The sequence below is a fragment of the Chamaea fasciata genome, unplaced genomic scaffold (genome assembly GCF_029207755.1).
Source record: "Chamaea fasciata isolate MVZ Bird 193981 ecotype frontalis unplaced genomic scaffold, bChaFas1.0.hap1 SCAF_4, whole genome shotgun sequence".
Lineage (NCBI taxonomy): Eukaryota > Metazoa > Chordata > Aves > Passeriformes > Sylviidae > Chamaea > Chamaea fasciata.
Window position 1 is genome coordinate 41,815,395 of NW_027094089.1, and position 144,179 is coordinate 41,959,573.

The 144,179-nt window shown below is 38.8% G+C and overlaps 3 protein-coding genes across 5 annotated transcripts in view; 2 read left to right on the plus strand and 1 right to left on the minus strand.

Annotated features, from left to right (window-relative positions):
• The first annotated feature begins 3,721 nt into the window (after positions 1-3,721).
• Positions 3,722-77,702, plus strand: SRFBP1 (serum response factor binding protein 1). 2 transcript variants are annotated; one of them, XM_066181375.1, is made up of 8 exons: positions 3,722-3,824; positions 33,074-33,162; positions 34,139-34,211; positions 54,573-54,644; positions 74,058-74,139; positions 75,045-75,777; positions 76,201-76,238; positions 76,983-77,702. In XM_066181375.1, exons 1-8 carry the CDS (start codon positions 3,795-3,797, stop codon positions 77,171-77,173), a joined length of 1,308 nt encoding a protein of 435 aa, XP_066037472.1. In that variant the 5' UTR covers positions 3,722-3,794; the 3' UTR covers positions 77,174-77,702. The 2 variants fall into 2 exon arrangements, with proteins under 2 accessions (XP_066037472.1, XP_066037473.1); XM_066181376.1 differs by lacking the exons at positions 33,074-33,162; positions 34,139-34,211 and having other exon boundaries at positions 3,780-3,824.
• A 9,287-nt stretch (positions 77,703-86,989) lies between these two features.
• Positions 86,990-95,094, minus strand: LOX (lysyl oxidase). Of its 2 annotated transcripts, XM_066181378.1 has the most exons (7): positions 94,389-95,094; positions 94,084-94,352; positions 93,563-93,671; positions 92,128-92,265; positions 89,735-89,891; positions 87,257-87,352; positions 86,990-87,109 (listed from the first exon to the last, which is right to left on the minus strand). In XM_066181378.1, the coding sequence occupies exons 1-7, from the start codon at positions 94,817-94,819 to the stop codon at positions 86,990-86,992; spliced, it is 1,320 nt and encodes a 439-aa protein (XP_066037475.1). In that variant the 5' UTR covers positions 94,820-95,094. The 2 variants fall into 2 exon arrangements, with proteins under 2 accessions (XP_066037475.1, XP_066037474.1); XM_066181377.1 differs by having other exon boundaries at positions 94,084-95,094.
• A 47,602-nt stretch (positions 95,095-142,696) lies between these two features.
• Positions 142,697-144,179, plus strand: part of ZNF475 (zinc finger protein 475) — a 10,277-nt gene continuing 8,794 nt past the window's right edge. The window contains exon 1 of the mRNA XM_066182508.1: positions 142,697-142,798. Coding sequence (XP_066038605.1) covers positions 142,697-142,798 — 102 coding nt within the window. The remainder of the gene's footprint in view (positions 142,799-144,179) is intronic.

A 144,179-nucleotide genomic window follows, 5' to 3' on the forward strand; every position in this document is an offset into this window, starting at 1 on the left:
TCACTCAAATCCAACTCCTGGCCTTGCACAGGACACCCCAGAAATCATACCACATGCCTTAGAGCACTGTTCAAACACTTCTTGATCTCTGTCAGGCTTGGTGCTGTGATCACTTCCCTGGAAGACCCTGTTCAGACACCCCCTGGGTGAAAAACCCTTTTCTAATATCCAATCTAAACCTCCCCTGACACAACTTCAGGCCATTCCCTTGGGTCCTGTCACTAGTCACCACAGAGAAGAGATCAGTGCCTGCCACTTCCCTTCCCCTCACAAGGAAGTTGTAACTGCAGTGAGGTCTCCCCTCAGTCTTCTCTCCTCCAGGTTGAACAGACCAAGTGACCTCAGCTGCTTCCCTTATGGCTTCCCACTCTAGGCCCTTCAACCATCTTCATAGCCCATAAATGTATGCTGCCCTGTGACGTGCACACACAGACAGTTGTTCCCAAAGGAGGAAAAATAGTTCAGAAAAATGCATTCCGACACTGAGAATACGTGCCAAAATATTGTAATGAAATACTGACACATCATGAAGAAATGTCAGAACAAAACATCAAAGTACAAAAGTGTTATATGGGGCAATGCCTCAAAGCATCCTGACTGTGACAAGCTGACAAGAAAATCTTGACTTACAATGAATTTAAGTCAAAAAATAGTATGACAAAGGGCCGACAAGCGAGCTATGAGGCACAAAGATTCTTAACTCTGGGAGGCCGCTGAGGTTTGAAAAGGGAGAAAGAAATAAACCACTTATTTTCAGCAACGACTAACTAAGTGAGAGGAAAACACAATTGCTGGATGAAGAAGGGCCAGAAGTATGTCATCAGGGACTGCAAAATACTTTCAAAGCAAGTTGTTTCAGTGTTCAGAGGAAATGGAAAGGAAAAATGAAGTTATGACCCAGTAGACTACACAGACAGAACAACTCTAATTGATGTGAGGTCAGGCTGGCACTGGTTGAATTCACAGAACTGCAGCTGTCTTCCTGGTCCTGCTTTTGTCTTTCTCTTTGCTAAGATGCTTACAATGGAACTTAAGACTGGTATATGTGGGGATTAGTTTTGTACGAAATGTCAAGACAAAAGGAAGGAGCTCTTTATTTTCCTTGGAACACCTTTCCTTCTGGATTTTTTTTGCATCCAATTTTACACTCATTGCAAACAAATACAATGTAGATGTGAGATTATATCCAGTAATTCTTAAACATATATTGATGACATTGTGTGTATCACATCCAATACTAATCTATACTCAGAGATAGTCAAATTCAGCTCCTTCTCACATAGATCACTATAGCTGCCTGACATTGGTGGTACTACAAAGAAAAGTTCATTCTATGATGGTTGGCTGACTCTCACTAAACTGGATATAATTGTCCAATTCAGAATTTTTATGAAGCAGCAACTGTGGTAAACACCCCCCCATCTGCAGTGAGACTTAAAGCACCCTCAGCAAACATATGCTTTAAATAAAATTCAGCTCCTGTTGGAACAAAATTCCTTTACTACAAGACAAAGGGATGAGTTCAAAGTATTTTCAGTTGGATCCTTACTGATCCAGATGAAACCTACACTGCTACTGAACATCCAGCACCACCTTCAGAAACATCCTAAATGGAACTCAAAAGTAATACTTTGAAAGGACTAGCTTGGCCTAACCTCACTTGCATACAAAGCTTGATAAATTGCAGTCAAGGGTGATTTTGCTGCAGTTCACTCATAGGAGATGCCTAAGCACCAGTTAGAAATCAAATATTAAAATATAACAAGATCCAAATGCTAGGTCCTGTAGATAAAATATATTAGAGACAGCTGACAACAGTTGTATGTTTAAATATTCAGACTTCAAAGCAGAATTCTAGGCACAACAGTGCCATCCAGGGGCCAGCTAATTGCGGGTAAATGTCTAAAGAATTTCTTTAAACTGTTGGGGGTTTTTGGGTTTTTTGTTTCTTTTTTTTTCTGGGGGGGGTGGTGAGAGAGTTTGGGGTGTGGTGGGAGGGGTTTTTTGTGTTTGTTTTTTGTTTGTTTGTTTGTTTGTTTTGGCGTGTGTGGTTCTGTTTCTTCTGTTTTCTGTTGTATCAACAGAACTCGGTTTGTTTTAAACGATTTCCCCACATATTTTCAAATATGACCTCAGTTCTCTTGAATACTGCAGCACACAAAAAGGAATGTGAAAAAAAAAAACCAAACAACTTGACCCATTCTCTAGACATACTAAGTTTTGCTTACATTTAAGCCAGGGTTTTGAAAAAGTTTCAATAGAAAAATGTTTGTAGCAATTTAAATCAGCAAGTCCTTCTAGCACAATACACTGGCAATGATGAGGAAAGTTCTGATGAAACTGCCGAACTTTTCAGACTGAGACATCACTAAGTCCAAAACACATGCTGTTATAAATGATCAGAGCCAATTTCCAAAATCAAAGATTTATTTAACAAATTTGAAAGGCAATTTCGGGAAACGCCACGATAAATCAGGACAACATCGATCGAATGCTGGGTGGACAATCCGGGAGCAGCCAAGGGTGTGTCTCTGGAGAACTGCCCATTAATTCGGGGTCTCAGGGTAGGTGTTTTATACCATTTTTCTACCCTGAGGCGAAAACAAGACGGTAACAAAGAACCCGAAGAACATGACATCATGTACATAACATAATCATTGAAATGTCTGGTGTTCGCAAGGGATATCTGAAAGAGTTTCCTGAGAAATTGAAAAGATGTCTGAATGAAAAGTCTCCGAATCTTCTGTCAGAAGGTTTCTGCCGCCCTCCGCCCACATTGGTATTGGATCTCCTGGTGAACTGTGAAGATGTAGTCAGCCCGTGATTAATGGGCCCTTTCCCGGTTATCTCTCTGGCAGATGTCGAGGTAACACCTTTGGACTGTGAAAAGACTGTGGTATGCAAAGAGATGCCCTGGAACTGTTTCCAGGAATTCAGGGGTTTTTACATTCCACTGCAAAGTTTTAATACACACAATTTTAATCCATGAATTTAATACTATGTATCTATTACACATGCTCAGCCACATCTCACCACATCTGTTTAAAATGAATTATTTGTAAAAAAATTCACACAGCCAAAACTCCAGGACATATAGTTTCATACACAACTCTAAATCTTCCTTCTGCACAAATGGAAAACTCAATCTGAAAACTGAAGCACTTTGAAAATGGAGGCTGTTTTGTCATGGAGGGGGAGAGAGCACGGTCTAGAGGTACGGCAGCGGTCACAGTTCACCCCTGCAACGCATTGCACCCAGCAGCAACAAGAAGGGAAAAGTAAGAACCCCCCAAAATTTCTAAGAGTGCAAACTAGTCGTGGGGGCAGAGGCCACTTCAGTTTAAGGATTTACAGGCGTGCACGCCCTGCGGCTTTGGACTCAGCCAGCCAGCGATGCTACCCACGCCGTACCACAGGTCACCGCGCCGCGACACCTCACACTCCACCCCGTGCGAGGCGAGCTCTTTAAGAACAGCCCGGACGCCTCGGATACGCCGGACTCGGGATCCGCCCCCTGCCCGCGCCGCTCACCACACACGAGCACCAGAAAAAAGAAAAAAAAAAGAAAAAGAGAAAAAGAAAAAGAAAAAGAAAAAGAAAAAGAAAAAGAAAAAGAAAAAGAAAAAGAAAAAGAAAAAGAAAAAGAAAAAGAAAAAGAAAAAGAAAAAAGAAAAAGAAAAAGAAAAGCTCTTCAACCCCATTTTTGAACGAGGGTTCCGGGGCGGGGCTGGGGCGAGAGTGGTCCCTCGGCGCCTGCGCATGGTTTCGGTTCGTGCGGCGGCGTGGGGAGCGCCATGGCTCCCGTGCTCAACCTCAACAACGAGGTGAGACACCCGCGACCTCGGGACACCGGTGGGGGCGGACCGCGGCGGCGGGCCGGGGTGCTCGGGGCGGGGCGGGCCCGGCGGCGACCGTGGCAAGAGCCGGGGCGGCGGTCGGCGGCGGCGGATCGACCTGCGTGCGAGACGACTCGGGGCCCACCCTGCCCGCATCCGGCGTGGCTGCCTGGAGTCGTAGGGGAGGCCCGAGGGGGCTGCCGCCGTCCCTCGGCGTGGGAAAACGCATCCCATCGTGCTGGAGCTGGGTGTGATGAAAACAAACATCCGTCGGGAGAAGTTAAGCTACTTGTAGGGGAGTGCCAGGCAGTTTCGTCACGTGTGCCTCGGTGCTATGTCCTGTCCCTGAGTGTCGTTTCATCACCCCTATCTTGCTGTGTTTGTGTTCACACTAAAGTTTTGCAGGTGATCTAGCGGATCCACCAAAGCCCCAGCTGCCTGTCTCCTGGATGGCAAAGATATTGCTTTATTTTCTTGGACATGGAGGGACTGAAAATGAAGAATTAATGGGTTACAGTCCACTTCTTCCTGTTCTGTAAAAAGTTTGGTGTTTCATATTTATTTCAGTATTTTTTTTTCTTCTTTATAGTGTGAATTCCGTTATGTGTGTTTCACTTGTGGTGGGTTTTGGTTACATTGTTGCAAATCGTTGTGCACAATAAGCCTGACGCAACTAAAGTAACCTGTTTCTAGGTATTGCACCATCAGTTTACAGTAGCTGGTTGTTCTGCTGAGCATGTGTGTATGAGCACCTGTACTTGGCACTTAAACACTTCCAGAACTCCTGCATAATTAACAGCTTGATTACAGTTATCAGCAGAACAAAAATTACTTTGTTTTAGGTGTATAGTAACTTGGTTGATTTGCAAGTTGATTTCCTAGTCAAGAATTTAGTGATGTGAAGCCACTTCATCAGAAAAAAATGTTTGATAGTACATAAAATCGGGATATTTACTCAGTATTTTTTAGTTCTTGCTCTTAACAAGTGTAAAGTCAGAAATCAGTGATTTAACATTGAAATGTACCTGTAAATCACCAAGAAAAAAAGAGGGTGTTTCATTCATTGGTGTAGTATGAACTTTTTGTAATTGATTCACATTTGGGTGATATTTCATAGTCTTTCACCACAAAAACGCTAATATAACAAGGGATAAAACAAAAGCATTATTTGACTGAAGAGTTCTTCGGAAGAAGAGTACAATAAGTTTCTGTACAAAAGATTGGAACACTGGGAATGTAATTTCATCTTATACTTCAAACATAACCTTGTACTAACAGGAAACTAAAAGTCCTGGAGGCGGTAGCTCTTACCAATCTGTAGAAAAAGAAGACACTCGGTAATAATTGGTCCATCTGAGATGTAAGGTAGAACAGAGACTGAAATCCTGGATGCTATCTCTTCAAGAGGGACAGAAAGTCAGTCTGGCTAAGAGTAGGATGGAGACCTAGCATGAATAGATTAAAAAGTGTTTTCTGTTTCTATGCATATGTACTTTTGTGAGTGTCAGAGCTGTGTTAATCACTGTGGTGGTTAGATATAAAATGTGAAATTAATTATTTACCAATAATACCTGGATATTTCGTGTCTCTGTGACAGATGTTCTCTGTATATTTGTTACAGGGATGCCCTTGTAAGAAAGTATTTTAAGAGTAAAAATCATATCCTCCTCCAATAAGAGATGAAGTGGAGGAATTTTATTAGGACCATATCTAATGGAATAATTTTTGAAAATGCAATCTATTGAATAATGTTTCCTGTGTATTCTTCCAGTTGGCTAAGGGAAAGCGGATGACAGAGAAGCTCTCTTCCATGCACCTTCAGCTTTCTGCAGTCAGACAATACCAGGGACCCTACAGGTTTTTCCCCATCGGGCCATATACAGTAGGCATGATGGTATCTGTTGCAGAGACAACCTTGTGACTCTTATATGGCTGATTGACTTGTTTGTCTTTGCTGGATTTTCAGGAGTCTAGTATCTGAAGGCTGGAGAGAGACTTTTCTCGAAGGTGTGTAGAGATAGTGCAAGAGGGAATGGCCTAAATTGAAAGACAGCAGATTTAGATTAGATATTAGGAAGAAGTTCTGTGTTGTGGGGGTGGTGAGGCACTAGAATGTGTTGGCCTGTGGGTATATGGATGCCCTGTCTCTGGAGGTGTGTAAGGCCAGGCTGGATGCGCTTTGAGCAGCTGGGTCCAGTGGGAGGTGTCCCTGCCCGTTGCAGCAAGGTTGGAACCAGGTGGTCTCTGAGGCCCGTTTCAACCCAGATCATTTTGTGAAATTCTGTGATATTATACTTGCATATTTCAGTTTTAATTCTAGCAAAGAAAGACTTCTGCTGTTAATTAACATAAAATACCATGTACTGCTAAATGGTGGAATCTTAAGGAATTCTAGGATGATAGATTTCAATTTTTTTTTACCAGTTCACATTTTGTTTACAGGAAGAGCAAATATTCTTAAGACCAGTGTTTCTCAGTGATATAAATTGGCATCTACCTTAATGCTAATTGACCTTTATTTTAATTATTTGCCAGTTTATGTTTGATATTAGTAGCTAAGAAAGAGTTATAAGTGTCAAAAACTTACTTGTTCTACAGTGTCTACTACATGAGGTGTATATATGCTTTGAAACTAGGGGACATTTGATCGCGTGGTGATTAAATAATGATGATGGAGAAGAAAATCCTCCAGGGAAATGACACAAATAGTGGACTGTGATGCCTGTGTCCTTCCTGAGAGCTTTTGAACTCATTGGCTGATTTCACAGAAATTGGAAAGGAGTGGAGACTTCAGAAGTTGTTGGGCTTTGGGGTTTTTTTTAATTGTAATTTGGTTAAAGAGTACAACCTCCATGGAGCAATGTTCTCCCAAATGTTCTGATCTATAAGGAGCAAAGAATGAGAATGTTCTACTGTTTAGGTGACTGTATGAATGAGAGATTTAAGGTAGCGGTACAATGTTAAGGACCCATGGTGAGAGGAGGAAATTGCAATTGTTGTGATGAATTGAAATAAGACAGAAAACAATAGGAAACAGATCATAATCAATTGTCATAATCAATTACCAATACACAAATAATTACTTTAGACATTTCATTAATATTTCTTCTCATGAAAAGTTGTTTATAGCAGTGTAAATCCTTCAAAACATCACACTATTTCCATGTTAACAAGTAGGACTTGTGCCAAAAGTATGTAAATGTTTTCTTCATTTTTCTCTAATTGAATATATACCTATATAATAACAGAAAAAAACCAACATCTTGGCAGAACCCACAGTCAGCAAGGTTTTGTAATTTTAGGAAGCCATCTTACTGCTGGTAAATAGCATGGTACAGTTTCAGTGTGTCTGCATAACTGAAAAATTGAGATTGAAAAAGCTTAAGAAACAAATATATTTTTTGTAGTTTGGGCATCGTATTACTGTATGGGATTGCTGCATTGTGATTACTGCCGAAGGAAGAATTGGTTGGGGCAAAGGAGGGAGGGTGGATGCAAAGGAAATAAAAAACGTAGAAAATGGAACAAAATGAAACAGCAAAGACTAGAATTTTTGGAAAGAAGAAAATGCAGTATTTCTAACCATTTTCTACTCATTGCATTCATTGAAACAAAGGAAAGCGTAAGTCATAGAATGAAAATTTCAGTTTTGCAGTTCCATATTCACTGCATATGATCTTACTTTTGAAGGGTTTGTCTGTTTCAAGCCTAATTGTATTCTGCAGTTGTGCTTACTCTTACAAGCATGCAGGCTGAAGGAATTGTTTTGAAAACCTGTTGCTGTCTTGAATATGTTTCCTATTTTAAAAAGCTTTTTAAGAAATTTCAGGTGTCTTGCCACAGAATTGCATCCAAAGTTAAGCTTTTCTGAAAACATTTGCTAGATGGCAGCACATAGTCATCAACTACCATGGATAAGGGGTAAGGGCAAATTTAAAGGGAGATGGCTCATGTTTAATGTGAAAAAATTATCCTTGTTGATCAGCAGTACAAAATAGTATGAAACAGAAGCTATTGAATGGGAGCCCTATAGATTTCTAGGGTTTTTTCCAGAACCTGTGCTTCTTAAATTATTTTGTTCTATTTGTTCTCTTCTGTTATCGATATTGTATTATTGCAACAAATAGGTTTTTTTCTAGCCTCTTTTTTTTTTCTTTTTTAATGATATTCTGTTTACAGCTACCTCAAGGAGCTATGCTGCAGAAAGCTCGTGAAGCTATTGCAAATGAAATCTGTATACAGTGTTTTAAAAATAGGTGTTCTAATGTGTACCTTTATGAATGCTGTAATGGCTAAAGTTGAATATTAGTAAGGCATCATATTATATAAATCAAATTCTTAGAGTTGACTGTCATTTCTGTCTGTGGGACATGTGAATCAAATTTTCCAAACTTGATTGAATATTGAAACTTGAGTATCAGATGAATTTTTTCTCTTAAATTTGTAATAATTATTGCATGCAGACGAAATAATTTTTCTCTGTATTTATAAAGCTACAGCTTTTAGATAATAAAAGCTGAAGTCTGCGTAATGCTTGTCACCCATGATAGAATTGTTCTTTTTTTTCTTCTAAAAGGTAGGATCAAGATAAAACCACATCTTGAGAATTATTTGTGTGCACGTATATTTTTCAGCCTTCCAAGCAAGGTTCAGAATTAAAATTGTTATGCAGAGAGGTTAGTAATGAAGCTCAGGGTGATAAATTCCATTCATAGTATTTTGGGTCCCAGCACTTTGTGTTGTGATGGTATTCATGGCAACAATCATCTCTGCTGCTCTTTAGGTTTAGGGCTGACATCCTGGCCTCAGATTTAGCTGGGCAGCAGTTTAGGTAATGGCGTGTTTAGAAAGCAGTCTGGACATGGAAATTAAGAATTTAGATTGGTGTATGGGAAAGTCAATTATGAATAGCATGGCTGATAATGAAAAATATCAGACAAAAAGCTATGGGGAATAACCTTAACTTAGGGAGAAAGACTGACATACAGTCTCTGGAAGTCTGAAACTGCAGTCTTGAGTTCATAGCTGTAGTTCAGTAATTATGCAGAACTATGTCTGTAATTATTTAATCTTTTCTCACAGTGCAAACAGAAGTAAATGTGTATTTGGCGATATTTATATAAAGACTTGAGTTGTCTTGGTGTAGTGTGGGTAGGTGTTGTGTTTAGGTTTTAGGTTACACAACTAAGATAAAAACCAAAAAGGAAAGAGCTATTTAAATTGCATTTATACATGTGTTTGTTCACAAATGGAAGAAAGTTCAAGTACATCCTTTTATAAGTAAATAATTTTTGGTCACCTAAGTTTCTATAATAAGCAGTTTCTATAAGCAGGAGAACATGGTCTGAATGGAATATCAGGAATGATTAGGGAGTAGGAAATTTGAGTGGGTCATTTATTCTCCCTGAAGCTGAATTGTTTCCTGTAACCAAGAACTGCCTCATGATTTTTGTAAGATGCACTAAATGTGAAAGATCTGCGTATTTACTCATGCTAGTCCTTAGTGTACTATATATATTTCTGGGTTTTATACAATACGTCCAGCATACTTGTATAAGTATTTTTGAATTGATAGAAAATAAAATCAACTTAAAGTTTTTTAGTCTTTGAATGGTCACCATTTTTACAAGAAGCATTCTGTACAAAGTGAGTGTAAGATGTCACTGTGGTATGTATTTGCAGTTACTTAAGATCTTCCTTATTTTCAGCCTTCTTCAGCATTATGTATGACAAGCTTGTCACTCAGATGTGATGTACCTCTCTGTGTTTATGTTGACTTAGGAAGCTGAATTAGACATATAATTCAAAATTGTGTTTATTCATGGTCTTTTTTTTTTTTACACACATTTTATTCTATAGAAACTGGGAAAGTTTTTGATATTGAAGTGCCTTTCATATAACACTTTTTATGGAGAACTGCTTTGCAGTTCAGACAGATGACACATGACCCTGAAGGAGTGTGATTCTCCAACTGAGGTTTCACAAGAATCTGGGCTTGGTGCTTCTGAATCTGGGGTTTCTCAATCAGCCATTCCAGCCCCATGGTCTTGCCTCCCTCTTCTATGATCATAAGAAGTTTGTTGCTGGAGTAGTTTTCTATGACAGATTGATGGTAGCAGGGTCTTACAAGCGAGGGGGAGCAGCAGGAATGTGGGACCTGAGATGAGTGGGATGGGCACAGAGTTGGAGAAAGAGAGTATCTCACCACAGTGAGTGATCTGTTTGGTTGGCTGATAGAGCTGTGCTGTTTTTCCTCTCACTTATATATTTCTCTTTAAGCAGTGGTTTTCTGTTAAATAAAAATAGGATTTGAGAAGGGCATTGAACCAGCAAAACCTAAAATAGGATGATATACAATGTGCAGTTATGTTGTCTGGCAGGTGTTTGTTCCAGAAGTTAACTAGTGGTCAAGGCTGTGAAGTCAGGAGAATTAGAGTTCAAAGGGCAAGCCAGAGGACCCCTTATATTTGTTTAATCTTGATAGCTTTACATAATGAGTTCATAGGAGACTATTTAAAAATCAGCTTGAAAGAAGAATCTTAAAATTTCAGTGGTGTCTAGTTATACAGATGCCTAAGATGCTCTGTGGTCAAAATTGTAGCCATGACTGGATACTGGCACTGCCAAGATCTGTTTATCCCTGACAATTTGTGATCCTAAATGCTTCCTTGAACCTGGTCATACAATCTCTTATATGTCACTAAATTTATATTTATTTTTTGGGAAATATGACTAAGGGGGGAAAAAATGATTTCTTACCTGTTGGAAAAGAATAAGTTGCAGTATGGTAATAAGTAGAGGAAAATGTAATATTTGAATTGTATTTCCAATGGTAATTAAGAAATTAACACTTGGGCCTTCATGGACTTTCTTTAAAAATGCTTTTCGCTATTGTGGGCAAGTTGATGTGAGCATTCAGGTTTATAGTGTATTAGATCCAATGACCCAAATAGCTTCTATTACCTAAGGTATGTTGTGGTATTTTGAAGTGTATTCCTAAGCCTTCCTTACAGTGATGGAAAAGAATCCTAGATAGTAACTTTGAAAATAACACTGCCAGAGTGCTGTAGACACTACTGTGTATAAGGCAGTTCAAAATACTGGTCAGCCAATCCAGTGCAGTGCTTTATTTATCACTGAAATAAAGTACCTACCCCCAAAAATCTATTTTTGTGCTGTCCCCTGGGCTATGTGGTAATCAAAGAATCCCTTAAGGCAGTTCAATACTTATGTCTGCTCCCTTTATATTATATAAAGGGAAAGTGAGACTTGAGGTGAGGCATCTGACCAGTTACATGGTATTGGACAGAGCTGTGGGATGTCTTGCTGCTCATAATTTGAGATATAGTATTGTCCTTTAAGGCATGAAGCTGTCTGATGGGGGAAATTTTTTAGTTTTAATGGCTTAGTTGTTATGAAACTTTCCAGTAATTGATAAAGATGATACATATGTTCCCTCGGTCTGAGGTGAGTTGAATCCTGTGAATCTCAATGACCAGCAGAGTGCACTAATCACAAATACTGTTGCTGGGCTACTGTCTGGCAAAGAAGGGTGATTTTATGGAGTGAGGGGAGCCTGGTCATGTATTTCACCAGTGGGGGCATTTCTGTAGGAAAAGTCCTTGACCGTGCTCCAAGGGCTGCTTATCCAACAATTAGCATAGAATACATGAGCTCCCTGAAAGGAAAAACTGGAACTAACTTTCTTTTCTCCTGAGAAAATTCTTCTTGCTGGTCTATAGATAAGTTCTCTTCTGCTGTTTTCTCTGTGATTTATGAGCTGTATTTTATCCAGCACCTATACAGTATGCTGGCCAAGCCATTTTCTTGAAGTAGAATTGTTTACTCTAGACTCCTATACCAAGTTTTTCTTTACTGTTATGTGCCCCAGCACCCAGACTGTTTTTCAGATGACGGACACCAATTCTTGTACTTTTCTGAGCTATCTGCCAGTATGGTTCAGATGTATTACAGAGTCTCTGTCTCTTTGTCAACTTAGGCTGTCTTGAGGTTCATCTACGACCACTTAGAAATTATTCTTAAGGTAGAGTGGCTAGCACTTGGATATTTCTGAAAAAGTAGGAGAGTCTAGGATGCTTTGTGGTCAAATTGAAGCTGTGGATAACTACTGGCACTGCCAAGATCCGTGTATCCCTGGCTCACACATGGTCCTAAATACTTCCTTGAAGCTGGTTCTGCATTCTCTTAAATGTCACTAAAGTCAGTCTAAAGTTTTGGAAAGGTGTATAAACAAATTATGAGAACTGAGAAAAGATAAATTTCTGCACGATTCAAAACTAAGTAGCTAATCTTTTCCATCAGTTCATTTCTTAGTATACTGGCAAATCACTACGTTTTTTCTGTATATTACAAGTTATGCAAAGTTGGAACGCAAACACGGCTTTCTTTTTAAACTCTGGAATACTTGGCAGCAGTCGTTTTAGCTCTATGGAAATGCATGTAAAAATGCTTGCATTAGTTGTGTTACTAATAAATAATTGTAAGCACAATTGAAGAAGAAAGTTGTGCTACATAGGACTTGATTTCTGCTTAAAACAGTTCAAGTGTTAAATTGCTGACATTCTTTTACAGACCATGTAAATGTCCTAAGGAAAAAGTCTTTTGAAAGGTTATGAAATTTCCAAACTTATACTCTGAGAGATAAAATTCTGAGGAATTGCGGCTTTTTTTTTTTTTCCCCCTAGGAACTGTTCCAGCAGCTGTTTCTAAAGTTTCTAGAGTTGCCACATCATCAGTTTTACTAATATTAGCAGCAAATTCTGATCTCCTTGCTCTTCACACAGACTTTTTTTCAGCAGATTACTGAAGCAATTAACCATGGCTAACAAGGCAGTTTTTAATTTCTGACAGTATTGTATACACCCGTTTTTGGACTACTGTACTTGAGGACAGTAATGAAAACTTTTTCTTAGCTCACTCAAGTGCTTTATATAAAGTGTGTGTGGTAGGCCACGTAGGCTAGTAAGATGCTCTCATAAAACAAAAACATCTGTGGTTCCTTGGTGTGGTAGTGTAAAATAATGAAAAAAACATGCAAACGGTCATGGGAAACTTTGTAACTTTTACTTTAAAGGAACTGGGAGGTACTTGCAGTACACAGTAGTTTTTTTTATTAAATGTTATTTATGGCTATATATGCCTGAGTAAAACAATTTAAAAATGGTTCTTTTACAGTAAATGTGCTTAATTGCTTACTGCTGTCCTTGCAGAGGTCTTTACATTGTGGGGTCTGGTACTTCTTGCTAAATGAAGAAGGGAGCAAGGCTGAAGTGGGTGTAGAAGGGATGGTGTGGTGTTAGACTTTTTCATAATAGAATTTGGGGGCTTTGGGGAGGAGATGTTCCTAGATGGAGAATAGTAGTCAATTGTGAATTCATTGCAAATTGCTCGTTGGTATGCAATGATAGAGTTCTTCTCAGTTTATCTTGTGCTGCAGAGAGGTCAGTAGTAAATAGCTATTGACAGAAGTAAAGTGGCCAACTACTAAATACAGTGATTCTTTTGAATGTTTTTCAAGGCATGTAAAGTAAAGAGATTAAAAATTCTTGCAGTGATTTTATATGAAAAAAATAACCATCATGTTGTTTCCTTTGCAAAGAAGGGTCACAATGATACCTGTTTATTCATATGGCATTTAATGCCAAATGAAACTGTGCATAGAAAAAGAATCTGAGGCAGATTGCTCTCTACAACCATCTGAAAGGGGGTTGTTGTGAGGTGGGGATTGGTCTCTTTTCACAAGTAACAGGACAAGAGTAAATGGCATAAAGTTGTGCCAGGTTGGGTGTTAGGGAAGATTTCTTCACCTAAGGGGTTGTCAAGCACTGCAACAGGATGCTCAGGGTAGTGGTTGAGTCATCATTCCTGGAAGTATTTAAAGATGTGTAGATGTTGCACTTAGGGGCATGGTTCCGTGGTTGGCTTGGCAGTGTTTGGTTTGGCAGTGTCTGGTTTATGGTTAGGCTTTATCATCTTAAAGGTATTTTTCAATGTAAATGATTCTGTGAATCCTCTTTGCTGTTTTATGAGAACACATATGAGAAAACATAAGGTCTTGTACAGGTATGTTAATGTAGGAAGAGATGAGCAGATAAAAGCTGTTTGCAGGAGAGGCTGGTAAGAGCCGTTCTGGATAGCTACTGGTTCAAAGGAATGAGTGGTGGATTTCATCCAGAGGCAAGTCTCACTGAGGAAATGCTGCTGAGGTTGTGAATAGCACAGGGGAGCATACCTTAGATGGATAAGATAGGAATTTGGAACAATGTAAAGCAGACGGGCAATTAAGGTAATTGCTCGTGCATGCAGAGGGAGGGAGGGAGGGAGGGAGGGAGGGAGGGAGGGAGGGAGGGAGGGAGGGAGGGAGGGAGGGAGGGAGGGAGGGAGGGAGGGAGGGAGGGAGGGAGGAAGGAAGGAAGGAAGGAAGGAAGGAAGGAAGGAAGGAAGGAAGGAAGGAAGGAAGGAAGGAAGGAAGGAAGGAAGGAAGGAAGGAAGGAAGGAAGGAAGGAAGGAAGGAAGGAAGGAAGGAAGGAAGGAAGGAAGGAAGGAAGGAAGGAAGGAAGGAAGGAAGGAAGGAAGGAAGGAAGGAAGGAAGGAAGGAAGGAAGGAAGGAAGGAAGTCATAAGTATTTAAATATTTAAACAGACAAAAATGATGGGTAGGTGATGACGTGTGTTGAACAAGACGAAATAGGTTTAGGAATGAGGAGAACTTATAAGGACGGGAAAGGGGATATCAGTTTGGTAAAAAAAACCTAGATGGAAGAAGGAGGTAGCAAGCTTCAGGAGAAGGAAATTATATTTCTGTTGGAAATACAATTTTCCAACAGAACCAGCACTTGGTGTGGAAGAGAAGTTGTCAATGGCTGGACAGTGAACATACCATTGGGCAGACAGGTGGGACTACTTGTTCTGTCACAACGAAGAAGATTGTGCAAGAACCTTTAAGCATTGCTCCAAGTTGTTAGTAAGTAATACTGGGATAGTTGTGTACGGATTTCTTGTAGATCTGGTATCTTGGCAACTGATGGAGAACAACTTGTGGAAAGGTATTTAAATTAACAAATAGATGTCAGACATCTGGCAGGGATATTTTAAGCACTTCATTCCTTCTGCATTTCATACTTGTCCTTTTCCCCAGTTTCTATTGATTCCATGAAGAAACTTCTAGGAAGAATGTAGATTATTTTGGGGGTCTTCTTAACCACTGACTTGCCCATGTGTTTGTGTTTATGAGAAATTCTCATCATGAAATTGTTTTTATTTAAACTGATCCGAGGGAATAAGGAACACTAACTGGTGTATCAAGGTAATTCTCTATTCCCACTAGCAAGAATTCTTCCCATCCTTCCAAAAAGACTGAAGAGTAGTCTATATGGTAGTGCCAGTTAAATTTTTTTTTTTAATTTTTTTTTTTGCATAAGTCAATAACTACTGACTGAAAGAAAGCTCCCACAAAAAATAAAAGTCATAGAGATAGAATAGTAGAGAGTACCTTAAGGGATGAGCAGTTTTTCTGTGGGAGGTAGGATAGTACTTTAGAGTCTGTCAGGCCAATAATACTGCAGCATGTTTGAAGCCAGTGGAAGTTTACCTCACATTCTGGTGATGTTCATAGTCTTTGTCTGAATATTCATCCTGTTTGGAAGTGTGAGACAGAAACATCTGTGATGCAAATTTGGATTTCCCTTATATGAGGTTTTTATCAGAGTGCGTTTCCTGAGGCTATGGGTTTTGCTGGTCACTGGCATACCCTAGGTCCGAACAGAGGTTGTACTTGTACTCAGTGGATGAATTTTAATACTTACTTTTTAAATGCATGTCAGGTGTCTGTGCTAGGGGCACCATAAGACAGATGAAAATTTAGACTTGATAGTCTGCTAGTAAAAGGAGTCTCACGCTTCTTCTAAGAAATTTGGGGTTGGTAGCTTTTTTTGAATAAGAAGACAAATCTTTTTTTAAGAAGAAAGGCAAAAGTACCAAATACTTTGAAAGTGATATACCACAAACACATCTTACCTGTTCTTTCCCTATTTTCTTGTTCTTTTTTCTTTTTTTAATAAAGGAATTTTTCCTTTAAAAATGTGGATACTAAATCCTTATTATCTATTTCTCAATAGCTTTTTTCCCAGGCATAAGAAGAAAGTGGTTATGATCTTTTTTAATTTTTTTTTTTTCCTCCTGGAACTCAACTCACTAATTTTTGTTTGATCAATGTCTTGGACTTAACATCATTCCATGCTTTTCTTATTATGCTGTGCCATTCCATGACATATCACTCTACTTACTTCCTGCGTGAACGTTTCTGTTTTGGTTTTGTGATGGTACTTAATAGATGATTTGTCTTTCTAAATGTCTTATGTCATGTCATATCATATGATGTTATGTCATAACGTCATATGGCATATCATATGATGTCATATCAGAACATCAGACAAGAAAGCACAGTCTTGGAAGATATAAATTAGAGATGAAAAACTTTCATCGTTGTTTTAAAATACACTTGCACTACTGAAATTTCTTCAGGTTGTGAGGAGAGTGTAATAGAGAAAGCTGTTTATCGGTCCATAATGTATCAGTACTGGTGATGCTTACTCATATCATGAGAATTAGCTGTAACTGTTGCAAGATGTAACTTGAGGCATGGTTTGCTTCTGTCCAGAGCACTGACTTCTGCATGAGCAGCAGAAGTTGATAGATGTTCCTTTTGTTGATAGTTGATCATTCCCCTTTCATAATGGGCGTTTTCACATACCTAAATAGCTTTCCAGCTTTTTCCCAGTACTTAGGCCTCTTCTTACTTGTGTTGATAAAGGGTGAACTTTACAGAGGAGGAGTTTGAAGAAAAATAGTTTAAATTTTAAAACAAAAGTTATTTTTCTTATCATAGTAAGATCAGTTGCTTTCCTGATGGAGGGTAAATGTATATTTCTGGTCAATCTAAAAATTGTGGTATTTAGCTAGATTTTTTGTCTTTCAGATTTAGGAACAAATGGAAAATGATTTAGTAGGTATTTCTCTAACTTCATCACTCCTCTTCTGGTGCTGTTCTGTTTCATTTAATGAATTTGAAACCATTTTTCCTTAATTATTTGCTTGCATAATAATAACAACTAAATAGTGACATTGAAATACAAATTTTGAAATGGATGAGTCTTACTACAAAATGAGTGTTTGTGTTGAATGACAGATAGTAATGATGATGCATTTCCTGGTAATATTAAGATACAAGTATTTGTCAAATATTGTGATGCTGTAACATTGCACAGGCTTCCCATTCTTTTCCTGGCCTCTTGGTGTGTGAGACTGGTGCAAGCTGAGGGCTACTGAAGTTACTATATAATTGAAGATACTATGAAAGTATCTCATTTTTCATGAAGTGTCTTGCACAGAAGAAGCTCTCCTTCTTCAATTCCATTCAGCAAGTCATCAGATTCTAATTACCCCTGAAGTTTCAATCACCAGATTAAATCATCAGTACAAACAATGTGATAAAAAGAAAATGTATTGTGTGCATAAGTTAAGAACCAGTGATGCCTGGCATGTTACAGCTTTGAGTCCAGTATTCCATAAAACTTCATATAAATGTCATCAGTTAGGATGAGACCTGTATCATCTCTTTAAGTCTACCTAAAAAGAGCCTTTGTCTCTTTTTAGTTTTCAGTGTGTTATCCTTGGGGTTACTCTTTTCTAATGTTTTCGGTAACTGTAGTTGTGGCCTGTTTCCTCCCTGTTTGGACAGTCAGGAGAGGGTGTTCTATGGCTGTTTCAGAGCCACATGTGCTAGTGAATGAGTATGCATGTACTGTTCTCAGCCAAAATGGAAAAGACTTGAATTCTGCTTGTGTATTTCTTCCATGCTAGCCATGCTGATGTTGGTTCACAACTCTTACACGGCTACCAGTTTTCACAAAACATGTCAGAGCCCTGGCCTGGTTGGTCAACCTTGATTTCAGTTTAGTAAGCCCAAAAGTTACCAGAGATGGATACTGACAGACAAACAGTGTACTGACAAACCTAATTTTCTCAGAAACCAGGTTAACAAATACAATTTCAGAATACACAGTTTGGATAATCCTCTCACAATAGATGAGAAAAGTTGCAACATATTAGCAGTCAAGACATGGAGGTTTTTTGTGGTGACTCAGGAGGCCATACCACCATTTATATTAACATCTCTTAATCCCAAGCCAAAGCACTCACACCACCAAACACGCCTCCAAATTCATACAGGAATCACTGTGGTTCAGTTTCTGTATTTGTTATGGGGAAAGGTTCTTACCCAATTTTGACACAATTTTCTTTTCATGATGGCAGTTGAACTCCAGGTTTGGATCATGTTTGTGACCTGTATAATTAATGTAAAAGATTGTTTGTCAGTCATGGTAGTCAAGCTGTGGCATCATGCTTCAAATTATGCAAGTAATGTAGACATTCATAAAGTTGCCTTGTGATCAGTGCTCTTTTCCAGCTGCTTTTAATAGGTTCACGCTTTGAAGAGGGGTAAAAGCCCGCAGCATTTTTAGTATTTATTCATTATGAGGTGTGTTCACCTTCATAATTCTTACATCACTACTGCAGCTTCTCTGCAGCTTCTGCTGTTACTGTCTTTGTATAGAGTCAAAGCTTAAGGAGGCATGAAATTCACATGTGACTTCTGGTTAGAGCTCTGGTCAAGTTAAGAAGTCCTAGACAGTGAAGTCCATTGATTTAAGCTTGTGTGTATTGATCACTTCCTCCTTCAACATTCCATGGAAATATTTCTAGCAGATTGATAGCTGGGGTTTTTTAAACTTGCATTCAGCTGATCAATTAAATACAGAGTTAGAAATTACCTTTAGGTAGTCCTCTGTTTTGGGAAACATGTATAGTTTCTATTTCCATGTGGTTACATATGCAGTGATATATCTAATATAGCATCTTGAAACTATAAACTGTATCTAGTTTATAACAGTTACTTCTTATCTGGACGTTTGCAACTATTGATTTGTATTTAGGGTTTAAAAATGTGTCTAGCCATTTCATGATCCTGGTTTAGACTTGAGTGCTTTCTGAAGTACTGCATGGATTCTGACTCCATCCAGTGAGACACTGACTTTGAAGTACTAAATCCATTAATTTTTTGTCTTTGGCAATGATCAAGTAATTCTTGGCTAGCCTTATTCCCTCCCAACTATTTTAGATATTTGGAATTGCTTTTCAAAACCTTTAGATGAAAATTATCTTTTCCAGCATTTCCGAGTACTCACTCTGGTTTCCACTTGGAGAAATTAGGCTACAAGTGGCAACTGTTCTCCATGCAGGAGGAAATACAGTGCTACATTGAATAAAGAAACTCATATTTCAGTGCTTGGGTTGAGAAAGTACAGAGAAAGCAGCATGGGCAGACTGTGGAGGAAGGGTTTGACGGTAACTCTGTCTTGGTTTAGATAGACAGGTATCTGCCAGGGAGGGTTGGAGTTTCCTTTAAAATGTAAGCTTCTCTTCCTTTTTCTAGATTATCGTAAATTTGCAATTAAAAGGCTGTCAGGCAAAGATTTTGGGAATAGGTATAGCAGTTCTTTACTAGGGATATATAAATACAGATGTTGTAGTACGGAAGAATAAGCAAACAAATAAACAAGAAATCCTAGAAAACCCTGTCAGAGTCAGCAATACAACCTGACACCCTGTTGGTCAGGGTGTTGGAAGCAGTACAAAGTGAGCCCTTCTGGAGTGGCAGATGTGGTTCTGTTGGAGTAGAGATGGTTTCGTTGAAGAAAAAAAAAAGGGTCCAGTAATGGTGAGATGGGTCCAGTCTTCCTCCAGGGATCCGGTGGAAAAACTGGATCCCTAGTGGCACTGTGGCTCCTTTTCATCTAGGTGAAGATGGTTTGGCTCCTTCTCTTTGTGTGAAGCAGCTTACAATAGTGCAGTGTAATGTGTAATGTTATTGATCAGCTCTTAATGGTCTATTAGCAGAAGACATTCCCATGGAAGTAGTGAAACAATGAAGAGAGATAAGTAGCTCTCCACCATCTGATAAGTGACACTGACTCATTTGGGCAAAGATAAGCAATTCTGCTCCACCCAGATGGAATAGAAAAATATGCTCTTTACAAAACTCGTGACATTATTCACCCTTTATTCTATTACCACTTGCATCAAACTTAACACAATGAACCCTTACACTCAATTCTTACTTAGGATTAGGTTTCTTTGTGGTACACAACTGGTTTTCCAATTTTTTTGCATTACTCACTAAGTGTAACCAGGTTTTTGAGCAAAAACAATTTTACGAATGGGTTCACTTTTGCCTGAGGTTGGGTTAATCCAAACAGCCTTTCTTAAAATACTTTTCATGTGTACTACAGGAACTTTTATTTCCATCCACTGTGTGCAAGGGTTCAGACTGGGCAGGACCAGCTCGACTGACTGATCTTCGAGTGTTGACCATCCATGTGGCCTTTGCTAAGTTCATTTCTCAATTTTTGAAGGTTCCCCCACCAAGTGCTTTCAGGACAGTTTTTAGTAGTTCATTGCACCGTTCAACTTTTTCGGCAGCCAGTGCATGATAAGGAATGTGGTATATCCATTCAATGCTATGCTCTCTAGCCCAGGTGTTGATAAGGCTGTTCTTGAAATGGGTCCCATTGTCGATTCTCTCAGGGGTGCCATGTCTTCACAGGACTTGTTTTTTCAGGCTCAGGATGGTGTTCTGGGCAGTAGCGTGAGGCACAGGATAGGTTTCTAACCATGGCTTCCACCATGGTTAGCACATAGCGCTTGCCCTGGCGGGTTTGGGGGAGGGTAATATAGTCAATTTGCCAGGCTTCCCCATACTTGTATTTGGACCACCGCCCACCATACCATAAGGGTTTCACCCGCTTGGCTTGCTTGATTGCAGCACACGTCTCACAGTCATTGATGACTTGAGAAACACTATCCATGGTTAAATCCACTCTTCGGTCTCGTGCCCACTTACAGATGGCATCTTTGCCTTGATGACCTGAGGCATCATGGGCCCATCGGGCTAGGAACAACTCTCCCTTGTGTTGCCAATCTAAATCTATCTTTGACACTTCTATCTTTGCAGCCTGATTTACCTGCTCATTGTTTCGGTGCTCTTCATTAGCCCGACTCTTGGGGACATGGGCATGTACATGGCGGACTTTCACAGACAGCTTCTCTACACGAGTGGCAGTGTCTTTCCATTCATCAGCAGCCCAGATTGGTTTTCCCCTACGCTGCTAGCTGGTCTTTTTTCACCTTTCTAGCCAGCCCCACAGAGCATTGGCTACTATTCACGAATCAGTGTAGAGGTAGAGCTTTGGCTACTTTTTTCTTTTAGCAATGTCTAAGGCTAATTGAACAGCTTTGAGTTCAGCAAGCTGACTTGATCCTCCTTCTCTTTCAGTGGCTTGTGCGACCTGTCGTGTGGGGCTTCATACAGCTGCTTTCCACTTGCGGTTCATCCCTATGATGCGACGGGAACCGTCAGTGAAAAGAGTGTAGTGTGTTTTTTCTGCTGGCAGTTGGTTGTACGGAGGAGCTTCTTCAGCTCTTGTCACTTGTTCCTGCTCCTTTATTGTGAGACTAAAGCTTTCACTTTCTGGTCAGTTGTTAATTACTTCCAAAATCCCAGGGCAATTTGGGTTTCCAATGTGGGCGCGCTGTGTGATGAGGGCAATCCATTTGCTCCATGTGGCGTCAGTGGCATGGTGGGTAGAGGGAACTTTTCCTTTAAACATCCACCCCAGCCCTGGTAGTCGGGGTGCCAGGAGGAGTTGTGCTTCTGTGCCAATTACCTCTGAGGCAGCTGGAACTCCTTCATAGGCAGCCAAGATTTCTTTCTCTCTGGGAGTGTAGTTGGCTTTGGACCCTTTGTAACTTCTGCTCTAGAATTTCAGTGGTCGGCCTCGGGTCTCCTTAGGCACCTTTTGCCAAAGGCTTCAGGACAAACTATTGTTCCCGGCTGCGGAGTGAAGCACATTCTTCACTTCTGGTCTCGTCCTGACTGGGCCAAGGGCTACTGCGTGAGCAATTTCTTGCTTGATCTGAACAAAAGCTTGTTGCTGTTCAGGGCCCCAGTGGAAATCATTCTTCTTGCAGGTAACTAGGTAGAGAGGGCTCACAATATGGCTGTATTCTGGAATGTGCATTCTCTAAAAGCCTATGGCACTTAGGAAAGCTTATGTTTCTTTCTTGTTGGTTGGTGGAGACTTTGCTGTGATCTTGTTGATGACCTTAATGGGAATCTGCCGCCGTCCATCTTGCCACTTTACTCCCAGGAACTGGATCTTTCAAGCAGGTCTTTTGACTTTGCTTTTCTTGATGGCAAAACCGGCTTCCAGGAAAATCTGGATGATCTTTTTTCCTTTCTCAAACACTTCAGCTGCAGTCTTCCCCCTCACAATGATGTCATCGATGTACTGTAGATGTTCCAGAGCTTCACCCTTCTCCAGTGCAGCCTGGATCAGCCCATGGCAAATGGTGGGGCTGTGTTTCCACCTCTGGGGCAGCCGGTTCCAGGTGTACTGCACACCCCTCCAGGTGAAAGCAAACTGAGGCCTGCATTCTGCAGCCGGAGGAATGGAGAAAAATGCATTGGCAATGTCAATAGTGGCATACCACCTTGCTGCCTTGGACTCCAGCTCGTACTGAAGTTCCAGCATGTCCGGCACAGCAGCACTCATCGGTGGAGTCACTTCATTCAATGCACGATAGTCCACAGTCAGTCTCCATTCTCCATCAGACTTGCGCACAGGCCAGATGGGGCTGTTGAAGGGTGAGTGGGTTTTCCTGACCACCCTTTGGCTCTCCAGCTCATGGATCATCTTGTGGATGGGGATCACGGCGTCTCGATTTGTCCGATACTGCCGATGGTGCACTGTCAAAGTGGCAACAGGTACTTGTTGTTCTTCTACCTTCAGGAGTCCCACTGCAGATGGGTTCTCTGATAGTCCCGGCAAGGTGTTCAACTGCTTAATGTTCTCTGTCTCCACAGCAGCTATTCCAAAAGCCCGTCTGAGTCCTTTAGGGTCTTTATAATAGCCATTCCTGAGGAAGTCTATGCTCAGAATACACGGAGCCTCTGGGCCAGTCACAATCAGAAGTTTTTGCCACTTCTTCTCGGTCAGGCTCACCTCGGCTTCAACCAGAGTCAATTCCTGTGATCCCCCCGTCACCCCGGCAATGGAAGTCGGTTCTGCCCCCATATGTCCTGATGGCATTAGAGTACACTGTGACCCAGTATCTACCAAAGCTTCATATTTTTGTGGCTCTGATGTGCCAGGCCATTGAATCCACACAGTCCAAAAAACCCGATTTTCCCGTTCCTCTTCCTGGCTAGAGGCAGGGCCCCTCTAGCACTGGTTATTATTCCCTTCTTGGACATACATGGTAGAGGTTCCTTCGAGGGAATCCGACACAGCATTCCTGCTTCTGTAATACCTGGCAGCTTGCTCATGGGAGGCTGAGGCTACCTTCATTCTAGTGGAACTCCCTCTGTTAGTGTTTCTCTCCTTGAGCTCACGTACCTGTGCTGCCAGGACAGATGTGGGTTTCTCATGCCACACTCCCGTGTCCTCCCCATGGTCCTGCAGATAAAACCACAGGTCAGCTTGAGGGGTGTACCCTCTCTCTCGCTGGGGGATGTTGGGCTCTGGTTCTGGGGCCTGTGACTCGCACCGGTGCTACATGGGAACTGTTCCTTCTCATCTCCTCTCTCATTTCCCTCATCTCCTCTTTAAGTTCCTTCACCACCGCAGACACATGAGCTTGCATTGGGCCACTGATCATATTTTCATAATTTCTGAGCTTGTTGGCAACAGAACCCACTGTCTCTCGGTTATCCTCGGCATTAATTGTTGCAATGAATGTGGCGTATTGAGATGGTCCATGAGTTGCCAGATTCCACAGCATGTGCCCTGTGCATCTAACCTTGTCGGGGTCATTATCATGCTGTCTGGTCCTTCCAAAAAGTACTTCCAATACTGCCACTTCTCTCAACTGTTGGATTCCTTCCTCAAGGGTCTTCCATCGCATTCTATTGTTGTGCTCTTGCATTCTGTCTCTGTGGACAAATCTCTCTCTCACACTCATTAGAAGTCGTTCCCAAAGGGAAAGGGACCTTTGCTCTCTTACAAATACCTGATTTATGCCTGAGTCCTGGGTCAAGGGTCCCAGATTCCTTTCTTCAGCACTATCCAGTTGTACGCCTGTACCCATAAGGTCCCAGACTCGAAGTAGCCAGGCTGTATAAGCCTCACGTCCTCGTCGTGCAATATCTTTTTGCAGATTACGTAGACTTTCATACATCAGGGACTCAGTGATGATCTCAACCTGTGGCTCTTTTGTGGATTGTGAGGGCCCTCCTTTCTTATCCTTAATACTAAGATCTGAGTATTTCACTTTAGACTTCCTTGTTTTCACTGGGGCGACTGCTGCTGGCTGTGGCTGCCCTTGTGGTTCAGCTGGAACCTGGACAGTTGTAACGTCTGTGGGTTCCACTGCTGCACCATCAGTCTCTGCCTTCTCGGGGCAGGGGGAGGGTTTTTCATGAGCTGGGGAAATGTACTCCCTCAGCATCTGGCCCATCTCATGCATCTCTTTTACCAGAACCTCAACCCAATCTGGGTGGATCTTTTCTGAGGCAGGCTGTGGGGCAGAGTCAGGCTCTGGGGTATCATCCCTATTCTGTGGGGTAGGTATCAGGGTGGTTATTCAGGTCAATCTTCCTTTATCTCTGAATGCTAAATAGAATACACCTATTAGCAGCACCAGCCATTGTATGATATCATTAGCATTCAGAGAGGATTTAAACCCTTCAAAAACTGGTGGGGCAGACCCAAAGAGGTGGGTAAAGGGTTGGGAAAAAAACTCCCCCGGTGTCATTTCCTCACAGTAGGTACCATTGTTAAAGTAACTCCAAAAACACACAGTTAGTGTATGATAGCCTTGAATCCATGTGCCTGCCTTCTAGAGGAAATTAAAAATCTATGAGTTCTTCACCTTATTAAGCCATAAAATAAACTGGATGACAGTCACAGTAGCTTTAGTTATAGGTCCCATGTTTAGATAAGGGCTTGCAAATGGCAGAAATACAGCCACAACCATGTGCCACCCAAACCAGGGAAAACTGGACCACATGATGCTGTGTAACAAGGCTTCTATACACAAGAACTTAGGTCACTAAAGAGCTGCTATTCCTTTTTCCTCTCAATGCCTTTTAGCTCCACATTGGGCACCAAAATCTGTCTTGGTTTAGATAGACAGGTATCTGCCAGGGAGGGTTGGAGTCTCCCTTAAAATGTAAGCCCCGCCCCCCCTTTTCCAGATTATCATAAATTTTCAATTAAAAGGCTGTCAGGCAAAGATTTTGGGAATAGGGATAGCAGTTCTTTACTAGGGATATATAAATACAGATGTTGTAGTACGGAAGAATAAGCAAACAAATAAACAAACAAGAAATCCTAGAAAAACCCTGTCAGAGTCAGCAATACAACCTGACACCCTGTTGGTCAGGGTGTTGGAAGCAGTCCAAAGTAAGCCCTTCTGGAGTGGCAGATGTGGTTCTGTTGGAGTAGAGATGGTTTCGTTGAAGAAAAAAAAAAGGGTCCAGTAATGGTGAGATGGGTCCAGTCTTCCTCCAGGGATCCGGTGGAAAAACTGGATCCCTAGTGGCACTGTGGCTCCTTTTTATCTAGGTGAAGATGGTTTGGCTCCTTCTCTTTGTGTGAAGCAGCTTACAATAGTGCAGTGTAATGTGTAATGTCATTGATGAGCTCCTAATGGTCCATTAGCAGAAGACATTCCCATGGAAGTAGTGAAACAATGAAGAGAGATAAGTAGCACTCCACCATCTGATAAGTGACACTGACTCATTTGGGCAAAGATAAGCAATTCTGCTCCACCCAGATGGAATATGCTCTTTACAGAACCCATGACAAACTCACAAGGGGTGTGTGCATTACTTTTCCTGTGAGGAAGGTGGAAATTTGCCCAAGTGGGCAGTATTGGTTTTTTTTTTTTTTCATTCATCCTTAGCAAACCTGAGAAGCTGCAGGTGTTTTCTTTTCTGGATGCTCAAGCTAGCAGTGGCATTTCTGCCTGCTTTGGCCTGCAGGATGCAATAGTTTAATCCAGAAGAGTTTAACTCATGTTTCAAGAATTTTTGTACATTTTGATAGTTGTATTGTGATAGAATTGAATTCACTTGATTCAAACCTGTTCTCATGTAGCTGCATATGGCTAATGCAGTATTAACACCACAATGGTATGGCACAAACAGTAACTGAAAAACTGTGCTTCTTAGCACTTTCTATGTTGGGATTTAATCTTTATATTAAATAAAGAGATAGCTCATTTATTGTAGTCTGATTTGTTGTGATCCATCTTTCTGGTTTCTGTATGTTCTTACTTTGCTCTTTTGTCATGGAGCTAGCTAACATGCATGTGACCATAACGGAAAACAGTTCAGGAAACTGATCTGGCTGAAAATTCACCTTGTTTTGGGTTTTTTTAATATATTCTTTTTTATGGTATAGATTTGTCTAAAACTGTTCCAGAACTGAACACTGGTACTTGACACAGATGTGTGAAGAATCTAAGAATCATGAGATCTTTCAAGCTGGCATTCCAGATAATAGAGAGAAATATTTATAATGAAGTTCCAGAAACATTTTTTTTCACGTAGATTATTCACTCAAAAGATTATATACTATTGTTAGTTCTGGCTAATATGTGATCCAACTGCAGGTGTTTTGAATTTTAAAACTCTGTGTTGCCAAATAGCACCACAAAATTAACATTGAGAATACTTTGTTGCCATGGTAATTTCTTGGTTATAAGACTGCCAAGTAACTTTAAAGTGAAACCAGTGCTCTTGATGTGCCCTAAAATGAGGAAGGGAAAGATCAGTGAGAACTGAAACATTACTGAGTTCCATGGTTTTTTGTAGGTATTGGAGAGACATTGAATATTCAACTAACACACATTTCACTTTCTTTTTATTGCTTGGTTTGGGTTTTTTAAGCGGGATTTCTTGCTTTAACTCTTGTTGATGTGTAAATAAGGCAATTTGTATAAATTTGTAAAAAAGGCCACAGTACAAAACACAAGTGATTTTGGTGTATTTTTAGTGATTTCTTCCCTTTCTACTTTAGCAGCACTGTTTAAACTTGATTTAAAAGTAAATTTCTTACTGTGTTAAAATCTAAAAACTATTGTGAACCTATGGGCATATAGAAATAATTTTTCCTTTTGCATTGAGCCATTTTGATCCTAGTAGATGAGGCTCTCATTTCAACCTCCTAGGGTTCTCTTGGCATGAAGGGAATGTATGAAGAGGAGTATACATCAGAGGACTGAAGTATATCCTGTGCCTGCAGTTTCATCTTTTTCCTGTCATTTATTCACTAGACCCTGGTATATGGTAACTAGTCAACAGCAATATGATAGGCAGTATTTAAAATAGACTCTTCCTGGGACAGAATTAACAGCCTTGGTTCTTGATGTTTTCTCCTTTTTATCCCACTCTCACATGTGACCCTCATGTCAGATAAATCCTATTAGCCTGGAGAGTACAGGAAGAAATTGAAATGGACAAGCAAGCTCAGAACTAGCCTCTTTTTTGTCCAGGCATCAAGTGATAGAAAAGACATAAGAGGTCTTATATTGCATGGTGAAATTGGATGTGTCTGTGTAAAATTACAGAACACTGCTTTAGGAACATCATTTTCAAATTGTAAAAAAAATATTTTTGCAGTTGTGTCTGCAAAATTGTTGTGTTGTAGACAGTTTTCATTTAGGAGAGACCTTACCATGTTGAGGGAGAGGTTGGAGGCCTCTGTTTAATGGGTGTGTGTTTGTTCAACATTATGGATATTTCACAGTGTTATAAACTGTTACAATTAGGGAGTTTTTTTTCACTAGATTGGGTTAGATGCAGTGTCCTTCCTTGAAGAGAACAAAATGATTTGTCTTTTCTGGTTGTACCAGAACTAGGACTAGACTGTGTGCTGGCATAGAGCAGAAGTGGATGAAGAAATTCTGGTCTGTCTAGTGCTGGTTTTTTAAGGATTTAATAATTTAAGTGCATTATTGGGTCAGGACCAAAATACTCAGTACCTCATGGGCTGAAGCCCAAGAAGAACAGTTGTGTGTGCTTCAGACTGCTCCAAAGAAAAGGACATGTCCATCAGTTTATTGGCTTTCATGCATTTTGAATAGCTGGGGCTGACTGTGTAAGTTAATTTCTATTAAATTAAGAATTTAAGACATTCTAGATCTTCAGGTATTTTTATGTACAGTATTAGGTTTTGTATGTGGTAATGTAAAAAAAAACCCTTTCACAGTTGCTCTACTATTTCAGTGTTTTTTGAATAAAATGCATTCAAACAAGTCATAGGCAGAAACATACTAGTGCTTCTCTTAATCGGTTGGATTTTTTTTTTAATAATGGTTTGGTTTTGGGATTTTTTTTGGTCAAGTACAGCTGATACTATAGTTCAGAGTAGACACGTACCTTTCTTGATACATCTACAAATCTTTAGTCACACTTTCCTTTATTTTTTTCTAATTGGCTGAGCACTAGCTTAGTTTGGAGTCATGTTGCTTGTACAGACCTCAAAACAAGTTTCAGAAGTGGCCAAGTATAACATTTTATTCTAATGTAATGTTCTTTTGAGAACTTTGCTGCTGTTGTCTTAAAAATGTGAAGGCAGATATCTTTGACTAGTCTTGTGAATCTGAATGTATAATTGTACCTATGCTATCATTTTATCCACATTTCTTGGTGTGTTTTTCTCACCATCCTTAATATGAGGACTGTTTTGTAGTAATACTTTCAGAACCTAAACTAGACTTCTTGATCTTGTTTTATCTAAAAATGCCTTACGTTTCTCTTTAAGAAACTTGAAAATTTTCAAGCAAGTTTTTTTGGAATAGCTTAATTATGTGAGAGGCTGTTAAAATAACTTTCTATTCTATTGCACACGTGTTTTGTCTTGTTTTATGTACAATAACAATGTCCCATTAATTTAAAAGGGATAATGCCTGTGATCAGAAGCCCTTTCATAGTCTAACACTGATTTAGGAACTGATTCAGCCCTTCCAAGACTTTTGTTAGTATAAATTAATTTGTAACTGTGAGTGTCATAGTTACATACCAGTGTCAAACGGAACTATTTATTGAAAAAGACCTAGAGAAGACTTAGCGATCAAAGGTACAATTAAGTAAGCCTGTCAGTTTCCTTTTGGGCGAGGAAGAAGGGCCTGGACATGCTGAGGATTGATAAGGTCTGATTGGACTACCGCACAAAAAGAGAAATCTTTGGGAATGGCTGTTAACCCTTTGGGGCCAGGTATAACCTGAAGCAGAAAGGCAAAGTAGGTGAAGTTATTAGTTTCTTCCTTTCTCAGGGAGAAAGTCTGAGCTGTGAATTCTGGGTTAAATACAGTATTCATGATGTCTTTAAACACACAGTTGTTCTTTATTATTTGCTAGAAATCACCCTCTTGGTTTGATATGTACCCTCTGATGGCTTTGTACTGCGTCAGTGGTACCCATCCATTAAATCTGGGGCTCTTTTAGTTGCCAGATGAGCGCTGGGGGCGTTGTGCCGAGTATCACATTAATGCAGGCTGTGCTGAAACCAGCAATTCCTCAGTGATGTGCACTCCCTGGAAAGGGTGAATTGCCTGTGAGTTTCTAGTTCTTGTCTGGCTTGTCATCTGCTGATCCCCTGCTGTGCTCTTTGCCCTTGCTTGAAAGGGCAGCAGCAAATACCATCTGCCTATGGCTGGAAATGGTTTGTGGCAGTGCTTACTGCAGGTGACAAGCTGTTGGGTTGGTGGATGCCTCTCTTTGTGCAATATCATCAGCCATGGAGTTTTCTGGATTTCATCTTCATTTAGCATCAGTAGTGATACAAATACGTTACTCTGTGAAAAGGCGCAGTGTCAAATGGATGTTTTTTGTTCATAATCATAGCTTTTGAAATATGCTTATGTGCATTCATGCTGGTATATGTTACTGTCTAGGCTTGTTTTCAAAAGTGAGTTAATTTCTTTTATGATTTCTTTTGTATTTAATAACTGATATGTAGTCTATATCTAATCTTACTTTGATGTTATCTATTATTAATAATTTGTGGACACAGACATTTGGTACCATTAATGAGTTGAAGTGGCTTAACTGTCTCATAAATAGTATTTCCCAACAAAATGAAAAAAGTCTTCAACAAAGGAAAGCATCTCTTGTTCTTTGTTCAAAGAAATCCTTGAAGTGGTTATTTCCACATACAATTGCAGACTTCCTTAATTTCCAGGAATCCTAGATCCTATTGATAGAAGAAATGTTTTGGTTTGTGTTTTGCTTGTTTATAATTATTCTTTTGTGCTTACTGTAACTGCAGAGTAGATTAAAAATCATTATTGCCTAGTTTTAAACCATGAAGTCTGATCCTGACTTAGACTGTAGCATTTTTATGTTTCAGTGCAGCCTTTTTATGTTTCAGTGCAAAGACTTTTCCTTTTTCTTAGTCTTTTCTTGAACCATTTATAAAAATACCTTGTTATGAATAAATATTTGTTATTATTTTTTGAAAGTCATGACTGTTCTTGGTGGGCAGGTTTTTTATTGTGTTTCTTTTTGTCCTTGTTGGTTTGGTGTAGTTGATTTTTTTTCCCCTACTGATGGCAAAGTTGCCTCTCTCACTTTGTAACACCAGGGCCTACCCGGTTGGTCTGAGCCCCATTGTTTCAGGGGCACTGAAAATCTGAAGCTTAACTTTTTTGATTTCTTTCCCAAAGAGCTGACTGCTTTCTTGAGAACATTATGAGTACTTTCAAGGAGAGAGTTAATGCATACTGTCCCGTGTGAAAGAAGTGACTGGATTACATAAATTGATATTCCTAGTGTGCCAAAGAGAGAATACCTTCCCTCATTCCTGCTGTCATGTCTGTACAACCTTCATTGGCTGGCAGCAGAGGAGGCTGAAGTTTGGCTCTTGTAGGCCCTGGAAACATGCTGTGTATGCATTAGTATTTCTATCAAAAAATACCTGACAAAATATTTTTGAGAGAAAGTTAAATATACTTCATGTTTGCATACACAGTAACTAATATGTAAAGTATGAGTTACTTAAATTCCAGTATGTGTCTAGCTTGTGGATGTTTTTAGTGGTTATTAAAAAAAAAATAAAGAATAAAAACCCCAAACTCAAAACAACCTCCCCTCTTCAGACCTTCTAAGAAGGCATACCCAGTTTGCATCTGACATTCCAAACTCATTGAATGTACATAGTATCAAAGAGGTGTTCAGCCAGAAACTGCGTTATTTTCTTTCTTCCATTTAGAAGAAGATGTACTATAGGGATCTATGATAATCTCATTCAGTGTCTTATAAAAAAAAAAATATCTGCATGCCTTAACGGCCAATGGTGATATTATGGGTTTCTTCCTTAGCATGTTTAAGACTTGAGCGATGCTGCTGTGTAGCAGAAACTTGACACTTGGTGCTTTTTGGCATGCGGTTTCTGCTGTTAACTGAAGTAGAAATGGTTTTGTAGGTAGACCTGTGTGTACAGTTACTTTTACTAGGGTAACTAAGATATGTGCTGACCTTTGCTACAACAGTTTTTGGAACAGGAGACCACTTCTAGGTCCATTGGTTTTATCCCGAAAACCTTCATTACCTTTTTAGTTCTTACGGTGCAAGTGACTAATGCTGCCCCCCATACAATTCCCCTCCCTTGCGTCTCAGAGGAGCACTGCTTCACGTGTTCCTTCACTTGCCTGGCAGAGGTAAGGCTGACAATCAGCACATGCTCCTCTCTAGAAATTGTTTTGCTCTGCTTCAGCCTTCACTTAAGCCACTGCTGAATACCATTCAGGGCTTAAGAACTTGATTGAATCAGTAACCTAACCTACAAACGTAATCACTTATGCAAAGTATGTGTTCTACATTCGGTTTTTGTTTTTTTGGTCTTTTTTATATCATCTTTACTAGCCAGAGTCCCACATGGAGTGAAGTACTGCTCTGTGAGCTTTGAAGATTTATCTTTTTTTTTTTGTTCAAGCTTGGTGTAGGTTTGTAGTACTAACATTCCTTGTTGACCTGACTAGGTGGTGAAATCATCATCAATCTGTCATTTTGATGTTATCTCTGAGAAATTGGAATAGAAATCTGATGTAAAGACCTTTATTGAGAAGGAGATACCAACTTAATTTTGAAACTTATCCCACTGGATAAATTTAAGATAAATTTGGCTTTTGTCAGGAAGACTGATTTTTTTGTTTGTTTTAGTATTTAATGTTAATTCTAAGTTTAACGGTTAAATACAAAATCTTAATAGACATAGTAAGATATATATGAATAAATAAGAGGGAAGTTCAGTTGTAAAAAATCAGGTCACTATTCACTCACACCCTTTATCTCTGAAATGTTCTTCATTAGAGAGCACCTGGGCTTAAGGTTTTCCATTATGGAATTTATTGCAAAAGATTGGAAAGATTTCTTTGTTCATCCTGTCTGTCTAATAATAATAATAATAATATTTCTCTTACTAAATAAGAGGCATGAGAATTAAGACCAAAATCTCATTGCCAAATTTTCTTAAAAAATGCCTGCGTTAAATTTGGGAGCAAAGTACTGGGTAGGATGGCAATTAAGACAGACTGTAGTGAGTTAGAAATCACTTGGATTTTTGTTTTCAACAAAAAAGAATTCAAATATATAAAACGAATTTAATATCTCAAATTCTGTTCCATAATAATGTTAATTTTGAGAGTCTTTCCTTGACACTTCATAATGTTTCGTAATGAAAATGCTTTAATGTATTATGCACCAATGGATTTAATGTACTGCTGTTGTTTCAGTGGGACAAAAATAAGCAAAGTGAAGGCAAAAGGTGAGACTTTTCAAATCTCTAGTCAGACTAGCTCTAAAAATAATATTAAAGTATGGCTAGGAAGGAATGTCTTGTCTTCTGTTTAGACCTCAGATGCATTTTTAGACTGTTGGTTGGTCTTCCTCTTATGTTTATGGAAGCAGTTTGATTTTAATGGAAATCTGAATTCATTTAAAATGGGATTTGGTTAGCAGCGAAATGCATTCTCTTTTCAAAATAGTTATCTTTGTTGAACTAATTTCTAAAATTTAACTCAATGTAATGAATGTATTGTATATGGAACGTAATCAAGGAAAACACTTTATAATGTCTTCCATATTTCTCACAGGTTGTGAAGATGAGAAAAGATGTGAAGAAAGCCAGAGTCCTCACTATTCGCAGACTAACCAGACACATCGGGAAATTAAAATTGAAAAAGTCAGTTTTAAATAATAATGGGTTTTTGTGGTTTATAAATAAGGCAATATTTTAATTGTTTTCACAAAAATGGAAAACTGAGAGAAAAATGCACTACTCTTAAAATTTAAGGCACTAAAACACATAAATTCTATTTGTCTTAGTTTTGCATCATTTTTAGATTAAAAATACTAACTAATAAGATTTAAATGAAACAGAAATGGGATGATTTTTTAATGGGATTTAGTGTATTGGAAAGTAATCTGAATCAGTTACAGAACCTTTTACAGCATGTCTGAAAGTGTCAGATTTCGTCTTTTAGGTTATCCTGCTGTTGAATTTAAGTTGCACCAAGTTTTCTCACTGTAGTTGTCTTCAGTATTGTGTAGCAAAAATTATTTTGTTTGCATAGATCTACAGGTCATACTTGATTTTTAGTAATTACTATTGCTTAATTCTTATATGAACAGTTTAAACAATATTTTGTAGATTATGTTTTTAAAGATTACTGGCCTGAAATAACTTAGCATTAACAATTTAACAGATGTATCTCACACCATCTTAGAGAGGGTGTGAGAGACATCTGTTACTGTGTTCATAGTGTAAATTGAGCATGCTCTCACAGTTTAGCAACTTGTCCAAAATAAGAAGCAAGCCCAGTGAAATTCCATATTTAAATATTACAGATCTTAAAATATAATTATATTTGAGACACTGGTGTCACCTATTCCTGATATGAATTGTGGTTTAATATTTTCTAATACAGTAACAATTGTTTTTCACATTGTTCTGCTAAATCCTCAGTGTTTCCTCTGCTGTTCAACACAGCAAAAGCATTAGGCTATGTTCAGCTGTTTGCTAAAATGTTCATTTGCCAGTAAGGGATTGTGTTTATGCACCAGCTCCTGATTTTTTAATTTTACTACTTAGTATTGCCAGAGAGGAAATTAAGTAACTAAGCTGAGATTTTCTTAATAAAGATAGACTTCACTTGCAGGGGTTCAGAAGACTTGAAATTAAAGAACCAAAAACGAGTTGAGAGATTAATAGAAGAAATCCATGCCATGAAGGTAATGTCATGTTTCGATAATTAAATATTAGGGACAGTTATTTTAGTAACTAAAAGCGTTGTCTGTTTTCTGTGGCTGCATTACTGAAGCTTTAATTATTTTCAGAGTAAGCTTGAATATTAACATAACTAGCAAATGATGAGTATTTCCGTTTGTCAAGGTGTTAAACAATTTGAGTCTTAAGCTTTCCAGGCTAAACATGAATTTGCTTAGCAGTGTGTGGTGTTCAGAGTTTTTACTGTAACAGTTAAAGCACAGAATTTAAAGTTCTTGTACTGCTCAGGAGTGTGGGCAGGCATTTTGTGTGTCTGACAGTACAGTATTGTCTTGCAGGCTCTAAATATCATGCCATTTGTATTTGGTTCTGCAACAGCTTCAAATTGTTTCTGCAGGGGACTGGTTACATTTGAGTCAGATCTTTTTTTTAATTTTCAGCCTTGCTGTTAATTGATACAGTGTTTGCATCTTATAGGTTATGATGTCAAGAAAATGCTTCAGAATTTAAACTTGATAATTATTTGTGCAAATTTCTCAATTTTACTTGATACTACATAAAATTATATATGGTGAAATTAGTTAGGAATTCCAATCATAGGGCTCAATCACATGAGCACAAGAGTTATGTATAGGTTGTGACAAATGTTTTCTCACAATGTGGCTGTTTTGACTGTTTCTTCAATAAGTGCAGTTGATAACTGTAGTGGTTGTATAACTCTTTCTGTCGTGTGCTATTCTGAGGGGCTTTTTGTTTGTTTCTAACATTTCTTTCTTTTTTTCCTCAACTTTGCAGAGATCTTAGTGTTCAAAAAATCTAGTAACAGGAAAGGCTTCATTGATGAATTGAGATATGCTTTGTGCCAGGTTGATCAGGTAGAATCATAGGGATTTTTAGCTTAATACTTCCAGTAAGTGTCTTCATAAATGAGTAATGGGAAAAGAAAACGGGCAGCACTGCTCAAACACCATGACATTAACATTGGGGCATTCTGCGTTACTGACCTGCCATCAGTCTTAAACTTTGTCTTGTATTTCTTCCTTTTTCTCTCTCTACTATTTTTTTATTCTAATTTTTAAAGTGTTTTTTAATGCCAAGTATGTGTTTCTTAGTTTCTAAGGGAATGATCTAGTGATCAGGTGTGTTGGAGCACTGAGCTCAGAAGCCTATGTTTTATGGGGCTTTTCTGAGTGTTCTTGAGAGGGTTTCACTGCAAGATTTGTTCTGCATATGTCTTTGTTCTGTCTAGATTGTGCTTTTCCTTCCAGGTTCGGCTCATGCAGACATCCTAAAGCCTGCCTGCACGCAGGACAGTATTGGCCAAGTAAATTCAAGTGTTGCCTCAGTTGGCATGAATATGTACAGGGCTTGTAAGTGGTAGCTTTTAGAATGGTTGTCAGGGGAGGATAGATTTGTAATCTAGAGAGCTGAAGGTAAATTTTGCTCTGAAATAGTTTATAGAAAGGGAGGAGTCCTCAAAGTAAGCAGATGAGAAGGAAAAACTCTTAAATTTCTTGGGTAGATAGCTAGTAAATGCACTTGATTATCTAAAATTTTAAGTGCTGTAAGTTGACTTTATTGTTAAAAGCAATACACAGTTATATTAATATTTAATAAGAAAAAGGTTGGATTACTTGAATAATTTTAGACTTTTAAAATGCACAAGTCAATACTTACTAGCTCTACAGTGTATTTGTTTCTTATGTGAAAGAAAAGCTCCTGTTTCTTATGAATCACAACCTAAAACCAGTTGTTTACGAATTTTTTCAACCACTGTTGATTTCTGGATAAACAGAGATTTTTAGTGTCAGCATAGAAATATTCCTTATTCAGCATGAAAAAAGTAAAAAAGACAGCTTTCACACAAACTTGTAATGTTCTTTCAGATGAGTGGAAGATTTTATATTCGGTGAAACCTCACTCCCAGCAACCTTTTTGTCATAAGTTATTGATCATAAGATTCATAAAAACCACCTTCACATGCCTTCAAATTCTCAGATTTATAATTTGAGTTACGATTGGACACAATAGAAACAGAAAATGATCTACAGAGTTGCAGTTCAGAGCAGCTAAGGTTTGAGATATTCTAGATTATTTTAGGAGTTTTGGTGTGTGGATCTCAAACACATGCCAGAGGAAATTAAAAATCCTTTCAAAATTGATGGACTGTGTGCAGGATATAGCAATTTTTCATGTTTGTTAACACCAAGAAGTTGTCCATTAACTTCTCCTCACATGTTTTATGTAGGAAAAAATGTCTGTTCTCTCTTACTGAATGATTAGTCTTGAGGAGCTGCAAACTGCAAAGAGCAGTTCAATGGAAAAGACAAAAAATCCAACAAAATAATTACAGCAGCCAAAGTGATCTGGAGCCAGAAAATGGATGTTGCACCAGACTCCCATAGTGTGTGTATTTTCAGGATAAAAGATTTATTGAAGTGGTAATGTAGAATTTCTGGAAGTGCTTTATTGGTTGGAGGCATGAAGGCCTTCGCAGGTTAAAGAAAATAGTACAATTTTTTTTCCAAGTTCTTTGCCATTGCCAAAGTGTCGTGGTTTGACACTGGGTAAGCACCAGGCACCCACGAGGAAAACTATTCACTCATAATCCTCTGCTATAGCTGAGCAGAGGAGGGGAAAAGAAAAACTGAAGAGGTCATGAACCTGAGATAAGCATTAGGAAAAAACACTCCAAGGGCAAAACAGGCTCAAAACTTAAAAGGTATAAAGAAAAATTTGTTGAAAGGATTAAAAGAGGATAATAAGAACTAAAATCAACCTTTAGAACACCTTTTTCCTCCCTCCTGCCTCTCCTTTACCACTGACAAGGCAAGTGGGGGAGACAGGGTGTGAGAGTTTCGGTCAGTTTTTCACTTGAAATCTTGCTTCAGTTTGCTTAGGGAGAGGAGTCTCTTCTGCTATGCCATAGGGTCCTTCCCACAGGAAGTTCTCTGAGAACTTTTCCATTGTGGTTCTAATTTTCACAAGTAGCGGTCCCACCCAACCTGCTGTAGCATGAGTCCCTCCCCCAGGCAAAATAGTCTCCCCAAACTACATGGTGTAGGTCATTTTACTTCATGGGGTGTATGTAGTCTTCTAAGGATAACTGCTCTAGTTTGGAAGCAAGGGTTCTCTGGAAGCAAGGGTCGGGTCTCTCTGTTTGGGTTTCCTACTAGATCCTTTTCAGCATCCATCTGCTCCAGCATGAGCACCTTTTCTCACAGGCTGTGAGTGGATCTCTGGATCCCCCCATGCCCTGTATGAATTACAGGGAAACAGTTTGTTTTATTATAGTCCTCACTAGAGCTTGTAGAAGAATTATTTCAGGTCTGATATATGGACCATGTCTCCCTCTCTCCTTTCACTGACCTTAGTGTTGCCATGTTGTTCTCCTCATGATTCCTCGCTTCTTCCTTTTCTGTGATTCAGGAGAAAATTGTTGTCGTAGGTGTATTTGTTCTCAAGTTCTATCAATTGAAAAGTTCTTTTAGGGTTTTGCAGCACTGAAAGGTTGATCTCATGTGAACTCAGTATTGGGAACTGCTCATTATGCCCCTTGCTTTTGGTGAGCCCTGCTGGCACTGCGTGGGTGATGCTAGCTGCCATTGGTGGCAGCCATGGTGCTGGCACCATTCCATACCTCATTTCATGTGGGACACCAAAAAGGAGAAGGCGCTGCTGACACTGCCCACAGCACGGATGGCTAAAAGCAGCTAAGCAGGCAAAGTTCACTCACTGCAAGCTGTGTCGAGATGGTGAGCCACATCACCTGGCTGTGTGGCCCTGGAAGCTGCTTGAGGAAGAAGAGGAAGGTTTTTTTCCCTTTTAAATACGTCACTGCAGAGGCATTACCAACTTCTCTGATTGGGTCAGCAGCATGTCTGTTGTCAGAGCCTTCAGGGATTGGCTTTGCTGGACATAGTTTAGAAGCTTCAAGGAGCTTTTCTCAAAAGCGACTTCCATGGCTTCCCCCACCTCCACTAAAAGCCATTGTGTTAAACCAGTGCCCAAAGACACGTCTTTCTGAACATCAGTCCTTCTTCTTCCATTGTCAACGACAGACCCAGATGTCCTTTCTTCTTATCATATATCCAGTAGAAAAAAAAAAAAAAAAACAAACCTGCCTGAGGAGTGTTGACAACAAAATCTTTGGAAGGACTTTATGTATTCTGATGACCTCAGAAGGCATTACTGGAGGATTCCATTTTACAGGATATTTGTTTCAGTCTGGGGAGAAAACTGTGTCAATGTTTCAGAATTTAAGTCTGTCTGTTTTTCTGAAGTTTTTAATGCAATGGCTTAAGTTTCAGAAAAAAAATCTAACGGTTTGAAATCTTAATCAGGGAGAATTTTTTGCTTTATTAAGAATTACATTTCTCAGTTCAGCTGCCTGTAAACGCACAAACTTTTTGAGCCTGCAGCTCAGCAGTACTTCTCTGAATTAAACAAAATTGAACTTTCAGTTACAAGATTTTAACTTCTCTTTCTAGCTTGTATCTTTACTAACTACAGTCTGATACGACAGGAAGGACAAAATGCTTGCTGTCACTAACAGTTGTATCACTAACTCTCGGGGTTGCTATTTTCCTGTCATCAAGTAAATTCTGAACAGTCAATGCTGACATAATATCACTTTAAATACACTGTTTCCTAGGAGTGAGATAGTATAAGATGCTTTTACTTTTTAGATTTAATGGAGTGTCCATGTCTTTTTCTAATGTGCTCTACACAGTCACGCATGCACAATTCTGCATGTATATTGACCATCTATGAAGTGTTGGTGCTGGGCTGTGTTGAAAAATCTTTTGTTACTTGTATTTGCAAATAGTATATGTTATATTGTTAGAAGGACATTTAATTTTTTTATTCTCTATATTTTCATTGTTAGAACTGAAGAATAAAAAAAACCTTAACTGGCAAATACAATTAAAAGTGTCTCAAGCACAATAATCAGAAGTAAACATTGTGAAAAATGAGAGCAGTTAAAAGTTCCAGCTACGTGGATGCCGGAACTGGATTAATTGTTTGCAGGAGTTCTCAAAGCTATTGGAATAATACACTGGTTTTTGAGTTCTTCAGTTTTCATTTTTCCAAAACTTAATAAAATATTTGTTTAACAATTCACATAAGATGGGGAAAAGGAATGGTATGATCCTTTCTGGTTCTCTAGTATGATACTACTTCTGTGAATTACAAAATTGTGTGTAATTACAGGTATTTCTCAACTTGTTTGTCAGGCCTGATGATACTATCAAAATGGATTAATTATCCATGGTAGAATACTACTTTCCATATTGAAGAAGCTTTTTTTTTTTTTGAAAGTTTCTTGACACAAAAATAACAGATTGTCTAGTGATATCTTAGCAATGTCTTACTTTGAGTTGTTGTAATTTCTTGGCTGAAATAAGATCTTAATATAAATCATCGTTTCTTTACCATGTGTCTAGGAGTACTTTTGCCTTTATCTTGCAATAAAAACCTTGACATTATGCAAGATATTCCTGTATCATGTTTGGGGGATGCCCATTAGGAAAATATGGACAAAAGGCAATTTGCTTGAAGGAAAAATGCCTTCCATTTGTCAGGAATGAGCAGCAGTTGATTTCAGCCATTTTCAAGTGTCTTGGAGAGATGCCTTTTCTGTCCTGAAAATTTTCCCTGGAGAAATAGATTAGTTAAAACGATGCAGGTTTTTTAGTACACTTAAACCTGTATTTATCACAGAATAATGAATTTAGTACAAGAGATATGGGAAAAAATAATGCTTTACATTATTTTCTCTTAGTTTTATACTCTATCATAATGTTAACAGAAGTAGACTTAAATATGAACTCCATTATTAAGATTTTGAAAGCCAAATTATTTTTAAGAAGTAGAACCTCAGTTTGAAGGATGTTTCCTCATTGAAACAACACTCATTCAGTTTCCTAAAAGTGAGAGTGGTACAGTTGAGAACAGGGCTGGGTGACTGATGATTTTTGTAGTAGGTCAGCTTAAGGAACTTCCTAAGTCTTTCTTGTAGTATGGCCTTTTTGCATGGAATTTTTATATCCTGAAATACCAGGCTTTTTTTGTAAATCTTCATCATTTTCTTCTAACAGTAGGTTTTGTTTCTTGGTTAATGGTTTCATCTTCTGTAACCTGGCTTTCAGTTAACATCTCACCATACAATTGTCTCAAGTGGGAGTGGAAACTAATACACTTTTTTGCCTTTTCTTTCTCCTAGAATGTGTTTCCAACAGTCCTGCATATTTTCTTTTAAATAGATAGCAAACATTCATCCTAGTGTTTTAGAATCTTTAACCTTTAAAAGTTTTTGTAAGAGTAATGGGAAGTGCTTTGAACTTCAGTGTAGTCAGTCTAGTCCTTGATGCTCTGCGAAAGGCAGAGTCATGGTGGTTTAACTTTTACAATGGTGTGGGCCAGGTGCCACTTGTAGACGCTTTCAGGGAAGGAAGAAGGGGTAAAACCTAAAGTTATTCAACCCTCCTTCAGTGGAGCAGTCCAAGTCCTTGCTCTGGTGCATGTGTCTGACTTTTTATCCATGCATGATGAATTCATCTGCACTAATGCAGGAAGCATGGGGCTTTGAGTGGCAGATACATCCATGTGTGTATTGGTCAGGCATACATGTGCAAGGAGTCAGGCAGTATTAGGAAACACAAAAGTTTGCAGCTCTCAACAGCGAATTCTTTGCTGTTGGCAGTTCATGGCTGTTCTGGACAACGTATGCCTTAGTAGGGAGTATTATTTTTGTTAAACAAACTGCGTATTAATTCAATGGCTATCTAAAATTATGTCAAGGTTGAAGTAAAAGCTCTCCCAAGTAGGAAACACTATGTAAAGACCACTTGACCTAATGGAGAAGAAGATGGTGTGGATAAACAGTGTGTTTCTGACCCCAAACACACAGGAAGTCCACCAAAGGTGGAAGCAAGAACAGACAGCCTGCAAGGAATGCAGAAGACACTGTGCCTGAATGCACAGAGATGATATTAGTAAATACAAAACCCTGATGGATTTTCAGGTAGTGAGGAATGTGAAGCTCTGCAGGAATGGATTCTGTAGGTACACAGCAGAAGAAGTAAGGCTAGAGGAAAATGAGATTCCACAGTTTAGTGTGGAGATGTGGAAAAAGGTGAGCTATTTAATGTTATTTTTGTTTGATGAATAAGAATGAGGAAGGAATGCCTCATCAGGAACCAACATAAACGTGTCCACAGTGTACCCACTTTACTTGAATATTTCTACCTATAGCCTTTTTTGATTATCAAAGTAGTGAGAAGGCAGGTTGGTACAATCACTGGCTGAGTTCTGTTCGTCATAGCATTTCATGCTCTCTTCTCTGATACATTGCTTCCATTCATACTTATGCTAAAATGAGAAACTCCATACATAATATTCTTAACTGTTTTCCTAAGCCAGTGTCTCCTGTAGGGTCAAAATACGTTGAATGAGCAATGTCAGCATAAGAAAGCTGTAGAATGTGATACTTTCTTTTTTATTTTTCCTAGATAACAAGTGTAAAAGGATACTTTAAATTGTAAGAAAGACAAAAAGAAAAGTTAGTGTGGGATCTTGTACTGCACAGTTTTAATTTGAAGGAAGAAAATAGCTGACAGCCATTCTTACTGTTTTATTACATTATGATAGCAGAAGTTTTTTTGTTTTTTTAATATACTGAAATACTGTCCTGGATTACATTAAAAAATGGGCTGCATTTCTTAGAAATGAAAGTCAGTAAAAATGTCATCAGCTTCATTTTGAAAACCTTCTTGTTGACAAGATACTTAAATAGAAGCATCTATCATGTTTTTTTTCTTACGCATTAGATTACTAGGTACAAAGTCAAAACAGATCACAAGGGCAGCTTTTTGTTGGATTTGAGACAGCCTAAGGAAAATATTAAAGTATGTTCTAAGTGCAGGTTGTCAACTGACTTAAAAGTATGTCTTTTAGATGAAGCTTTTTCCAACCAAGTCTTGCATCACGATTTTACTGTCTTATTTTTTGTAAGGATGCAGAATAAGCCATTTTCACTTTCTAAAAAAATAGGGCTTGGACATGAGACTTCATCCCTTTTCTGAATTTTGTGTATTTTCATTGTTTATTTTAATAAAGAGGCAACCTTTGCAATAATATTAAAAAAAACCCTAATGCATATCGTATGCCTTTATGGGAAAATTGACCAGTGGCGGCAAAACAAACCACTTACTATTAATCAAAACTATGACAGAAGTGTCAGCTTGTTTCGGCACTTATTTTGAAAATATTATGTGCATTTAAAATAGATACTTTTTTTGTTGTTGACTTCTTTCATCATCCCAACGTGCATTTCTCTTTTCTGAACCAACGTGGGCCTTTTCTTAACTGTCTCCATAATTCATTAGAACCTGAAAAAGAAAATAACATTTCTGTAAGTACTACATACTTTTCCTTTGTATTTTGATCATCCTATGCTGAGGTATAGTAGTCTTCAAGATCAGATGATTCTTGTGAGATCTCTGAGGCAATAATTCTTATTAATTTCTTGCTATATACTAGGTTTTTGTACTTAATTTATTGTGGAGAAGTGAAGAATAATACGCAGTAAATAGTGAATCTACATAGTATGGTGGGTCAGTATTAAACTATCTAAATCCTTAATCAGCTATCCTTTTTTGTCCTCTTTCTTCTGAAGAAATTTTCCATAGAAATTAGATCTTTTGTTCTTCGCAAATAGGAATTCTTCTTTAATATTGTGGTAATGGTTTTATTCCTATCTCTTCTAATTGAAGGGTTTGTGGTGGGAGGGGGGAAGAAATTGGAGATTACTGTAAGTATCTTTATAGTCCCTTGGAAATTAATTAATTCAGAATAGTGATTGCAGCTGCTATGACTTCTTATTCCAACTGATGCTTTTGTGTGTTAAATCTTATTTCTCCCATGGCTACCTCATGCATTAAAAAAAAAAAAAAAAGATTAAGTCTGTTTGGGAATGTAATGCTAATGTGAATATGACTTCAGTGCTGGACAGACATATTGGCACTTTTATTTGAGTGAGGATTTAGTGAGCACATGGATGAACCGTAAGAGGAAGAATATTGGTACCTTTAGGAGGTGAAAGTCATGCCTTGCAAATTAGTGGGAGTTCTTTGAAGGATTAAATGCGTAGTAGATATTGTTGATTGACTCTGTATATTGTTTTATATTAAAAAGAAGAAATTATCCAGCTTTCACCAAAGCCTCTAGAGGTTTTATGTGGTTTTAGTTTGGTTTTTCTTTTTTAAAAGCTGTTCACGAATATGAAGTTTCTTCTTTTAGTCGTAGAATTAAATATAGTAAGCAAAAGAGAAGACTAGATGCTTGGCTTTTGTGGTGTTGGAAAGCTAACAGTGGAGTTTTTTACAGATCAGTACTGGAAATGATTCAGCAAAGTGAATGAATGACAGAGCTTGATGATTCCAGAATTTCAGGGTAGTGATGATACTAATACTAAAACTAAAAAATACTGCAGAACTGATCTAATGGGCAATGAAATGAGTGATGTAATTCAGTGTTGATAAATGCTAAGTAGTTGTGGTGGTGGTGAGAATTATATTTCCAGTAGTTCATTATTAGTGGATTGAAAGAAATTGGCTTTTGCTGATACCACTAGGAGGCGGATATCAGAGTTACCACAGATACCTGTGAAAATGCTAGATTACTCTTCCTTGTCTTCAGACAGAAAAGTCTTCCTATTAAAATTAATTACTTTACTGTATACTGCATAAATTATCTTTGTATATGTAAAAACGAACCAAATAAACTAGTAAAAGTATAAAGAAGAGTGTCAAGAATGATCAAGATATGGCACAGCATCTATATAAGATGTAACAAAATTGGTAGAGGATTCACCAGGATACAAGGTGAACTACTGATGTTGGGCTTTTACACAATTCACGTATTTGTCCTGGATATATTTTGTGTACGAATATTTTGCTGAGGAGGTTTTAACAGCCAGTTTGAAAATCTGCATATACTAAAAGCAAAACCTTTTTTCGTGTTTTGTTACAATTTCTTCTTTCCACCTTTACTCCTCACCCTGGGCAAATCAGGTGACAGATTTGTCTTGCTGAAGTTTCAAGATCTCTAGGAAAGGACTAAAACTAACTCATGTTTCTCTCCATGGAGCTTGAAGAAAGGACTGGAGGAGGAGTAATTTTCCTGGAGACATTGCATGCTGAGTAAAGGAATGGAAACAAGAAGTTCTGGTTTTTTTGCTTGGTGTCTACTCTTTGAACTCTTGTGCCCTCTGGAAGCAGACAAAGAGATTGTGCATATGGGGTCTGTGTATTCACGTGCTTCAGCTTCACACTGCGTCTCTCCGGGTTCTTTTGTCCTCACTATTTGTTTCGTGATTCCGCGTCTTATTTCAAACCCGAGGGTAGCGGGGGGGTGGGGGTGGGGGGGTATTACGCGGATTGCACCCATTTGTCAGTAACTATTTTCTTGTTTGGGAATGCTGTGAGCATCCAGCACGTCCTTTCGCTGGCGGGTTCGGTGGCGCCTCGCTGGCTCTCGGTGCTGCCGGGCGGGAGCGGCGGGGAGCGGGGGAGCCGCGCCTGGGGTGCCCCGCGCCCTCTCCTGGCAGGTAGCTCTGCGTTCCTGCCGCTGTCCTAAAGCCGCGCTGCTGGCAGCCGCCGGCCCCGCTGGCAGCCGCGCCGAATACCACGGATAGTAACTCAAAACTCGGGGCGCTTCCAGCCGACACAGGGCTGCCTGGAAATATGTTAACCCTCAGATCGCATGTGGTTGTTATTTTAATATTAAGAAAGCACTGTGGAACAAATTGTGTCAGTACAATGAAATTACTGATTGCATTACAGTGCAAGTGAACACAGACATTCAGAACAAAGGGATGTTTGAAGAAAAATGAATACTCAAATAGTGGCAGTTTTTGGCGTAATGCTTGCTGTGCTTCTTAGCTTGTTCTACTACTCCTGTTTTGTCATTTTTATATGCTTGTAATTGTAGTTTACTTGCATAATACCTTTTGCTTCTGAAATTGTCACAAGATTACAGACTTGCTAATTGCTTTCTGTATGCTATCATGAAAACAGTGACTGCTCTCTGAATGTGACTACTGAATCAGATGTGATCCTCCAAAATAAAACAATTCATTTAATCTAATTGACAGAAGAAAATGCCAAGTTCACAGTGTTCATCTCAGTAGACTGATGTAATTGCTGGCATTTGACTTGCATACCTCTTGAAATACTAAATTAGTTTATAAACGTGGCAGAAAAGAGCATTCTATACTTGCCAAATAAAGTTTGGGTATTTTACAAGAGCTCAAACAATTAGCCATGTTGAGTGTTCTTTTGGGGAGTTGTTTTTTTCATTTTGTTTTGTTATTAAAGAATGAATAAGTAGTCTTTCCCTCAGCTGCATGTTCTGCTTTTAGAAAAGGTTATGTAGCATAGAAGAATGAGGGTATTTAGCTAGAGGAAAGTAACCATTTGTGCAAAACTGTGTTCACAGGAATATGCTGTAGTTCTTTTAGCTGGGTATTTTTGTAACTTTATTTTCCAGAGAGCAATAAACCCAGAAAATTTTAAAATTTTGTATTATGAAACTTAGTAGTTGAAAATTCACAGGTTGACACTGAACTTCACTTGGATCTAAACTGAGACAGCAATGCTGCAGACATTTAGTAATGTTTAAAATTGGTGCCAGCAAAAACCTGACACCAGTGTAGTTTACAAAAAGAACAATTGCTAGAGAAGTTCCCCTTGAAGTAGGTTCTTACATTCCCAATGATTAACTGCAATTTTGGAGTACTCTTTTTATTTTCTTACATGTTAAGAATAGTTAATTCCCATGAAAATCAATTGTCCTATGTTTCTCTAAAGTGAGGTGGTTCTCAAATTTCTGATTTTTTTGGGAAGTTGTATGCTGATAATTTCCTCTAGTGACATCTTTGGTTTTGTTATTTTAAAATATGAATGAAATTTTACAGTTTTTTCCTTAATCTGTTTTGTGGTATCTCTCTCCAAGTTGTTATTAATTCAAGAAGGTTGAAAATTAATGATTTCAAGAAAGATTACTTTTTTTTTGAGAGAGAGGTCTTATATTAAAGTCAGAGACTAGTTAAAACAACATAAAATTCAATAAAACTTTTGAAAATATAAGGCAGTTGATAAAACATGCAAAGTTATTAAAAATACATTAAATGTCTTTGGTGCGTACTTCAGGAAAATTAGAAACTGTAGAAGCATTTCTTCTTATGATTTTCTTGCTCTTTGTAATACAGACCCTAGACAATTTATAAATTAAAAACTTCTTAATTACTTTCAAACATCATAATAGTCTCAAACCCAAGTGATACAGGGGAATGTATTTAAATTATAATTCTCTTAACCTGTCTCCAATTAGAGAGCAAATGTCTTCATTTCTACTGGATAAAACCTCTGTTTCCAGTATGTGATGATACAGAACCAAGTCATCCAGTCAGGTTGCCAGTAAAAGCTTTGTTGGCTACACCAGTCAAACAAACTAACAAAAAAAAAAATTCATGGAATATATTTTTAATTACGCTTTTGCTTTCCTGTAGTTGTCTGTGCTTTATGACACAGGTTTGTATGGTAAAACTTCACTTCCATGGAGAGCTACATCTCAACATACATATATTTTTGGACATTTATCAGACTTGCTGCATTGGCTGGAAGCTTAGCAAAGGCTAACTTCTTGAAGTTATTTATTAAAAGAATGTGTTGTTTCTGAATATGTGCAAACTTCCAAAATAGTATTTATTCAAGCACTATTACATTTTTATTTGAAATTTGTTGGTACATGTATCTCTTTGGTAGTGAGAAGCACACACAACATGCAGAGTATTGCTAGTTGGAAAGACATTCCTACCCCCATTGTAATGTGGCATTTAATTTTCTTAGAATAAAGAGTATGTTAGTAATATGCTGATTTGTTTTGTTTATATTAATTTTGAGCACACCATACCTCAACAGACAGTGTTTACTTCATCACTGTATTACATTATATTAGATTAAAAGGTCTTCCCAAACACGTGCACCCCACAGTGGTTAGTTACTATTTTCTATGGTCTCTTACCACACAGTAGAGTCCTGTGTTTTTTAAAAAGATTTACATGTTAGCACCACCTAGATTTTGTGTCCATCTGTAATTTAAAAAGCAAGAATTTATGCCAGTGGGTCACCAAAGAAATCATGAAAATAACTCCCAAAATTAGATTCCTTTATTTTTTCTATCTGAAAGGTGTAGGCCCTGGCATAAAGTGTGTGCAAACACTGAAAATCCTAATGTTGTCTTGCCAGGAAGAATGGCAAGTAATACTGAATGAGGCAGAGAGATCTTTACCTTAGTGTGAGTAAATTAGGTATACCTTGTCTTTTATTTATTTTCCTAAGGACTTTGTAGATGTTTCTGTCTTTTACAAGTATTAAAAATAAATGGATTTAATAGCATTTTATTTAAATCCAGCATGGACTGTGTCTTAGTAGTTACAGCAAGGCCCTTCCCTATGTTGTATGAGTGGATTGTGGTAAGTAACAGAGGGGACATGAAGTTTCCCAGCACATCCTCTGCCCTGAGCCCCAAGTGTGATTCACCCAAGAACTTCGAGAACCAGTACCCATTTGAGCTGCCTGGGCCAGCGAGTGAGCCGTTGCTTTCAGGATGGGTGAGTGCAGGTTTTTTCCCAATGGTTTAAAGAAAAAAACTGGAAAGTTTTCAGCACGAAGATGCATATGCATTTACTAGATTCGTGAAGGGTTATAGTATTCTTAACAAGTGACTTGGCAGTCTTCATAATTTTCTGGACATAGTCAGCTTCAGACCTATGACAGGGATGGGCCTAACAACACCAGCCTGGACTTTCTGTCAATTGAACCTACCTCTCATGAGACTGTTACTGGCCCCCACTGGATTCTCACCTGTGGGTTGAAAACCTCACTCCTTCTCAGCAGGAAACTCTTGGTAAATGTGTAATGCTTTCACATCCACATATATGTCTGCTGCAAAAGGAGGCAATGACGGGTCTTTTTAGAATTGCTTTAGAAATTCAATGAATCCAACATCTTAATGGTGTTCCAATCTATTTCTTAGCACCAAGTAAAATAAATTGAGCACTTGCATCATTTAGGGATTCTCATGTTGTCATTCAGCCAGGGGGGATAAATTGTTATTGGGAATTGTCACAGTCAGCAAAACAGGAAATCATTAAAACAAATGTGAATTCTCAGGTGGGAAATGCTTTACTGCAGAAGGTGCAGTTGCAAACAAGTAGGAAGTGTTCTGAGTTTACCTCTCATCAGGGTACAGTTAGGAAAATTTGGGACAAATCAGTAGGCCTCTCTGGAAGGATTTTATGTAATTTACAGGCCGTGGATAAAGATGAGAGTGACCTGGATTGCCCAGATTCGATTGAGGAAAAAACTAAAGCCAAATGGAAGATGAAATTTCCAGGGCTAAGGCTACAGACTCTTTGTCTAGGATTAAACCTCTCTTCTTCTGTGTGGTATTACCAAGAGAGAAACTGCCTTCCATTTTATTCCTGTTTTAAAAGTTGTGGTTAAAAAATGAGAGCAAATACAGAAAATACTTAGAGACCTTACATATCTTTAAGCTTTTGTTCTGTGGCAGATGAAGTTCATGACATCTAATTACTCAGAAGAGAGCTTGAGAGGTGTTTTACTAATAGTTCATAAAGACTGGCAGTAAGTCAGGCAGCTACTTGGAAGTGCTTAGCTTTTTCTGTGGTAAAATTACATAGGGATTTTGTAATAAAGCAGGTATGTCAATGTAGCACTGATTTGTTTAATAAACTTGCTAATAAGCTTAAGCCACACTTAACTAGACAATGTCATATTTTACTTACCAGATCAAATTTTTTGTTTTTCTGTTTATTAATTTTATCTAAATTCCTCTCCTGGTAGTACTCTCTTATTTTGTTTGCATATCTAATAAAATGGGGACTTGAGGGAGATAGAAGTTTTTTATTTATTTATTTAATTTTTTTATATAGGCAGAGTGCTATTTACTTTGGTGTGGTGGTCCGCTAACATGACTTACACTGAAAATTCTTGTGTGCGTATTTAGGTCACAGCTATTCACAAAGCATTTGGACTTACAAACTGCTGGGAGAAGAAAGTATTATTTTTCTTCATAATCAGTTTGATAATAATCAGTTACAGCACTGCATTTCTGGAAAACATGCCTTTATAACTTAAATTTGTGCTCTTATAATGGATTTAGTTTCCTTTCAGAAGCTGGATAAGCTTTCAGGTGAGCCATGGCTGATTTATTTTGCTACTTTGAATAAATCCTATTTTTGTGTATTTTCACAATGGTAATGCTTACCCACAAGTCTAAGACTGCTTTTGTTCTGAATGACTAAAATACTGAATCTCTAAAGACTTAGAGGAGCAAATTGGTTGTGACAAGAAGATATACAGGGATTAAATTGTAGGCAAAAAAAGCTGAAAATGTGTTCTGGAATTTTTTGTCTTACACCTTTCTCCTCACTAAGCAACCTTGAAAGATGACAGAAAGTAGCAAAATCAGACTGAATGCTGTGGGAAAATATAAAAAACTTTGTAAGAAAGTAGTCTGAACTACATATTTAAGTGTAAAAATTGTGTTTTAAAAGCTGACAGTGTATTAATAGGTAGCAAACTATAGCTGAGATTTCATCATGAATATTTTGGTAAGGGTGTTCTGTTTCTATTTTATATACCTTGATTCTATTACTTATTTTTTGTACAAGTTTCACCATTTTAAGATTAAAGTCATCTTTTCATATGGAAGGGCTTAAAACTTGCACAGCTAAGAAAATGTGAAAAAATAATGATGAAAAATAATGAATTTTAGGATAAAGGTAAACAAAAAATACTAGTCAAAACAAAATTGAAATTGTGTCATTTAGTCTGAGGACTGCTAAATTGCTTCCACAGGCTACTGGCAAACTTTGGGTTTTTTTCTGAGTCATCTAAAGCTGCCTGAGACAGCATAGTTGGGAATACCTTTTGTATGAAAAACCTTGCATTTCTGAAATGTGTTGAAGCCTCATTTGACAGCGAATTTTTTTTGTTTTTGCTGTCTTCCAAAGGCTATTCAGTAAATTACATTTCCATGCCTTTTTGGTTAGAACCTCTATCTTACTCAGTATCACTTGGATAAAGTCTCATCTGAGCAGCCACAATCAATATAAGCATGAAATCCTATTTTCACATACCATTTACGCTTGACATACTTCTCTTCAACAATCTTGTCTTTTTTGTGTAAGACAGTTACGGCTTATTAAAAATAAAAATTAAATAAAAAGTATCTCCCAACATTGCTGTTCTAAGTTTCTGTAAGTGCTTGGGGTGAGCTTGCTGCCTGCTGTACTCTGTTCAGAGATGAGTGCCTGCCCCACAACTATCCTTTCCTGTGCCCCAGTGCTCACTTTTCCCAGCCCAGGCCAGTCTTTGCCCACCCATAGTTACATTTTCTATAAATTTGGTGTTTCACTGTAACTTTGTACGCAATGTTGGCTTCATGTGCTATTACTGTTTCAGTTACCTTGGTATCTAGCAAGTTGTCCACCCCAAAGTCTGCCCTGTATTCCATCTTTCCATAGAGCTTGTCTGGTTTTTGTGTAACTCTGCCCTAATGGTCTGTGCAGCCATTCTGCAGCTTCTTGCATTATCTATCACAACCAGCAGTTTTCTTATGTCCAGTAGTTTTTCGCGTCCTCTTTATTCATCCAAATCTCAGGCCAAGGCCTCGTCATCTGCCTGCAGCCCTGACAGGATCCAGCTGTCTGACAGGTCAGTTCTTCTGACATTGCTCCACTGCCCACTAGAACAGCTGCCTGGGCAGTGAATGCTAGGATGAGCATTGGTCCCCACATGGCTGGAAAAGCTGAGTCAGGCTGGTCCTACTGCTGCCACTCCTTTGCCACCTCCTTCCAGTGTCATCTTGGCATTCCAGTGGCCATTGTGGGCTCCTCCAAGGTGTCAGGACAGACAGCTGCACCATCATGCTTTGTGTCACATATATCAGCCTACAGAGAGTCTTTCCTTGCTTGTGTCCCTGTCTCCAAAGGACTTCATGACAGAAGGTGAGATAGGGGTGCAGTTTGTAAGTAGAAGAAAATGATCTCTTCCATTGTTTACTACCCATTATCCATCAATGTGCCAGCATTTGCCAGCTAGAGCACTAATGACAGTAGTGCCAGCAGTGTGTTATCTCTAGTAGTTGTCTCTCTCCCAGAAGTGAAAACATGGTCAGTCTGCAGGGGAGGAGGGTCTCCTGATCTGTACAGTTTATCATCCCTCCGTAGGCAGTCAGTGTCAACACCTTACTTATAAGGTTTTGGCTTGGGGTATTTTAGACATTTGAGAAAATAGGGATGATTTTCAAGGAGAAAGAGTGTGTGCATTGGTTGGTAGGAGGCCTTTGTCTGTATTTCCCTAATCTGGGATTATTGCGGTTTGTATACTTCATAAAGTAGCATATTTGTCTTGTTTCCTCTTAACTTTTGTATTCCTTGTTCACTGGAACATAGTTTCTCTCTTGAAAACCAACTGGCACAGGTTATGACACCAAGTATTAATTCAATTTGAGAAAGCAACTACTGTCTGTGAGACCTTCTAACCATTCTCTTTCTACGGTTCTGTGATCTGGGAAGGGATATCCTGTGGCCAGAGGGCCCTTGCTGATGCCTGTGAGGTGAGTGTGTGCATCTGCCTGCTAGTGACTTGCTACCAGCCAGCAAGTAAGGGGCCCATGAGAGGGCTATGGACCCTGACAAAGGGGTATGAGATGGACAGAGAGATATACTGTGCTGATGGACAGAGAGATCTACTGAGGGATCCACGAGTGCTTATGTCTTTGTGCATGTTGAAGCATGCTCTCAGTAGTGAACTTCAGTCCTGGTTAGAAAAGAAGAGGTCTTGGCTGGCTTTACTGAAGTTCATGTGAGTCCTGAGGCTGCTACATGCTGCATAGCTGAGCTTCAATACTGGTTTAACCTGTCAATAAGAAAGCAACTGCTACATCTATGGACCTGCGACAGACACCTCTGGATCTCTGGACACACTAGGCTGGGCTGCTGCAGCATCGGGCAGGAGGAATCCGTGGAATGGTCTCAGAGATGCTGGAGGGACATCCATTTATAACATCCGTTAGCACAATTGGAAAGTGGGTTCCATAATAGATATTCAATACTAAGGTTTTCCTTGTGAGTCAGATGCATCTCAAAGTTGAGAAAAATGTGCTGGGAAAAATTCTACTATCACCTTTGTCTATTTTATTTTCTGTTTCTGACCATTAATAGACACAGACTAAACATGTATTTATTACAGTAACTTGACTCAAGTGACTACGTTTACAAAACCAAGGTTCTGTGGAAGAATATTTAAGTAAAAAATGCTTAGTTTGCCTTAAATCCAGGAGAAGTGAAGGACATAATTTATAAATTTGGGATTTAAGCCTGAACAGAAGGTTCTTGGCCTCATTTTGTATCCTAGGCATTTCAGTGTGGCTTTCATGACTTCACATTCCAAAGTGTAATTCATTCTCCAGTATTATTCATGATTCTGCAATGTCTTGAGAATTCTGTAATATTGTCATATCAAAATTAAACTTCTGACATTCTCATGGAGGGATCGCTGAAGTTTGTCTGTCTCTGCCCTGAACCCTGTTGCTGCATTTAAATCCTAAGGAGACAGGAAATAGGCCGTTTTATTTGGAATGAAGATCATAGGAATTATCTTTTTCGGTTGTTCTTGTTTAATAAACCAACAGCTTGATTTAATGAATAATTTGGGGTTCCAGAGCTTCATTCGTAACCCCAGCCTCCTATGTGACAGTAAGCATGTCACTTAACCAATGTGTCCTGCTTTCACTATCTGTGAAATACTTCAGAAAGTCATGGAAAACTGAATCATAGGTCTTTTCCATCTCTGTTGGGTCATCCAACTGTTCATCTGCCAGTAGAACATTGTTTCCAGCATCCACCAGTGTTTTTCCAGTGTGGGTCCTGTCCTCTAAGTCATTGGGCTTCCACTAGTACTTTTGGGAGATGATTTTGCAGCATTCTAGATCTCATTGTCAGGAAGCTCTTCTGAAATTCACAAAATGAGATTTCATTGTTGTTGTTGCTAATTTAACTAAGTTCTATTACTTTTTTTCCATACTAGATAATTGTTTACAATTTTAAGACATACACATTTCATGCAACACCCTAAAGGTCTAGATAAATTGCAAATCTCTGTGAAGTATCTTATCTATACATAAGGTTTTGAGATGCAAGGTATGACCTCTTTTATAAGAAGGTAAGATACTTGGTTCTTCCTGAAATTGTGTGTATGGAAGTGTACAGACTGCTCCAGATTTATGACAGAAAAGGGATAGAATATGGAACTTAACAGTGGAGTTAAAATGAAGGTACTGGGATACGTTTCAAGAATGCTTAAGCAGGCAAAGAAAGAAATTAACAAATACAATGTAGTTGTTGAACATGAAAAGGTATGTGAATAATTAAGTTACTTTGTCCAGAATTTTAACTTTTCAAACTGTGTGAACATTATTTGGGTCTGGCATAAGAGGAGTTAAACTGCTTTTAAAATGGCCATCTGGGAAACAACTGCTATGTAACATGAGTTTTTTTGTTGCACAGTCCTAGGAGGAAAATAACGTTCAATTAATTCAGTTGATGAGGTTAATAGAGCATTTTGTAATACAACCTATATACCTACATAAAGCATGTGTCTTAAAACAGCAAGAAATCTGTCGTGGGGGCATGTTTCTTAAAATATTCAGCTTTTAACAAAATGTACTTGTCCAGGATTTTCATTCCTCTATTTCAGCTGCCAGTACAAATGCTTAAGTCCAGGAATGCAAACTCTATATTCAGTCAGTCTCTTTAGAAAAAAGATAATATTTTTTAATCTCAGCATCCTTTTCATTGTCTTTAATGTATGTATTCATTTACATTGATAAGTTCTGATGTAACTTCATCAGAAGATAAGTTGGGAATTTGAGGCCTTCCAAAGTTTCTTTGTAGTACAACAATATGGGCAATTGACATACTTCTGCGAATAAAACCTCCTATCTGCATACTTTGCTGTTGAAAAATCCCTCTCGCCTTCAGCACTTTTGTGTACAGTCAGATTAGGTATAAGGTAGTGTTTTGGAAAGGTCAGTCACTATAAATGTAGTGTTAACATACACACCAAAAAATTCACCATAAAACAAACTGGTTTTCTTCCTTTAAGAGATTAGGTAGGTGCCATGGTTAGAATGTTTAGAAGGAAGGTGAACCCTAGAAAGACTTCATAAAATCTGATCATAAGAAGAATAAACTTATCTTTCTTCTACAGGAAATAAAACCAGATGAAGTTACCAGACTTGCTCTTAGGACAGAAGTTAATTTTGAAAGTGTCTGCAAAAAGGTAAGACTTGCTGGGTTTTGTTTTCCTTCCCCTGCTTCTCTGGGTGTGGAAAGGTGCATGTGTGGGTGCAAGCAGGTGAATTTGACACAGTATGTTCTGTTTGTTATGTTGTATCTTCATTGTAGATCTTCCTTTTCTGGGGAGGTTTATCCACTGGGACATATCTACAGGAAAATAAATAGCTGTCTAGTATGAATTGTCAGTAGTCTGTTGGGCTAGTCCCTAGTAATTGGAACAGAATACCAGGAAGCATAGTAGTGATTTCTTAGTCTTTATAAATAGATTTGTTTTGTTTATATAGTATATATACATGGTTCAATTAGTGTAAATAATCCCAGTAAGCTTTCAGCAACTGTTGGTATAAAGTTCTCAATACTTTCAAATGCAGAGAGAAGTTGCCACATCTAAACAAAACGTGACAAACATTAGTTTGAAATAAAGGTGAAATTCTAACACCACTGTGGCTCATTCATTTCAGTGTAATGTTTCCCTTGAAGCCTGCTGATGGTACAGTATCAAATTTTAACTGCCTAACTAGTGATGTCTGTAGGAGGTGAAATGAAGACATAGAAGTGCAAAGATGCTCGTTGAAATGAGCAGCTGAGGCTGAGACCAGTACCATTTCAAAGAACATGTTACATTATTGATACCAGAAAGCAATTCTGAGTTTAAAAATGTCAATACATGAAGTTTTATGGATCTTTGCACTTTATCCTTAATTCCTATAGGTGGTCCACTGAGGAAGGCTGAAACCTGAAATGTTCATAGTTCACAGGCTAAGTTTTAATGTGGAATTGGGTCATTTACTCCTGTAATGGCATCATTAGTTTGTAATATAACTCTGCTGTTGCATATTACAGTCATGTGTGATGTAGTTCAGTTATTAGCGTAGTGTGCAGAAAGTTTTCCAATGTTTTATGTCAGCAAAATTAATAGGGAAGAAAGTTAATGGGAAAATTTCGATTTCTGGAGAAGTGTTTGGGTAGAAACATCTTAACTGTTTTTCCTTCTCTGAATGATAGAAGAGAGTAAGGAAAAGGTCACAGATGCACTGACATGAAACTAAAAAGCTTTCTTCTTTTAAATTTATGTGACCAAGATTTTCCAGTGTGAAGATGAGGTAGAAACAGGTTACTGTAATGTGAGAAATGGGGCAGACGTGAAGATTTTGAATGTGTGAGGATGTGTGGAGAGGGATTTCATTCTTGAAGAGGGATGCTAAATTCAAACAGTGACATTTTGTCACTTCACCATAGGAGATTCTTCTGCCAAGATTTCAAATTCATCAGGCTTATGCTGATTTAATAAAGTGAAGGAGCACCAAAATGCAATTATAGATGCTATTTTTTAAAGGAGTTTGTAGGTTTACGGTTGGAATTTTATTTTCTAAGATAGCAATTTTATTGAGAAGTATGCTGAAGGAATATAGTTAATCTTACTTTCACCCCATTGCTTTTTATATATTCATAGTCATGACTGATGGTGTGCTTCTCATATTTACTTAAAGTCTTAAAATAGGCTTTAATTTAGCTCTTATTCGTGAAAATATGTAGTGCAGGTATCTTCATGGAATTGTTTTGGGGTTTCAATCTGTTGTTGTTTCTGTTACTTTCTGCTGCTGGTCCTGTTTTTCGGGGGAATGGAAGTCTGTTAATCTTACACTTTTTAGTGGGTAGAACTTAAATTTCATATCAAGCTGATGGATGGATGCTGATGGTTTTTTAAACCTGTAGAGGGTTTTAACTTCACTGCAGAAGAAAAGTTTGTACAATTGTGTGACAAGTGGTGGCTGTGCCATCATAACTTCATTGGTTGCTTTTGGTTGGCCATAGTCAGTATTTTATTTCTTATTTTCCCACAGTTAATCATTAAACATACAGTAAAAAAAACCCCCTGATTTTCTATCCTTAGCATTATTCTGTAGTCTCATGACATACGGACCACTTGGTTTACCTTTTCATTAACATGAGTTTCAAAATATTTGAACAAAAACATCCTGTGGCTGTTTTCATTTTCAGAATAGGTTTGTTTTCATTGACAAAAGGCAATCTGCTTTTAATTCACTGTGGAATGCTGGATATTAGTTTTGCATAGTGGTCACGTAGTCAAGATACTTTTTTAATTGCTTCTCCTCACTGAGCTTTTTATGTTCCATTACTGGTTCCCAACATTTTTCAGAGTAAGTTAACCATACTTTTCTATTTTAAAAGAGTTTGCATATATTTCAATCAAGTACAATAAAATTATGCTAATCGTTTAGCAAGTGGCAATTAACTGGGAGTTCCTATGATTTAGATTTCAATGTGGCAGTATTGATAATAAACAGATCAGATTTATCTAGTTGCAGGGTTGGCAAGAGTCACCAGCCCCATCACACAAGGCTTTTTATAAAAGCATTACAAGAAGCAGCAGGTGAACAATTCGTTGTGCATGCCTGCTGAAATATTTTTTACCCGCTTGAATATTGCTGCAGCTGGCACCATTGCTACCAACAGGTGATAAATCTATTTGTAAAAATTGTAATAAATGTTACCATGCAAATTTGACTATGCTTTATATTGTTGGTTCTATTTACAGGTGTTGAAAAACAGAACCTGTATTTTGTAGGTTTTCCCCAAGTCCCTGTTCACTTTTTGTACTATGCACTGTCTACCACAAATATATTTTACAGACATTAGTAAAATTAGAAAAACACTTCATGCAGCTCATATTTTCAACTCACATTTTCAGCTGTGGTGGCGTTTTGAACTGTTGCACACAGTATATATTCCTGCAGTGGATGGGAAGCTTGATTCATCAGTGTTGTGCTCCAGGACACTGAAGTTATAAACTGAAAGTTAACCCTGATGATGCTGTTCATTAGGAGCAGAAAACTGAACTGAGCACTGGCAGAGTCTTAACTGTTATATTCAACTTGTTGCTAAGATAGATTTAGGGTAATTCAGATAGGTGAAGATAGGCTGAATAAATAAGTTAATATGTATTAATGTTTTTCCAGTATTAGAAAATTATGTTTATAATCTGGGCTGTTTCCTCAGGAAAAGAGGATGTTGGTCCACCTGCAAACACATTCGTCATAACCACAGTTGATTTTGTTGCCTTTGCTAACAGACGTTGTGTAGCTTTCTGTAGCATCTCATTTAGCTTCCAATAAGTCTTTCGTGTGTAGCACATGAAAAGAAAAATCCCTGTGCCTTAAGCACTTGAGAATGACAGAATTCCAGCATAATGGAATTATGGAACTCTGCTACGAACGGTGATACATCATCTTGCCTTAAGTCAAATTAATTCTTATATTTTCTAAAGAATAAACTTTATGTGTTTCAAAATTCAGCAACTGTCTACTTTGGGGAGCAGATTGAAACAGAAATTACTATTGTATTTTACTTTGAGTGAAGAATAGACTACCAGTATACATTATTATGAGAGATTGGATTGAGCACGTTTCTGACTTGCAGAACAAGCATTCACAGATGATAAATACCACCTATATTTTTTGCTTCCAGATGCAATCTTCACATAACCTTAGGGGCATAGTATTCACTTCTTTTACATTGATCTTTAATCTGTGGTCCTTGAGAAGAATGCCACCTTTTCCTATTATGTCTTGTATTTCCACCCATTGCTCAAATCCTGTTCTGTTTCAATCATGCAGATGCTTGTCTGCAAAGAGGATTCTGCACAGAAAATTTTGAGTATATTATGATCCTCAGAGGTTTTTTTGGGCCACATCCCTCTGAATTTTAAGATTACTGAAAAGCTTGCCACAGTTTCTACATGTGTAGAAAAGAAACATAGAAGAAATGTTTGGTAGGTCAGAAATGCAAGTCATTAGTAGCTGCCTTGTTTTTTGTTTCCTCCTTAATTTAAGGTCTGGCAAGCTTATCTTGGATTACTTCATATACAGAAACTAACTTTGTCTTGTTTGGAATTTAAAAGGAATTCAAAGACTTTAGAAACAGGATCTCAGGCAGCTCATGAACAGCCATAGGCAGTCATGCCGGGATTTAACTAAGCAGCAGGGTAGGGTACACAGTATGAGTTTGATCATTTAAAATCTAAGCTGCCTGATGAGGACAACTCGGCTTAACATAATTTTGGAGTGTTGACATTGGGCATCTGTTAAAAATACCTGCTCCAGAAGCCACACAGCACTAAAGACTGATACATTACTCTTAGGAGTTCTGGGGTGAGTGAATTTAATATCTATGGCACTTTGCCTATATGGCTTAAATGAACTTGGGATGGAGGAACCAACCAAAATACTAACAGTTATATGAAAGGGTTTTCTGTGATTTATCAAACAGGACTTTGATTTATTCACATGTGAGAAGAACATTTCTGTTTCGTGTCCCAAACTTCTTCTTGAATTCACTCAGTCTCTGGTGTGGGGCTAAGGAAGTCCTTGGGCAAAAAGGTAGAAAGGTAAAAATGAGAAAGAGCTATAAAGGTGTTCTTGCCCAGGACAGACAGGAAGAAGGAGGACAAAGTTACAGGGCTAAATACGTATTAACTTTAATTCTTTCAAAAAAGTGTTTCAGTCACATTATCAAAATAGCATTGTCAGATTCATGTCCTTTTTAAATTATGCAAGTGATGGCCTGAGATTAGTCTATCAATTCACAGCCTGTCATAAGTAAACAAAAAAAGAGCAAGGATAGAGTAGTCACAATTCTAATTTTGTTCTTCATTTTAGATTAATATTGAAAACGTTTTTCACATCAACAGTATGTGAAAGGCAGTTTATGAAAGGTTGCTAGCTTTGAGGCTTTAATTAACAGTGAGTAATTAATTTGAGCAGCGTCTGGGAATAACTCACTAGATGGACACAAGACATTGTCTTGCCAAACGAATACACAGGACACTGTCCTACTAAATACACTTATTTGTTAAGGAAATCTTGAAGTTAATACTCCTAGTACTTTTGAACTTTGTGGCAGGAAAAGAAAGATGTAATTTCTGAATCAAGTAGAATTTTTGATTAAACACATACATCTACAGAGGAAAAGTCATATCTGTATTTCCTAATTTTGAGAAATACAAAGGTTTCTCTTTTATCTGATAGTCCTAAATGTATGTTTGTGATCTTTGCCTTCATTTATTTTAAAAGTGTACTTCCTAGTAAAAATATCTAAACAAACCCCTCTGCATGCACTGTAGATTTAATCTGAGGAAATGTATTAAATCATACAAATGGCCCCTAAAAAGGGTCTTCTGCATTTTAATTGGAGACTTGCTTCTAGCTTCAAAGGCTTTGGATCAGACATCGAATAGCTGCTGTCTTTTGTTTGGGGTTTGGAGGATTTTTCCACAACCTACTCCCTTCTCCTCCCCGCAGCCCTCTTGAAGAATTCTACTCATGACAGAAACATACTGATTAGGATAGATGTTATTATTGATGTAAAACCTCTGTTACTGCCTTTTACAATGGATTCTTATATACATGGATTTTTAACATTCCTTATGGAAATATTTTGTTTGCAGTACATAAACCATAAGGACAAGACAATTGTATGAATTAATTTTCTCTGTAATACTGATGTGATAGTCCATAAGTGTTGTATAATATGCTTATCATTAATACATTGCAATTTTGCAGTTTGATTTTGGCTATGTGGGGGCAAATGGCTGGTTTTTTGGAGGAACCCATGAAAAACTTCATTCTCCTTTTTGTCTAAGTTTTGGTTGTTACATTCCAGTGATTTAATAACCTACATGGATTTCATAGATAATCTCAATCTCACTCCCTGCCCACTTCTCTATAAGTATTAATCTTTGGAAACATTGTTATCTTATCTCATTTTGCTCCTGAAGAAATGTATTGCCTTACTAGGTACATGGTTGTTTCTGTTGTCCAACAATATGTTTATGCTGAAAACAGTAAAATAATAATACTCAATTTATTTTCCTACATGTTAAAATGTTACTTTCCGATCTTGTTTCAGTATGAAACAGTAGATATTCATTTGCATATCAGATGCCAGATAGACTTTTCTCTCTGTAATAGATGAATCAGTCAACGTTACATTTTTTGGATATGTGTTGTGTTAATTTAATAGTATAATTTCCCACATCACTGACTAAAATAATTGTCTTTATGCTGGGCATCGGTGTTACAGAATTGAATTCTTTTTGTACTGAGTATTTTTACTCAGTTTGAATGGAAGTTACACTAAATGTGTGAAGCCACAGTTTCCTGAGAATTTTCCATGTCAAACACCAGATGTTAGTGTTAAACAGTCTTCCTGAGAGTACTGATGAAGTGAAGAATTTTGCATTCAGTGATGAATATCACATTCAACTGTAAATACTTTGTCTGTGTGACTGATTGTTCTTTGTTTTCTTTTCCTGAAAGTTCATCATCTTCCAAATTTGGTCACTTGAACTCCAAGCTGTTTAGCATGGCCTTTATATATACCAGGCTATATTTTAGAGCCTAGAATCCATTACTGTGACTGTAACTGAAATTTTACGTCACTATAAGTGAAGTCTGTCAATTTTTGACAAATCTCTCTCCAATCTTCTCCCCACCTACTTGGCTTTGCAGTTGTCCATCTATCTGCTAGCCCAGCCAGTATCAATCCCTCCCCAGGCTTCCAGTGGGAGAGTACAGGGTTGTACTGGTTTCTGTCCATGTCATTCCCATCTTTGGTCAGCCATTCCTCCCCTGCACCACACTCTTCCCTTACTGTCTCTGGAACAGTCTGTAGACATCTTCTCCAGTTGCCCCTTCACATTCAAACTCGGCTGCCATACACACACCACTATACTGCCACTGTTTGAGAGCAAAGAGGGGGACTAGATCAAAGCTAGCATCAACTTCAATATCAGAGTAGCAATTGCAATGAGCTGAGTTTAACCATAGCTTTGATTTTGTTCATTCTGGAAGGTGTCTTCTTTAAAGTTCAGTATCAAAATAACCTGCTAGTAACTTTGGTAGTGTTTCACAGAGATATTGTTTATCTCTGACGCAAAAGGGCTGTCTCCTTTTAGATTTTAAATTGCTAGTCTAAGAATCTTTTCACCACTCTGAATTCCTGTGAGGCTGCATTTCTTAATTTTGTTGCCTGGCTGAACAGCTCAAGTTCGCTAAAGTACTGTCTTGTCCCTAGACAGGGCTCAGACTCAGAAGTGGTGTGATTGCCTTTGATTTGAATCTGCTCATTTTCACTTACATGATGTGCCAGACCAGAATGTGGGCAAGCATATCATAGTTAGTAAAGCACAGAGGAAGTTGATTCACATTTTTGTGAGTGATACTTGGCTTGGATCCCCAGGTAATTCAAACACAATTAATATGCTTTTGAGGGTATAATGGATCATAAACTGAGTGGGAAGAACACTGCTGTTAGAGTCATATATGCCTGTGGTAGTGGTGTCATGATGCATGGTGCTGCACATAGACATGGCTGGACTTCTTCAGTCCTAGAAAGCTTTATGTTAGCACTCAAGATAGACAAGGAACTCACAACTTTCATTCCTATTTTAAATGAGTATTTGAGTGATATGTGATCAGTGTCTTACTGGATATGAGTTGTCATGGAAATGATAGAGGAGAATATTAGAAGTAGTCTTGTTTCTATGCTTTCCTTGAAGAAAATACAGAAAAAGTGGCATAACAAGAGGTTCTCAAGGTTTGGTGGTTGATTTGGCAACCTTTTGGGTGGTTTGTGTTTTTTTAAATAAAAGAAGGCCAAGCTACTGATGGCCACAATCTCCTTCTCTAGGTGATTGTCCAGACTCGCATACAATGCCTATGAGGCAGAATATCAGTGCCTGGATGAGTGTATGGTGTAAAAATGAGACACTTAGGTATTTGTAGTATGTTTTGGGCCAGGAAAAACTGGACATGAAGGATGACCTGCAGCATAATCAAAATTGCACTTGGCTCTCTGTGCTGAAAATTTTAAAGGAGATAAATGAATATTTAAAAGCACAGGGAAGGTTGTAAGCATAGAGGAACATGAAATTAACAATGATGTGACACACAGGGAGCATGTAGCTACTTTTCAGGATGTTTCTTAAGGGCCAAGGACAGGACAGCTTGATCCAACAAGTAATGGAGGTAAATCTGACTGACTGCAGTAACAGTTGATTGACACCTCCAATACCAAGGTACAGGGAAAGAGTGTAAATGTATGAATGCTTGCATATTAACCCTTGCACTGAAAACAAGTAATGGTAGGGAACTAGAATTCCTGACATGTATGATCATCATAGATAGTACAGAGACCCTTCTTCCACCAGGTCTTCAAGATACTTAATGCAGTTTACCATCTTTACAGTGATAATGGGGTGTGATATACACGCATGAGAGTGGTACTTTTCTGTGAAGCACTGGAGTTCAACAGCTCAAAGGTATTACCAGAAAAAAAACCAAAACAAAACAAAACACCAAAAAAACCCAAAACAAAAACCCCCAAAACAAACAAACAAACTCAGAAGTGTTTTGAATGGAAGTTCCAACTGTCACAAAAGTTTGATACCAGGAATGTACTACAGGCCTCAGTGAGAATGGTAATGGTGACCCGAAAATCTTCAATGAGACTAGAGAAGCTACAAATTTAAGACAGATGATGAGAGTCAGTGTTCACAGATATTCTTAATTCTTTTGGCTAAAGACAGAATCTTTGAAGTGTATCTTCTATGTATCCATTGGGAAAGTAATCAGTTTGTAAAGTTGATCTGCATGAAGGGGCAGGGAGATGGATTTGTGCAACCAAATGACAAAGCAAAATATTTCCTCTGTCTTGTCATCTATCTGTAAATCCTCTGAGAATTGATACTTACTGAGCAATTTCAGCCAAGGTTCCTGTAGCTGGTTTTAAGAGCATCAGCTTCTGAAAGGAAGGCTTGTGTGTGTGTGTATGTGTATGTGTGTGTGTGTGAGAGAGAGAAAGAAAGATCAGGTAATCCTGGAGGGGAAAACGGCCATAGTTTATTATGTCTTGATCTTGTTTTGAGAAGCATGATAGAGCTGGCACACTCTGATAGTGTGCCCAGTGACTGCACCCCTATCAAGAAGAAAAGTGCAAGGAGACAACATAAGGTAGAATTTACATGAGTTAAAACATTTTGGTTGCTTGCTTAGAGAATTCTAAGTGTTAAGATGTCTTTAATGTTATGTAAACAAATGTGATTACTTATGTTAAAGACTAACAGTTTCTTGTGCATTATTAACTGGAAAAGCTCTTTCTGTATATTTGCTTTGTAGTGTGACTCAGAATTGCACTGCAAAATCAGAGAAAAAAATCTGACATTCCTGATATTTCTAAAAGTGAAAACCAGCTGCTGGTGTCTTATGCTCCTTTTATTTTTACAAATGAAACTCTATCAGTTTTTATCATGTAAAAATAAAGTACATTATTCTGATTTCTTCCCATCTCTCCTATCCAGGTAAGTTTTTTAAGTGCCCAACTCAGTACTAAGAAATTGATCCATATAAAAATCAAAAAACTAAAGCAAAAGTCATGGACTTTAGCAGACTCTTTCAGCTCATTAGGAAGCCCATCAATCTGTTGTTAACACTGAAAAACAAGAAGAAAAGTGCTAGAGCCATCATTGCCTGAAACTTAGAAGATGTTCCTGATTTATTGGAATTCTGTTTAAAAAAATCTCATCTATTGGGATGCCAATGAACATAGCTGCAAAGACCATTTACATGAAAAGGTTATAGCTTGGTAAAATGGCAGCATAAGTTTACAGCGCATTGCACCCCTCTGGCAATATTGGTAGGTAAGACAAAGTATGGGAAACTGGGGGTAACTAGTGACTTACTGGACATACAACGACATCAACAACATCAAATTTCAAGTGGTGATGATCTTGGGTTTGGAATTCAAATAACTGCCAAATGATTGTAGTGGTTGCACATTAGGAAAACAGCATGCCAAAGTTAAGTAATAACAATGTAATAGCCTAGAAGATGCCTGAGAGCCTCTAAGACTAAAGGTGCTGTGTGCCATATAGTGTAATACTTGCTATAAAATCTGAACACCCAGGATTACCATTCATTTTACATCCATTCTCTGCTGATGTGCTCAAGTAATACCAGGGATTACATATGTATCTGACGTGTGTTTATCTTTAGAGAAAGTCTCAAATGCATTAAGTCAATAGACTTAATGACGGAAAACCTACATTTTGGTGCCAGAGAGCTGGCATGTTTATCTCCAATGTTTAAATAGTTTTTCAGTGAACTGAATTTGTATTTCCATTGTCTTTTTCAGAAAAGGTCTGAAAGACATATATATTAAAAAAAAAAATCTGTTTTCAATCAAGCACGCAAATTGCAATGTAGTGTGCTAAGAAATGCTATCTTGAGTAGCATATTATAACATGGCCTAACCCTGGTTAGTGTGTGCTGTGCTTGTGAAGTCTTTTAAGTCATCTGTGCTTCCAAATTCCTGGCTCTCTTAGTTCCTTCAACAGTGCTTTGAACAGAAGTACGTCTTTCCTGAGAGTTTTGTTTGAAGACATTAGCCTGAAAATACTTAAGTTATATGTAGGTGTGTTCCCTGATGGTAATGCTTGCAAATCTGAAGGTCTAATTGTCCACAGGGATAATTTTTTTTCCTTTATGTTATAAATTATCTGAAATATACCTGATTAAAGTGGCACTTGTTTTTGAATAATTAGCTAGTTTTGAAGCATTACATCTGTTTTAAATTTGAAGAACTCGACTACATCTACTTTCTCTGCTGTAAACTTAAGTTTATATGTGCTTATACTTACAGTGCAGTATCAGGCCGCATCTGACAAGTTATAGTTTGAGGTTTGAGCATCTGTTTTAAAGTCAAATGTTGTAAGGATATCTGAAGATTACATCCCTGATAGTTGGGTACAGAGTTTTGTCAGCATATTTACGTTACAGGGAGAGTTGTGAATATCTCAGTCCTGAAACTTCTTTGATTCATCCAAGACAGAATATTCTGAACTTTTTGGTCTATTATAATAGTTATAATAATACAGAGCTCATCCCTGTATCACCAATTTAGTTGCTACCATGAGCTCAACTCAATCTTTCGACAAGCTCATGGTGCACAGCTGACTCATGGGGGTTCAGATGCATTCAGGTTAAAGTGAAGTCAGAGAATTCTGTTTACTGCTTGGTTTACAGCACTGCCTAAGTGTTGTTGGTCTCCTTTGTGTTTCTGATCTCTTTTCTGTATAAGTAAGTATACATAATCAATTTTTAATTTTTTTCTAAAAAATAGTTCTTTCAGATTTCATTTTTATATTACCTAGCTTAACTCTCTATTCAGAGTTAATAAACAACTGCCTGTTTTAATTTTTCAGACGCTCATTCAAGATGGCCAGTTACAAGAAATTATCTCAATTTCACTTTTTTGTAAAAGTCAATTGTGGTTTCAGATCTGATATATAGTTGGTGTCCAACTAATTTGTTTATGCTGTTTTCTCCAAATTTCATTTTCTTCTCTTAAGACTACGTGAATTTTGTGGCAAAGAACTTTCTCTTTCTCATAGCAACTTCTTGTTATCCAAGATGTATTTTGTTTCTGTTCCCCTGAAGTACATCTTTGTTTCAGGGTCTCTATTTCATATTATTTTGCTTTCCAGTTTAATCTCTCAATATGACCATCTCTTGCCTATTTGGTTTGGAATGTTTTCTTGGTTTTCTTACGTGGGGTTTGGGTGGGGTTTTTTTAGTGCTTCTGTGCTCTCCCCCAAAATTGTTTATTCAGTTTGGAAAGGTGCCTGTATTTCATGACACCACTGTGCCTCAACTGTTTAAATGTCAAAATATATGAAAAGCATGTATTTTATAGAAAGCTATAAAAAAAGGCAGAAACGTAGACTTTATACTGCTATACTTCATGTGTTTGATTTTACATTTGCGTGAGTCAGAACTGCATGTATTTTATCCTGGTCAATTGTCCTAGATGTACAATTTAAATTATGTAATATTTTTGGATTACTGATATTTCTCAATAATTTTTTTAGACTCTGACTTAGGGAGCACTCCCTTCACAACTCTTTTCCACTTGAAATTTGTCCATAGTTTTCTATAGCATGAAGTAATGTTCAGCATGCTCCTAGGTTTTCTTAAAGGCCAGCGGTGGCTTCAGTGTTGGTATGAATTAGACCATCACAACTCAGGGAGGAGTTATCACAGTGCTCACTTTATGTCCGCTTTCATAATGTTAAGAAGTTTATTTTTTTTAATGTGCGCGTTGTTTGTGTCAGATGCCAAATTGAGATGATTATAGACACATCGCCTTACTAGCCTTGGAAAAAATGAAGATGAGTTAGAAGCATTTGAATTTTCTCACGATCTTGCTGTTTCCACTTACACCTAGAGTTGACCCTGTACTCCATCTCCATAAGGAAATAATTAAGAATCAATGCCTGCTTTAATCTTGACTTTTTTCTTCTGACTTTTCTTTATTGAAACAATCACAGGAATTGTTCTTTTGCATAAAGAGAAAAAAGGAAAGAAGTGTAGAAGATTAAGTACGTAACTTGTTCTTGGGTAGTTCTGGGGTTTATGCCAGGCTCTGCTGTAGATCACTCTGATAATTTGGGATGAAATACTCCATTTCTTTTTGACCATTTCTGAATCTGAAAAACAAGCATTTACTTCACACTTCTTTGCCTGGCTAAATTAATTGTGACAGATTGGTCCAAATGAACTCTATTGACTCTTTTATACTCATATTAAATGTGGTCATTAACGTTTGCAGAGTGCTAGGCTTTTTAAAGAGCCTGTGAACTTCTTAAAATGCTTAGACAGTAGGTATTTTTTATCATGCATGTAGTAAAGAACAGCAAATAATCTGCTTTTGTTTGAATCTATGACCTATTTGGAGCTCTTATTTTAAAAGGAGGAATGATAGAAACATGTTTATACATCAGACTTCTTTTTGATAGAAGACAAGCTAAAAACAAGACAAGACAGACTTAACATGGAAAGGAACGTGAATCTAAGTCAACAAATCTTTTGAGGAAAGGATAGCATTGGTCCAGACATTCAAATAAAATTTGAGCAGTGTAAGTACTTTGATAGTATTTGGAAGAATCTAAATGGATTCAATGCTGGATTCAAGAGTCTGTGGTAGGCAGTGATGAGTTGAGTCAGTGCTGCTGTTGGCAGTCCAAGCTAAGACAGATTTTCTAGACTTCTGCCTTCTACTATGTGCAGTTTTACATACGAGCAAAAAGATGGTCCATTTTGCCATTGGTCTTCTGTTTCATAATGTTCTTCATAATGCTCTTCATAATGTTTTGTGTTGGGTTTGCGTGGCAGGATTTTCATAGATGGGTTGGCTATAGGGGTGGCTTCTGTGAGAAGGGGCCAGAAGCTTGCCCCGTGTCTGATGGATCCAATGCAATCCAGCTCCAGGATGGACCCACCACTGGCCAGGGCTAAGCCCTTCAGCCATGGTGGCAGCACCTCTGGGATAGCAGAGATAAAGAGGAAGGGGGGGAATGCACAGGAGCAATTGCAGACAGGGAAGAGAGGAGTGAGAATATATGGGAGAAAGAGCCATAATCAAGAAGGAGGGGAGGAGGTGCTTCAGGCATTGCAGCTGAGGAGGGCATAGCAGAGATAATGTGTGAACTGACCCACAGCCCCATTCCCTATCTCCCTGGACCACGGGGGTGGAAGAGGTAAAGAAAATGGCAAGTAAAGTTGAGCCTGGGGAGAAGGGAGGAGTGGAGGGAAGGTGTTTTAAGGTTTAGTTTTTTAGTTCTCATTACCCTATTCTTATTTGATTAGCAGTAAATTATATTAATAGTTCCCCAAGCTGAGTCTGTTTTGCCCATTGTGATACTTGGTTAGTGATCTCTCCCTGTCCATATCTTTCACTGAATTTTCCCTCCCTTTTTCTGCTGAGGAGGGGAGTGATAAAGCCACTTCACTGGGCACCTGGCATCCAGCCAGGGTTGACCCACCATGGCTTTCAAGCTAGATAAAGTAAATAACCAAATACCTTCATGGTTGAATTACCATGATAAAAGAAAACAATGTAAGTTAATATAAACCATGGCAAGCATTGAAAAGAATAATAAACAAGTTTACTTGTGTATCTTGATGTTTTGTAAGAAATTGTTCTGTTTTAATTCTGTAGTTCTATCACAGAACATTGTCTTGATGAGTTTTTGCAAAGGTTTTAGATCTGTTAAGACATTTTTTTTGCTTCAAATGGAATTTTTTTTCAGCCTATTTTAAAAATTGTATATCATCCAATTAAAAAAAAAATTCTGCTGAAACTTGGACGATTTCCTGAGGTCCATAAAGAATTGATTTCTGTAAGAACTTCTCACCTGTCATGCTATTAAGCTTATATACCTGCAATGCTATATAACTTTTAACTGCTACTTCATAATACCTGTACAGTCATTTTGGTGTGATGTTGAAAATAGTAAAAGCTTGAGTGAAAACAAAGTAGTAGATTATTATAAAAATGAGAGGTTTCAGCAGATGATGAGTAAATAACTTGTCATCAGTAATGTGAGACACAGTCAACAACCAACCCCTTGCTGTCAGGGGCTGAGAGACAGCAATGCTGCCATGAGTGATACCATTAACCAGTTGCCTCCCATACCAAAATCTTTGCCATTCTGATGGCCACAAATCATATGCTGTATGTTTTACAGACACAAAGCAAGAGGGGGAGCTAGCTGCATTTCACAGTCAGAAAGTAACTTCTCTGAAGTCTTGTTCCAAAGTAGTATGAGGTCATGGTATGGACTTGGGTGGCTGCCATGATTTGGCACCTTCAACCACCCTGTGACTTCACATTAATCACATATGCTGTTATGAAGGACAGCTGTAACTAGTTAGTGTTTTGTAACAAATGAGTGTATTGACAGGTATTCTAGGTGTTTGTATGGTTTTTGTTGTTTTTAATAGAGAGCTCTTCTCCCAAGCTGCTATAAAGGGTATTGCAATAACATCTTGTTTTGGCCCAGAATTGGGTGTTACCTTTTTTATGCTTCCTCTACTTAGTACTGACTCTTTTTTTTTTTTTTTTCTCTTCTTAAAATCAGGGTGTTGTTAACATTTGAAATTAAACTGCACTTCTATACAGTTTAGAAACTAGGATGATATTCCCCAAAGTTTGTTCCTGTGTCATGGTTTTTGCCATGTACTGCTTACTTCCCAACAGGGTTTCTTACTGTCTCTGAATGTCATTGTTTTAAGTAACAGACTAATGACAGATGCAGAGCCACAAAGCATTACCAGTTTGGTAGCACTCTCACCCAGGTGAAACTCAAGTTGTTGTCCTTATAGTAGTATATGCTTCTAATAACAGTCTTGTTTCTGATGAGATCTGTAATGAGGCAATTCTCTTTTGTGCAAAAGTCAGTTGAAGAACAGAAGTATGACCTCTTTCCTGTTATTGATTATAACTAGCAGAGAGGGTACAGACAAAAGTAGTCTTGGAACAGAAAGATTATTGAGAATAAAGCAATGATAAAAAGTCTGCATTTCATATTCTGAGATTAAATGTTTGTAATGTCCATTCTCTTCACAGTCATTGCTACTATTTGCCAAGTTTGTCACTCTTATCTGGGGCTTACATGTGTGTTTGATAATAGATGTTTTTTATATTATTTACAGAAATAGTGCATTATTTACCAAGATAGAGGAGACTGCCTTCATTCAGATGGTTTAACACCAGCCAACACCAAGTGCCAGGCAGTTGCTCATTCCCTCGCACTCCTGCACCAGCAGGATTAGGGAGAGAACTGGAAGGATAAAAGCTGGAAAACTCACGGGCTGAGATAAAGACAGTTTTATAGAGAAAGTAAAACCTGTACACAATAGCAAAGCAAAACAAGGAATGAATTCGGTGCTTCCTATGCCAGGCAGGTGTTCAGCCATCTCCAGGGGAGCAGGACTCCATCAGACGTGACAGTGACTTGGGAAGACAAACACCATCACTCCCATGTCCCCCACATTCCTCCATTTATCCCCCACTGGACGTACTGACGACGTCAGATGGTCTGAAATATCCCTTTGGTCAGTTGGGCTCACCTGTCCTGGCTGTGTCTTCTCCCAACCTCCCAGACACCATCAGCTCCCTCACCAGTGTGGAAAAACAAAAGCAGAAAAGACTTTGGCTCTGTGTAAGCCCAACTCAGCAGTAACAAAAACATCTCTGTATTATCAACCCTCAGTTGAGCACAAATCCAAAACACAGCTCCATACCAGCAGCTGTGAAGGAAATCAGCCCTACCCTAGCTTCAACCAGCACAGTAACTTAAAATTTCTTACTGCAAAGTGTGACTATACACTGCTCTGTTGATTTGTTCACTTTCCAGTGCCTCAGTTACACACTGAAGGAGGAGGAACATTCCTGAAGAAAGTACTAGCACATTCTTGTATAAAAAACAAGTAGTGCAGAATAATACAAGCAGTAGCAGGAGTGTGTCAGAATAAAGGTGTACAATTCTAGTATCTAATTAAACATCTAGGGGATGGGAAGTGGAAGGAGAAGTGTTCTTGCTTGTAAAGACAGTTGACATTACTGTGTCAGGGTTTTTGCTGGATTGTCTATATTTCTGTAACATTTTATATACTGGAAGACACTTGAGGGAAAATAAATTGAGCATGGGCTATGCCAAAAAAAAAATCTAAACCAAATCAAAACCAAAAAACACACTCACAGAAAAATGAGATATTTGAGATAATGTGAATATCATGTTGTGTGTTTGTTAGGTGGTGGCTATCAGTGTGAGTAGTGTTTGTGAAGTGTTTTGCTGTAAGGAAAAAAATGTGGTTATTCCATATAGATTGGCCTATATATGCTTAAAGCCTTTCTATAAATATTTGAATTAAAAAACACCAGATGTTGTACAGAAGCTGCTGCTGCTTTCTGAACTTCATGGTATATTCTTTCAAAATCCACAGGAAGTAGCTGAGGAAAAAAGTGTATTAATTAAGTTCAGAAATATATTTTCCAGCTATAGGAAAATCTCCAAAGAAAATAGCATATGATCTTCAGAAATGTGAGCTTTCTGTCCCAAGAATCTGGTAGCAGCATGCAGCACTGTCACATGGGGATCAAAATTCAGATTTCAAGTTCTCGGAGCTAAACTAGGCTGGAAATAAGCCAGTCTGGCCCTTGGAAAAGGACCCATCTTTGAACCTGTCCCCTCTTGCCAATGTTCATAGTTCTATATAGACAGTCTTCAGAGAGAACATTTTTTTCCAGCTTTTCATGACATGAAGAAATAATGTTGTAGTAGCAGAGACTTGAGAGGAAAGGTAAGTACTAGAATTCCCAGATGCTCTACATTTCAAATATGAAATGTGACTGACCAGAGGGTATATTTTATAAGCTCTAAAACTATGGCAAAAGAATTTAAAAATGGGATTTGCTTTGCACTGGTTGAGGAAGATTTATGGTTGGCAAACCTATTAAATGTTTCTGCATTTAGAAGTGACTCTGGTGTATTTGTAGTCCCTTCTTTGGCCCTGTTTCCTTCAGACCAAAGCACTGAAAGTGACTCTCCTGCACTAATAGTTGGTGAGAAGTGCCCCATCTGTCTTTATGCAATGGATATATAACTGTTTATAGTCACATGGTTCTGCTGGAAGAAAATGGACATGCAAACAACATTCACCACTGAGCAGTCTTACGTGGATCATGTCAGCTGCTTTTAATGTGAATTGCTGATATATTGAGCATGATGTGTGTTGTGGTTTGACCCCAGCCAGCAGCTAAGCAGCCAGCAGCTGCTCACTCACCCCACCCCTGTGGGATAGGGATGGCATCCCAAGAGCAGAAGTCAGAAAAGCTTCTATCTTGAGATAGACGTAAGAATTAAAGAGTTCAAGGAGGGAATCAAAGCTGTATGTGCAAGGAAAGGAGAAGAAGGAATTTATTCAGCACTTCCCATCAGCAGATGTTTAGCCACATCCCAGAGAGGAGGGCTTCACTTCACATAATGGTTACTTGGGAAGATAAATGTAATAACCACAAACATTTCCCCATACCTTTTTTTTACATCAAGCTTTTGTTGCTAAGCATGGCTTGAAAAGGACTCGATGTCCTTTTGGTCCATGTGGATCAGCTGTACCTCGGGATGTTCCTTGCTTGTGGTAGGGGCAGAGCAAGAAACAGAGAAAGCCTTGATGCTGTGCAAGCACTGCTCAGTAGCAGCTAAAGCGTTGATGTGTTACCAACTCTAAAATGTTTTAGTCACAGATCCAAAACACAGCACCATCTTGTCTCCTATCAAACAAGTTAACCTCATCCCAGGACAGAGCTAGTAGCACTTCTACTCCTGGTTATCTACTAGGTAACACCTGTGGCTTGGGCTCCATCTGCTGTGATTGATTGCTTAGGACAGGAGGGGTAGCATGCTTTGTTGAGTTGATGGCACCAAAATCAGCTCAGGCTAGGTCACAGGGCACTTGTCTGATTCTTTATGAATATCATCATCTGTTGGTTCTGGTGGCTTCTGCTGTGATACTTCCATAGCAGAAAGCTGAAATCACAGAAACAATTGAACATGTATCCATTGCAGTACCAGGAGGAGGAAGAGTGGATGGTATGTCTTTTGTATGTCTTTTCATCTCTTTCCCACAGCATTCCACTGCAGGCTTTAAGACATCTTCCTGATAAAAGTGTGTTTTACAAATCTGTTAGACCTACTTTTCCTCCTTTCAAAAAAGAAGATAAGAAAGAAAGAAGAAAACAAACAAGCAGTCACACGGAAATAAAAGAGAACAGAGGACAGAGCTGTCTTTGGAATAGATACCTTTAATTTTGTTTTTCAAGCAGAGTGATGACAGTAGCTTTCTTTTCTCTTTTGGTTTTTTGTTTGTTTGTTTTCTTTTTTTTTTTTTTTTTGGTTGAATTGAAGCAAGAAGATCATACTTCTTTGAATCAGTTTACAGAGTTCAGTACCCTACCACATCAAATTTCAGGTTATTTGTCTTTATGGTGAAGTTAGACCTTGCCTTTTATGTATTTTCCTTCAATATCTGCTATGTCTTTTTGCCAGCTTTTATGGGATCAATATGGTAATTCTTGCAAGCTGTTGCATTCCTTCAAGCAGAATGCCTTCTACCAGCATGATGTTTTTTCAATGAATTCATCAATTTTCTTTGCTCATGTATGAAATAGTAAATGTAAAATTAGTGAACAATGTGTCTGGTATGTTTTAAAGAAAATCATGTTATCCCCGTTCAGTACCTGAGAAATATCATACTTTCTGCATCTGCTATGTTTCCATCAATGTTTAGACAGAATTTTTAGATTTTAATGCATTTCAAATGATGTAATACAGGAAAAATAAAATACTTGTTAGTGTCATAAGCTTTCCTCTTGTTTAGTTCCTGATGAGAATCACATTAGTATGCATTGTAGCATAACTGACACAGGCCTGTGTAAGTTGACTGTTCTGTTGACTTCATGCTCTTTTTTGGTGCAGCCGAACTGTACTGCAGCTGAGCGAGCCATGGCAAGACTTGCAACACACCCCACCTTAAAGCCCAGATTTATTGAACTTAAAGGTATAAAACATTTTATTGAATTTTTTATTATATCTGTAACTTTCTGGTGTGTTACCTTGTTCACGTATATTTCTGACGTGAACAAAAGTAAAAAACCCACAAGAACTAAAACTTCTGTAATTAGTAATTAGCCTAACAAGCTGCAGTGAACCAAGCCACAAACTTTAAACAATTTATGTGGCTTGAAATCTATATGGCTTTATATATGACAGTATACAATATGACATTTATTTAATACAGGGTGTTGAATAAACAGAGTTTATAATGGGAATTCTAAAAATCAAATAGATGTAATGGAGTGTTTCTAAATTAAATAGGAATATAAATATATCATTACAACTGAGTTTTCAAAGGCACCTAAAATGTTTTACAAATTACTGTCTTAATCTTCCCTAGAATCTTTAGGGTATCCTTCCTGGTTATTTAGGCTTTCTCTTTTCTCTGGAAATTATAATTTTCCACCTAAAATTAATGTTAAAAAAGATCAAGTCCTAATAGTAATGTCACAGAGTTACTTCATTAATAACAGAGCATATCAAACATCCATTTAATTATGTATGAACAAATTAATATTTGTTTGCACTTTTGAACACAAAGTAGTGTCCTAAGTGAACATGATTATCAACTGCAAGTTCTTTTTTGAAAAAGTTCACAGTTTAACCCAAATTTGATAGTGTATTTAATTGATAATATTTTCAAGGATTTTCCTTCACTTTTGCTGACACTGTATTCTAATACCGTTGATTCTATATCTCTTGTCCCATGTGTTTGGTAAATAATTCATAAGGATATTCAAAATATGCTCGATACAACACATATAAGTTGCAAAAATATTCTATCACATAAAAATAACTTACGTAAATTCATTTGTAGCTGCAATAAAATATTTTTTGCCCCTTATACAGCTGCTGTTAAAGCTTTTAAGGATGCAAGAAAGAACCCAGACAAAGCCACTCCTGTGAAAAAGGATCAGTTGGAAGAACAGCCTAAATCAGCACAGCATTCCAATAGCAACTGGGATGACCAAGCTTCTAAGGGGCCTCAAAAACAGCAAGGATGTGAACATAAAATAAAATCAGGCATGAAAATAGAAACTGACAAGATTGAAGAGCTCTGTGAGAGTAAATCTGAGCAGAAAACTGTGGAAATGGAGAGAGCATATGCTCCAAAAGAATCTTCACTTCAGGCAGTAGAAATGCAAACAGTTGCTCAAAACAAAACAGAAAAGAAACTTGACTATCAAAAAAGGAAAGAAAATATGAGTATGAACAAATTAAATGCAATAAAAGAAATAATTTATGATAGTGAGCAAGAGCATCCCAATGAAAAGGAATACTTTGATGATAGTACTGAAGAGAGGTTTTGTAATGAATCATCAGATTCTGACAGTGACAGCAATGATGATTTCTTCATTGGCAAAGTGAAAAAAAAGAAAAAAGTAGCAGTTAATAATTTTTCTTCAACAAAAGGAAAGGGTAGTGTTCAGAAAAATGCAATAAAGACAGAAAAGAGCACAGTGTCTGGGACAGCACAAAATTTTATCATGGAAGAGAGAAAGCCACTTGCAAAAGCAGGCCAGCTGGAGTCAGTGTTTTGCAGTTCTTTGTCTACCACCAAACCGCAATCTCAAAACAGAAGGTAAACCTTTTCCCCTTGTTATGTTCTCCATTCCCTCCCTCCTTCATGGTAATGGAAATGGTTGTGATTTCTAATAGTCCTTACTAAACAAAGAGGATTTCAGCCCATTAAATCTTAGAACATTTTCAAAGAAGCTACTCACTAGTTTTCTTAAGCTTCCTTGACAATATATATTTTTTTAGATCCACAGTAGCACTGATTTATGCATAGGATTCCTAACTTTATCTACACCAAATTCAATCAGTTCTGAATACTTCCCTTTATACTTCTTTATTTTCATGGGTGAAGCAGTATTGAAGAAGCTTGCATATTATGTTTGAAAAGTTATTGCATGAGTGTTTTGGTGATGATGATTCTTTATTCACAGGTGTCTGTAATCTTACAACTTTATTGAAAAATCCTAATTTCTCTTTTTGTATTTAGAAATACTAAAGACCAGCCTCTCAAAAATGAAAGAACAGGTATGTATTACTTAACTTGGTAAGAATAGGAGAGAAAAAACATTTTGAAATTTTGTTGCCTCTGCAGTCTATTCATGATGAGATGTATTTATTTCTTTTCAAGTTTGTGGCACATATTTTAAATTTGTTGTTAAAATGGTCAAACTGTTCAGCTTTCATTTTAATCTGTGGATATTGTTGGCTATTTCTATTTTTTCATATTAGAAGTACTTAACATAAGGTTTACACTGGAAAGTGCTTTTCTGTCTGTCAAGCAGTTAGTATTACTTGTGCACAGATGAAGGTACCAGATTGTTATATGTAACTAGTACTTTATCTCATAAATAATTTCTTCAATAGCTCCTGAATATGGAATATTTTATTCCATTTATATTCTGTGGTACCATTTTGGAGTTCATTGGATTGAGGATATAATTCCAGTCATACTGAGTTTCTGTGTGTAACAGTCATTGGTTTATTGTGAAGAAAAAAATTTAGACTGTGCTGAATGTTTATCTACACAAATTTTGATTGTAGTATTAATAAATCTTATAAATCAGTATTAATAAATCTTAACTGTGTGCAGTCTACCAAGTGGCAATTTATCAGGCTGCAAGATGAAGAAATCTTGCTGTGAATATTCAGACAACTGTGTTCCCCATGGCTCATTATGGAATTTTTGAAAATATCTGCAATCCCAAGGTAGTTTGCATACTTTTATGAAGGTTTATGATGTAGTAAATGTTTTGGTTTGTACTTCCACAGGTTTTCTTAAAAATGAAACAAAGCTCAAGAAGAAACCATTTGCAAAAGCTTCAGGGGGTACTAAATGCAACAATAAGAAAGCACATTTGGAGCAGCCTCTTCATCCTTCATGGGAAGCAAGCAGGAGACGCAGAGAGCAAATGTCTCAAATTACAGCATTCCAGGGGAAAAAGATTAAATTTGATGACTAGACTACACGTAAATGGAGGTTCAAAAAAGTTTTTTTGCAACTGCTATTTGAACATCTTTGTTCTATTGTCCATATCCTTTGCAACCTACAAAATTGCAACTATTATTTACATCTTAGAATATCAAGATTGTTTCATTCATTTTGTGTGCTGTCTGTTGATTAATGTAATAGCCAATTGGTGTTGGTTCTTAAGTCCCATTATGTGGTGCCACCATTTCTGAAATATACCCACCCTAACGTGAATAAAGGGTTTTTAGGAACATAATTCGTGCTCTGCAGGAATAGTACAGATTCTTTGGAGGCGGGATTTAGAAGGGGTTTTTTGTATGTAAAAAAATGTACTTTAAATGAAAATTTGGTTGTCAAAAGAAACGTTATGTATTGTCACATCTCAACTGAGACAAAGTAAAAGATTCTTAAACTTGAAGAGACTTCAAAAATTCATCAGTGTATTGGGTAGCTGGAAAAGTCAATCAGTTGTAAGCATAATATGTAAATTTCTGGGGAGAATAAAATATTATGCTTTTAAATTGTGATCTCTGTCCTCTGATTTACTGCCTAGTTGAAGAAATGAAAAGGTGTCTTTAATGCTTTGTTCTGGTAGATATGTGTGGATTCTTCAACATGTGTGCCTTGCACTTTCTGAAAGAATGTGAAAACCTGAAAAAACTTTAAACACTAAGAAACATTTAAGTTCCAGTCTGACATTGGAGTTCATCTGATTGGGATATGACAAAAACATTAAATGAATACTTCTTCAGGTGCTTTTCCTACTACTGTAAGATCATCCGTGGACGGCAGGGAGAAGGAATTCTGCTGACTTGAGATATTCTAGAATACGTGGTTTTATTGCATGGGTCGTGGGTAAAAAGGGCCTTGCCTTCAGCCACCAGCCTCGGCTGAAGCAAAGTCCCAAAGAGAGGGAGAAAGAACAAGGGGGTAAGAGTTAAGAGAGAATGGAGCGAGGGAGCAGGGTGGCAGGGGTCAGAGAGCAGGGGGAAGAGGTAAGAGAGCAAGAGAGCAGGGAAATAGAGAGGTAGAAGTAAGAGAGCAAGGTCCTTGTTACAATACATTGTATCTCCTTTTGTGATGAATATTCTAATTTACAGTGACCAACCAATACAAGACACAAAATCCTACAGAATCTACATATAGCCTATAAGAACTACTACATTACCATACTATGTTATATTTTAAACTCTAAAAACTACTCTTTAGACTTTTCTGGTTTGCTACATTGACCTTTGGTTCCTCAGCTAGCAGAAGGGTATCATTTCATCAGAAGGGCGGCTTCTTCAGCTAGCTAGGCTATTGTTTTCAGGTTATATAGTAACTAAGACTCGGTATCCTACAACTCGAAGTAAGCTTCCATTTCTGTTATAGGTTTCATATTTTCAGAATCTTTTGCTAAACAATCATATTTATAAGGTCTCCCTGATTCATCATCCCCAACATACTATGTAATTGAATGAAATTATGAACATGTAATTAATCTTTAATAGAGTTGTTTATTTAAATATAGTTACCGTTCATAATCAAATTAATTCATAAACCTGGTAAATGACTGGACTGTATTATTCATGTAGCATTTTGAGATGCCTTAGGAAAGCCCTGCATCACCCCAAGAGCCCATCTAACCCAGTATCTTTGAAAGTAGTCAAAAAGTGAGGCTTGAAGTATCGAGAGAGCACATGGTGATACATCATGCAACACCCATCTCTTCAAGCTTCCAGTTTTACAGCTCTATAACATCTTGTGATATTGTAGCTTATGGTGTTTAATAATCCTTTATCAATTTCCTTTCTTCAGATTTGTCTGCTCTTAAATCCCTGCAAGCTTGTTGATCATGTCATCTCTTAAGGTGTAGATGACCTTTCTACATATTGCAGTCTGAAAAATCCGAGTCTTTTTCAGCCAAAGCCAGCACACTTCTGGGCTGCATTAGAAAATGTTGCCCGCAGCATGAGGATCCCTGCCCTGGACTAAGCACAAATAATGGTACATTATACAAGTCCCATCCTGTGTTAAGTTCTTGAAGACTAAACCTTCAGGTTGGTCTGTTCTGTATTAATATTTAGGCATAGTTTGCCCCTTAGTTAGGGGCAAACTTAGCCTAACTTAGTTAGGCTTTCTTTTCTATATACTGGACAAATGTCAGTGTATGTAATACTGTCTTCAATGGCATTGTCTCCCAGAGAAACGAGAAATTCAAACAACCTTCCATTTCAAAATGGTTTTGTTTCTGTTATTTTCACTGTACCATAGGGACCAGTATTTAAGGTCAAAAGCTTCAAAATAAGCACAGAAATGTGTTTACTGTGGTTTTGTAGGGTTATATTGCACAGAAGAAGCCATGCATTTACCTGCTTTCTACAAACTTCAAGATTTTCAGATGCAAATGTTAATCCTTAAAGCTTTAAATAAAATCAGTAAATAAATCCTACATGAATGTCACACCAAACAAAGGTTTAGTATGTGACTTCTCTGCTTCTAGTGTAAGGCAAGAGAAATGTCTTTTGGTAGATGTCATCAGCTGTAACAGTTTTTCATGGACAGCTTACCTTTCTTTTAGCAGATGAGTACCTTATTAAAGGATCAAAATCTTAAAGATTGCAAATAGTTTGAAAAAAACCTCAAGACTCTAAAGAACCAATGTTCTAAAGTGCTTTTTTGCATGTGTTTAAAAGATCTTGGAGCATTGGTTTATCTTGCGATTTGAGCAAGTTTCCTACTGCACTATTACAGCTGTAATTTGTGGCCACAGAATTCTCCCTGAAGGAAGTCTGACATCTTAATAATCTTATAAAAAATATTAAAAAATTTTTAAGATTAATAATAATAAAAAATCCCTTTTTTTATTTTTTTCTTCAAAACTACCTCTGAGCTCTTACTTTAAAGGAAAGAAAAACACTGAACATGAATGAGAGAAGAGAGATTAGGATACTGGCATTACTTCGTATTTTAAAGGGTTACTGCTACTTTTTGCTGGTGCTTAGTGACTCACCTGGATCACAGCCTTAATACATTATACAAACATGTAGTGATGGTGAAGACTTGATAATATCTGTTATGTGTAACACGGCAATTTATTTGTGAACTGATAAACCCAGTGAACTTGCCTGGAGGTTGTTGATAAAGTTTAGAATGTTTTCTCTTCACTATAACAAGGTAACATGTTCAGCATATATGATTTTAACTTAATTTCTATTTGTAGCACTGCTTAGACAGAGACCTCTCACGAACTACTAGCAACGTATTTTTACAGTGACATGGGAAGTTATTTTTTTCTGGGATGATCAGATTTTAAAATGTTGAGAAACATGGTTTTCAGTTCAGTACCATACCATAGAAGAAATGTCTTTAGCCAGATACATACCATACTGCCAGATACTACCAGGCTGCTTCAGGTGCATGACTTTTTCATTTGAGGCTCACCAACAAAACAATCTCAGATTTTTCAATATCCTTTAAGACAGTAATCACTGGTTTAAATGTGATTTTTTTTTCTTTAATAGCAGATGGGTGTATAATTGATGGGGCCATTTTGTGGACTTGCAAACATAAACATCTCTTTAATCAGTTTTTATTGAATTATTAGATCAGAAAAAAATGGGGCTTGAATGAAAATTTAGTTACAGCAATACTTACTTGAATGAAAGTGTTGAGCTGCTTTGCAAATACAGACTGGTGGTAGATCATTTTGTGCAACTCGGCAGGAGATCTAATGTAAAAATCAGCAGAATGGGGGTAGAAGGTACTTGGGAACTGGGAGATGCTTTATTTTCAATAGACATGAATATATTTTCTGCAACTATCATATGCAATTTTTACTGCATTTTTGTATTTGTACAGATTCTGATCCACTCCAGGTTCTGTCCTCTAGGAATAGCACGTGGAGAAATTCTCCATTTAAAGCTCTTCACTCTAATAAGTAGCAGGACAGGAAATACTTTTTACATAGAGAAACATTACACAAAGTAACTTATATCTGAAATAATTCTACATTTATTGGATGAATTTTAAAAGATGTTACATTGGTTTTGTCTCCATTTACATGAAGCCAAGACTGGTAGTTAGTTGATATTTAAGTGTTTGATGACTTCTTATTAGAACAAGTCTCCAACCTTTTAAACATGCTCTTCCCTAGTAGTCCCTCAGAGAAGGGACAAGAGATGCTTCACAACTGAGACTGTTTCCTCAGCTTAGTATGCAGATTGAAGAGGCAGCAGGACACTGGCTTCTACTCAGAGAATGTAAATATCAGGATAACGTGTTTGGAGTAACTGCATGCTTAATCTGTTAGTCAGTTTTCTAGAGTACATAGACTTCCTACCATGTACTGCTCAAATGTTCTTTCTGTGAAAGCAGTTTTTGGAGCAGAACTTCTGAAAGTGCTTTTTAAGTTCCTGTTTTTACCAAGACACATATGGTAAGGAAATTGTGTGTCCAGATGAACCATATGCCTCTTCCTGTTAAGCCTTGACATGTTAATCCTTTGTGTAGTATGAAATTTTTGCCTTGAAATTTTTAATTTGTTTCTACCTTCTTGTGACATTTCTTCTGAGACCACGTCAGCAAGAAAGAATTTTCTTCATTTTCATGTAGACATAACAACCTTAACTGAAGCCTTCTCACTGAGAGATGGATCTGGCCTGTACAGTAAGTGTAATACTTTGACAAGTAGAACGCTTGAAACATTTTATTCAAGTCATTTTCACATAAACTTGCAACCATAATATGAGCATGTAACACAAGAATATGAAAGTGCAATGAAGAATACAAAGCTAGTGCCTGAATATTATAAATTAGAGCTCTTCAGATAAAGATGCAAAGTTACTGAAATTAAGACTCTTTCAAGAAAAGTGAAGGAAATAATGAGAATTCTTCAAGAAAGTTGCAAAAACAAGTGGCATTTCACTGTAGCATTTAGTTGCATAATAAAAACCTCCCAATTACATACTCTTTGGTTTTAATTCAAGTTAAAATCTTTCAGCACCTTTTAAGATTTGGAGAAAATGAAAATACCTTTTTGGCATAAATGTGAGACACGGGATAAACCACCTTTCAAAGTCTCATTTATGAAAACCACCCTGCTGGTTTTGAATGAGCACATTGCAAACAATACATGAATGACAATAGGAAGGTACATTTGATATGTGCATTCATTCTGGAGCAGAGAGAAAACAAGTAGACTTTTCCTAACACAAAAACATCATCTACACAATATTTTGGTTCCACTGGTGACCAGTCTGTCATTTTTGTTACACTTTTGTCTAGAAATATGCAAATATAAAATGTATTTCAGGATTAAAAAAAATATATAACAAACCCTTCCTCCAATGAGCCTGATATACATTATGTTCCTTATGTGCAATTCTTAAGTAAAGATTTGAAATGTGGGAGGTTATTGTTTCACACATATGTGTACCTTCTGGCTTTTCAAGAAATTTGAGACTGCATGACAGCAAATTCACAGTAGAAATCTCACAAAATTTAAAACTGGTTTTCCTCCCACTGTGACCAATGTCAATATGCTTTTCAAAGATAAGGGAATAAGCCCGATGTCTGGTAAAATGGAATCCAAATATAATTTGCTGCAAAAATAAAAGCTTTTACCAAAAAAGTTTTTTAAAATGTTTTTGAACAAAAATGCATGTAATCCCAAAAATATTCCAGTATGCAAAAAGTAAGGTGTCAAATCTGCAGAGCCAAGATACTGAAAATATTGGTTGGTGCTCCCCTATTTAGCACTACTTCTACACATGCTATATAATAAACTCTTCTACTGCGTTGTGATTTGCTATAGTTTGGGTTGAAGTCACATTCCTTCATTTTTTTTAATCCTAAAATCCCTTGTTTTTCTGTTCATGTCTTAGGCAATTTTTATGCTGTTGTACATCAATGTCATGTTGCTTAACACACACTTCAAAACAAACACAATATTTTGCTACGGAAAAAAAAAAGCTACATTTTCGTAGCTCCAATATCCCCAATATTCAAAGTTACAGCATTCAACACCTTTCCAAACAAGGCCATTCCCACTTGTTCCACCTACACAGATGCTCAAGGCACTCTGGCTCCTTGCTGACTTCAGTGGTGTTCTGCAAGTAGTTTGGGCACAGACATGTGAGCAGGTGAGTGTGTCTTGAGCAAGGGGTTCCCCCCTTCCTGCAGCTGCTCCGTCTCCAGTTAGTGCTCTCATATCCCACATTCAGCATCAGGCACAATGAGGTATGAGCACACCACCTCTTCCCAGGAAGCAGCCCGTGCCCACAACCTGGCTTTCATTCAGTAGCTTTTGTGTCCATTTCCCAAGCTGCTCTCAGGACTTTGACCCCAATTTTGACCTACGTCTGTAGAAAGGTGAATGCGCTTGCATGCCTTAAAACCTCTTAAAAACTCTTTGGGCTGAGATTTCAGAAGCCTAGACTTTAAACAGGCCCTGGTTTTTGCAGACATATGTAACAAATGGTTTTCCCATATATCAAGTTTCCAAATTTTGCTTCTGTTCATTGCCCGTACTGGTTACAGACTGCTAAAATGGATCTTGCAGCAAACAGAAAGGGACCTGCAGGTATAAATGACATTATTCCTCACCCTCTCTCACTGGTGGGTAGTAATCACCAGGTTGCTGGATCTCAGATTCTTTTTAAGTTCCAATTGTGCAAATTTGTAACCAAGTTATGATTAAGGTGGAAATAAATTTAAATAAATGTACTAAAGAACAGCTGATCCTTGAAGGATAGTATGGTAATTCGTCAAACTTCCAAATCCATAGAGTTCTAATGCATAGAATATTTCCAAATACTGCTTGAAGTATTCTCAATAGTGATAATAAAACCTCTCCATACTCCTCAGATTTTTCATTTTTAACTATATTGAATAGCACATTATTTTCCCTTTTTTTTTTTGGAATTTATTTGGCTTCCAATATTTCATTAGGTGTTTTGAACTGCTGATGAAATTTAATGAATGCAAATCAATATTTATAGGTTTCATTGTTCTAAAAGTAGATTCTTCATTTTACATGATCAGAAATTTTCTGATAAAAAATGCCAGATCCCCTTGTGATATGTCATTTCACAGTTAAAAAAAAAAATCACAGCTACTGTAGTTTACAGCAGGGTGCACTGCAAAAGCAAAATAATTTGGGGATGGGAGGAGGAGTAGTATACCCAGCACTAGTTAGGCAGTTCAGCAAAAACATTAATTTGGGCTGGAAGTTCTTCCCCTTAACAATGTTGCCTTTGGTTCCTGAACAGCCTAAAGTAGGATGTTAAATACACTGAGTTTTTCTCTTCCTCTCTATATAGTATATTTTCAATTTTGTTATTTTGAATACTGAGATATACATTTTAAAGTCAACTACAGTACTTAAGGGGGAAGCAGGTAGTAGGTTTTCTTTACACTAAAAATACTTTGTAAGAGAATCTGACCTACTTCTGTTTGTGGTGCCACCTGAGTTAATTGCCTGCATTATTTTGATGGTTAACCTGTTAAAGTTGGATGTTTTTCACAGATGACCACATCAGGGACTCTTCATCATCTCCAAGAGCCCATTTCTTGACAGGTATTTTTTTTATCCATATTAAGTTTGCAGAAGTTTTTTAAAAGTCCCACCTTGAAGAATTTCATGAACATATAAAGGTGGGTAAGCTTTTTAATTAATTTTCACAGATGAAAGGCGTATTTCAAAACCCCATCTGTTTTTCACTTAAGAAAATGTAAAAAACTTCTAATGTATTAAAAATGTAAACATAACTTTTCTTGCAGGGGTATAACTGATATATATAATATATGTGGATTTCTCTGCTATATGTTAATATTCCTTGAAAACTGAACATACTTCTCTCTTTCATATCAACGTGTCCTAGCGGGGATTTTTAATGTTACTATATCATTACTCTTAATCTGTTTTTCATTATGGTATTTTCTGAGATAGCTGACATTAGTACTTTCACTTGAGTTTTATTTAATTCATTTTGGATACATTTTTTTCTACCTTTTTAAATATGTTCAACTCATTCACCAGTAATATTCCCACTGAAGTCTGTTATCATGTAAACTCCAAATCTGAAGGAGCTAAGAAATGGTCCCATGTTTTTATGAATGAGTTAGATTAACAAAATTTAAAATATCTCTACATGAAGCACCAGTTTCACACATTTCAATAGCAATACAAGTAATGCCAATTTAGATTCTTTAAATCCAGTTAAGTTTTGGTTGAGAAGCAGAAGTGCTTCAAAGTCACATAAAGTGTGTGGGTGTATCATTGTATGTTCTGTAGTTATGTTTCTATAGTGTTTGCATCCTAGTGAAGTTTGTATGATACTTCAGTTCAAAACATATGGCACCATCTCATCCATTTCTTGCATCTTTCTCAGTATCTGTTGAAAGAGGAGAAATAGTTTTATGCAGGTGAGCAGGCATGCACAGAAAAAGGAACTGCTAAATACCCACTTGTCATCTTGAAAGCACAGGTCAGCCAACAGTAACAGATGTTTTGTTTCCTAGCCCTGTATGAATATGTGCCTGAGAGAGAGATCAAGTATGGTGTACATATATACATGTATATATGGGACATTAGCCTGGAGAAGAGGAGGCTGAGGGGAGATCTCATCACTGTCTACAACTCCTGAGAGGAGGCTGGGGTGAGGTGCAGGTTGGTCTCTTCTCCCATGTAACAGGTGAGGCAGGATGAGAGGAAATGTCCTGAAGGGGTGGTTTAGATGGGATATCCGGGGAAACTTTTTCACATAAAGGGTCATAAAGCATTACAGCAGAATACCCAGGGAAGTGGGGTGGCATTGCTACCCCTTAAAGGGTTCAGAAGCTGTATGAATATGCTGCTTGAGAACATGGTTTAAGGTGAGCATGGTGTCATCAGAGGTTGATGGCTGGACTTCATGATCTAAAAGGTCTTTTCCAACTTTTTCCAACCTACTATTCTATGTACTCAGTAACATTTTCAGAGGTAAGATGGGGAGAGTAGAAGTTGAAAGTGTGAAACATAAGTTTGCCTCATTTAGTTACTGATTTCCTAATGCAAAGTGAGGAATGAATATTTTACAGCCTAATTGAGCAAGTCACATTAATTCAGTCTGTTTCACTGATACTGTTATAGGAGGCTACACTACACTGGTCATCTGCTTTATTTTTCATTTACTGCTCTGGGATTTGTTTCACATGACCTTTTCTACAATGTTAATACTCACTCCTTATAGAATCCAAATAAAGTATCTTGATAAATACTTCATATGAGCAATTTAAACAGTGTTCTGAGAACTGCTTAACTCTGTGTTACAGAAGACTGCTTTCTCTGTGTTTGTTTCACAGATACTAAGGTATACTAGATCTACCATGAGGACATTTATTAAATGAATTTGCCTTTTTGGAGGAAAAATGTAAGAGAGGCATAATTTTGGCATTGTTTAAACTTTTAAAGATCAAAACTGTAAATGGAGGGTGTGTGAAAGAACTGTTTCAGGGAGAGTAGCTGCTGTATAGCAGCAGCAAAGTAACATACATGTGTGGGATTTTGCAGAGTGTCTTAAAGAGCACTCCAGCTGCTCAGTTGTGTGTGGGTGGTGTAAAAGGGTACTGAACAATCCTTGAAAGGTCCTAGTTCAAGTAAAAAGAAGGTGTGTGAGCCAGAGGTCATTATCTAGCAGACCAGACAGAAGCAGCAGTTTTGGAAAGTGTTACATATTCAAACAGCACAAGTGTGAGGGCAAAATTCCCACAGATCTTAAAATTCCCAAAACCCACAAAACAAAATGCTAACACAGTGACAGGAAAACCACCAGTGGGGAGGCACTTACGGTGAAATTGTGCAGCCAGAGGCATAGGCGTGGTGGCCTGTGTAGCGGATGTCACAGCGGACTATGTTGTTGGAGTAATCGGATTCAGGCACCAGGTAGCTGGGATTTACACTCACCTGGAGGGGAGAAAGCACAGTGCTGTCTACTGCCACATTTCAGTTGGTAACTTACATGCCAAAGGATGTATGCAAATCATTTGCTTCTTTAAATAGGAAAAAAACCTCCCACAAAACCCCAAACCTCCTCATTCCCAAAACACTTACCTTCAGAATGTAATTTCCAGGTTTTACATCAGTAATATCAATCCATTGGCAATCTATGTCAGCATTGTAAGTGTCGTAGCAGCCAGGGCTCAGACCCTTAAAAATGAATTTAACATGGATGTAAAAAAACATTAATCTATAGAAACAGTGACATTGGAGACATTAGGGACACTCAAACTGAAGTTCACTTAACTATCACAGTTCACTTAGTAAATTGACTTAGAAAATGAGTCTTATCTTTAGTTGGTATTTTATTTGTGTGTCTAAACTAGAATGCCTATGTCTAGTGTACCACTTCTATAGACTGCCCTTTGGTACTACTGGATAAAAAACACCTATAATATTGACAATTATTTATCTGTGAGGTATCTGTATTTCCTTACAATCACTTGTTACAATACTCCTTTTATGAAAAAAACTGTTGATGCTATTATTTTCTGTTCTTTACATAAGATCGGAATACAATAAAAATTGACCAAAGACTGGAGGTAAGTATCTGTAAATGTCGAGTGAATATTTTCTGAGGTCATGAGTACAGACAGACTTGATCACCACTTTGGAACCTCTCTCTACCCTTAGGAATGATGCAACTTTTTGCTATAGATGTACTCTGCCCAAGTGCTATCTTTGAATAGAAGGGTTAAGAGCCATTTTCACATTGAGCTTTCCATGGGAATGGTGTCTCTTCAGGCAAACAGTGGCACAAGAATCTGAGGGAACTGAAAATGTAGCCTTTGTTCCCAATGCATCTTTCTGAAAAATTCTTTGTTGTTAGGAACTTTAGTAAGAATCCTCACATATTGATGTGTTGTTCAAATCTAGTGTCTTTAGCTGTGGCCAATATAGATTGCTCTAGGCAGAGCTGATCTGTTCTGGCAACATGCAGAGTGCAGAAAACCCAAGTCCTGCAGGAATTCCCTCTTGACCTAGCTGGTGATCAGCTCAGACTCTCGTACATTTGTGCCAAGTCTGAGGCTGGAGGAAAGTTTTACAGCCCAATTACAAACCCCTGAAATATGGGCTTCCAGTGGAAATGCTGACACAGCCGTGATTCTAGTGACACAAATACTCCAGCTGTAAAATATGTATGTTGCTTAGTTAGATGTCATAGTCTACAGAAGTAGAAAAGGTATTTATAAAACCTCTTCAAAGCCTCTATGTATTGCAGATCATTCATTATAGTTAAAATTCAAATGTGGACACGTCAGCCAGTGAAACATAGCTGTCATTTCTCTTTGGCAGAATAACTACCTTCTAGATTAAGAGCTGCAGAATAAGGAATACATGTGTACATATGGACACATTGAGTTAAACACAGATCCATCAAAGCTCAACATCATGTCTCTGTCAGCAGCAGATGCTTAACTAGAAAAGAACATAAGGAATGGGATGTGTAATGTCAGGCAAATTCCTTCTACCAGGCATTTAATTGTATTTAAGGCATGGGGTACCATCAAATTTTTGTGTTTAATAACATCCATTACTTTGTCTAAATTCGTCTTGAGTCCATGGAGATTTTTGATCTTTGCAACATCCAATGGCAAGGAATTTAATACCTCATTTATATGTCTAAAGAGCACTCCTCTCTGTTTTAAAACTGTTGCCTGACAGGTCTTAAATTCATACATTGTCAGAACCATCAACAATTGTCAGTAAATATCAATAATTTCCTCTTTCAATCCACAATCCATCAAGTTTTGGTCTTACTTCTGGCTTTCCAGATGGGATAGTCTATGAAATATCTTGGCCATACTACACTGCTGATTAACCTTGCTCTGCTGGGGTTGGCTGACTAGAATTTTTTAAACTTTTCTTTAGCAGTTCTGCGAGGTGGTGATGAAATATTCAAGGTAGGAGTCTTGCATGGATTTGTCTAGCATAATGGTATGTTCCATTTTCCATGTTCTCCTAATAAGCCCTGGCACCTGGCTTTACATTTGTGCACAACCCATCATAACATCCACACAGCTGCCATCCTCTTCAACAGCCTCCTGCTGTACAGGCATAGAACAATACTCTGAGATTTCTGTGCCAGACTGCCAGCCAGCAGCTGCAGGTGTTCATGGAATCCAGCACCTTACAGCTTCAGACTCCACAAGGGAGAAGATACCACCTATGAACTCTGCACCAGCCAAGGAGGTCGGTTTGGGGGATGAACACTGGGAACAGCTTCTTTACGGCCTGTCTTGAGTGCCCCTTACCAAGCCTGACCAGTCCTACTGCCACGAGAACTTGTGGTGTGTTTTAATATAGTTCTGTTACCAGTGGTGCTGCACTAGACAGTGTCACTGTCCTTTAATAAGAAACTCACTGTTAAAAACACATGGGTGAATTATCAGTCTCCAGGTCAGTATCTGGTCTCTATAATGGGGAATTCCAGAAGCTAGTTAGGGCATCAGCTAAATTAGGGCAGAAAAGTTATCCAGATACAAACTAGGAAGGGGAAAGACACTTGGTTGTCTCCAAAGCAGCTCCTACCTGTGTGTGTGCTGTACATGCATACCGCCTGTAATATCCGTAATCACAGGAAGTATCTTCAAGGCAGAAACTTGCTTTGTGTCCTTCAGCAACTTTTCTATGTGAGCTTGCATCCAACAAGTCGTAGTGGCTGAATTCATCCATGCTGTGATAATGTCTGTTAAACCATAGATACATTATTGGAGATGGATCAGATCCTATCAATAACATTTTCACATATTCCTATTTTATCTACATCCTGTAGATCTACATTGCTCTAATTATCAAATGCTACATGTCATCATCTATAAATAAATAATAAGTTTTAATTTGTTATGGGAAAGATTTTATAGCAACATTGTTTTTCCAAAATTTTCTGTTTCACCTCTTTTTCAATAACAATAGCAAGTATTAAGTAGTTCATATTTAAATTGAATATCTTATAAGTGCCTTTAACCAGAGTTTTGCTAGGAATGCTTACTTTACGTACTATAAATTCCATGGAAGTTTGCAACTTGCTAGCAAAACCCCAGCAATTTGGTTTCACATTTTCTGTGGCCCTCAGACAATGCAACACTTTCATAACATTGGTGAAGATAAAATCTGCGTAAAGAAATCAGCTTCTATGTATTGGCAATGCAGATTTCATTCAATATCAACTTATTTTACAGTCTATACTTAATGCTGTCTCTGTTTCAGAAGTGTGTATCCTTTTGATTTGGGCAAAGTGATGCATTTTTCTTACTTTCACACAAAGCGACTTCTAGCTCTTACTGTGGAATTTTAACACCTCATATTGTTGTAATTTCATTCTTTCCAAATGTGTGGGAAAATAAACTTGCATTTTTCCACTTGCACTGTGTCTTTGCAGCATTTGGCTAATGTCACTTTTGAATGCTTTCAGCTCAAGAGTTATATAAAAAAGGCCTAATTAAACAAAATTCAAATATATTGGTAAAACAAAGCAGCACAGGAGCCTTACAAGCAGGCACATCCAGACCACTAAAACTGGTCCACAGATGATGATGACTAACAAACACTGAGGTCTGATCACTAGCCAAAGTAATTGGCAGTTGGAATTCACTTCCAAATGAGTTTACTTCACTGTTATGGAAATGATCATGAGACATGCATTTTTTTGTAGTCAATGTATTTTCTGTCCAAGAACTTTGCATCTGGACAGTGATAGCTGGGCTATTGTGGCACAGTAAGAAAGTGTTTTTCTACAAATGGAAAACTTCAACTGCTATCTACCCATTTCATCCATTTATGAAGCTTGTAAGGACTAGGGTTGGGGAATTTTTGTTATTGGTTTGGGGATATTTTGTTACTGAAGGTTTTTTTTTAGGGATAGAGGTTAACTAAAGCATTTGTGGAGGCTTTTTTGTCAGGTTTGATTTAGTTTCAGCTTTTTGATGCCTGCAAGATTTATAAACTGGTAATATGAATCTTTTTGGAAAGAATTTGTTCCAATGATACTGATTTTTCATTCAGTGACTAAAGCCTCTGAACCTAGAGAGAAATATTCCATTGGCTCGGAGACCTTCAGATCAAGCCCACATTGCATACCATTTTTAAAAAAGATTAAGTTATCATTTATGTACCTGTAGCAGCAGAGTTGTATTTTAAGTAGGGTGAAACTAGGTATTCCAAATAATTAGTTCTAGTATTTTATAACTGCTCCTGCTGAGATGTAGCAAAAATTGGAACAAACCTGCAAACTCCTGCATATGAGTTTTCTGAAAAGGTACAAGTTTGCAGTGTTACCTGCCCCCAAAATGTTGAAAATGCTCTACTACATTTCCCTTGCTGTGTTTCCAGCAAATATACTATTTCTAGAGCAATGCTGCTATGCTGAAATGTCATCATATGCATACAGAATATTATTGATAATGGATCAGTCAACTCAGTAGCTTTTCGTTCCCAAATTGATCAATCCATTCCTTGTGAAGAACTAGCTCATTAAATTCAGCTCAGGAAGTATGGGTCACTGTGTTATTAAAGGGAATATGCTAATAAATGTACATATTAGGGTTTCTATTTATTTTAACATGGTTGAGACTTTTATTTACTGATTATGCTTAAATGTAAGAGGACTATATGTAAAATAAAAGGAGAAAGTGCTACTGTCAAATCTCATTTCAGACTTGTATTTATATTAATCTACACTCTGTAAGAGTTTCATACATATGGAAAAGATTTGTATCCATCTTTGTTTCATGCATCTGTATAAAGACTAATTATCACTACATGCAAAGAATAACTACCACAACATAAAATTAATTAGATAGGAAGCTAAACTTTCCCCACGGTTTCTCCCTGCTACACTTTAGTTTTAGACAATGTCCCTTGTAAATGACAATTTGTCAGTGAAAAGCATAATTAGAAGATGCCATATTGAGCACTTCACTCACTGGTGACAGCTGTGCCACTCCCACGAATAACGGGGTCTGCTGGGCAGAAAATCCGATGTGCCTTGATTTTTCACTCTTTGGGGGAATCTCAGGAGCACCCGATTGTCATAGTCTCTAACATCTGCTCGATAAGCTGAACTGCAATCATACAAGTCAAAGAAAACACAGGAAAAAGTCATAAGATTATGCAAGAAATACTTCGAAAAAATGCTTTATATTGTCTCAGAAGTAACTGACAGCAGAGATCTCTTCAGGCCCCAAAAGCCTCATGCATTGGAGAGTCACATAGGAATTCCATATAGTGTGGAAATGCCTGGTGTCAGCCCAAGACCTCAGTAAGATTCAGATCTGGTTTTAATTTTATAAAAGGAAGTTTGACCACTGACTGACTCCGTCTATGAAGATCACTGCCGAGCTGGTACCAAAAACCATAATTTTATTAGTTGCTGGTAACCAAAATAACTCCCCGTGTGTGCAAGATCACACAACAGATATTTAATTCCATTGTAAAAAAACCTTATCGTATATGAATCAGGTTGTGCTTTCCTATTCTACATAGCTATTACATACACTCTTTCAAATACTGGAATATTTTAATCAAATCATAGCCAGCAAGAACACTTCAAGGAGTCTTCACTGTGAAGCTAGCAAAAAAAATACTGCTTATTATGATGTATTTTCTTTTCCCTGCAAGTGAAGAACAAGCATTACCCTGAAATAGTCTGACAAATTAATGATGTTGGTAAATAAATAAATAAATCTGTTTTGCATGATAAGGAATCAAACAAGTTTAAATGGTTAAAAACAGCCACGTTGATTTCTTTCCAAACAAAACAGGAAAAATCCCTCTTTGCCGACTGGACAAGACCTAACTTCATAACAAAGTTGTTATTTCAACCCCTTAAGAGACCCTGAAACACTTTTCAGAGGGATTTCAGTTTTAGGAGACATTAAAAGGCATAGGCCCAGAAACAATTAGCTTATTATAATCTTAATAGTAAATTGTGCTGGTTAAGAATAGGGCGTTTGTTGTTTGGTTTTTATTGCCTTTTTCTTTTTTTTTTTTTTTTAATGAGGTAACATATGATCTTGTGGGAGTAGAGTAGGGAAATGAAAATCAACAGATTGGTTTTCTAGGTGCCTCCATTTCATGAAATTCAGAAATGTTCAAGTGAGCCTAACAATAGAAACCTGGAATACAACTTTTCACAGCCTGTAGGTTCTTCAGGAGACGTGCAGCTTCTCTCTCTAATATGGCAGGATTGCTTTCTGATGTGCATACTCGCCCATCTACCGCATATTTGGAAGGTTACAGAGGGCTGTGTTTCCTTGAGCCCTCCAGTCTCACCCTTCTCCACCCTACACCGTGCTCACAGGTGGAAACAGGAGCACGGCAACCCACGACAAACTGGCAAAATCTTGTGACGATGCCTACCTTGCCAAGCAGTTCTCCTCGGCAGCACATCTCAAGTTATACATGGACATCCTCTGGACATACGTGGACGCCTGGATGTAATAGGGATCCGGGACTAAGTCAGGGAGACCTGCAGTTCATCAAACCAACCACATAACAGCAAGATCAACCCAGGACATGTTTGGAAATACTTGGCTACCATTCCAGTTGTTAGGAGCCGTCGTTTTGCCACGGACCCCTGTTCTCCGTTAATCTCGCATTCCCCTTTGCTCAGTCCTGTCCCAAACACCCCACTGCAAGCACGACGCCCTGACCCTGCGGTGGGCTTATCGGCAGCTCGCGCCTCTCCCGCAGGCGGGCACTGGGCTGCCCACAGCCCGAAAGCCCGGCGAACGCCTGCGCGGTCACGTTTTGCCCCGAGCCAGGGCCAGGCAGGGCCGGCGACTCCGCAGCTGGTCCCGCCGGGACCGGCGTGCGCGGAGCGAGCGGGTGGTGCGGCGGGGCAGAGGAGGGACGGGACGGGCGGAAAGGAGGGCTCTTACCGTACTGGAAGTAGCCGGTACCGTAGCCGGGTCTGTACCTGCTGCCCTGGCGGGGCCTCTCGTAGGTGTCGTAGTAGTTGTAGTAGGGGTTATCATCCGTGTACTTGTAGGGGTTGTAGGGATCGTCTCCTACCATGACATCTTCTCGGCCGGGCCTCAGGTTGCCCAGGGGCGGCAGGCTACCGGCCCCGGTGCTGCTCCCGTTACCGTCGGTGCCGGTGCCGCCGGCGGGGCTGACGGCGGCGCTGGGTCGCGGCGCCGCCGAGGCGCTCCGGGCCGCGGAGGTGGCGGCCGCCTGGCTCCGCTGTCCGGCAGCGGCGCGATCCCCGGAGGAAGCCTGGTAGCCGGCCTGGAACCAGTGCCGAGCGCCGGAGCCCCCGCGGCTGGCGGCGGCGGGCTGAGGCTGGGGCGGCGGGGGGGACTGTGCGGCGGCGGCAGAGGCGCGGGCAGCGGCTCTCCGCGGCAGCACCGTGCCGTTGTTCCGCAGCAGCAGGATGGGGTTGCCCGCCGCCTCCGCCGCCTGCCTGCGCCGCGGAGGCTGGTACTGGGAGCCCAGGCTGAGCAGGCTGTACACCTGCCCGTTGTTCTCCCACTGGATCCGCTGCCTCCAGGCGGCGGGGGGCGGCGGGGGATCCCGGCGCGGCGGCTGCTGCTGGCAGCCAGCGGGCCAGAGGCAGCTCCAGTAGATGCACGCGTGAAGCTGGGCGAGCAGGAGTCCCGGCGGCGCGAAACGCATCTTCTCTTTTCGTGGGCGCCGGCACGGTGTAGAGAGAGATACGGGCGAAACCGGAGGGGATGGGGCGGGGGGAAAGATAGGAGAGCGAGGGGCGCCTTTCCTGGTCGGGATGGAGCGGGGGGGCGGTGCGGGGAGGCCGGGGTTGGCGGGCTGCGCCTCTGGAAGGGTCGGGCGAGCAGCGGGGTCTCAGGCGCTGAGGCACCCGGGGAGTGCCATCGGGCAGGTCGGGCCGTCGGAAAGGAAACACGGCCCAGGGGAGGCGGCGACAGCGGCTTTTCTTCTTCCCGGTATTTATAGGCGAGGGGATGCGAATGAGAGCCGGAGCAAACAATCAGCCTCTCTTCGTCCTCCGGCCCGCGCTGGTGTCTGAAGCGAGGGAAGGAGGAGGAGGAGAGAGCAGGGACTTTAAACTTGCTGGCACGCTCGCAAAGTTACACAAGCCCCGCTGGCTGGGCTGGCTGCACCCCCGCCATTTGTTCACGTAATGCGGCTGCAAACGTGCGGCCCTGACAGTTCCCCCCACGGCCGTCCCCCGCCCGCCCCGCGCGGGGTTGGCTCGGGGGTAACGGGGCGGCTCGGGCCGGCGCGGCGACGGGGGCTCCCCATCCTCCCCACCTGCCTGCCTCCTTCCCTGCCCTGCCTCCCCGCCTCCCCCGCGCACAGAGCCGCGCCGAGCCGTGCCGAGCCTGCGGCGGGCGGGCGCGCTCAGACACACGTAGGCTGCCAGAGTATGCCGTGGGGCAGCGCCAAAGTATGCAAAGGAAAAATGCTATTAGCTCATCAGCGCTGGAGAGACTAGAAACGGGGTAGCGGGGAGGGGGAAGGGGCCGCTGGCGAGAGAGGAAACGTGTTTCTGGAAAATGTGCTGGCCGGCACATCTCTCGGGCTGGAGCAGCTGCTGGTGGCCTTCGTCTCAGCCCTGAGTAACAGTCGGATCCCCTTAATGACCTCTTAATTAGGAGAAAACCTCCATCAAATAAACTCTTGACTATTGACTTTTGGGTTTTGTTTATATGAGTCACACGAGAAATATATTGGCAATGCTCGTCCCGGAGTAAGTTTTCATTGAAAAGTGAAATTTCACATGGGAGAGGCTTAGTCCCAACACCAGAACAAATGAACCTAGTTTGGGTAGCGTCTCCCCAAAACCATGCCGGGGAAGAGGAGCAGGCTGCGGCCCAAAAGCCTCTCCCTCCCTCCCTCCCTCCCTCCCTCCCTCCCTCCCTCCCTCCCTCCCTCCCTCCCTCCCTCCCTCCCTCCCTCCCTCCCTTCCTTCCTTCCTTCCTTCCTTCCTTCCTTCCTTCCTTCCTTCCTTCCTTCCTTCCTTCCTTCCTTCCTTCCTTCCTTCCTTCCTTCCTTCCTTCCTTCCTTCCTTCCTTCCTTCCTTCCTTCCTTCCTTCCTTCCTTCCTTCCTTCCTTCCTTCCTTCCTTCCTTCCTTCCTTCCTTCCTTCCTTCCTTCCTTCCTTCCTTCCTTCCTTCCTTCCTTCCTTCTTTTACAAGAGTTCATCAAGGCTGTGTTTTGATAAGTACAATCACCTAGTAAGGCAAATGAATTAAGGTCCATGGATTTCCGCCAAAACTTCTTTTGGGTGTATTTTTCCAAAGGCTGTTTGCTTATGAATCCTTGCAAAGGAGTTGAGGAGAATACACAAAAGTTCTCCATCACCAAAACTTTGGTGGTGAGAATATTTAAGTGAATACTGTCAATGATGATCAGCCTGGGCTGGAGGTTTTCACCTCGCTCAGGTAGACTCAAGGCAACCTCAGACCACTGCCAGCTTCCCCAGGTCAGGTTAACCATCCACATGTTACTGGGCCAGGTAGATATTACACCTGGATTTTGATGTTTTTGATACAGTTCTCGTGTCATGTGTTGTGCTGTAGTTTAACTGCACGTTACTTTAAATGGTGCACACTTAATAATAGAAAACAAGCAAAATGTGGTCCTGCACTGTGGCTGTGATGGATGGTGAATGCTGATTTACACTGCTGTAGAACTATTAGCTGCAGTGCTCATCTTTAAAGTACTGTCACCACCCTGAAATCAGCGGTGCCACCCTGCATGCCAAAGGTTCCCTCGTGGACAGGGGATCATTGGCTCTAACCGGTGCTGCTCGCCACGCCAGGCTGGCTGGCTCTGCTCTAACTGTACAGATGGTCAGTCTGGAGAGCACTGAGGAGCAAAGGGCACCTGTGCTCCAAAGACAGCAAAGTCTTCTTACTTGAGAATGTACCCAATGGGTGCTTGTTACTATTTCTAGCCAGCACCAGTATGGTGGGGAGCATCTGCTGGACTGGGCCCACAGCCGGAACGGTAACTGGTGTCTTTCCACAAGCCGGTTGTGTGTGCCAGTTTGGGCAGTCAGCTGCAGAGGTGGTTTGGTTTGTCTTCTCTTATTCACCATATTTGCAGGCTGCTCATCCCCTTTGGTTTTTCTCATTGTGGCTTTGAAAATATTATTCTCCAGTTAAGGGTTTGCCTGGAACAATCAGTGACTAAGTCTGAGTAAAACGGAAAGGTTGAAGATAGGGAAAATGCAACACTGAAGGAATGAGGTTTCTGCCTTTTTAATCTTCCTCTAAATCTTACTAATGTTACAAACAGCAGGTTGTTGCCCAGTGTGTGATATTAGACAATGTTTCCACACAGTGGGATTCCAGCCATTTTTTCATACGCCTAATAAAGTTAGTATTTTTCATGAAACTGGAGAAAGCATATTTGAGGCTGTTATTCTCACCCATCTATCAGCCATTCACACTGTTTGCCATTTTTTCCATAGCAGAAGTTTCATTTGTTAATTAATTTAGGGTTCATAATGCCTGAAAAGCATTATTAGCATCCCTAGAGAGTCATGTCCTTCCCTTAGCATTAGGTGCCTGTGTCCATTTAACTACCTTCCTCTCCCCGCAGGTTGCCTAATGACACCAGATTTTTACATTGTGGATCTGAAAAGGCCATCAAAAAGCTCTGTGACATGAGGTAGGGAGATGAAAATTTCTGCTATACTTTAAAAAGACTCATAAGCAAATCAGGTACTGCTACTGCTTTAAAACTGGCCTAAAAAGAGTCAAGCACTCTGGTATTAAATTTCTCATGAGGTTGATGTAGCTGCTTTGTAAAGTCCAGTTCTGATCCTGATCACACTTCATTTAGTTACTTAAGCATTTGCTTACCCCTTTCTTTTTTGTCTAGAATGGCTGGTATGCCTGAGTACTGGTCGTACTGGGGATTTTGATTTCTGCCAGCTACAGAAATAAGTACAGTGTATATCAACTGAGAAATAAAATCTTCCTTCACTAAAAAAATGACACTAATTAAAGCAGATGTCAGTAAGTAATTGCAGTAATGTCTCAAACCTGGCACCAGGTGGTAACTTGCTTTTAAATTTACACTTAATTGTAAGATTGTAGCAGTCCTCATTCAGACGTTCCAAATAGAAAAATGTCTCCAATGGCATTAGCAGCATTTGGAGTTACTTTAATGTGTACATTACTGCTAGACTGCTAATTCAGTAGTGAATCTTGAAAATGGAAAAATATTAACCTGTTAACCACAAAAAATCAACAAAAATACCCCAAACAGAACCAAAGCTGTTTGAATTTGACATTTCTTAATATATGTCCTAAGACACGCTTTTTAAGATTCTTTATTTTTTGACATGTGTATGAAAGAAGTATGATGATATAAAAAAAGATAAAGCAATTCTAAATGTCAGTTTACATCAATTACATTATTTGTTACTTTGAATACCATTTAAAAAATATCAGCTCTGTAGTAATGCATGTAGTAATGTAATAATTGGATTATTCGTGTTCTTCCTTAGTCATAAACTGGTATGCTTAGCTAGGGTCACACACATAAAGTAATAAATAATAAAAAATTATAAAATCCTAACAGGAAATTAGACAAACTTCATATGTGTTAAGTATATTTATAAACTGATACTTTTTTCATTTGGGATTGAAGGGTTGTTTTTTGAGGAGTCGCTACAAGAAAAATCTTGAAAAGTAGTGGTTTGTTTCAGCTTTTTCTACCTGGGAAATATTCAGTGTACTAATCTGATTTATGCTTGAATAGACAAAGAACTTACTCTGATTCTTCTGTTTGCAGAAACAGTGAGTTCCAACTAGATTATTCAAATTTATCTTATTTTGTAGATCTTACTTATAATATTTTTTATAACTTGCCATTTATTGCTTTCAAATATTAAAAATTGTGTAATTTTGTTGCTCACCAGAACACTATGGATTTTTCTAAAGCATATTTTATAGAAGGTCCAGGTATCTTTATTTAGGAAGTCCCTTGTAAGTCCATTGGGTTAAAAGGCTCCTAATTATAATGAATTCCCCTTAATAATTGGGTTCAAGGTGTAAAGGTATTCTTTACAGTATGTGAACTTTACAAGAAACTAAGAACACTGAGCACTTTCAGATTCAGGTCTATTGAGATTTTTTTAACAAACCAACTTAATTAGAGACAAGAGACTTTTTCTGACATCAGTAGTGTTTGGAGCAGACAGTTATTATTTTTACAAAAGTTAGGCTTCTAGTTAAATTTAGCTACCCTTTGTATGTTTGATTTTGAAGTCTCTAATCAGGCAACTTTCCACTACCATAAGTAAAATGCAAAAGTAAACTTTCAGACTTTTTTTTTTTTTCTGCTCTGAACTTATAAAGGAACAAATAGATTTTTGTTGATTCAATGAACTTGTCAATTTGTCAAGAAAAGAAAGTTATTATAATTTTATTAGCAGGTAAGATCCTCAATTCAAAATTAAATGCCAAAATGCCACTTGTCCTTTATCTAATTTTTTTTTGCTTATCTATATGCATTACAATACCAGTTTGTGGTTACTTTGTTTTATTCACCATGGGTAGAACTGCTGAATTGCAAATACCTGCACCAGATGAAGTAAGTTAATCACACTTGTATATCTCTTCTGGATCTGACAATTTCATCAGGAAAAGCAGCTAGAGGACCTGAGACAGCTGTTGCGATTTTCCTTGCATGGTGAGGGCTTGAAGACAAAGCCTCCTGATATCAGTGGATTTTTTATTTTTTTTTTTTGAATCAGAGGTTTACAATGAGGTTTTAATACCAGTATTTTTTAAGCCTAGAGTATTGATGTGTTGCTAAAGCTGAACATGAGTGGTTTCATGGGATGCAGTTTCTTGGTTTCTTTCTTGAATGTAGATTTTAAAAGAGCATAATGAATATTAAACAAAAAGTCTTTGACTTCTTGAATTTATAATGTGTTCCATCTCTGTATATTTTTTTAACTTTCCCATTTGTTTTTTGTCTTCCAAGATTTCTATAAAAACAAGATTTCTAAAACTGTGGAATAAATAGATAAATATGCTGTTACTGCAAATTAAGTCAGAGATTTGAAAATCCACCAAAGCTTTTTATTTTCTTATATGTCAGCATCTGAAACGAAAGCTTTCCTACCTATTGTCTATGTAGTATTCATTTCAATGGTGTGCAGGCTGTTTGGTGACACATACAAAGGAACAGAAATCCAAGACACTCAAAGTAAAGAACTCATTAACACCTGTGATAGGTACTGGAGTTGACTTCATTTAGCAAGGTCAATAAAAATCTGAATAGATTAGACAGTGCATGGATAAACAGTGCCTTACTGCTTAGGGAGTTCACTCCTGTACTTCCTCCACAAGCTGAGCATGTGTTTAAGGAGTGCCCACCATCTCAGACACAAATACCTCATTTTACTGAAAGTCATGAATACGGAGGAGAGGTTACTGTGAAAAACACAATCTGGCTGAACAATTCTATACACAGGCACATCTTTGTTGTGGCAGTGCTCCAAAACGAGTCTTCCCTTCTGCATATTTTGCACAAAAGCAAGAAAACCCATCTAGTAAGTCCAAGCTGAGGAAGACTTGAGAGAATAATTAGTTTTGGATCGAGACATTCATCAGATTGAGATTATGAACATTATGTATGAAGGGAGAGAAATGGATAGCTTTCCAAATCTGTAATTTTCCTTCCATTTTCAACAGGGGATGAGTCCCTGTAAATCACTCATGATGAGGAACATTGCCCTACATAATATAAGAACAGGACTCGTCAGCAGAAATTTTGGAACATGATTTTACTATCAAAAACTCTCCTAAATACCTGGATGTGATTTTTTTTAAAATAAAATCTTTGTCTTCATAACCATCCCTGAATTTGCATGGCCATCACAGAGACAGGTAACTTTATTTGTGGAACTTCAATGCCTGATGGAAAAATGCCAGAGAAAATACCTGTTTCAAATCCCAAGGTGAATTTTCATAACTGACATTAGAAAAATTTGGTGTTATACAGACGAGGCTCAATTAAAACAGTGATCATTATTGCCCTTCATAATGCAAATGTAAATGTATAAAAGTAGGATACCGATGATGGTAAATAAAGAACTGGCAGAGGAACTCCTATGCCTAGGATTTTAATTGTCTGCTTTGTTTTCACTGGGGAAGATGTACACAGTAAAAAACAAGCAAACCCCCTGCGCCTTTGCATTAGAGAGAATGTTTAGAGGATCAAGGACATTAGAAATACAGTTTGCAGTTTGCGTTCAAAAAGAAATGAGGGTCAAATAGAAACAGCTGAATGGTCCAACTTCTCCACAGTGAGATCTGCTTCTAGCAGGACACAGGAATCTGACAAAGGTCTTCTGATAAGAGAGGCAGGTTCCACCTTGTGAGTTGTATTAGCCAAGCTCTTATAGAAAAACAGTATTGTTTAGGCATCTATCCCTCCTGAATATCTGCAGCAGTGCTTTGCTGTACCTGATGTCAAAATGGAAATACCTGAACAGGGGCAGGATGTTTCTAAAACAAATACCTCACATTTTCAACTCAGTCTTGGTTCCTAGCATGGTATTGGCAAGCAAATGTTTGATATTATTAACATGTATTTGTTCTGTTTTGCTTATCAGACAGCTGTGTTCAGAAAGTTTTATGTGTAAACCCTGTGTAAACCTAAAGGTTTTCTGTTTGGATTACATAAACATATCTGGTGCATCTTCCTGGATGATCTGTCAAGGCATGTGGATAGCGGGGAGTTAATTAGAAACAGCCAGCATGGCTTCATCAAGGGCAAAATCCAAAGAGTTGCCATCAACAGCTCCATGTCCAAATAGTGATTGGTAACTTGTCCCTCAACGGTCCATATTTACACTAGTAGTGTTTGATATCTTTCTTGATGACAGACAGTGGGATTGAAGGCATCCTGAAAAAGTTTTCTGAGTGGTGCAGTTTTCTTTGCTGGAGAGAAGGGGTACAACCTGCTCTTCCAGCCCAGAAAGCCAGCTGGATCCTGGGCAATTCTGCTCCTCTGCTCTGTTGTCTTGAGATCCCACCTAGAGTACTCTTTCCAGCTCTGGGGTCCTCAGCAAAAGAAAGACATGGACCTGTTGGACCTGTCCAGCAGGTCCCAGAGGAGGGACACAAAATTGATCAGAGGGCTGGGGACATGCTTTTGACTACAGGCTGAGAGAGTTGGGATTGTTCAGCCTAGAGAACTGAAGGCTTCAGGGAAGGCCACCTAGCTGCCTTTTAGTCTACAGAGGTGGCTTGTAAAGAAGATGGAGGGAGACTTTTTAAGGAAGCCTGTACTGACAGAACAAAGATGAATATTTTTAAACTGAAAGCTGGTAGATACAGGTTAGATACAAGGAAGATATTTTTTTTACAGTGCTGGTGGTAAGACATGGAAAGAAGCTGCCCAGAGTAGATGTGGATGTCCCATTGCTGGAAGTGTTCAAGGCCAGATTGGATGGACTTGGAGCAACCTGGTCTAGTGAAGGTGTTCCTGCCCATTTCAGGGCAGTTGGAATTCCATGTTCTTTGAAGGTCCCCTCCAATCCAAACCATTACAAGAGTCTGTGAAAATAGACGTATTTCCAATCCTGAAACAAGCCAGCATACATTCAACAGTAGAGATATGCCAGTTTACCTAAAGTGATGGTCTGAACTGGTGAGCATTTCTTGGCGTCTGAGCATTCTAGGCATAACTAATTAAACTATTTTAGGAAGATTGAAATAAGTAGTATCTAATAGAATAAGTCTTGGGGAAAACTGACTTTATTTATTTACCTTCCTTATAATATGAAGAGAACACTAAACCTATTGAGAAATTGTTGTTCAGATTCCCATCCTACCAAGTACAGGATCTTGGTTCTGTTATCTTTCCTCCTTGCTACTCTTGTTTTTTTCCAATTGTTATGCCCCTTTTTCCCCAGGGCAGGGAGCATGGCTTCCTATGTGTCAGCTCAGTGGTGCTCACAGTAGGGTGCTGAGTCTGACTATTACTTTTGGCCACTGCTGCAATATGAAGAGCAGTTCTGAATACAGAATGCTTCATTGAACAAATGCGACATTTAGAACATGTGAAAACCCTCATGCAGCTGTGTGTGTTATTGAACAGAGTTGACGCTCAGCAATTCTGACTCAAATAAAACACCCATGGTGGTTTTCCCTTTGGTCTAAATTTCATCATTATATTTTGTTTCACATACCAATATTATGAACTCTTTTACTATTCTGCTTTATAGTAGATCCTTTTTGAAATACATTCCTAATCTAATCCCTATTTTCATCCACACATAATTATCAGATTTCGCTTTAGATATTCTCAGTGATTGGGAAAATTTTCTGAAGTAAAACATTAAGTCATGCAGTTAGATTGAAAGGAATGTTTATAAAAATATGTTGAAGGTGTATCAGGGCAATGACTGTAACATTTGCTTTACGAACTAAGAGCAGAAGAAAAGTGTATACTTAGAAACAACTTGTTTGACTTTAATAAGCTGAAATAAAGTTGACATTAAATACTTTTTTCCCTCACAGTCAACAGACCCAAGCAGCTCCTAACTGAAGGCCATTCTTTGAGGGCAAGCTCAGAACCTGTATGGTAGGCCGAGCTGATTTCACTAGGTTTATTCTGAGTTGAAGTCTCACACAGTAATTTGTTTGAACTGCTCTTATGTGTGTCATTTCAAAGCACTTGAGATTATCTCAACATTTGATGTCATGTAGTCGAACAGAAATTTTGTGAAAAGTGGTACTTTATTCAAAAGTGTGTACATTCAGCTGTATACTGTAGCGACAGAGGTGACTGCTGCCCTTAACTGGGAAAGCAAAGCCCTTTCTTGGTCTCTCCAGCTGACTGGAGCAAACTCTGTCCTGGTGGTGTGATAGCATCAGGTGAGACACTGGGCTGACACTGCTAATCAGGCCCAGGAAAGGATAGGCAATGGGCTGAGGGAGTGCACCGACAACAGCCTTGAGTCTGGTGCAACACTGACTTCTCTGTGGCATTGAAAGCACTGGGGAAAAGCTGTGGTTTCACACAGTGGCTGTGTTTGTATGAGTTATCTGTGTGGTGACATGGAAGCATGATGTGAGGCTATGAGATGAGGAAAACAGGAACAATTAAACCTCTTACTTATCCACTCCAATAATCTATAATTAAACCCACAGTGCTTTTTCTTTTGGTCTAGTTTTACCATGGTGATTTCTTTCTGTACTTGCTCTTTTTTAACACAACTTTCTTTATGCATCTGTCTATATCATTGTATCTAGCTACAAGTACAATTTCCCAGAATTTCTTGAACAAAATGAAATTCTTGGATCTACATAGACCATCAAAAAAACTCCACATAAAACCCTAACCTTAAGGAGATTTTACACTTCTGATGACCTCCATCCTTTGTTATGGGGAACTCAGGAGGGAGGCAGCTGTTCTGCAGCACAGGGTGTCTTAGCAGTTACAGTATGACAGACTACACCTTCCAGCACAACAATCTGAAAGGGCTGTAGGCAGGTGTGTCTGCTCCAAGGTTTTCTGCTATTTCAAGTGGAAGTTTCTGTGCCTGCTTCAGTGAAGTCGTTGTTGGTTAAGCCAGAGTTTTTCCAAAGTGTCACAAGAAATCAATAATGAATACAAAAATCTTGACTTAGTGGCATTGTTTTACTCACTGTCATGGCCCTCTTGAGGAATAAAGAGCAGAAACTACAGAAACTGCTATACGGCTGCTGTAGGAATTATCTTAGCAGAAGAGACCACGTAGAAGGACAGAACCTGATTAAACATTGGCAGGTTTAAGAAGCAAAGATGCTGCTTGAGGAGAATGAATGTCTGGTTCCAGAATCAGATGTTTCCCCCACAGACATGAAAGGAATATGGTATGTCTGGATTTCCTTTAAAAGTTTTGTGGATAATACTGAGCTCTAGTGAAAACCCATGGTAATTAATTGAGTTACACCAGCATGAGACTTGGCAGCTGAGAGCAGAGCACTTAACATGCAATTATGTGTCCTGTGATGGACTTTTAAAAGAATGGAAATTGCTCCAGGTATTGAATTTTCCACTTATTTCATAGAATCATAAAATCACAGAATACGCTGAGTTGGAAGGGACCCACAGGATCATCAAGTCCAACTCCTGGCCTTGCACAGGACACCCCAAGAGTGTGCCTAAGAGCATTGTCCAAACACTTCTTGAGCTCTGTGAGGTTAGTGCTGTGACCACTCCCCTGGGGAGCCTGTTCCAGTGCCCAACCAACCTCTGGGTAAAGAACCTTTCCTGATATCCAACCTAAACCTCCCCTGACACAACTTCATGTGAGCTTCCCTCACATCCTGCCACTGTCACTACAGAGAAGAGATCAGTGCCTGCCTCTCCTCTGCCCCTCACAGGGAAGTTGTAACTGCAGTGAGGTCTCCCCTCAGTCTCCTCCAGGCTGAACAGACCAAGTGACCTCAGCCACTCCTCACACGGCTTTCCCTCAAGGTCCTTCACCATCCTCATGGCCCTCCTTTGGGACTCTCTAACAGCTCAATGTCTTTTTTCTATCGTGATGCCCAAAACTATTTATTGTAGGTCTGGCTTTGGATTTTGCCTTTCATTAAAAGTATCATGGTTAATAGCACAATTCTGGTGTAAAATTTTGGTGAATTAAAGTTTAAGTTTAAATATATAGGAAGTCAAACCAGAGCATAATCTAAAAGTCCTGAGTTAAGAAGGGCAAACTACGCAAACTACTACTTGCCTTTCCATCATAACTGCACTCTTCTTGCAGGTTAGTATTGGCCAAAGACTGCAAACCATTAAGAAGAAACGTTGTTTTTTGTCATGTCTTGAAAGATTTAAAAGCATGTTACAGAAATCTCTCCCATGACTGATCTTTGCACAACACTGAGGAAGAACATGTTAACCCTGTTGAAGTAATGTAAATGAGCAGTCTTGGAAAATGAAATATTCTTTCATAGAAATCCCTCGGGAAATCACTAAGTAAGATTATATGTGTTAGAACTTGGATTTACAAAATGTTAAAGTCAAGAAGGACCTGTACAGTTTGTCGTCTGCAAAACACAGGCAATGGAATTTCACCCAGTAATTTCTGCATAAAGATCATAATTATCTGAGCTAAGATATCTTTTTTAGAATGAAAGTCTTAGATTAAAGAGGTCAAATGATAGAGAGTACACCACATCCCAAAGTCAGCTGATGCAATACTTTTTTCCTTCCCTGCAAAACAAAACGAACCATGCCTTGTTTATAATTTGAATAGAACGCCTCCACCGAAGTTGTCATTCAGGAGAGCACCTGTACTAAGAAAACATCTGCTAACACAAGTGTGAATGAAAACATTTTAAGCATGAAAAATGTTGACTAGAGAATTAAAAAAAAGAAAGCAAAGTTTTGTTTACTTTTCTTGTTCCCTCATTTTTATAAAGTCCCTCACTTTTCCCTCCTGGCTGCTTGCTTCATGAGGAAGGATCAGGTTTTTGCTGAAGACCCGCAGCAGCTTTGAAACACCTTCTAAAATGACCCCTGCCAATACTTGGTCTTTGAAGTGACTGTCTGTCCCTGGGTTTCTAACTGAGAAAAGGGCATGCTGCTGTAAACTAAGTTTTGGATGCAGACTCTGCTGTGCTGAAAATGTGTTCATCTAACTTTACATACTTCCTGCCAAATGATGGAGTGCCACTGGGCTGAGAAAACCACCAGTCAACAACTGTCAGCTGGGAGGAAGAGATCCACTTATACCCCAGAAGCATTTTGGGAAGTTTTCATATTGGTGCACCTGAAGACATTCTGATGACTTCACAGACACATTAATTAGGAGAAATTGCTAAGTCTTCTCTTTTGTTACATGGCTTTTGCTTGCTGAACGCTGGGATCAGAATGAGTACTGCATTGCTTGAAAAAGTTCAAATTCCTTCACCATTCAAAATTTATATTCAGAACACCTCTATAAAAGTAGTTTATAAAACTACATTTAGGATCCACATTGTAGTCAAAAGGCATACTGGGTGGAGGGACTTCTCAAAAGCTTGGTACTGGAGGACCACAGAGCTACTCATGTTTAGTCTTGCATCATGATTTGCAGCTTTTGCCCAGGCTTAAAAGATGTCAGGTAAACTATATTGCATACCTGAAGAAACTGACCAGGTTCCTTTCTCTGGGGTCAAAAGATAGAAAACAGAGACCAGAAACAAGGTATAGATTTCCACTGCAGTTAGTGTGACTCAGGACTCCTATCTTGCTTGTGCAGTCCCACTGAGTCCTGTGCACCTGTCTGTTGCACCTCACCTCTACTTGATGAAACCCTTACTGAAAAGTACTTCTCAAAAAAAAAAGCCTGCAAATAAAAATAAAGATTACTGGTAAATTCTTTCCTGTTCTTTTGAATGTTTGGTGGCTGTATAGCATCTGGAGAATATCCCTTATCTCTAGGTTTTAAAATACCATTGAGAAAAATTTGCCTTAATTTTTATTTCACTTCCTGTGGCATCACCCCAATTGTACAAGTAATGTTCTTGTAAACAATAAAGTTTGTCCTCTTGAAGAATATAAGATCTAATTCAGCCTTTTGCTGTGACCAAAAAATGGTCATGTTGTTCTTCATATCCCATGAAATCATGTTTTTATAAACAGGTATTTAAAATTCATTAAGCCAAAAGGATGTTCCAAGCAGTGAGCAAACTGTGTAGGTTAAGTGTGAGAAAACAATATCTTGGAGAAACACGAACTCAACTCATTGGAACCCATAAAAAGCTAAGCACTGAGGTTAAACCATAAAATGTGGTGGGCAGTTTGTCACTGCAGTAAACCACTAGGCTATTAGGTATGCAGGCAATATGTGTTTGTTTGCTCCTGTGGATACTAAAAGTATTCTGAATTCCTCAGGACTTTAAATATTATGTTATAAAATATTAAACCAATACCTTTAGGACAAAACCAGAATCCAACACATGCCACCTAAATTACTAAGGTTGAAAAATAAAAAATCAGGGCTTGAGCTTCAGAAGAATATTTTTTTGGTGGAACATATTTCCACTTCAGCTGTAAAAAGCCTCCAGTTTAAACCCCTGCACTTGTTTATACCTGAGAATAATGATGTACCTTATTCATTTGCTTTTGGAGAGGGTTATTTTTGTTTCTGCTGAAGCAACTTTTTTTTTTTTTTTTTTTTTTTTTTAATTTTTATTTTTATTACAGCATTTTTGAAGTTAACAGTTACCCTGTCTTCTTAAACTAAGAAAATTATATGCCTCAATCCAGAAGGACAATTCGTTGTTGTTTATGTCTGCAGTGGACTTAACAGCAACACATAGAGGAGCAAGTATTTTTTTTTTTCCTAAGGAAATCAAACGAAGGCTGTCCTCCTTTTGTTAATGAACATGTAGATTTTTCAGAGTTCACCAAAAGTTAAGCTTCCTGAAAGTGACTAAAATAAACTAAATAGGTTTCTTAAAAAGAATATGTGCTGAGAAAGAAGCAACTCAAGAGTGCATTCATGTGCAGACTCTTGTGAAAGCAATTTCTTAGAACAGATCTTTTTCAATGGGTTTTCCACTTCTAAGTAATGCTTGTTGGGGTGGAGGGTTTTTTGTTGTTTTCTAATGCAAATTTCTGTGGCATTAATTCTGGGAATTTTTCCAGTCAAACACATTCTTCCATTTAGCCCAAGAAGAAATTCTCAGCAGCAATTCTGAACTGTTTTTTTATTTTAGCAAGATGGATGAGGAAACCTCTGGTTTGTTTTGAGAGACCCTTAGACCTATTGTGTGCAACACAGTGATATTTAACACCAGAAATGCAGCTTCTTCAGGGCCAGTGATGGTGCAAATATTTATTTATCCCTTGATTAAAAAAAAAAAGAAAAAATGGCATACCATTCAGTAACTTGGGCCTTTCTATTTCTTTCCACAATATTCTGTGTGCTCATTGCCCTCTCCTGGTTTCCTCTGGTAAGTTTTCAGTTTAATATATCCAAAATGGATTTCCTAAGAACATTAAGAACTCCTTGAACATTTTTTGCCTTTGCCAGTCAAAGGTATCACCCGTGAAGACATTTTTTCAGGTAGCACAAATGACTCATCTCATCAGCATGCACCTACCAGGCTAAGAGGCTTCACTGGAGCCACACCTGTGAGTTCTTTGCTCCCTGTGCTGCTGCAGCACCTGTCTGCAACACCTACTTCGGGCCACACAGGCAACTCTTGAATTTTTTTAAGAAAAGCTTTTGGTAACATCCTGCCATAAATACTTGAACAAAAGGAAGCTGTTGTGAGAAATTGCTCATTACAGGTAGGGATTCTTCAGAGGGCAGACGTGTCTGTTTCTTCATGAAACATGAAGCCCAGTTCAGCAGCATGCTCAGGTCAGTGCCCCGACTGGTTCCAAGTATCTCCAGGGATGAAGACTCCATTTGCTTTCTCTGCCTGTTCAAGTGTTTCATAACCCTTGCAGTAGAGAATTTTTCTAAATATTAAGTTTCCTATGTTTTAAATTGATGAGATTGTTCCTTAGAATAGGACCTTTCATTTCATAGGGGAGAAAACTGATCTTTTCAGAGGAACAATACAAATTAAAAGTCATGACTGGTGCAGAGATGGGGAATAGGGAGATATTTTTAAGTACTAAAAATATGACCATTGCCAAGTTTACACTAAAATGTAATTTTTTTTACACGAGCATATAATTGCCTTGTGAACTTGCTACTTCTGAGTAATGTAGAGGGCACAATGTTATCATATTTCTACCTTTTTGTGTGTGTGTATGTTATGCATGCATGTGTGCATGTATAAAATGTAAATACAAGCTGTACATTTCATTTAGAAAGTTATTCTCTAACTTGCTGTCCTGTTCCTATGAAATGAGAATGCTGAAGCAGTAAAAGAGACTTTGAAGGCTCACACCTGAGGGAAGACTCTCCTAGGCATGGAACTGTGACAGTGAGCAAACCAGGTTTCAAGTGAATCAAGGGCAGCTTTATAAGGGTCATATCAGCAGTAAGCCTAGGGGTTTAACTGAGACATAGTGGTGAAACATCCCAGATTCTCCTCCTTTGAATGGCAAGACCCTGTGTTTTATAATACAAAATCAAATCCCCAGTAATTTGCTCTGTTAGTAAACTTGCATGAACATCTACAATTATTTAGCAAAGTCTTGGATCTCACAAATTCTTACACTCTCACAAACTTGCAGACGCAGCGTTTTTATGAAAGCCAAAATATTGGGACATTCCTGAAATTTCACTTTTCCTTTAGCTGTTATGTATTTATCTATATTTGAAGATAATTCCATTCAGATCCCAAATTTTCCAGGAGGTATGTTGGTGGTTCCAAGACCTCCCAGGAGTAAAGAAAAGTCTTTTAACTTCTGATGGGATGAGACTTTAAACTGACTGTTTAGACTAAAGAATTTGTCTAAAATAACTTCATAGCGCTCCCAAAATAATCTGTCTGCCAGATTTAACAGACATTCTGGTAGGTTTTAGTGGAAACGTCCACATCCTGGAATTTGGCTTTTATATAACATGGTAACACTAACAGGGGTTAGAACTTTTGGTTGTCCTACTGCTAATGATATAGAGTAACTATTAGCATACTAGCCACAAGGTATCATATTCTATGTTGTTCTAGGTAGATCCATAGTCAGAATATAAAAGAGGTTATATCAGCTGCCACACACAGGGAGTGGTTATCTAAGGTACATCAGTGTCTTTGGGTTCAAGGTAAGACAGCCTTTTGGTTTAAATTGAAAATAAAGAGCTATTCCAGCAGTGGTTACATGTAGATTATTTGTTATGTGACTACATACTTCAGACAAATCCAAATCCAAATCCAAGACAAACTACATGACTCTTCATCTAATGCATGAAAATGGTTAGAAAGATAAGCATTACTTTTTCTTTCCTTAAGTAAATCTTCAGGAGTACACCCAGCACCAGACCCAGAGCCCTCGTAAACACCTCTGGCCATGGCAAATCTAACACCTGCCTGGGCAACCTATACCAATGTCTGACCACCTAACAGAGAGAGGTTTCTTCTGATATCTAATCTGAATCTCCCTTGTCTCAGTTTAAAGCCATTTGTACTTATCCTCTCACTGCAGGCACCATATGAGAGACTGATCCCCATCTCACCACAACCTCTTTCCAGGAGGCACAGCAGGTCACTTACCATCTCGTCCCAGATTGTGCAGGCTTCACTGATCACCCCATTACCAATTTCCATCTCAGGGAGATGGGTATCTTGAGGACACCTGGATATTAAAGTCTGAGTCAAAGAAGGCATTAAGCACCTTTGCCTTTTCCGCATCCCATGTCACTACAGTACTTTCTGCTGTTAACAGATGATGGAGACTCTCCTTGAGCCTCCTTTGCAGGTAATGTATTTGTAAAAACTTTAACTGTAGCTGCCAAATCAAATTCTATTTGAGTTTTGGCCCTTCTAATCTTCTCCTTATATGACCTCAGGACATCCGTATAGTTCTCCCAAGCTACCTGAACCCCCTCATAGACATGGTAGATTCTCTTTTTCCCCTAAGTGCTAGCCTAACTTCTCTGTTTAACCAGGCCAGTCTTTTTCCCCCAACAACTTGTCTTTCTACAAATTTGGACAGCCTGCTCCTGAGTATTTAACAGTTCTTTTGAAAGCACACCCAGCCTTCCTGAACTCCTTCATCCTTCAGAACTCATTTTTGCTACTCTCCTTATAGCTCCAGGGCCACATGTGTAAGACCAACTAACTTGATTTGTCAAATAGTAGCACCAAATTAATATTCAGGCAGAGATTTTCAACGTACTTTTAAATATATTTTAACAGAATTGTATACTCTAGGCTCATTTCTAAGTGTTTTGATTTTTTAACCAAGATCAGAAAGCTCACTAGAGACTGAAGAGTGCAAATACTTTTCTGTTAAAAAGTGTTTTAAATATATTTAAGAAACCGTAAATGCAAAGCAATTTTAAACAGATATCTGAAGATTAGCTAAAATAGTACAAAAGAATAGTTGAGAAGCGATATCTTAAATGTAGTCCAGATGAGGGCAGACAATATATGGTCAGCTCTCTCCTATTCTGTGGAAGTATACTGCTGTAAAGTCCTGCACTATATGGTGATAACAGCCCAGTGGGTGACAGCCTTCTTTTGGGTCACTGCTAACTAACCCTGTTGTCCAGCACAAAGGTAGGAAGTGCTGTATTGTTCAAGGTACAGCATGTTATGTGAGTTGAGGGGAGAATTAGGGTTCAAATAACTTGCAACCATTATATGTTAAGAAGTGTTCAAGAATGAAAGGATGTTAGCCTTGGCATAAAAGCCAAGTGATAATGTGAATGAGTAAATACACCCACAAAAATTCCCCCTTATACTTGTGTTGGGGGTTAGGTTTGTTCCTTCTTTCTCTAAAGAATTTTTTCCCCATAAGTTACCAAGGAGACCAAGTGTTGGATACTTGAGAGTACTTAACCGAAACAAAGAGGTGGACAAAGTTGGAAGGGGGAGATAATGCAGGTAAAAGACAGAGCTTGAGGCAGCTGTGGGCTCTTCTTTTTCCGGCTCAAGCTCTTCTTTTTCCAGCGTTCGGGGAGAGAGAGAACGGCTGTTACTGGCTGGAAGAGTTTCACTGTGGCCAAAGGGATCCAGTCCTGGGAAATCTACTATCACCGGTTCGACCTGAATCCTGAGTTTTCTCTGCCACCCGCAGGAGCTGGGCCAGGCCCTGCCTCGCCTTCGGCTTCTTCGGCACTGCTCCTCTTGCTACAGTGTGACCCTGCACCCCCTGGGTTGCCGGGACATCCTGCCCCTGCCTTCCGACACACCCTGCCATCCCAGCTACCAGCCTGGGACTTTTCCACTGCTTCAGCTTGGTGCTCTGAGGATCCTGCAGGGACACCGAAACCAAACTGCCCTGGGTTTTGTGAAACAAAGCCCTCAAGGTTCTTGGTACTGTTGTCGTTTGTCATTAATGCTGTAGTTGTTTGGTGGGGGGGGAGTTTTTTTTGTGTTTGTTTGCTTTGTAATACATACTAGTAAAGAACTGCTATTCCTATTTCCCAAATCTTTGCCAAAGAGCCTCTGATTGTAATTTTACCTGGCAGATACCTGTCTTCCCAAACCAAGACAACTTGTATCATAGTCATTGATGCAAAAACTATTTAAAACTTATTTTCCCATCAAAATAGCATGCACATAATAATAAATGATTTATCATGTATAAGCACACAAATAGAATTTTGCAAGGCTGATGTGATGGTAGTATTTATATTTCACTTAGTCTTCACCTAAATTATTCAATTCAAATTAATAAGATATCAGAATAGTGTATTTAACTCTCAATTACCTCTTGAAATGTCCCCAGTCCAAATTAAATTCAAGAATTTTTATACAGTTGAAACCCGACAAAACTCTGTATAAAGCTTTAATTATACCTGTAAATGGTACTAAGATTTTTCTGGAGCTGCAGTCAATCTGATGGTCTGGAATTTCTCATCAAGATGATTCTATGCTCCTGGCTCAATGATTCTGTGCTCCTGGTCAAAATACAAATTTGCTCTGAACAGTTCATCTTTTGGGGGGCATAATGTATGGCATACTTTTATGTTTTTGCATCACTTCTTTTTCCTGTGGATACTCTTCACAATAACACACTCCAAGTGTGCATCTCTGTTGAGCCACCCTATTGGCCACTATCAACTTTGTCCCAGCGAAATAGGCATGATTCTTCCATTCTTCTGTCCTACTGTGATTCCCACCATGTGACAATGAAGGGTGCCACAGCTAATGGCTCTGCCATCCCAGACTTTTAGCCAGTATGAACCACTTCCAAAATACAAACAAAAATAGTGTTTACTTTAGTTGACTGCCTAGTTTAACAGGAAGAGAATATTATTCCCCAATATCATTGCAATTTAGAGTCAAAGTAAAGCTGAACTATTATTTGTGAAGCAAAACACCCCTGTGTCAGCTAGATGTAAAGGATGAGTCGCTAGATCTACAAGGATGAGATGGGGAAATTCTCCAGCAAGAAATATGAAGCAAGAAATGTTAGAGCACACAGTCTTGCACATAGCTGTCATTCTTAACCTTAATTTTAGGACAGGACATGGTGCTGTATGTGTATGGCTAAGCTTCTTTCCTTGCATAAGGGGAAAACAGGTAAACCAGACAAAACCAAGAAAACCAGAAAAAATGAGATGGTCAGTTTTAATTTAAGTAGGTGTCACTTTTACATCTAAAGCAAGAGAATAAATCACAGAGTTTCCCCAGCCTACTCCTAGAAGAGGACTGATAGGTTCTGGCCTAGACAAGAGGTCCATGTGGTGGGTGAGGGACTGCCTGAATGTGCCAAGGAGGTGGTGACAAATAGTTCCATTTAAAACTGTAAGCCTAGCACAAGTGGGGTCTCCCAAGGATCAATACTGGGCTTAATGCTCTGTTTAATAGCTCTGTAAGTCACAGAGAAAATGGCACCAAATGTAACATGAAAAAGTTTGCTGATGATTCTAAACTGAGTGGGGATGCGGACACTTCGGAAGAAAGAGCCACCCCTTGAGAACAGACTCATGGAAAATGCTGAGTTGGAAGGGATGTATCAGGATCATTGAAATCTAACTCCTGGACCTGCATAGGATGCCCCAAGAGTCACATGATGTTCCTGAGAGGATTGTCCACATGTTTCTTGATCTCTCAGTCTGGAGACCACTTCCCTCAGAAGCTTGTTCCAGTAACCAGCCACCCTTTGGGTGAAGAACCTATATGTCCCCTGATACAACTTCAGGCCATTCCGTCATGTTCTGCCACAGAGAAGAGATCAGTATCTGTTCCTCCTATTCCCCTCCCAAGGAAGGTGTAACTGCCATGAGGTCTCCCCTCAGTCTCCTCCAGGCTGAACAGACCAAGTGACCTCAGCCACTCCTCACACGGCATCCCTCAAGGCCTCTGACCATCCTCATGGCCCTCCTCTGGATACTCTCTAACAGCTCAATGTCTTTTTTGTATCGTGGCACCCAAAACTGCACCCAGCACTCCAGATCTGTACAGGCTGGAAGAATGGAGTAACAAGAATCTTATGGAGTTCAACAGAGACAAGTGTAAGGTTTGATACCTGGAAAAATGTAATCCATCAGTGCAGCAGGGGCTGGGATCTACCCAACTAAGGAGCTGTTCTGTGGAAAGGGACCTAGATGTCCTTGGACAACAAGCTCAGTGAACTGTTTCTCTGGCTGTGGCTGAGAAAAACAGTGGGATGCCAGGCTGCATCAACCGGTACACCACCAGCAGAGGTAGAGGAGTCATTGTCTCACTCTACTCAGCACTTGTCAGGCTACACATACAACACTGTGCTCAGTTTTGGCCCCTGCCACACAAAAGAAAAGACATGGATAGGCTGAAGAGATTCCAGAGAAGGGACACGGAGAACTCAGAAGCCTGCCAGATGGGAAAAGACTTAGGGAAGATCTAATCCGTGTATTTCAGTATTTAAAGGGTGGCTACAAAGAAAATTGAGACTCCCTTTCCACAAGGAGTCACATGGAAAACATGAGGGGATTGGTACAAGTTACTCCTGGGGATATTCTGTTTAGACAGTAGAGGAAAGTTTTTCACAATGAGAACAATAAGCCATTGGATTAATCTCCTCAGGAAAGTAATGAATTCCCCAGCACAACTGGGGAATCTGGCTGAACATGGTCCTGGGTCATCTTGTCTACACTGTGCTTTTGCCAGGAAAGTTGGGCTCAAGATGATCCTTGAGCTCCCTTCCAATCCTATATGATCCTTCTATACAACAGACAGTAATTCAGTTGCTATGTAAAACTACTACTTAGCAATTAATTTATTCCTATGTATATTTGTAGTGGTTTGAAAGCAAAACAAATGAGAGGCTCCAAGTCAGAGATACAATTTAATAGGAAAAAAAAAGGAAAGAAAGTAAAATAAAATAAATGCAATAATACAAAAGACCACTGACAGAGTCAGAATACAACCTGAGCAGGGTGATGGAAGCAGTCCAGATGAGGTGGTCTTCCTGAAGCAGTGATCCTGTAGAAAGGTCTGGTAGCTCGGGTCCTCTGGGAATCCAGTGGGTAAGCGCCCCTCTGGTGTTCAGAGTCTCAGCTTATATCCAGGCTGGAATGCTTGGTTCCTCCCTCTGGGCAGAGCATCTCACAATGGAATGGTGAGTCATGTGATAAGGCCTGATGGGCCCATTAACAGGAGGTAGTCCAGGAGGGGGTTATCTGTGAGCTGTGTAGCAAAGGTGCTGATGGGCCCATTAACAGAAGATAAGCCAGAGTGGAGGAGGCAGGGAGCACTGCCTCACCTGGTTTCAACAGTTCATGAAGATGGTGATAGAATATACTTCAATCCAGGACAATATTATTCCTATATTGTGGTTTCAGCAAGAGTTGAAAGCACAAAAAACTTGACCTAAGGTGAATCATCACTGTATTTTAATAAAGAAAATATTTTGATTGCAAACATTCTGGCAAAACAGACAAATAGCAACATTATTGCTATGAAATTTAAAAAGTTGACAGCCATATAAATTGTCTTGTTCTACTCCAGAAGAATTCATAGCAGCATCTTCCCAATGCTTAGTTAGTATGTCCCTGTCCTGACCTGCAGGTGCTCTATAAAACTGAACTAAAATAATTTGCACTTGATCCATTGCAACTCTCCTTGTGTGCCAGTAAGTACTAAAAATGGGAGAGGCATTATTTAATATATACATTGAGTGACCCCGTAAAAATTATGGGTCAGCAGGAAATTGTCAGACAAGTTTCTTTAGGACACCCCCATTCTTGAAACATACATGGCTACACATACCCTCTTTTTCTCTTCCAAAAATGTATTTTTCTCATTTCCTCCTGTTGGTATTTTCTGCTCTTTTCCTGTTTTGAGAAATATTGAGTTCTAAAAAGGCAAGAAAAAGGAGACTAGGAAAAATAGATATCTTCCAGAATCAAATACATGAGAACTAGAAACCTCTTCCTCTGAAAACATTAAAGTCTTCAGAAAGGCAGTTAAATGTGAAAGCATTGTTTACTTCACCATACTTCAGGATCCAGTGCAGTCACAATGTGTTCACATTGAATATGTAATTTTTAGCTTTCAGAAGTTCCCCAATTGCAGATTTTTCAGTTTTCTTGCCCATATGATACACTGCATTTTACTGCTCATAATTTGTGCAAAGCTCAGGCTGTTTAGTATAACAGGACTGATTCATGAAGGATTACTGATACTAAGACTTCAGAACTTGTTCTAAAATCTGTGGTTTATGTAGTCACTTTGAGAATTCCTTTCTTTAAAGTATGTGTCATAGGTGTAATATTAAACAGATGCCGATTTTTCTGTAATGTGTTGTAGCAGCTTGGATAAAATACACTTTAACCACCACTGTCCTCAACAGATTGCTTTTTTCAGCCAAGATCTGACACCACAAATCACTTTCCATGCTTAAAATGCTGTTATTACTCCATTAATCCTTTTTATTTCAACTCTATGTTCCTCCCAGCTTTGGCACTCCAGCAGAAACATGGAGGGATCTTTTATGATGCAGATTTACTCGTTAAGTTACAGGCAGGTGAACATTCTTTGAGCCTAGTTCAGTCTGCACCTATGCGTGGTTTTGGTTGGGTTTTGTTGGTTTGTTTTGGTTTTTTTTGTTTTGGTTTGGTTTTTTTTAGATAGATAACTGCATCTGTGGCTGTTTGAAATGCCTCATAATGTCTGTAGTGTACATGTTTTTAAGTTCCCCTTCTTCATGTCCAAGTTCTTTCTCTTCATGCTCTTACTCCCTATTTTCCTTTTATCATCCCTCTCTTCTTTTACACAAGCACACAGACACATAACTGGCTGGCAATATTTGTTTAGATGGTTTAATTGCTCTAGGTACAGTATTTCCTTTCTGTTTAATCTTCCCACCTGGTTCAACCTATGAGTTTTCATAACGTTTTCTGGAAGCTGAGAGAGGGATGCAGAGAAATGAGATTTGCTTGGGAAAAAAGAGCGCAAAGAGTATCTTTGCAATCTTCAACACTAATACCACATTCCAGTCACAAATTTTTGTCACTTTGCTTTGCATAATGTCACAGCACAGAGTGATATGACAAAACAAGTATTATGGCAGGCACTTCTTTGTACAGTTAGGACACACAGTATTGGTACTGTGTCCAAGCAAGGTTTGGGAGCAGTCTCTAAGAGGAGATCAGGGTCTGCCCCATGCTGGCCACAGCTGCTTAAGCCAGCTCCAATGAATACACCACAGGACACGGCTGAGCCCTTCAGCCATGCTGCTGGTGTGTTTTCAAAAAGGGCAGAAAAAGCCATGAAATGAGGAGAGAACAAAAATAGTGAGAAGCAGCACAGGGAAAAACCGAGGTCAGACAAGGAGAAGGAGATCCTCCACAGCAGAGCAGAAATTCCCTGAAGACCATGGAAAACCCATGCTGGAACACGTTTATCCTGAAGAATTGGAATCCATGAAGAGTACTCACACAGGAGCACAGGAACAGTGTGAGGAGGAAGGAGCAGCTCGGTGGGAGTTGGACTGTTAAGTATTTACTGCAGCCCCTGTTGTGCAACGAAGTCGCAGGGGAACCCTGAAATAATGAAGGGAAGTTGGCAGAGCAAATGCACATCCAGTCGATATGATTACTGCTACATTTCTCCTTTATTCTGTGTAAGATGGCAGGTTTTATACACTCTATATAGTTTACACTTCGAGATACATTCTCATTGGTACAAGGCACAGGGAAGAATGCAAACACTCATTGTTTAATAAACTGTTTAAGGTAGCTACTATGTCCACACCAATTACTATACTTGTTAACTACTATGAAACCCTTTGACCCTTGCAACATCTTAAGTGAAAATTTCTAAATGCAACACACACTTGGCACTAATTTCTATCTGCGCCACAACCTAGACAGGCCTCAGGATGAGGCCCAGTCTGGATGATTCAATTATAGTCCATATCTGCTACAGTGCAACTCAGGGTGGGATAGAGGAGTCAGGAGTGAAGGAGTCAGTGTGGGCCTTGCAATGGAGGGTAGGAGAGTTGTTCCACTGTTTGTCTTTGTATCTCACCATCTGAATCTATTTAAGTTCAAAATAAAACAGAATTATTCCAACTGTGTTTTTCCCACAATGGCAACTGATAAGCAATCTCCTATCTTTATTTCAACCAATGAACTTTATCAACCTACTTTTTCTCCCATACTGCTGGAGAGGGGTGGAGAGCAGCTGGGCGGGGGTTTGGCTGGTAACCACAGCTAACCCACCACAATGCATTACTGTGTTATGGTGGCATGCAGAGGTCACAGTTGTCATTAGACAAGGAATGACCCTTAACTTAAAAGATTATGCAAGAAGACCACCCTGGAGCAAGACCCAGAATTCCTGTGCCACAAGCTTATGAATCAGCTACACAGTCACCAGTTTCTCTGATGCTCTAAAATACATGTCACCGGGTAAAAATGAAACTTTGACATAAAGAAAAGACACATCCTAATTGGTACCTCATATAACAAGTAATTACTGATATACATTGCCGCTTTCAAAAAACTGGACTCTGTGAACTTTCTGGTGAGACACCGCAGTCAGGATAACTCTGGCAGCTATAAGCACTCATCAGTTTAAAAACCAGTACAGGAAGAATCCTTTTTCTTAAATTTTCTCTAGTCAATAGCAGAATGCCATGATGTTCTGAAAGAAAATTTGACTCCACTGAAATAATGACAATGGAAGCAAAGGCTGGATTTGAAGAATATTTCAAAGTAACTCAAAACTCCTCTGTATTGCCAACTAATTTGCTGCTATCTTTATGTCCGTAAAAAAGAAAAAAGAAAAAAAAAAAAAGGAAAAAAGAAAAAAGAAAAAATAAGAAGAAGAAAAAAAAGGAACCAAAGGTGCTGAAACTTATCCACTTATCCATAAACAGCAGCGTCCTTCCCATGCCACCCTGCCACTCAGCTTGTCCACAGAACAGGCTTTCCTTTCCTTAACATCAAACAGAATTCAATGCAACTTTAACAGAATCTTCTTAAAGCACCAAAGAAAGAAGAATGGCTCATACTTGGTTTGTTTCCTTGGATTTAATGTTTTTAATTAAAAAGAAAAAAAGGCGAAAAAGTGTATGTATAAAGCTTCATTCTAAGCATATTCAAAGTGCATGCCCTCAACAGCTGGGGATAAAAACAGTTTTATCTTAGCGGGCACTGGGTAGGCTGCCTGTGTTGCTACTTGTTTGAGAATAGTTTTGCACTCAAGAAATCTCTCCATCAGCTTTGGTAATGATCTGTGTTTAATCTGCTGAAAAAGAAAATAAGCTCAGATATCTTATGTTTCTCATCTTTATAACAGGTGTATTAGCATGAGAAGTTTATTTTCTTTTTTCAGTCAGGATTTATTGTTCCAGAGATATCTTTGCAGCGTACTAATGCTCTATTTTCATGTGAGGTTGCAAGTTCATTACACTGGGATGTTTTTCTTACTTTCACTGTGATAGTAAAAGCACCTACACCTCAGCTTAAAAGTTTAAATTATTATTTGTCTGAGTAGTGGCAAGAAGTTTTGCTCTAATGTTTTACAATAAAAAAGTTTAAAAATGCACAGTGAAATATATGTAAAATTGTTTTGTTTATCCAGCTGGACCAGGCCTTTGTTAGAAATTGTTTGAAGTGGATGGATAGTGATGTAATTTTGGAAAATGCATTAAACAGAGAAAAATGTTTTTCTTTTATTATAAGTCAGTACTAGAAGGGAAGGAAATACAGTAAAATTTGCCGTGAGCAGTCTCTCAGGGGAACAACAAAAACTGACTGCTTAATGGACATGGCCTTCTAATAAATTCAGACAAAAATTTATTGAATTTTTTTAGGCAAATGCAGAGGCTGTTTGTAGACACCAAGTTTGATAAAGTTTGTGTTTCATGTAGATTTATGTGTAATTTTATTAAGGACAATGTTTATTCATTAAAGAAGTCTTTCTCTTAATAACAGTTTGATTTAGTAATTCTGTAACAAAAAAGTCTTGTATAGAGTAATATGCTAAAATACGTGGTTTCTCATCTGATTAGTTACTGTTTTCTAAGTATGTTTGTTACTGAACCTTCAGTACTTTTCTCTTGAATATTCTTTTCACAGTGAGGCTACTTGAAGGGTCTCTGCTTGTACTTTGAATATACAAGTGAATATACAAGTGTTTTCCAAAACAGGAAAATGTTTTGTTAAGCAGTGCTGAGGTCCGACATAAAATGACAGTGCCTTCTGACTGACTGGCTTTATGTGGTTGAGGAAATCTGGACTCTATTCTTGATGAGAAGAGGAAGTGATAACCAACTCAAAACTTTTCATTGAGGAGTATTGCCAGGAACCATCATGCTGCACTCTGTAGGATAAATGGCTCAAAGACAAAATGACAGAGAATAATCACTCTTTTGATCTGTTACAATGTGGAATACGTTCATATTGTTGACACTCTCTGTAGTGTCAGTGTATGATGCCTGGGAGACACTTCCAGAGAACCTCATCAAAGGGGCATCAGATTTCAGAGGTCTAGTCAGGCAGAAAATTGAACTGTAGCTTACTCCTTATTGACAGCCATTTAATATTTTACTAATGGCATCATAGCACTGTCACCCACACGTTCCAAGTGAGAAACAGGTCCCTGCATACCCTGGTAATGGTGGACAGAAAACATGCTGTAGTGGTTTGAAAGCAAAACAAATGAGAGGCTCCAAGTCAGAGATACAATTTAATAGGAAGAAAGGAAAGAAAGTAAAATAAAATAGATGCAATAATACAAAAGACCACTGACAGAGTCAGAATACAACCTGAGCAGGGTGATGGAAGCAATCCAGATGAGGTGGTCTTCTTGAAGCAGTGATCTTGTAGAAAGGTCTGGTAGCTCTGGTCCAGTGGGTAAGGGCTGCTTGTACTCTCCCAAACCCCAGATTATATCCAGGTCAGAGTGCTTGGGTCCTCCCCCTGGGTGGAGCATCTCACAATGGGATGATGAGTCATGCAGGGGGTCCTTGATGGCCCATCAAACAGAGATAGCTCCCAGAGGGGGTTATCTATGAGTCATGCAGCAAGGCATTTAATGGGCCATTAGTAGACGATAGCCCTGAGGGAGGGGGCTGGGGAAGAGCACTGCTCCAACAATTGGATTCGACAGTTCATGAAGATGGTGATAGAATACTTTGTGCACATCCTACACTACAACCCAGGACACATGCCCTGTCAAGTTCTTAGTCTGGGTGTGTGATTAAAGATAAAATGAACACGTGGGTAACTCCTGTCAGGTGTTGCTCTTAAAACCCCACCTATCTGAGCATGTGAAAATCACTGCTTTTACTGACAAGTTAAACTGCTGATCCCAGGACTCTGCTGAATCTGGCCTGTTGGCTCACTCTACATGGGCAAAATGCTGAAGCAACAGGGAGAAAGAAATGCTGGATTTTGGTCTAATTTATGCCAGTGAATCTGGGACTACTCATATACCTCCCCTACTGGCCAGCAAGAAGTGCTTGTCCACTCAGAAGACAAGTAAGAAGAGCTCAGCACTGATACTGTGCTAGTGTTAAATCCCACAATTTCAAACTATGGATGGAACTTATCACACTGAGATAACAAAAATGGCACTATCTAGAGCAAGAAGTTATTTTCAAATTCTTGCCTCCAGCAAGGAGTTGCCCTTTGTAAAAGCAATGAGGATGTGTTTTGTGCAGCTTAATCTATAGGGAGATCATGGGCTCAACATTTAATAATTGCGATGCTTAGTTGTGAGGCTTAGACAGCTGCTTTTTATCAGAGGGTGCATGAAAGGAGGAAAAAGGCAGATATTTAACAAGAGCTGGTTGGGAATGGGGGTGGTAGGAGATAGTAAGTGGCACAGAGTTATGGTCCAGAGTAGCTTTAGACACTAAGGCAGTGTGTTCATTACACTATTTTTGATTTCAAGCAAGTGCTCATTCCACTATTCTGTTTATGACCATGCAGCTATAGGATTACATATAGGGAAGCAAGACTGTGAAAAGTCAGAAATCAACTGTGAAAAGATTATGAAAACTGGGTGTAATACAAAACTGAAATAACATGAGAAACGAACTCCTAAGAAACAGCATGAAACCCACAGTGCCATTCATTAAGTGTCTCCAGTGGAGTGCAACAGTTTGTCTTATGGAGGATATAGGCCACGACTTTAAAATTGGTAATTTCCCTTTAAGGATCAGATAAACAAAAATGTCAGTGACCTTGGCAACATGACCTGAGTGTCTTAGTTTCACTAGGATGAACTGTTCTTGGAAAAAATTCTCCCCTGTCTGAGTCACAACCAGGTTTTCCCTTCTGGAGTAGGAATGTGTGTTGTTCTTTCGCCCTGCTCCCTTCCCAGCTAGCAACGCAGGCAAATTCCAGCTCACTATTCTGGCATTTCAATTTCTGTGGGGTCTTCTCATGTTATGCCAGTGTAGAAGCTTTCACATTTTTTGTAACATTCTTTTGAAACAGAACTCCTCCAAAGCACCTTGCTAGAACTCAGTGCCTGAAATTTGAAAAGCATAGGGTTTTGTCTTTGTTTACAAAATGTGCAAAAGTAAATTTCATTTTCTGTAGCCATATTAGAGAGGCCTGTGAGCAGTGATTCAAAAGTTACTACATTTAGGCGTAAGAATACAGTGGCAGGGATATTCATGAGAGAAACAAGGTGATGGACACCATACTAATTAAACATTAATTATACAAAAGATATAAGTGTAAAAAAGATATTTTAACCTTCTGTTGAACAAAAGAAGCAAAAATGTATGCATTCTTCAGGTCAACTTATTTAGTGATTTTTTGTTGTTGTTCTTTGTTTCCACCTCTCTTTCCATAGACATATGGAATGCACATTGAGGAAAGAAGTAGCTTCACATTTTTGAGACAAGGAATGCCAATGGCAGTGCTTTTAATCACTGAAATGTCCAGAACACTCAGTGATATACAGGATGAAGATCTGATGCCTCCTTCCAGTTGCGGGAGTTATGGTTTGAACATTCTGAAGCGAAGAAGAGCTACCTGCTCAGCAAACCAGGAAATACTGAGATGGTTGGGTTCTCAAACCGCCTGGCCTGACGCTGCTTTGTCACGGGAGGTGGTCATGTTCACCTCCAGACTTCAGAGTCCTCTCTCTCAGTAACTGTCAATGCATTTTGAGCACAGTTCTTGTGCTATGACACTGATGTGGCAAGTAGGTTCAAGTTTTTTCATGCATCATGCTAATTTTTACTGGGGTTTCTGGTCTCTCAGTCTGACCTTCAGTAACACCATTTTCTCTAAAACAAAGAAACCATTCTCTGGAATGCGCCCATTTTGCATTACACCACTTTGAAATAGTTTTTAAAAACACTATTCCAGCCAAAAATAATTATGGTGAATTCTCCATTATCTGATGGAAAGAAACAAACGTAACGGAAAAACATGGATGATGCAAGTACCAGGAGCAGTCATGGAATCAGTTCTCACAAGACCAGCCAGACCTAGGAGTCTGGCTTCACTGTACCCCCTTGACTCTCCAAACTGGAGGAATGCACTCATTCATACACAGCACCCGACCTTAACTGATCTCTAAGTGAACCACATTTCAACAGAGCTAAGAAGCTTTCTAGGAATACAGAGTGCTCTGCAGCACAATGGGAGCCAGATGATGGCTGATGCAGCAAGTGCGTAAAATCTGCTGGCATCGTGCTGGCTAAGAAGAGCCCTTTGGATGCAGTTTCAGAGGGTTCCACAGTACTGGTTTTGTGTGTGTTGCGCAGAGACAACAAATCTGGCTCTCTAGTGATATAAACCTAGTCCAAGCCTACACAACACTCTGCATAAACTGCATTTTGCCCAAAGATAATAACCCAAGGAGACTGGATAGGTTCTTAAAGCCAGCATTTCCTTGTCTTCTGTGACACAATTCATCAGTGGTACAGATCCATTACTGTCAAATAGTCAAGTGGGAAATACATGGAGAAAGATGTTATGCTTGTGCCACTTGATTTCTTGATGTTTGCTGTCTTTCCACTTGCAAGGAGGATATGGAAGTCAAACAGCACTGTGCTGCCCATGAAACCTTGACACAATGCTATTGCTCTCTTATTACCTATAACAACATCCTTAAGCATCTTGAAGGCAAATCTGCAAGAGTCTGCTACTGGCAATTCCTGCAAAGAGAATTAGAGGAGGTGAAAAGGACAAGTATGAATGGATGATACAGGCAATCTAGCTTTAGTGTATAGCCAAAACTGCCAAACTTACACACTATCTTTAGCAAAGATCTCACATTTTATTAATGGACTCAAAACTTTTATTCATGGTATTGTACTGATATTGTAAATGATGCCGAGTGAATAAGTCCCATTCTGGCCTCTAAAAAAATACTGAGGTTGAAAATGAAAAGGTGTCATAGCATTATTACAGTTGACAGCTATTACAAAGTGGTTGTCAGTATTTTTGTTCTTTCTGACATAGGCAACCTCAAGAAGGCCCTCAGTGAGGTCTCAGCTACATTTCATATTTCTCCTGTAACAGTTAAAAAAAATCCAAATTCAGCTTTGCCATTAACAAAAAATATAAAACAAACTATAGAGGCAATATTTGCAAAATTTTCAGCTGTATTTCCAATCATTGTAGAGTAAACCTCTCTAAATTATATGACCATGCAATGTTCAATAAAAATAACCTCATATGTCCTCCTAAGTCAGTATTGACAGCATTCAAATCACAGAGCACAGTGAAATTAAAGTGAAATGGCTGAGCAAACAACTCATATTCTCAGTTTTCAGAAAACATGAGGATTGACAATAATCTTGAATTTTTTCCTAAATATTTCCTTTAAAAATTGGTTTCACGTATATACAATATCTTCCTTTTATTTTCTGAATCAGGTAACAAAAATTTCACTCTTCTAAAAGCTCATGAAAGCTCCTGCTAATTCTGGTAACACCAAAAATCCTGTTAACATAGAAGAAGCAGAGCATAGAGGTCTGCTGTAGAACTAAGGATGAGAAGAGCTACAAGAAATGTGCAGTCCTTACAGCTTGTGAACAATTCAATAAAAGGCAACTATAAAGTCCTGTCTGGTATGTCTAGATAATATCACAGGTACCCTCAGCCAAGTATAGAAAAAAAAGCAAAGCAAATAAACAAAATACCCAAACCGCCTACAAAATTAAGTGAAATACTGTTCTAAATCCTTTATTTTCTTGTTCTTAATATTTCTGTTTGTGTCTCCCTCCTGCAGCTCTTGGCAAACACTGAAACTATTTGGAAAACCAGTTCATTCTTCCCACCTCATCTGTGCCTTTTCTGAAGCCCCAAAATCATTAAGCATTGTGGTCCTTGCTGAAATCCTGTTTACACTGTTGCTTTGTTACATGGGTATTTTCAAGTTTTCAAAGGAACTTTTTGTTCCTACAGAGTGAAGCCTCTTCATGTAATACTGCGGCCAAGTTAGCCAAGGTGCTGATAGCCCCCTGCAGTGAAAGAACATGAGGAGAGTGAAAACTGGGGGAAAGAGAGCAGTCTTTTCAACTGTCAACATTTATTTAAATGTAATCATGAGATTTGGCTGTTCCTTGGGCCATGTGGTGTCTGCCCATTCTGCAGGGTGGGGCTGGAGTTACTGCTGGCATGAATTTGTTTGGCTTCTTATTTTCATAACCCTTCAGAGCCACACAAGGGGAAAACAAGAGACTACACAAGTACATTTGAGGGCTAAATGTTTGTCTGGCATGCTTGCATCATACAGAACTTGGAAGGGCTGATGAAAATCCTCTGAGCTTAGGGAATGTGAGGTGAGCTGCACAGTTTGATATACAGGCAGACAGCTGAAGAAATACAGAAGGAGAAAATACTCAAGAAGGTACTGAAAGGGGTACGTATGTGGGGATCAATATTGGAGAAGAAAATGGGTGAAAGATTGTCTCTGTTGTCTTCCATTATAATGATTTTAAGTCCAATAAATAGCAAGAAGATTAATGGGGGTGTCTCCACCTACAGGAAAGGGATATGCCCCTTCATTTCACCCAGCTCTCTGATTTTCTGAAGCATTTTGTGGATGCTTTTATTCCCCCACAGACTATCTGGTTTCCCCTGTAGTAATCTTGGCCTCTACCTCTTCATAGAACTTGCCGTATATCTCTCCCCCCACCTCCTTGCAGGTCCCCTCCTCGTGCTTAGCCAAATTATGTTGCCCTGTTTTCTTGATCAGGCTGCAAAGAGGGGTGTGGCTGCTGCTCCTGCTTCCCACCAACAGGAAGGATGACTTCAGCAAGTGACAGCAATTGCAAATGGATCCCATGCTTTATCTTTAACTCCTCTGCTTCTCTTCAGCAGCAAAAACTGACTACAGAATAATGAGAAGGATGGGAAAGCCTAAAGTACTTGAAGGCTGTGGTGGTATCTAGAGAGGCTGAGGAAAATCTAGAAGATGATTCAGAGGAAGTAGAAGAAATACTGGAGCAGAGCTGGAAGTGTTTTTCACACGAGCAAATTAATAAATCAACATTGTGATTGCAGTTATAAGTTACATGTATTGAATAGTAAATCTGTATGTGGGCCTGCATAAAACAAGCAATTAAAAGAGTATCACAGACAAAAATGGATCATAGGTGTAGTTGTTTGGGGACATGAACCTCTGACTGAAATAGGTAAGTGGCTTATAAAGGAGAGAGAAAATACTCAAGCAGTGCAGCTGGGCAATGGAGACAAAAGGTGAGCATGCTGAAAAGTGAAATGAGAGAGAAAGCAAACTGGGAGAAAAGAGAAAGATTATGAAGAAGGAAGTTGGCACTGGCAGGTTTGTCACAGAACAAAACATTAGTGAAGTCAAGTGCTAGGAGGCTAAAGAGTACAAAAATTAAAAAGAGTAAAAGACAAAGAAAGATTGCAATATGGGAAAGGAAAGAGGAAGCAGACAGAAGAAAGGGAAATAGTGACCAATGTGACAGTGACAGATTCTTTCATTTATTATTAATACAAAGGAGCTGCTGATCTTGCAAAGTGGCCACTGTGCTTCTCACACCAATATTTTGCTTGGTCTCTTTCAGAACATAAATCTGGGTTCACAGGAGAGGGCTCAATAGATGTTTTACGTGCTTGGCACCTGATGCCAAGATTGACAGACTGTACGTAGGAAACCTTCAAGTATTTTCAGACCCATCTGAAGACTGGAGAATCTCTGAATTTCTTCACTCTTTGGTTGAGTGCAGAGAGATTCTAAAATCTGTCCCATTTATAATATGCAGCTGTTGTTTTAGTGACATTTTGGCTTAGAAGTATGGGATAAAAACTGATCTAAGTGCGATTTTTGACTTTTTTTTGGCTGTATTTAAATTCTGGATCTTGCTTGTGAAGAATTTTTAAGGAAGAACTGGAAATCAGTCTGTTCTGCTGACATTATTTCCAGCTTATTTATTTCCAATGCAGTAAATGGAGGGAAAAAGACAGAGGATAGGGAATCACTTGCAGCTCTTCTGCATGGAGATCTATTTGGTGGGGCTACTGTGACAAAATAGGAAGAAAAAGCCTGGTAGACTAAAAAACAAAAATCTTCAGCATGTTAATGCAAAAAGAAATGGTGGGGGGTTAAGTCACAGAGGCTCAAATCCCTGTGGGGGCCATTTAGGAAGAATTACTTGACTCAGATTTAAGAGCCAGAAGGGATCAACAGATTGTTAGTTTGACCTACTGTGTAACATGGCCGTAGTATTTCACCCAACTAATTTTGCAGCTAGCGTAAAGCTTGTCTTTCTTGAAGTCAGGTGGGCTTGATATGGAGGGGTTGAAGAACTCAATGCATGTTAACAGTTTCTGCTCGGGTAGTTAATTCCTTCTTGTTTAAAATAGGTTGATCTTACTTTATACAGTTTGGCCTCTTTTGTTGTTGTTGTTGTTGTTGTTGTTGTTGTTGTTGTTTTTGCTGTTAAGATTTTTCTGGTTTGTTGGAAGCCTTCATTACCTATTATGTTCTTGATGTGAAAGATGCTTATGGAATTGAAAGTGTACACTAGGTACAAAAGGTATGTGAAAAAGAGGGCATCCAGGCAGCAGTAATACGAGTGACTGGAATGGGGAACATCTGTTTCAAGAAAATTGGCTCATCGTGAGGTATACTGTGTGTCTGTAGTTGGGCTCCCCTGTAGCTGACGCACTGCTGTTCCAATTTGTATCTAGGTAATGATGCTCGAGGCTGATGGCTAGACAGTGTAATAGCAGGGTAAAGGAGGCTGCACTGGAGACAAGGTGATTCCAGCTCTTGGGACGCTTTTGGCAATGGTGCCTGCCTATGTGGGATGTAATAAGAAGGGAAAGAGCGTGAAATGGCAGACTGCGTGAGGCTGCAATGAGTCAGCCACTCCGAGGGGGCTGGAAGAAATGTATAGTCTGTATAAAGCAGCCCTCGGCTGCCCTGAGCTGGAGGCGAGGAGTTCGGGTTTCTGAAAATCCAGTTCCTCTGATATTCTTGGCAGTCAGGGGAGGAAACTCGCAGCAGAGAGCTCTGGTGTGTGCAGAGTGATGATTCTTGGGCTGCCTTCTGGGAAGGCAGGCCAATAAAGGTGGCTACCATGTCCTGCAATAACAGTCCTGAAGAGGGAGCGTGTAAACTAAAAGCAGTGTCCACAGCAATATAACATGCATCTTTTGTGATGGACTGAGAAATGTAAGACTAATGGCTATAGCACTGCAAAACCATTGACAGGAATAGTTCACATATAGATGTCTTTAATAACCGATGATTTGGTTATAAAATCAAACCTTCTTGCCAAGAGAGAGAAATTCAATGCATTAATTAAAATTGTTCTTTCTGGAAGATTTTTTTTTTTTTTGAGAAGTTCATAATTTTACAATCTTCATGCTGTCATTTATTCTTCCATTACTTCTTCTAAATACTGGGTTTGTAAATACCCTTTCTCTGTCCAAACACAAAGGTCCTTTCTCCATCTAACTGTATTTTGGAGTTTTAAAATTCTTTCTCAGAATTTCTCTTTCTCTTGTTCAAGGCACTAATTCAGAGGATCTGACATTTTTTCCACCAACCTTCGTTAGTGACAAGTATTATCAAAGGTATCATAGAAGTGTAATTGTGAGATAAACACAGTTCTGGTGAAAAAGTGCTAGGTATTTTCAGGTGGTCACAAGGGGAAATGTCATTAACACTGTGTAATTTGCTTAGAGTAGTGCAGCCTTGGAAGGTGTGGCAGTATTTCTCTTCATGAAAAATGATTGTTGCTTCAGCTGCAGCCATATCCATCTTCCTGGGAAAACTTCCAGCTTCAAAGGGAAATCTGGTTGTACACACTTGAACTATGTTCTTAGCTGCAACATAATCTTTTCTGTCTTCTGGTTGTCCAGTGGAAACAGTAATGAAAACAAGGCACGCGTTCCTTTCAGCCTTGATGTAACCTTTCTTTTCCTCAGGAAAGAAAAGTTACTGATCACAGAGGGTAATTAATTTACTGACATTTTTTCAGATGCTTTGAAGATATGCTCTGAGGGAGGATCTCTGCATTTTACTCTGTAGAGTAAAACCAAAGGGTGGCACCTAACAAGGTGATGTAAAAATAACTACATCGGTCTCCTAAGTAATGTCTTCACAACAACTAAATTGTATTAAACACAGACTGATTTCATGGGCTGAATAGTCAAGTTCTTAAATCTTCAGTTACCAAAACATGTTGTCATAGGAAAATCTTCAGTGAAGCTAATATTACTGCTTTACATACAAGAGAAAAGAAATACTGGTAATGGGAAAAACATAAAACAAACGTTTCCAAACTTTCAGAAAAGCAAGCCGGAAAGTAAAAATAATGTATAATGAGATGGACTTCCCTCATTTGTTTTCTCTCCATGAGCAAATGAGCTATAATAAACAGTAAAAATAAAGAACTCCTAGCAATTGATGACCTCTCACCTTTACCCCATCCAAACTACTTTTTAAGGCATTTTTAATACTCTTGGTTTATTTATTTTTCCTCTGCTGCTTCCAAATTGACCTTCTGATAGTATCCTACCCAGAGATTTGGAGGAAGCAAAATAGGTCAGCAGAAGCACAAGTTATTAGTTGGAATGACGATTACAAAAATATGTGCAAAGTAATTATATCAGAGCTGTTCCTGTCTCACTGGGATACAACTCTTTTTATTGATGTTTGTCTCAGGCCCTTTGGGAAATTATCAGACACATTGAAATCCTATGATAAGTTTCCCATGGCTTCTCTATGACCCTTCCTGTTGTTCCAGGGTGCCCTAATTGCGCATGTACATGAAATGCAAATTATTTCATTTAATAAAGCCTATTCTAGGGAATTTTTGTCCACTAAGTGATAGAGTCTGGCTTGAAGAAGATACAGAGTGGAAAGCAATTAATTTCTGATGTTCTTCTTTCTCTGGTAAAAGCAAGTCCTGTATTTTTTGTTTGCATTCTATTTAGACAGCAAGAGTTCATAATGGAGTATGGAAAAGATACAAACCAGAAGAGATTAAATCCAGTTTTGTACCATTTCATTTAAAATAACACAGAGATCTGTGCCAGTCAGCTGCAGTAAACCACATGTATGGCTTATGTGATATAGCAAACATTTTTCAGGGTCGTCCATTTTTGCTTTTTCGAATAGCTAAATATCTACACACATACAAGCATATGTACATACACACATAATATGCCAATCAGTAATTCAGCTGGAAATTTCTCACCAATTTTTAATATATTGTTAATATTAATTGATACAAAATATTACCAAGTTTTATATACATAGTAATTTATTAAAAATCAATCTATTTTATTGATGGTAACTATAAAAGAAAATGTATTCCATCACCTTGGTGAAAACTTTGTTAAGGATTTGGGGTGGGCTTTTAAATTGGAGTAGAAGTATTGTTTAGTTTGTTCCTCATTTCTAATTCTCTGAAACACTTTTATTCATTTAAATAAAAAAAATAGCAAGATGTTGGGGTCTTTTTCCTAAATCTTGTACTGCAATTACTTCTCTTGCTATTTTCAGACCTGTGAGTTGACATCTGAGACAGCTCATATGGAACCAGCAGACTTACTTGTCTACCACCTAAAATCATACAATCGAGAAAAATATTTTTTATTTTGTGGAGATACATAGATTAATGTAGGTTTTTACAACATGCAAACATGCTTTTATTTCTATTTATAAATTTCCTGTTAGATCTGTGAGGCAAAGGGTAACTTTAACCTTAGCACTTCCTAGATTTTGACTCTGTAACTGCACTATTATCCTTTAGTATTTATCTGTCACATACAATAATCACAGTTTTGTAACCTCAAATAACTTGAAACTAACAGTCTTAGGTGATAGAATCAGTGATGAAGGTGAAATAACTTTTTCTTGTATTTTTCATGGCATCAAAGCATTCTGCAAATACTGCTAAAAAGAGGGTCTGCATCTTAATTCTGTCAAAAGGTGAGAACCCTATGACATGATGACAATAAATTTGGTGCAATACAAATTGTGTTTAATCTCTAAGGCAAAGTGCAGGTTAAATGTCATTTGCTTTTAATCCAGGTGCTACTCATTTGATGAACACCCTTAGTTATACATAACATAAAGCTGAATTAACTGTTGGGCTTACTGGTGCTGCAGTGTCAAAAGGCCTTGCCTGCTATAACTTTCCTTTGCACACTGACATTTTGCAATGCAACATGTTCTAATTAGACAACCTGATTTGACTTATCTGAAAGGTTCTTGTAAATATAATTTTGGGTCTCAGGCCTGGGAATTACCTGGTTGAAGGATGTGATTTTGTAAAAACCTGTTTGACAAGTTTGCTCCACATCTGCCCAACCAGCACACGAGGCACACCAAAAATTTCAAACAGGTACTAGACTTTGTTTGCAGTAGATCTCTGTTGCTTAGCAGAACACTTGCTCTTGGCATGACCCTACACAAACAATGCCTGATGTCAATTTTAAGTTTTCACAAGTGAAGTTTGTTATGCAGAAAGGGGCAGCATGAAAGCGGCTCTGCTGGCTTGCTCTTGGCACTGACACCAGAGAACACTTGCCATGGGAATGTCTGAACCAGTGGTGTTTTCTTGTAGCAATTATTTATCATTGTTTCTGTAAGAATTAACTTCCACGGAAAATATGAAAATTGCAAAAGTTAAATTTGGAAAAGTGTTGAAAACAGTCTGGCCGAAAAGTGTGAATTTTTGAATGAGAAGAGTGCCTACGTGGGAGATGGATTTAGGACTCGTCATTCTTATCCTTCTCTGCTGCTGGGACTTGACAATGATGCCCGTACGTCCTCCTCACCTAGGCAAGAATAAAAAGGGGTTGAGAGAGGGGTCCTTGTGCAAGGATGCAGAGCCTGAGAGGGGTCACTTCCCACAGAACACTGGCCGGTGTTCAGTTGGTCAGACGCTACCCTCAGTCGCATTCCCCGCCAGGAAAGGACAGGCTTGGCCTCAAATCCCAGGGGCGCCCTGCGCCCCCCTCAGCGCCCGGCGAACCGGGGGCGGGGCTGCTCGTCCCGGTGACTGACGGTCACGCTGACCAATCGGCGGCCGCGCCGGCGGCAGGGGTTTGCATTCGGTGCGGCGTTGCCGCGGAAACGGCGGCGCGCGGGCTGCTACGGCAGGGCGGGCAGTGGGGTCTGCGCCGCGGGTACGTGAGCTCCTTCGCTCCCTCCCTCCTTCTCTCCCCTCCTTCTCTCCTTCCTTCTTTCCCTCCCTCCGTGGCGGGCACACCGAGCACAGGGGCAACAGCACAGAAGCCCAGCCTTAGGGGACGTGAGGGAATTTTGATCCAAGCGGAGGCAATAGGTTTTTAGGAGGACATGGTCTCAGGAGCCTTGGATCTGAACGAGCCTGTCCGTTTTTGTTTTCGGGCAGGGCGGTGGAAGAATGGTTGGGTGAAGAGGAACCATGCTTTTCCGTTTCTCCCGCTGTCCACGCCACTCTTCTGCCTGGCCAACAGGCACGGGGACCCCTGAACTCACAACCCAGTTTTACTAGTTTCACCTGATTTCCCTGTGAAGATGGTACTGACACCGCGCCTGGGCTGAGCCTCGGTCAGCTACGGTTTAAATAATGCAGTCTTGTGTCCTGTCCTCATCCAGCTAAACCGGTGTTTTCCCTGAGTACCAGATGGTCAGATTCCTGCAGAGATCAGGGGCCCAGTTGTAAATAAGGAGAAAGGTCAATCAACAAAGATTTGTGTGACTTTTTACCTGTAGACCAGCTAGCTGGTAATACATTCATGTGTTTTAGTGCTTACTGTGAGGATAATGCATTTGTTCTCTGTAATTTGTTTCTGCAGAGGTTTGCCTGGCTTGGCAACAGTGGTGCGTGAGCATTCACCAGGTCAGATGTTCTGACTTCTTGGTTCCCCACTCTTCTAGGGGACTGGATTGAGTTCATTTATGTGTGTGTTTTAAGGGACAGGAGGATACAATTGCAGTACAATTTCAATGGCCAACAATGTGGATGTTGAAAGGTAGAAATGTTACTCTCTCTAAAAGGCAGCCTGGCACATAATTGCAGATTGTCTTATATAACAAATTATCTCTTTCAGTTCTGTTCCTGGAAAATATGTGATACAAAACAATAATGAATAGATTTACTAAAAAGCCGTTTTATTTGGCAAGAACAACAGAAATAAACGACTTTACTGTCCAAGTGGTTTATCTTAAAGCTTACTGCAAACTTTATTCTTAAGGTACTGTAACTGAACTGATTGCTCAAGTTACAAACTAGTACCATTTCCTTCATTACAAATTTATGTATTTTACTAAAATTTTCTATCTACTTAACTCTGTAGGACATTGTTCTGTAATAGAATGCACTGGTTTATAAACAGGTGAAATTATGGCTACACAGTAGGCACCTCAGACATTTTAAGCCATATTATCTGAGGACATTTCAGGTTTATATTCCATACGTATTTTTATTGGCACATGGAATTTAATCCTGTTCACTAAAGAATTATAAAATAGAAAACAGGACAATATGGACCAATGCTTCAAATACAAAATGAGTAAAAGATGATCAATACACATGACAAGTTACATAATCATCAGGACCCAGGGGTACCAGGTAAAACTTGATGACCTTTATCCATCATGTTGTCTCACACCAGTTGTAAATCACTGTTGATTTAATCTGGAGGAGAAAAATAGTAATGTAGAAGAAAGATGCTTTTAAGATTTTTTACAAACAAGAGCCTTCAAAATGAGTGCTAAAATGCTGTTAAGGCTCTTGCTGGATATGATGAATGTTTTGATAGCCCTCCTAGCACGCTGTTTTCTGCAAAAGATTTAATAGGCATCCCTTTCTTTTTTGTATCACTATGTCACGGCTGTTCTGCAAAGTATTAGGATGTGCTGCATAATTCACGGAAAATGCAACAGTGAGTATTTAATAATGTCTTGTTAGGTTTTCACATTTTACAAAATAATTGGAATGTCCAGAGTTTTGCTTTTCTAGACGTTTTCCACTTAGGATAATTTCATCTGCTGCTGTAGATTCCCTCAGTTTCTCTTCTGCTGTTGTGGCTCTCTGCTCATAATTTAGTTTTTTATATTTTAGTAGATGGTCTTTCTTGCTGAGTTTAGTAATTTCCATGGTAGTCAGATTATCTATTTGAGTATTCTGTTCATAACAAAAGTACCAAAAACCCTAGTTATGGGATCATTTATCAGCAGAAACACTTTTTTTTCTATTCAGAGAAATCAGTCTATTAATATTGATTTGCACTGTAAAAGAAAAGAACATTTACCCCTTTAGATGACTTTATCCTGTAATGTAACTGTGTTACTGCAGTTTATTGGGAAAAGTGTCTTTCCATCTCTGAATCACATTACTCTATCCTTGTCTTGTGATGGACCTTTGCGAACACATGCAGACACAGGCTCAGACACATCCACAGTTTTTCTCTTGTCTAAGTTATACAGGGTATATCTTGGAGGAAACTTCCAGTTTTGTCTAACCAACACTTTAAACAGAGGGAAAAATGTTCACTAGAAGATTCCCAGACAGTTCTAGCCTGTTTGCAAATATCAGAACACAATGGCTTTTTAACTTGGTCTGTTTGGTTTTAAGTATTCTTGTCCTGTCCTCCTGTTGGGCTGCATCCACTTTAAACAAAGGCATAACCACCACCCTCTGGGCTGCAGATTACATGGGGGAAAAGGTGTATGTGCACTTGATCCTCTGCTGGAACAAGCTCCACACTTGGATGTTTCTGAGTGTGCATTGCTCCTAAGACTTTAACTCAGTGATACTAGATGTTACAGACTAGCAAGGTCTTGAAGCTGACTGAAGTGAAGTACATGCCAATATTTGTGTGTTTGGAGCTTGCAAGTGGTTACTTGAGAGAGGAAGATGCATAAAAACATGGATCATGCTCAGCTATGAAAAGTTGAAACATCCTGACATAGTAAACTTTGGATTTTCTACATCTCCATGGTATTTATTTAAGTTCCATAAAATAACAGATTATTCTTTTCACATGACTGAAAGAAATGGTTAGTCCCTAGGACTACCCCAAGGAGATTCCTTCAGCCAGAAACTGGAGAGAATGTAGAGCTGAGCTGGAAAAATGTGAGGCTTTCAATATGTGGTTAATTTGCTAAAAATATTGTTGGAAACATAAAAATGTTTTTTTTTTCTTTTATCTTTCAGTGAAAAACAGATCCAGCAGTAAGATACTACAAATTGTCCAATATTTTTGTCCAGCTTACGTTTGAGTACTTTGTCTTAACAGATTTCTAAAATGATTTGTAATTGAGCGATATAAAACATTTAGCACAAGAAAAAATAAAGCTCAAGATGTAGATTTAATTTCATTTGCTTTCCCTTAAAGAATAATGGGAAGCCTCATAGAAAAAAATACTTGGAAAAAGCCTGAAGCAATGCTTTCTGGCACTCAGCAGAGAGTGTCAGTTTGGTCCTTTCTGACGCCTCTTTTATATGTAAATATAATATGAACCCAGAAAAGCAGAGAAAAAAGAATTACCTCTGTCTTGACTGTAAAGTTAGGGATCAGCCTTAGAAAATTCTGTGACTGGGCTGATTCAGTATTGGGGTGCTAGAAAATCTAAATTGAATTTTCTTCTTTTTCAGACTTGCTGTGTTATGCTTGGCAGATCACTTATTTCATCTCTCAATATCTTATGTCCTCTTATACTGAGTTTTCTCCTTTGTCTGTTTACACAGTCCAACCCAGACTGAAAAACAAGGATCTCTGGATGTCCTTGTAGTACAAGAAGCTTTTGCTTGTTGCTTCTCACTTTAAACTATTTGAGACATTTCCAATTTATATAACAGTAAAGTTAGGTATTGCAAGTAAAATCTTTTCTTTTAGGATACTTGTGAATTTAATCCAATAAATCACCCTTGTTAAATGACCCATAACAACGTGGTGTCACAAACAGAAAGCTTCTGGTTCCAAGCACTGGATTGTGGGCAGGCAGAATAAGTATACAACATTGAGTGTAGTATTGAAGGAAGGGAAAAGAAAGGGAAAACTCAGAGTGAAATGTGGTTTTACATAAATAGAGTTCACACAACCAAGAGTTCTTGAATCCAAGATAATGAATTAATCAGTTCCTTTCTGCAAGCTAAAATTAGTCTATTCTTTTTTTGGCACTGTCAACTGATCTGTAGCTGAGCTTCTGCTAGGCTTTTGTATTTGCCACCAGTTTGGACCCATATGTTTTCCTCTTCATTTATGAGTCTCTGTAACCTTTCCTACTCTCCCTCAAACAGAACAACCCATGCAGACATTCTCATAAATCTGTTACAGGAGTTCTGATTTTTGTAAGCACTCTACAATTATAGATGACCTCTCAAAGAGCCTCCTGGATTTAAGCCACTGTCACCTGAAGCAAGTACTCCCTATAAATCCTTCTCAGCTTTATCAAACACTTTGAAAAAAAATAGCAAAGTAATTGGATCCCACTGCTTACTTAGCCAGTTTATGGTCTTCCTGGAAATTGTTTCTGCTTTTAGATGAAGCCAAGCATGTCCAAGGGGAATTTTTTTGAAATTGTCTCTGCTTGTAGATGAAGTCAAACATGTCTAAGAGGTTCTTGGGGTATTTTTGACATGTAAGCTTGAAAGCTCTGTGACCTTTGTTTTAGCTCTGTGTTTATTTGGTGCAAGGATTTATCTTTCTGTGCTAGCAGATTAGAACAGTGACAGTGAACCGCCATATAGATTAAAAAGATTTTACAGTCTGATACAGCTATACATGGAATGGCTGTGATACCAGGCAGCATCCATAAATTGTACAAAAACAGATTTCCCAAATTCTCTCAGTCGTTCCTGTATTTTGTCTATTGAGTAAGTGTGGTTTTGTCCTAGTAGTAGGATGCTTCATGCAATGTGTTACCATTTCCATAAGGTAAACTCTGTTCTTTTTTAATAGGTGGGAGGTCGTTGTGTGGAATTCCAGCTAAGTCAAAAGCAGTATTCTTGAAGATTCATTGGAGACAGCCAGTTTAATCCCCCGGCTAACACCAGTATGTTTTGTTCAATTCAGTCAAGGAATCCAGGCTTATAAAATGACCTTCTAATGGTTTTTGAGGAATTGTTTACATGACAGAATCAAGAGAAATGAAAACCAGAGAGGGTCGCTCTTCAGAAATGGACTGCATACAGGAAATAGGAAACGTATGTGTCAACTTGGCTTCCAAGTTCCAGCGCTGACATGAAACAAGACATAATGAAGGCTGTTTCAGGGAAGTTCCCACTTCCATAGACAGAATCACACATGTGGCTAAGAGAAGGCAGCATAAGTGAAGCATTGTTAATAATGCTGTTGTTGCAGTTTCTGGCATGGTTAATAATGCTGTTGTTGCTGGTGTTGTGATAATGTTATCATTGCAATTGATTAGGTGAAGTTTAAAAACTGTGTGCAAGAGTTCCTGTTCCCACTTCAGGACAAGAAAATGGTAGATGTATTGAGCTGTTTGTGCTCTTGTCATTCTGTTCTGTTTTGGTTATCCTGATTCTAAACTAGCCATAGTATTTCATTTGCTTTTAATTACATTGAATTTCTCCACTAGTTGTAAGTGACCTGTCACTGCGGTTCATGAAATTGTTTTTAAGTATTGTCCTTAGTGGAATTGCTGAGAAGAGAAATGTTTTCCCATAGCTGTATGCAATGATTAATTGTACCTTCCTGCTTTATTAAAACACATTACAACATTTTTAAAAGAAAAACAAGGAATTTTTATGTTTTGAATTGTTAAATCCCAGTCCTGATTTACTTCCACATCTTTACCACTGAGCTTGAGACAAGATTTGAACTGCTTATATGCCTTTTCATTTCACACTGAATTTATAGGAAGTTTCCAAATAACAACAGTCAACTTGGCAGGAATAAACGTAGACCAAATGGTGTAATCCCCACAAGGAAGCATAATTCTCTTATGAAGTATTTACAATACCAAGCTTGGAAATCCAGCAATAGGTTATATTGTTAATAGATTGTTTATAGCATCTTTTATTGACTCATTCCTTCCTAATTGCAACAGATTAAGTCACCTAACATTCTTCATATGGCAGGCAGTTCAGTGTTCAGTGTTGCTTTAAGAATCCTCTCAGGTACAAGAAAGTTTCATTCTGTCACAAATCAATAAATAGGACATAAATAGGACCTTGCAAAGTTCAGAAGTTCCCTGAAATGTTACTGAACATCCTCCCTTCCTGTGGCCTGCCAATAACCCTTATCTCTCCTGCCTTCATGACCCTTTAATGTTTCCCTGGCTCTCCATTCCCTTCATCCTCCTAAAGAGTTTGGCTATTTCCCAACTTGGATTCATCCAACAGGGCACCCTCCTTGGAAACTCTCCCAGTCTTTGAAACAGCCTTACAGTACAGTAGCCTGAGTACTAATTTGCACATTTAAATTTCACATACTGCTGAACCTGTTATTTTGGTATCTGAACTAAAAATTCCAGTTGCTATAGTTTTGTGTAACCATCAACATACATTTTATGCACCTGATACACCTGATAGCTTCAGACATGAGAGGATACTATAGCCACATACTCTACCCTGTTTTTCAGCAGACTGCAGTTATCTAATGCAGTTTTGAATGAGGTATTAACTTTGAATGAAATACTCTACCCTGTTTTTCAGCAGACTGCAGTTATCTAATGCAGTTTTGAATGAGGTATTAACTTTGAATGAACAAAGTATAATGGCCCTCAAGAATTTTATTTTTAACAACTAACTACAGCATACTTGCTCACAGAGATTTGTTCCAGTACAAATCACAGACTGGGTCTGATGGCCTTCACATTTTCCGGTTTGCCTACAAATAAATACAAGCTTCACAGGAACTTTTTGTAAAATAAGAATGTATCCCAAGTGTCCCAGAAATATGCAGCTCTGTGAGTATTTAAGCAAGCAGTGTCAATGCAACAGTCTAAACATTTTTCTGTACCTGGCAAAAGGATGACTACTCACATGGACCTGGTGACAGCTTGTTTTTTCACTGTTGCCCCTGTCCTTAAGATACCCCCTAGAATAATTGTAGGAGACTAGAATGAGCTCAATGACTTCTCAGTGATACAAAGTTTAACTGTCATCTCAAAGGTAATAACCTTTGTCATTGCACTTGGGTATAGTAAAAGTCAGCCTGCGGGTTCTTTTTTAGAGGTGAGACAGATAAGGGTGAAAAGGCTTTTGAGCGAGAACAAAGTCTTCAATGGTGACATGGCAAAAAAGATCCAGGTTTGATGGTTGCAGCTGAGGAAGTGAACCAAGACACCAAGACAACCAGTGTGGATATGTTTGTGTGTTAGGAACCCCCTACAGGTTTGGAAGGATTGAGATAAAGTCTGGAATATTCAGTAAGAGCAAGATGGCTTTAGCCAGATGTTCTCTTACAGATAAAGTAGACTGTCCTTGACAATTACCTATCATTGCAATGTGCTAGTTTGGTTTTTTATTTTTCCATGCAATTAAAACAGTAGACTCTGCCATACATGTGTATGGTCTGAATTATATTTTCTAATCCTTGGAGGACTAGCACAAAATATTTTAAGAAATGAACATTTAAGGGATAAAGCACAAATTTATCTCTTTACAGGGGTAAACTGGACATTGAAAAACTGAAATATATTTAGTGCTGTCTGGAACCTAAGCAAATACAGTGCCCTTTCTCTCTCATCCAGCATGTGCTTCAGCTCCCAGAGCACCTCAGTAAGCCTTATTAAAAAAAACATGCTCCATTTCATTAATAACACTTTTGTACTGGGAGAATCAAGACTGGTTAGGGATTTGAGACACCACATCAGAAGTGCTGAATTAAGGTGCTAATAATAATAAGTGCTAATAATCTCCTTCAAGCAATAGACTGACTGGGAACACTTTCCGTTCTGACTCTCCCTTTGTAGATTGGACATTGACAGCTTTCTACAGAGGGATTTTTTCTTATGTCTCTGGAGACAGGGAAATGATGTTTAAGTATCAACTTCAAAGGCTTATAAATTGAAGACTGCCAGAAATACCAGTTCCATCAGTAACTGAAAATAAAGCATACTGGTTGTACACCAAACCACTTACATGTCATCAGCTTCGGTTTGTTCCATCTTCTTTCATGTCCTTCATGATTTTACTTCCTCTAGGATCAGAATTTCAGATTTACATTGTTCAGGTGATCACTATGGATAAGAATGTATTTGATGTTATTTATCTGCTATTTAAAAATATAACAGATTATTAAGGTTAATTGTGCCTTTTCATAAACTGGTGGTTGGTAACCTTAACTAGAGAGAACATATTTATTAATTTATATTAATTTCATTTATTTCAGGGTCATGTAAGAGCAAAAGACAAAAGAAAAACACACAGAAACCCCCTTTCTCTACTAAAACAGCCATTAGGTTCAGTGTTCCAGCTTTGAAGTCCCTCATATATCTTGGCCCATGAAAATGGATTAAGAAGATGTAGAGTCATTCTGAATAACGGACTTTGCCAAGCTCTTTATGCATAGGGGAGAGAAAAGTTTCCTGAAATGTGATACCCTTAATGGAAACAAATATCAAGAATAAGAGTGTGAACAAAACTTGAAGTATTCTATCTAGTGGTGAAGAAGCCACTATTAGTATCTCTAGCACCTTCCCTTTAGGGCAAGTTTCAGCATCTAATGTGCCAGATCTTCCCAGAATTTTTCCCAAAGTAGTACATCTAGAAGCTGAATCCCAGGAAAGGTGACCAGGCACTGCAGTAGTATCACAGCAGTGAAATTCTTCAGACATGTCTCAAGCACCGTTCGCAAGAAGACCTGCCTTCAAGGTATGCTATATCTGTGGCAGAGAATTTGGGTCACATTCTATTGCTATACATGAACCTAAGTGCCTAGAGAAGTGGCGTATTGAAAACAATCAGCTACCAAAGTGCCTTAGAAGGCCAGAGCCCAGGAAACCTGACATCCTTGCTGGTAGTGGTTCCTATACACTCGCAGATGAAAATGAAGCAGCTTATTATAGTGCTCAAGCCCAGCTTGTGCCCTGTATAAACTGTGGCTGAACCTTTTTTCCTGACCATCTCCCTGTGCATGAAAGGTGTTGCAAAGGCGGCAGCAGTGCTGCGAGGCAGCCAAGCGCTGCCACCAGTAAATCTGGTAAAGCACCAAGATCTGGAGCTGGCTCAGCAAGTGGTGAACCACCTAAGGCCCGTCAAGAAATGAACAGGGCTGCACTACCTGTATCAGACCAGGTAAATTGCTAAGCATGTGCTGTATGAAAGAGTGTGGATGCATCTTGATGCTTGGCACTCCAGGGGAGACTGGCTTGCCATCCAAATTTAAATTCATTTTTTTCAGAAGAACCTTTTAGCTCCATGCAAATGTTTCTCTGCTAAATAGAGGATAAAGAAAAGGGAAATACTGGGAAGGGAATAAGGGAAACTATTTATTCCTATTCATTTTGATTTTTCTTTTGAATGGGAGTAGCTGGGTTCTTTGTTGTCTTTTAAGAGTTATATCTCCAAGAGGATCAATTGTTTGATATAGTTCCCTAGGAGATTCTGTTGAGCAGCTTAGGCAGGGTTTGGATGTCATATGTTTTAGGAGATGTTAGGTATTTTTATGTAGTTAACATGAAATGTAATGTTTCATTGTCCTGCAAGCATCCAGCACTTCAAAACATGATTTTCATATTTTACTGTTATTCTTAACCTTGGCATGCAATATGAGTTTATTGAGGACTGCATGTTCAAAGGCAGCAGTTCTGGGTATAACAACAACAAAATAAATAAGACTGCACATTTTTTTCCACTGAATTTGATTCAGGATCCAACAACAAAGAAGCTGATTCACATTATCCAAAAGCTACACAGAGTTTTGGAAAACGGGTTATTTTTTTCTGCATTTGTTTCTGCACAAGCTGTCTTTTGGCCAGGAGTTTTGTAAGATGGATGTCTAAATTTAGGCCCAGTGTCCAAATTAAATGGCCTTTTTTTTTTTTTCAAATGCAAGTTGGAATCCTGATTGCCTACATTACTTTTGAAAATGGCTCTCCCGTTGCCAAAGGAATGCAATGGTATGCAGAGCATTTCTTAAGATGCTTTAGAAGTCAAAGTATTTACCATGTTAGTTTACCAGCTGCTGAGTAAAATTAAGATAGTAGCTTTACCTCAGCTCAAATGAGACTGAAGACTTCATGAGACGTTTTTTATTATGCCCTATGAGACCACTAATTAATATATTTTGGCAAATAAAGGTTCACTACTCAGGTCTTTTATCAGCAAATTTTGCGTAATCCACAGGCAGTTCAAAATACCGCACAGCTGCATTTATAGATGTAGGAAAAGTGATGGTGTTTACTCTACATTGTGCTCTTTCCCGAAGAACTGTCACTGCTCTAGAGGTGACTGTTCAGTGAATGGCATGGGTGTGAAGCATAGAGTTTAATCTATCACACATAATTCTGTGTGAGACCAAAAAAGAGAGGGTGAGGGCGATTTTCTGTAGTTATGATACCATTAGAAAAAAACCACAACAGTTTAGAGTGTGGTTTGGCACTGACAGTGACTCTGTA

What these genes read in the sequence shown, in the direction of transcription:
- SRFBP1 (XM_066181375.1), top strand. Translation starts at nt 3,795, where the DNA reads ATGGCTCCCGTGCTCAACCTCAACAACGAG. An exon ending in GGGAAATTAAAATTGAAAAA is followed by an intron (nt 33,163 to 34,138) that starts GTCAGTTTTAAA and finishes CTTCACTTGCAG; the next exon opens with GGGTTCAGAAGACTTGAAAT. An exon ending in CCGCAATCTCAAAACAGAAG is followed by an intron (nt 75,778 to 76,200) that starts GTAAACCTTTTC and finishes TTTTGTATTTAG; the next exon opens with AAATACTAAAGACCAGCCTC.
- LOX (XM_066181377.1), bottom strand. Translation starts at nt 94,819, where the DNA reads ATGCGTTTCGCGCCGCCGGGACTCCTGCTCGCCCAGCTTCACGCGTGC. An exon ending in GAGGAGAACTGCTTGGCAAG is followed by an intron (nt 92,266 to 93,562) that starts GTAGGCATCGTC and finishes GTATGATTGCAG; the next exon opens with TTCAGCTTATCGAGCAGATG. An exon ending in GAGTGGCACAGCTGTCACCA is followed by an intron (nt 89,892 to 92,127) that starts GTGAGTGAAGTG and finishes ATGGTTTAACAG; the next exon opens with ACATTATCACAGCATGGATG.